Source organism: Mesocricetus auratus, unplaced genomic scaffold, assembly GCF_017639785.1.
Source record: "Mesocricetus auratus isolate SY011 unplaced genomic scaffold, BCM_Maur_2.0 Super-Scaffold_2245, whole genome shotgun sequence".
Lineage (NCBI taxonomy): Eukaryota > Metazoa > Chordata > Mammalia > Rodentia > Cricetidae > Mesocricetus > Mesocricetus auratus.
This window is the reverse complement of record NW_024429180.1, coordinates 47,563,916-47,708,094: the sequence shown is the minus strand read 5'-3', so window position 1 is coordinate 47,708,094 and position 144,179 is coordinate 47,563,916. Positions and strand designations below refer to the sequence as shown.

At 41.4% G+C, this 144,179-nt stretch overlaps 1 long non-coding RNA gene across 1 annotated transcript; it reads left to right on the top strand.

The window, feature by feature from the left end:
- The first annotated feature begins 43,749 nt into the window (after positions 1-43,749).
- On the top strand, positions 43,750-137,336 carry LOC121133883. The gene is made up of 2 exons (XR_005870907.1): positions 43,750-44,306; positions 136,947-137,336. It is a non-coding gene; the product is annotated as an uncharacterized LOC121133883 (long non-coding RNA).
- The last annotated feature ends 6,843 nt before the right edge of the window (positions 137,337-144,179 follow it).

The window sequence follows — 144,179 nt, the reverse complement described above, 5'->3', positions numbered from 1 at the left end:
GATACAGCAAAAGGGTAGACTGCAAGAGATAGGCCTTTTCTCTTAGGAAGACACTTTGGGAAATCCTTGACTTACTGTGCTCAACCCCAACATCTGTTGCTTTTGCTTTTTGGAAATGCTCTCTTGATAAGGGTGACACGAAGCCAATTCACTCAAGGTGTCACATCATCCCTTTAAAATTCTGTATTTGAGATTGCTCAGGATTTCATAAAATAGTAATAATCTAAAACAACCACACATATTTTGTTTCCTTTCATGAAAGGAAAGAAAACAGAGAAGTTTCTCCCTGCCTTTTCTGAAACTAGAAGACCCTGTGTGGTCTCATAAGTGTTTTTCTATTTTCTACCTTCACAACTTCATTAATTACAGCTGGCCACTGACAAATGTTCACTTCACTGTTCCCCAGTTCAAGCCCACACACCCTGCAAGTGCTTCACGGGGCACATGCTGTCTGTCGGATGTGTGTCTCGGTATCTGGCTGCAGCATGAGACAACTTGTGGGTATTGGTTTTGAAAACAAAAGTTTGAAAGCATGAGGTAGCCTAGTGCAATGCTGTGCTTTGACAGCCTGCAGGACACAGCCTCCTCTGAGAAAAACGGAGATGGAGGTAGAACAGGAGCCCTCTAAACACCTCACGTGCTCTTCATGCCTGACTCAGGCTCCCATCGTGTCACCCCCACCTGAGCTTCCCCCAGCCTTCTCAAGGGAGTGGATCTGAGACTTGAGCTTTTTGCCTTCCTTTACAAGACTCCTCATTTTACCAGTTGCAACAGCGCAGTGTGGACCAAACAGGTCTGGTTCAGTGATGATTTGGTGACCTAGCTACTAGACAAATCCAGATAGATGCTTTGTCCTCGGATAAATTAAGCAGCTTCCAGGAACGTTTCTCCCAAGGACCACCCTAGGACATTGCTCAGCTCGGTGTTGCTGAATAATTTTACTTTTGTAGCGAGAAACTGGTTTATGGGCCTGGAAGACCTCCTACTCAGTGACTGAATGCACGGCAGTCTCTTCATCCCCTTGGTTTGGATTTTATTCTGGGGTTCTTGGTTTGGGGACACCTGGTTTTTGGCTTCCTGGAGGAGGCCCTGGGTTGGCTTTTGTTTTGAGGGGTCTCATAGGGGGTCTCAGCTCAGTTTGTTCCGTTTCTGAGACATTGAGTCAGCTCTAGCTGCAGCCTGAGTATCCAAACATTGTGCTCTTCTGGCCAACAGAGTCTACCTTCTGATGCCGTGTGAACTAAGTGCCAAGAGACTTCCAGCTACTTCTTAGCCACATTGTTTTTGGGAGTCAGTAAAGAAATAGTCTGAAGATGGGCTCCAGAGATGTCACCGGACAGGATTTGATCCAAACCCACCAAGGGAAGCTGTCCCCAAAGTCCTGAGGAGCTGCTCCCTCAGTTGCTCTGCCTTCTTGTGGGATTTATTTTTTCTTCCAAATTCACTTTTGGTTAGTTATATGTAAGCGGTTGTTTGACACATTTAATTTAAACGTTTCTTGTGGGTACTTAAAGAAAAACTGTTAGCTGCAGTCACAGGATTAGCAGGAAGAGGGCTTTCAGCTCTGTCCATATGGAATCTGACTCTTACTTGGAGGCTTTTTATTTTAGCCAGTCCTGGCTAAAATGTAATCATCTAGTTGTTAACTCCAAAACTCACAGAAAACCAAGAAAAGATGTTTTTCTATTTTAAAAAAAAGCAACTTACCATTGAACTCGTTTGACTTGGGAGCTATGGTCTGCTGTCTGCACAAGAGTTCTAATCTGCTAATTCTTACAGAACTGTCAGTAAACAAACGAGCTTGTTCAAAATCATCAGCATGCCCCTGTCCTTGGCAGCTAGTGCAGCTGAAGCCCCAGCTGGTCTAATGTTTCGGGCTCTGTGTGTCCCTGCTGTGACCTGCCTTCAATGCCCGGCCAGGGAGTGATACATTTTGTGGTCCAGATGGAAAGCTGTGGCTGTCTCTCAGTGCTCCTGTAACCTCTGTATCCTCCTCATAACAACCCCTGCAGCCTCCATGGCCTCCATGGAGTGAAGCGAGCAAACGCCAACCTTCCCTTGCCTCCGTATTAACTAGCAGGGAGATCAGAAACTCAATGAACTAGGGGCCTGTTAGACATCCGCAGGAGCCACACTTGCCGTTCCCAACCTACTGTGTTAGCTTATCCTCTGAGGTCTGAAACTATTCAAATTGATGGTTTCTCATCATGCTTCTGCCTGATCATAATCCAAGAGTGCTCTCTTGGTATTTACCCCTTTCTGATTCTTTCATCTGTGCTGCCTCTTCTTCTAACATTTCTTAGAAACTTTGGGAGAAAATGTGTGGAAACCCAGAGTAAACAGCATCTAAGACCAGACTCTAGACTACCTTCCCACTCACATCCTCTCTTTAAAATGATTGACGTCTGTGATACATTAAGGTGGGCTTTAGGGAACTAACAGCACTTCCCACATACTCCCTCTCTGGTCCAGTGGGCACAGGAAATGCCTTGAAAGGCGAGGCTCAAGGATCTGATGTAGGAAATGAGCAAGGCTAGGACTTAGGTGCTTTTGGTCAGAGTGAGGAGGAAGTAAACAGAATATTGGTAGTCAAATAAAGGAGAAAAGCTGAGTTGGAAGACTACACACAAATCTAAAAGCCCTGTGGTTTTTGTTTTGCTTGCGTCTTTTGTATGCTTGTCTGTCTGTAGTGGTTTATATCTTCGTAGTAGCAAATTGACTTAGTCCTAAATGAGGACTCACAAATGAAGCTGCAGACACTTTTAAGTAAGTCTTGTCTAGTATTGTCAGTTTAACAGACAAAGTTGTGCTTTCTGCTCAACAAAATGCTCATGTGAATACTGCCTGGCAGCGCATGGAAAGAACTGGGGGTGATATCTGACTTTGTTCAATGTCTCACAGTTTCCTTTGTTGAGGAGAGAATGGGATGCTTTGTAAAGGGAGTTAAGAGAACATGAGAGTGCCTTGTGGAGGAGAAAGAACCAAAACTACATGGATAACCACGGCCGATTTGGGAAAGCCAGTCTTGGGGAAGACTTGATATATGAACAAGTGAGCAAAAGTGATTCATAGGCTTTTCCAGAGGCTGAGCGATGACAGTGAGGTTAGATAGTTCAAGACTCAAGCCGACCCCTGTGTTTGATCAAACCACTCTCGGAGCCCTGATCTGCTCCTGGTGGGAAATTTTGAGAGGTTCATTTTATTTTTCTGTTTTTGCGAGACAGTGTATGTCTACGGAGTTCTGGCTGTTCTGGAACTCATTACATAGACCAAGCTAACCTGGAACATACAGATCTGTCTCTACCTCCTGATGTTGTTGGGTATTTGCCAGAGAGGACTGCTCAGACATGGGTTTAAGCCAATAGAAAGTCTTTATCAGCCAGCCACTGATATACTGGGTGTTTGGGATCCCAGTGTAGCCCTGAGCCTTTCTCAGAGTGAGGTTTTTTTTTTCTCCTCAGGGTGAGATTTTAAGCATAAAAGCCATGTTTGGGGTAGACATAACTTCAGTTAACAAGAACAGCTAGCTAGGAGCAGAACTATAGACGCTAAAAAGCAAGGTTAGTACATTTAGAGACTTTCCAAGAACTATATGGACTTTGATGAATTATGTCTTTGTTTTAGTTTTGGCAGGTGGTATTTTCTCCATGTGGAGTTTTACAGCCTGAATGACATTTCCATCATGGAGTAAGTTGTACTAGGGTCTCAGGGCCTGCTAAGGTCTTGTGCCCTGTTACTCTGAGTGCTGGGTTCAAAGGCAAGGGCCACCATGCCTAGATTTTTTTTTTTGTCTCGAAATTGCTTTGATATTTCAGATAGCCCCTGGAAGCCAAAGGGCATATGTTATCTTACCTTTGTGTTAGAAAAACAAAGAATCAACAGTAACAACCCCCCCAAAACAATATAGATGTTTCATTCATGTTGGTTTAGTATTTTCTGTTCTGAACGTTGCCTAATGCTGACCCAGGACTTTGGGTAACACCTGCCATCCACACAGAGAAGAATCACATGCAGTTGACTCCATATAAAGCTTACCCAGGTTATCCTTCTAACCTCTTTGCTGTTCAAATGCTAGCCTGACGCAGCCTGACACAGCCTAGCCATGATCAACCGGTTTTCCTTTCATCTTGGGCAGATCAGACCAAGACTGGCACAGGCCAGTTAAAACCCATCTACAAGGTGACGATTAGTGTCAATCAGACATAGAGCCTAGAAAAGAAATGTGATCAAAATGAAGTTACTTGTAACAACGGTATCGAAGGAGTAAAGAACTTCTTACATTACACACAAAATTTAGTTTTCCCCATGGTTGGTGTTAGTAAGTTTAGGCAGCCAGGCAGTAGTGGTGCATGCCTTTAATCCCTTGATCTCATAGACATCTGCCTGCCTTTGCCTCCCAAGTGCTGGGACTAAAGTCATGCGCCACCACTGCCTGGCTTTGACCTGTAATTTTAAAGCTAATAATTTTCCTTCTGTCAAAGGATTGGCTGAATCAGCCCATGAGCTAGATGCTCATCCGATTGTTGCCTGAAATCTCCTTCCTTGTAGCAAGCTTTCTTGTCCAACTGTCTTTGGACTGCCAGCCTGCAAATAATGACTTGGAGACTTATTATTAATTATGAAAGCTTGACTTTAGTTTAGTTTTTTTTCGAACTAGCTCTTGTAATGTAATTTACCTGATTTTATTAATCTACGTTCTGCCACATGGCTCAGTTACCTCTTCTTAGTACGGAACATCTGACATGCTCTGAGTAACTGGCAAGATTGCATGCCAAGATTCCTCCTCCCAGTTTCTCTCTCTCTGCCCGGAAATCTCGCCTATTCTCTCCTGCCTTGCTATTAGACATTTAGGTCTTTATTAAAGCAATCAGGAGGTGCCTCATGCAGAGACACATCTTTACAGTATAAACAAATATTCCACAACACTTCCTACTAAGCTCTTCTTCCTCTGTTCATCCACAGAATTGTGGTCAGAGTCATCGTGTCTCCATAGGTCCATAGCTATGGCCCTTTGCATCATTTGTTTAGTCTAGGGCATTTGATTTAAGCTCAGGAATCCAGTTACTTCTCTTTAATTTTTGCTTTGAGGAAAAGAACCAGAGATAGACTTCATGTGGGGTTCATTGATCTTTGCTATATAGATCTTTGGAGCAGCAGTAATTGCCAAGCCCACTGTATAGATGGAATGGAGGAGGCTGGTCTCTACAGTAATGGAGAAGAGGAAGACAGATACTTAGGGAGAAACAGGGTTATATGGAATGGCCCTTGTCCCTATGGGACTCCCTCCTGCTATGGTGCTCTTCCCGAGGCTACTGAATTCCTATCTCTAAACTTCCTCCCCTTCTTCCTTATTTTTATGATATGGGTAGTTTACCTGTGTGCATGTCTATGTGACATATGTATGCTTGGTGCCCAAGGGGGCCAGACAGAAGTGGGCATTGGATCCTCTGGCACCAGTTACAGATGGTTGTGAGGAACCTTGAACTCTTGAACTGGAAGAGAAGCCAGTACTCTTAACTATGCAACCATCTCTCCAGCTTGACATGGTTTATCTTATGACTGGATTTCCCTTTGCGCTTGGGCTGCTTCAAACTGAGTGTCCTTTGTACGTTCAAGAGCCCTATCACTAACGCAAGCTCTACTGAGAGAACTCACAAGAGGCAAACAAAAGTGACGCAAGAGTAGGGACGTTGGGGATCAGGTGTCCTGGTCCTCAGCTCCAGCCTGTAGAGTGGCTTGGCCCTGGCCTCCATTCATTGTAATGCTCGAGCTTCCTGGCCTCTGGGATGGGATTCTGCTGGGCCCTGCCTGCTGGGACACTGCCCATCTCAGTTGTTGGCTGGGACTGTGGGGAATCTTTTCCAGAGGAAAAGGAGGAAGGATATTTGCTGATTAAGGCGGAAGCCACTGTATGCCTGGATGTGCTTTCTGCTCTTAAAAATACTCCTCATTTCATGTGGTATATTGACCACAACCCAGGCAGACCCCACCCCTGTGGATTTTGTTTTTGTAATAATCGTAATAATAGTTATTTTAATGGCTGTTTTTAATAGTTATTACTATTATTTATTTTCTTTTTAGGTGGGGGAGAGGAAGTTGGGTAGGCAGGGAGGTGGTGGAGGATCTGAAAGAAGTTGGGGGATAGGGATATGGTCAAAATATATAGTATGACATTCTCAAAGAACAAATAAAACTATTATTTAAAATAGAAATAAAAATAAAAATGTTTCTAACTTGGCTGTTGCTTGGATGCTGAAGGAAGGAAAAGGTATGCATTTGTTTGAAATTTTTGTGTCACTGTTTACATGTACATATGCATGTGTGTGCACGCACAAGTCTGTCCGTGATCACTCTGCACCTTAGTTTTTGGGACAGAGTCTCTCATTGAATGGAGAAGTCACTGATTGGCTTTACTACCAACTGCCAGTGAGCTTCAGAAGGCTGCTGTCTCTGCCCACCAGTGTTAGGGCTACAGTGGCACCACTGCCTATGTCTCTTATGCTATGTGTTGGGGACCCGAACTCAGGTCCTTATGGATATGTGTTGCAAGATTACTGACTGAACTGTCTCTCCAGCCCCATATCTGAAAATTTGATTAATGTATTACCAAGAAATACGAAGCCTAGAGTACAGGTTCCTGGAAAACTCATCCCTCTTGCCCTAAAACTGTCCCATTATTTCATTCTGGATGTAGTATCCTGACTGCTACTCACTAGCAGCTAGATTTTCTTGAGCAAAGCCTGTCATTTTAAAAAATGGTGATGTGAGCATTGTTACACTTATAATAAATTTCCCATACTGAATGAGATCAAACTTACAGCCTTAGAGATGTGTCACATCTGCAGTCTGTAGGCTGTGCATAGTGGCTAAAGATAACTATGAACGTGGCCCAAATCAAAAATTATATACTTACTTAATACATGACTTTTTGGTTTTTTTCGTATTTTTTATATTTTACTTTTAAATTTAAATTAGAAACAAGGTTGCTTCACATGTCAATTCTAGGTCCCTCTCCCTTTCCCTCCCCTCCTCCCGTGCCCTCTCACCAACCCCTCCAATATCCCCTCATTTCCCCAGGGAGGGTGAGGCCCTCCATGGAGTTGTCCATAGTCTGTCATTTCATCCAGGGCAGGGCCTAGATCCTCCCCCAAGAGTCCAGGGTGAGAGTGCATCTCTCATTTTTGGATGGGGGCCCAAAATCCATTTGTATACCCAGGATAAATACTGATCTATTACCCAAGGCTCAATAGATTACCTAGGCCTCCTCACTGACACCCCCATTCAGGGGGTCTTGATCAGTCCCATGCTGGATTCCCAGGCATCAGTCTGGGATTCAAGAGCTAACCCTTGTCAGGTCAGCTGTTTCTGGGGGTTAAACTAGCCCAGTCTTAATCCCTTTGGACATCAGTCCTCCCTCTCTGTCACTGGATTTTTTTTTTTACTTTTTTTGTTGTTGTTGCAACTTGATTGTTTATATGAACTTTGTAGGTGATAATGTCAGATCACAATGCCAAACAGTTGGATACGCTTAGTCATACATGGACCCTGGAAAATACCGAATGGATGGTAGTGATTATTTTAGCTCTTTTGAAGGTATTTCATTTATGTTCTAGAGTTCTGAAGTAACCCAAACGCAGGACCGGGGGCATGGTAGTGTTGGCCGAAACTTGCTGATGAGAATAATCCCTATTCTTCATGGTTTGAGACTAAAGCCCTGATCTTCAAAATAAACTACCTTAAAAAATCTTAAAAAATAAGATACAGAAAAATAAGCATCTTTTGCCTTGTTCATGTAGACTTTTGTAATTGCTGTTATTAGGCCAAATATCTATGACATTTCCAGCATCTTAGTAGGCTCTTTACTGTCAACATCCATCCTCCCTTCCATGAGTAACCCTTGTTCTAACCTTTTTCCCTAAAGATCTGTATTTCCAGTTCTTGAACCTAATGGAATCATGAGGTGTGCACTCCTGGTGTCTACCCTCTTTCGGTCAACATTGGGTCCACCCATGTTGCTTAATGTAAAAGTGGTGTATTCTGTTATCGCTATGTACTGATGTGTGACTATGAATCACTTTCGGATTGTTGATGTACACTTGGGTTGTGTCTATATTTTGTATATAATGAGCATGTATCTTTTGGAGCAGAGTTTCGTTTTCTTGGTCACACACTTTGCAAGTTGCCGGTCAAGGAGCAGACACACATTCAGCTTTAATGATTCTATCAATTTATCTGAGATTTATTTATCATTTACAATTTGAACTCTAATCCTTTGCCTCAGTAAGAACATTTCTCAGCTTTCTCATAGTTCTGATCCAAGGGTATGGGGAGAGGAAAGGGAGTAACCAGACCCAAGGGACAGCTCAGCACTTACAGGGGGTATAGGAGTATCTGTAGCATCAAATGACATCAGATGGCCTTTGGACTTTGTAAGTAAGCCAAGGCCCAGAGAGTGATATGTCTTATCAAGGCCGGACCAGGAAAGAGCTACAGTGGCCCCATCCAATGGTGTGGAAGGTGACAAACCAATAGAACTTGAACTAGTTCTCCACAGACCTTCAAGACAGTACCAGGTTTTATTAATAAATCCCCCAGGAGAGGACTCCTAGCTGAGATTGGGCGGCATGTTACAGCTGACCCAATACATCCTTGCTTCAGAGGCTCCAGCAGAAAATGACTACTGGACCACATAGGCTAACTCCAACTCTTTCAAAAATGATGCTTTGGTTCTGATGGTCACCAACATCGAGGGCATGGACATGTGCTCTTAATACTTAGACTATACAGTTACCGTAATTTCTCATTTGAACAAGATATTTAAGCTCCTTTCATTACATCTATTATGTCCCCAACTGTTCCCATTTGCCAAACAAGCTTTACAAAGAGTCTCAGAATTTGTCACAGCTAACACATTAAGAAATGAATTTGGTTTTATAAGACAAGCTGACACAACACAGTTTCTCAGATAAATTATGTCACTAGCTTTGCTGTTGCCTGAATAATTTGTACCCTACATTATTTAGTGTTCCCATTAATCAGGCTCCTTGTGGGCTGTTGCCAGAAAAGGATTCTGGTCCCGTTTTCTTCCTCCAGAGAAGAAGTGGCCATCAGAACAAATGTAAAGGACCGTCATGAGGCTACTTGGGAGTCAGTGGCATTTGTGGTTTTTTCTTTACTTGAATCATTAAAGAGATTTCTTTCAGCACTGTTCTAAGGATCTCTATTCACTATTATAGTCAGAACAGCTGGGTTTAAATCCTGCATTTGACAACTGCTTGCTCCTGCTCTCCAAACACAGATTTCCCATCTGTGGATTTCAGCCAGTGTCCTAGAAAGGCCTGTCCTGGGGTGTCATGTGTTGAGTTAATAAGCCCAACAGAAATCTTCTCTCTCATAATCTCATTCTCCCTCCTTCCCTCCCTTTCTCTCTCTCCTTTCTTTCTTTTGGTTTGCTGAGATAGGGTCTCTCTCTACCTTAGCTTAGCTATCCTGGAACTCACTATGTAGACCAGGCTTGTACTCACAGAGACTCGCCTGCCTCTTCCCCTGAGCTCTGGGATTAAGGGAGTGTGACACCACACCCAACCAAGATGTGTAGCCCAAGAGGCCCCAAACTCATGATCCCCCTACCTCTGCCTCGTCACTGCATCATACAGGTGTGCACCACCATGTGGTCGGCAGCGTTTTCTTATTAAATGCCATTAATTGTTGTTTTGATATTCAGTGGGATGAAGTATGAATTAGTTTAGAAATCTGTCAGTTTATTTTGTATACAAGGAGTGTGTGAAGGGTATATATGAAGGGCGTGTATATGTGTGTGCATGTGTGTATGTGTGTGTGTGTGTGTGTGTGTTTGTGTAGGCAGAGTTCTATGTGTCTCAGAAGCTGCTCCCAAATAACCACAAAGACATTTAATATTAATTACAAATGCTCAGCCGACAGCTAGGCTTGTTACTAAATAACTCTTACAACTTAAATTAAGCCATTTGTATTAATCTACAATTATGCCACTTGGCATTAGCTCTCTTTCATTTTGCACCTCCTGTTTCTTCTCCATGACTCTCTGGTGACTCCTCTGACTCCGCCCTTCTTCTTCCCAGTGTCCTTAGTGTGGCTCTCCTGCCTAACCTTATCCTGTCCAGCTATTGACCAGTCAGCTTCTTTATTAAACCAATCACAGTGGCATATATTTACACACTGTAAAGGAGTATTCCATGTGTGTGTGGTGTGTTTGTGTGTATGTGAGGGATATATGTGTGTGTGTGTGTCTGTCTGTCTGTCTTCTGTCTATGTCTCTGAGAGTTGCCAGTCATGGCAGTTGTGGCAGGTGTGCCTAATTGGCAGAGTGTAGGCCCTCTGACCCGTCAGTGAATGGGTCTCACTTTATAGTGGATATTACCTACTTCATCAGTTGTTATAGCTGCCTAACAGGGTACCACAAATTGGTGGCTTCATCAAAACTCACTCACCTGAATTTCTGGAGTTAAGTCTAAAGTCAAGGCATTGGCATCTTTGCTCCCTGGAGGTGCAGTCTGGACTCTGCACTTTTGGGCCGGTTTTTGGTCCGGCAGCATGTCACTCTGGTCTTCCTATAGTTGTCTCCCCAGGCCTGTCCCCATTTCTTCTTTCATAAGGATGCTGGTCACGTTGTATTCAGGTGCTCTCAGCTTCACTATTATATCTGTAAAGACCCTATTTCCAATATTCTGAGGTACCAAGAGTTAGAACTTCATTGTATCTGTTTTAAGGGGGAGACAAACCAAAAGCACCATCAAAGGTGGCACACTCCTCAAACGCAAGAACACTAGTGAGAAACCCCACTGAACATAAAAAAATAGCACTTCCAACATTTAGTGCTTTAATGGCTTGTCTCCCAGCAATACTAACAGGAACCAATGGAAGGGACGGAAGCCAATGACAGATTAGGGGACTAACAGGGGTCCAGAGATGGTATGTAACTTATCTAAAGCCACATGGCAAAGAGAGCAGATGCAGACACTGTCTTTATCCAGGGCAGGGTACATGCTGCGCTGTGCATCCCCTCCACAACGGGGCTTCTTTCCGGTCTGAGCAGAGGGTTCGCCTTTATTTAAATTCCATGTCCAGTTTCTAAGTCTCCACAGGGATTGTTGTCCCTAGAGGACCTAATATTGTTTGCTGTCCCTGTGGACAGCAGCCAGATGGTGACTGGCAGATAGCTGTTTATCCTGAGGTGGCTCTCAGGACTTGACACATAGTACTGGCCACGGTTGTGGGGCAAAGGTGAGTTGCAGACATGTGGAGTCAGCTCCTGGAAGTGACTGCCAGTTCTTCTGGAGAAAGACCCTGGAAGGATAAGCTACTGGCTTTTTCCACTGGAGCAGGACATAGATAGAGTTTCAAAAGCGACGTTAGGGGGAAAGCCCGCTCTCCTGCTGGTGCCATGCTGCCAGCACTGAGTGTAGAGCTGTCACTTAGAGGACTGAGTGTCCAGCTCTTCTGAGGAAAGGCTGTGTTCCTGGGCCACCTGGCAGTGCTGGCATTCCCAGTCGGTGGATTTGGGGGACTTCGATTTTAGGAACGTTTTATTGATTGTGCAATATGCTTTTTCCTTTTAGCTTGGATGTCAGCGTGAGGGTTTGTGATGATGGGATGGCTTCCAAAGCTTCTCACCTCCAACAGGGCATTCAACCACAAAAGCACAGCCACCCTGGGTCTTGTCCCCACTTCCCCATCTTCCTTCTCTCCTGTACTTTCATATTTTTATCTGCAAGCAGAGCTTAACTGAGCACTATCCCATTTCCACCCTTCTTCAGCCTGTCTAAGGTTATTGTTGAGATGCTTTGAAAACTCTTACCTCCCCACCCCTAGAGTTAATCAAGGCCTTGCTAAGGGAAGCTGTTTCAAAAACAGACCTTCTCTTTCTCTTTCAGTGGTGACTTGTTAGCCCGTCACCTGGACAGGAGCGGTCCTAATCAAATCCTGCAGTTGTTTGTGAATCCGACATGTATGAGAGAGGAAATCTTGGGCTTTGGCTGAAGCTGGACTTTTGATTGACCTGTCCTTCCCTCTTCCTCTCCAATGCCTCCGACCTTGGAGAATTAGACATGTTTTGCCAACACCTCTCGCTGTGACTGGTGTGCGGTCAATGTTTGTTGTGTGGGATTGTTTCTGATAAGTCGTGGCACAGAGCCCAGGTACACTGGCTGAGCATCAGAAACATCATGGGGTGGCTTCCTGCTGAGGAAGTCATCCCGGGCAATGTAAGGTTTCAATAATTAGTCTGATACCATCTGCATTCGGGTGCACAAGTACCACAGACTGTGGCTTCGGAAGTGAGGATTTACTGTCTCAGCTCTGAAGTCCCGGGTCAGTGTATTGTCAGGCTTGGCTTCCCTGAAGCCCTCTGTCCCTGGCTGGCAGATGGCGTGTCTCTGTGTCCTCACATGCCCTTCCCTTGTGTGTGACCTCCTCACATTTATTTCTCTTTCTGTTCAAATGGCCTCTAGTATTTTCTTGTCTCTCACTCTCCTTTTTCTTTCTTTCTTGTCTTTTTTGCTTGTTTATTTTTTGTTTTTGAGACAAGGTCTCACTACATAGCTTTGGTTTGCCTAAAGCTCATTATATAGATCAGGCTGGCATTGAATACATAGAGATCCACCTGCCTCTGCTCCCAAGTGGTGGAATTAAAGGCATGTGCCCTGGTCCTCAAACTGGACAAAGGCCTTCCCATGGGGCCTCATTTACCCTTGATGACCTCTTTAAAGCCGTGGTTATATTACAGGATATTGGGGGATGGGGCCTCAATAGATAGGTTTGGGGCAAGGAGCATAATTTGATGCATTTGTCAAATAATTTTTTCTACTTTTGAAATCAAGGCACTAGGGATTGGAATGGACTTTAATCACCAAGTCCTTCCCACTCATTTACAGATCAGGAACCATGAGAGAACACTGATGGGCCCAGTCTCTCTCTCTCTCTCTCTCTCTCTCTCTCTCTCTCTCTCTCTCTCTCTCTCTCTCTCTCTCTGTGTGTGTGTGTGTGTGTGTGTGTGTGTGTGTGTGTGTGTGATGATCATCTTGGAAGCAGCAAGGCCCATTGATTCAGATTGTCCTCTGTGTCCCTGTATCTCTGGAGATAAAGATTTCCCTTTCTTCTGGATAGAAGGTCCCCTGACCTGCTTCAGAGAAGACAGCCCTTTCTGTTCTACTGTTCTTCAAACATCTGCACCCCATCACTGTGGGGGACCAAGGAAGCCTTGAATGACTATATTAAGAGTTGATGGAGTACTGAGGAAAAGTGTATTTTCATGGGTGCAGTGGGTCGTGTTAAGGACCAACACCTCAGAACCATAAGAAGTTGGCAAAGCCTCCCAGCCCCTCTCCTTGGGTCAGGCCCACAAGGACAGCTTAGCCTCCCTCTGGTTTGAGTGCTAATGATGACATATGTAGCTTCTTCCACCAGGATGTTCCCAGTCTGAGCCTGCTGGCCTACAGAGACCTCCAGCTGAGACCAGCTAACTCTTCCCTGTCTGTGAATACACACAGAGTTTCCAGGTTGCTGTGTAGTTGGGGCCCTATATCAGAGTGAGCACAACCCACCTGGTCCTAGCTTTTCTGTCCGCCTGTCTGTCTTCCTTTATTCCCTCACTGTCCCCAGTCAGGTCAAGGTCCCGAGCCATGGTGGTCACAGTACACAACCATGACACTCCAATGGCGAAAGCTTATTTTCCTTGCCCGAGAGGTTTTCACTGCTGGTAGCTTCTTGGCTAGGGGTGGAAGCTCGTGATTCACCTGGAATAAAGTGACACAGGTGTTCATAGTGCAAACTGGATGGAGCATCACTCTTACTGTATTAGGATTTATTTCACTTTTATGACCATTAGTGTTTCTTTTATGAAACTGGGTATCCTAATATTTGGTGCATGTACAGTTAAAATTTTTGTGTCCATTCTGTGAATGGTTCCCTTCATTAATCTACAGTGGCCTTCTTCATCTCTTTTAATTTTGTTTTGAAGCCTGTTTTATCAAATCCAGAGTGGCTATGCCAGCATGGATAGCAGTTACCTTCAGTGCTTGAACTGTGTCTTTCCATACCTTCCTGACTTTGTGTATGCTGAGAGGGAATTGCTGTTACTTTGATGTTTCTGCGTTTGTAAACGAGTTGGTGGTTTTCCCTAACAGCTTCTCGAGTTGTTTCTTTGCTTTGTACTCACAGGGAAGATCTTCTCTGGTCATGTCTTGCTTTGTACTTTGAAGTCTTGACTATATATGTCACAAGGAGGATATTCTCTGGTCATGTCTACTTGGGGGTTCTAAACACCTCATGTTTGAAATTATATTTTTCTCTGCAGCTTTGAGAAATTTGCTACAATTGTATTGGGTAGATTCTCTATGCTGTCAGTGTTCATCTCAGGTCCTTACCCCATGCAGTAGACTCGTAGATTTGATTTCTTGATTTCATCTTATAGCTCTTAGATGTTGTGGCCCTGCTCCTCTGTTTTGTCCTCAATTGATATTTGAGCTTGGCCAATCACCGGCTTTCTCCTCCATCCCTGATGCTTTCTTCGGCTTGGTTGAGTCTATTGCTGAGCCTTTCCTGTGTGCTCTTTTTTAATCATCATTTTTTCTTCCTGCATTTCCGTTTGTTTGTTTGTTTGCTTTTAAATCCAGTTTTCCTTGCATATATTTTCCTTCCATGTTGCTGACTTTTTCAGCCATATTGCTGATTTCTCATCTTTGCTGCTGCCAGCTTTCCTTTCTAGGTCTTGGAAGGAATTAATCTTCTGGTTTGTCACTGATCATTTTTACCAGGAAAACTTTTAAAGTCATTTCAGTATCATGAGTGCGATAGTTAAGGGGTAATAACCTTTCGAAGGAGTCATGTTGCTTATTTTGCTTGTTTCTTGCATTTCTGTGCTCTGATTTCTGCATATGTAGTCGGTTGGAATATGTTTCAGTTTCTTTTGAGGGACTTTGTAATACCTTAATAGCTTACATATCCTCAGTGAAGAGTAAATGAATTTGCTGTAGTAGTAACAGCATCAAACCATACAAGATATAGGAATATGCTTCAGATCAATTGTATGCCCTTATGTATCACCCACAGTCATAGAACTGAAAGTGGTAAACTATCATACAAGAAGCGTTGAAATTAAAATTATGTATAGTAAGTATAGAAATAGTGACTGAATCTGTCTTAGTTGGGGTTCTGTTGCTTTGAAGCAACACAATGACTATGGTAACTCTTATAAAGGAAAAAACATTTAATTAGGGTGGCTTACATTTTCAGAGGTTTAGTCCATTATCATCATGGTGCAACATGGTGGTGCGCAGAGAGACGCTAGAGAAGGAGCTGAGAGTCCTACATCTTCACCCACAGGGAACAGGAAGTGGTCTGAATGTCACACTGAGGGAAGCTTGAGCAAAGGAGACCCCCAAATCTACTCCTACAGTGACACACTTCCTCCTACAAGGCCGCACCTCTAATAGTGCCACTCCCTATGAACTTATGGGGGCCAATCACATTCAAACCATCACAGGGACAAAGCAAAGAGACTGGGGGTGGGAGGACATCAGGACAAGAAAGGGTAAGTCTATTAAAAGATGGAAGGGAAATGGGCAAAAATCTTATGGAGGGCAATAGAAAGGAAGCAAGAAATGGGAGTGAGGAGCTGGAGAAGAAAAGGAATTCACATTAATGAAAAAACTCCAAAACTAAAATAAGGTACATGAAAGAAAATAACGAAAAATTAAAAAAAGCATGAGTGTAGCTCAATAAAATACAAATGCTAGAATCTATACAAGGAGCTGGGGTTGGGAAGAAGGGAACATGGAAAAGGAGAAAGAAAAAAAAAACTAAGGAAAAACACCTGTCACCCCCATGTTATGAAAAAGCACAAACCATATTAGATAAATGTATGTAGGGGAATTAAAACAATGAAGAGTTTTAGGAAGATGCAATAGAGAAAAAAATCCTGCTAAATGTGCAGTTAAAAAGAAGAGGCGACGTTGGAGCAGCTTTGTAGTCCTTTACTGGTAGGGATGCAGGGGAGTCACCAAGGCTCAACTGTTGCAAGTCTAAACTGGAGTATCTAATGTTGCCAAGGGGAGTTTGCAGTGTCAATTTTCCTTCTAACATATCAGGGCCCTCTGCTGGCCATATCTAGCTTTGCACTCTGTGGTCTGGGAGGATTCTGTCAGGATCCCCCAGATCTAACACTTTTTGTGGCTGGTGTCATTGCTGGGGTGTTTCCAAGTCCATTGAGAGTGGACACAGGCAGCAGCTAGAGAGCTGAAGTTGCCATAAGATCCCTCTCCATCCTTGGGAAACTTCCTGATCATGAACATCTGTGGCTGTGAGTCAGAGTCCCCCCCCCCCCCCACAGGACCAGTCTCCTGCTGTTTACATAGCTAGTTAATGTAGTTCTCCCGTTCTCTCAGCTGCCTCAGGGCCTTCTCTCACCCAGGACCTCTGGAGGGTCAAATTGTCCTCTAAGTCATGTAGTGTGACAAAAAATGGGATTTTTATCCATCACTGACCGGTTAGTCACAGGAATCGCTGTCTCCTCTGAACCTGCAACTGGATTTGAAATTTGTGAGCATCCAGGCTTGCCCTGCAGGCAGGGCTATCTGCCCCAGGGGAGGGATCACCTGATTTTCATCTGACTCATTTTTGACAAGTGCCTTATTCTTCCCTTTTCCCCATCAGCAAGGCTGAGGCCACGTTGAACTGTTCCCAAAGTTCCACATCTTGTAAATGCTCTTTTCTGATATCTGTCCCCTTTATGGATCTCCAAGGCTCTCCCTCTGTTCCTGTTGTAGAGATTCAGTCTGCAGGTTACTGCAGAGGAGACAGGACTGCCTTATGGGTGGGAGTAGAGAGAAGGTGGACAGCCGTGGATGAATTGTAGGTAGTTAAGTCATCAGGACTGTATGGAGGACCATCTAGGTATGTATTAGAGAGGGAACTGTTTCAGAGACACACAGCCCTTATGTGTGCATGGTGGGCCAGCAACAGACATGAAACTCATAGAGAGGACCAGGCTTGGGAAGGTGTGTGGTGACTTGCCAAGAAAGATGTTCTGTATGTCTGTCTATCTATCCACCATCTATCTATCAATCATCTATTTATCCATCTATCATCTATCGATAGATTGATCTATCCATCCATCCATCCATTCATTCATCATCTGCACTTCTTTTATTTAAATCTATTCATGTCTTAGACACTAGGTTGCTTCCTTAACCTAGCTAATGTGAACAGTACTGTAATAAGCACTAATGGGTACACATCTTTTTGATATGTTGACTTGGACCTCTTTGAGTCTAGGAATGATTAGCTGTGCTGTGTGGTAGACTTTAGGATGTTTTATGTATATAATCATATCATCTGCAAATTAGGATACTTTGGCTTCTTCTTTTTTCCATTTGCATTACGTGTTAACTCATTTTTTGTCTTACTGTTCTAGCTTAAATATCAAGCCATATATTGAGTAAAAGTAGACAAAATGGATACTGTTGTGTTACTCCTGACCTTAATGGATATGCTTGGAGTTTGTTTCTCATTTAGCATGATGGTGACTACAGGTTTGTCATATATATCCTTCATTATTTTGAGGTATGTTTTTTTCTCTTCCTAGTCTCCTCAAGGCTTTTATTATGAAGGAGTGTTGTTTTTTGTCAGTAGCATTTTCTGCATCAATTGAGATGATCATGGGATTTCTGTTTTTTTCCCCTGTTTTTGTGAAATCTAATCTATCACATTTATTTATTTACATGTGTTTAACTGCCTACATCTCTGGAATGAAGGCAACTTGCTCATAGTGTATGATCTTTTTGATGTGTTCTTGAATTTGTTTTAAGTATTTAATTGGGAGTTTTAGCATCCATGTTCATTAGGAAGATCAGTACTTTTTTATGTCTTTATCTTGTTTTGGTATCACATTAATACCGACTCTGTAAAAGAGTTTGGTAGCATCTTTTTTTTCTATCTTATAGAATACTTCTATACCTATCATTTGTAGACTTCATCCTTGCATGTTGTCCATAGATCTTGAATATTCTGATCGTAGATTTGTCTTTGTCACTGTCTGATGCTGCCGTTTTTGCCTCCAAGCCCTGATTTCCTGTCCTCACCTCAGTTCATTCTGTCACTGAGGTTTTCCACAGAGCCTTTTTATTTGACTTACTGAAGTTTTTGTTTACAAAATTTCAGGATTTCTTCCTGTTATTTCTATGTAATTCATTATTTAAATCAGTTTTTTATATTGTGCATTGACTTTATTTCATGCAGCTGATTGTGCTCTCAGAATTCATGCAGGAGTTTGTGACCTTTTATTTTTATTCATTTTAATGTTCACATAATCATTTTCTTGAATTCCTTGGCATTTCATGTAATTTACTCTCATGGGAGGCCATTTTTTGTGAGATTAGTAATTTTTGAAGGAGACCTGTTGTCTTGTTTTTTTTTTATGTGTCTTATAGTTTTTCTGTTTTCTGAGACAGGGTTCCTCTGTGTAGCTCTGACTGTCCTAGACCTCTCTCTGTAGGCTAGGATGGCCTTGAATTCACAGATATGACTGTCTTTGCCTCCCAAGTGCTGGGATTAAAGGTGTGTGCTACCACTGACTGGCCTGTGTCTGATAGTTTCTCATTGGGGCGTTCACGTCTGGGTTTAGGCCACTGATTGGATAAGAAAAAAAAATTACCCTTGTTCTTTGAGTGGAAACATTTGCAATGTTCAAGAGGCTGTAGTAGCTTTTAAGTATCTCTTTTCTCTTCCAGCTAATGTTCAGTCCCCAGTACTTGCCTGAAAGAAAACTGTCTAAACAAACAATCATTGTCAAAGGATAGGTTCACGGTGAACATACAGTAATAGTTAAATAACAAACACCTCTGTCTTAAAATTCAAGTATTTTAGGAAGTTAAAGAACACAGACAGTTTGGTGTGGACTAAGATATTAGTTAACTCTGGGTGCTAGTAGAAAGGAAATCAGAGTAAGGATAGTGGTTAGCATTGGACTGACAAGGACAAAGTAAACAGAAGGAGTGAACAGTGGGGACAAGAAGAGAATAAAGAAGGCTGACAGCGGGGTGGTGGTGGTGCACGCCTTTAATCCCAGCACTCGGGAGGCAGAGGCAGGCAGATCTCTGTGAGTTCGAGGCCGGGCTGGACCGACAGCCTCCAAAACAATACAGAGAAATCCTGTCTTGTAAACCCCCCCCCCAAAAAAGGAAGGCTGATAAGAGAAAGAGAAATGCAATCAGAAAACCTAAACAAGTCCCAGGTCTTCGTGGCTGAGACTTGGAGACTCCACAAACCTATCAAGGAAAGAAAAGAGAGACAGGATGGAGGAGATGAGAACAGAGCAGGGCAGAAGTGTCTTGACAAACTGAAAGTTGGTATTAAATGAAGGAAGAACAAGTTTGATGGGAAGAAACATGGTGGGAGACATATGGTCTATCTAGTTTTGCCCAATTGCTGGCTGTAGCTTTAACTTTCTCAGCATTTCTTCCCAGGCTCCCAGATGTCTAGCACACCCCTTGGTGGTCCTTCATGAGGTTAGGTCACAGATGCCAGTCCCATAAGTCGGTGGTTCTCTCCTGATAGGGTCACAGATTCTGATCAACCCTCTAGGTAGCCCTATGGCTTTTTGTGCCTCTGGGTGGTCTTTCGCAAGGTTGAAACAGGGTCACAAAAGCTGATCCAAGAAGTGGGAAGTCCTTCACAGGTCATATCCTTGGATGTTTGTCCAAGGGTCCAGGAGTTAACACCAGTGGGTCTCCTAGGTGGGTCTTCTGGCCAGACTCATCCCACGGAGCCTGTGTCTGTGTTCCTCTGTAGACACAGGCTTGTTTGCCTTCACTGAATATTGTTGGGTTCTACTAGAAAGTTTCTTCCTGGAAGTCATTAGGTATCCTAGTGGCCAGCTTTTAGCTAGCCCTTTAGCAATTGCTTGCTGCTTCCTGGGGAACTGACAGGTTGCTAACCCAACAGGGGTCTTTTACAATGGTGACTCATCTCACTTCTGTCCTGTGCAGAGAGAAGCTTGTCTCCTGGGTGTGTCTCCATCCTCTGCAGCTGTCACATGCACCTTTTGCTGCCCTCCTCCCCTTAAAACATGTTACTGAGAGTATAGTGCAGCTGGCTGTCATGACCCCCTTCCACTAGGGTGAGAAGCTCCCCAGGCTGTGCCAGCACCTCCATGACAGATTCGGTGTTTCTCCTGTTTTTTTATTTCCTATTTTACTTTGCTATTAGACTTGAGTTTGACTGTCCTCTCAATCCTCTGGTGGCTGTTATCCAGCTCCCTTCAGTCTATTCCCTGGAGATCCTAGCAGACTCAGCTTGCATGTATGCAGTATCTTTAGTCTCCTTTCTTATTGCCTTAAAAAATATACAGTATATTATTTTTATCTGCAGTCACATCACTGTGTAGTAGAGTAGAAGATCATCTGGGAGTGGTTTTAAAAATATTATTATTATGGGCTGACAACACAAAATAACTGATTTGTTTTCTGAGAATGGTAACAATAGTCTTAATTTTATATTGTGATTAAACCACATGACATAGAAATGGGGAAATGAGCAAAGTAGGTGAAGAGTCAATTTGGCAATGAGGAGGCAGCCTGACCTTGTCAAAGTGAAACTATTTGCTGTAAGGAAAACTATAGCTTCAGCAACTCGAAATGTTGAGCTAGACCGTTAACTGGAAGTAATGTATATCTGAGCCAATATTTTTCCTACAATTGCAGATTTAAGAAGTAGAAGTGTTGAAGGCTTTGGTACACAGGTATGCTTCTATAAGGATAGTGGCTTTATATTGACCCGAGATGACAGTGAAATTTAGGTGGCCCCAGTGTACTGGGGCTTATGGACTGCAGTTTCTATTCTTGTTCTCTGAATGGCTAGCACACCCCTTATCTGACCTCTCCTGTGACTTCCTGCTGTGGGTATGAAATGGTTACTAACTTAACTTCCATTGACCTTTAAATTGAAGTTGAGTATCATTAATGGCATAATGTTGTTGTCTTAGCTAGGATTACTATTGCTGCAATGAAACACCATGACCAAGACCATATGGGGACAAAGGGATTTATTTGAGGTTCCATTTCCAGGTTGACAGTCCACCACTGAGGGAAGTCAAGGCAGGACCTCAAACAGGGTAGAATCCTGTAGGCAGCTGATGCAGAGGCCATGGAAAGTGCTGCTTACTGGCTTGCTTCCCCTGACTTGTTCTGCCTACTTTCTTATAGAACCCAGGATCACCAGGCTATGGATGGCATCACCCACCATAGGTTGGGCACTCCCCCAGCGATCACTAATTAAGAAAATGCCTTATGGCCGGATCTTATAGAGACTCTAACTTGTGCCAAGCTGACATAAAATCAGGCAGAACAGTTGAATTTTTGCCTACCCTATCAAACTAGAACACTAGGAAAAATCTACCAAGTTGCTTGTCCACCCCTCCACTCTCTCTGTGTATTTAGAGACTATTTTTGAGTTTATGCTATATTCTTGAGAGAATTGAGGCTTGGAAATCTGTCTGAAAAATGCCAGTCTGGGAGAGAAACTAAGCCCTTATCCTTTAGAGCAGCCTTTGATGCTGTGGTTCAGTTGTCACATGCTTCTCCAGGTGAAGACCCGGGAACAACAGGAGCTTGAGGTTCTTTGTCCTGTTATCAGTGGACTCTTCTTAGAGTATATGGAGAAATGGGCTTCATTCTATGCCCCACAGCCAAAAATATCATGGACTGGACTGGCTTTTGTAACAGCTTCAGCCTCTAGAGAACTATTGAGGTGATCATTGTTCTGTGTTTATTTATAGACAACCTTAAGTTAGATTTAGTTTGTGTCATTTCTTCTGCACAGATCCACTCTTCTCACCTCTTCTGGTACTGCTTCCATGATTAATGGTATGTGGAAAAGACAAGATTGTTAATTTCTCAGTTTTTATTTGTGTCCGTATTTAATTCCTTAGAATTGATAAACTAAGCAAAAGCTGTTTATTAGTTTTTTCCTAAAGGGTTCTCTGAGATATTTTTCCCCCTTTAGAGAATTTGATTACAATAATGATCAATGTTCTCTAAATGTTTGCTATAAATATAGTTTCACAGGAACATAGAAAAAAGGAATGCCTATTTTGATGAAAAATATTTTCAAAGAACATACATATGAAGCAAAATCTGCATAATGAGTTTAAAATGTGGCTGAGGCAGATAAAAATGAGAATAGGAATCTCTGAATATTAAAAAAAATGTATGATAAATGGGGCCAGTGAGAAGTCTCAGTTGGTAAAAGCAAGCACGGTGACCCGATTTCCATCCCTGGGACCCATAGTGGGGGAAGCAACTTCAGAAAGTTGCACTGAGACACCTGCATGCTCATGTATCCGTGTGCACGTGTGCGCGCGTGCGCACGCGGGCACACACACACACACACACACACACACACACTCTAATGCAAATAAATAAAAACATAAATAAACTAAGATACGATAAACAGGATGAAGTCTTGGTTCTATGAGAGGACTAAGGGACTGGAGAGATGGCTCAGTGATTAAGAGCATTGACTGCTTTTCCAGAGAATATGGGTTCAATTCCAAATATCCAAATTGTGGTTCACAACTGTCTGTAATGCCAGTTCCAGGAAATTCGATGCTTTTTTTTCTGGTCTCTGCACACATGTGGCGCACAGACACATGTGCAGGCAAAGCAACCACATACGTAAAGTAAAGTATAACGTACCAGAAGACTGAGTGTGCTGGCTTATTCCACTGTACGTGAGTGGCAGGAACAGAGATGTGAATGAAGAAAGAAGGAAGAATCTGAAGTGTAGTTCCATTCAGGCTTTTGACTGTCTTTGGCAAATGGGAATTTCTGACTTGTTGGTGCCATTGGAGCAGACTTCTAAGTGAGCATTCCTTTTGGTTTCTACAGAGAAAGTTGAGACCCATTTTCTACTCATGACATGGTCCACCGACATCCCCAACACACACACATTGAAAGAGGAGCTGAAAAGTCCAGAATGACAAATATCCACTACAACTAGTGTGGATTTTCTTCTCTACTTGTTCTTTGCATGCCACCTTAGTGAGAGAAAAATTGTAGTAAAGAATTTTGAGTCATTGCAAGATTAAAATTACCAAAGTAACAGCAAGACAGATTTCAAACTGGTTTGACAGTTCTCTTTAGATTTTAGAATCTTAAAACATCCTCATTGATATCAGTGTTTAATGTCTGTGGTCCCAGGCTGTGTGGCTACTCTAGTGGTGCTCTGGGGGCTATGGCTTGAGGATGCCTTGGGGAGATTCTGTATGTTTGTACTAGTCAGACAATCCAGCCTCCCCTCGTACATGAAAAGAACTGATGGCATGAATTTTGAAAAACCATTATGGATTCCAGTTGTAAAATCTTTGCTTCTTCTTGCCTTTCACCAAGTGCTAAGGGTCATCTGTACTTATTTCATTCCTAATGATTGTGCTTGCAGACCATGTCGATTAAACATGGAGTCAGTGGCCATTACACTTAAAAGGGATTTTTCCATAGGCTTCCAGATGAACTTTTGTTTCATGTGGCTTCTAGGAAGAGATGTGCATGGAATGGGCAATCAAAGTAAAATAGACATTAGTGTAAGTGTGGTCCAAGAATCACAGCTAATTACATGCAGAGCAATTTCATAAAAGGAACAACTTGTTTCAGTTCCCCAATGCTGGACTTAACCCCACTCTGCCTCTCCTCTCCCCTCTCTCCCCCTCTCCTCTTCTTCCCTCCCCTCTCCTCCTCCTCTCCTCTTCTCCTTTCTTGCCATCTTATCCCCCTAATCTTCCCCCTTCTGCTCCTCCCATTTTAGGATCCCAAATGCTAGGATTACAGGTACAAAAATTCACATTGAATGTAATGACACATAAACCAAGAGTAAGAGGACAAACATTAATCATAAATCAGGAGCAGTTATATTAATAACAGACATAGTAGACATCATGAGAGTGATTGAATATGAATGGGAATTAAAAAATACTATCCTGGGAACTAGAGAAAAGTCTCAGTGGGTAAAATGTTGGCCATGTAAACATGAAGACATGTGTTCAGATTCCCAGCACCTTTGGCAAAAGCTAGGTGTGATGTGTCTATAATCTTATCATTGGGAAGGCAGAGATTGGAGGAATCCTGGGACTCATTGGTCTGGCAGTATTGATGGACTCTAGGTTTGGTGAGAGAACTTGTCTCAAAAAATTAAGGTGGACAGTGATAGAGGAAGATACTCAATGTTAACCTCTGGCCTCCACATGTATGTGTACATACCTGTATGCACACCCACATTTACAGACACACAAGAATATCTTAGAGCGATGAAGAGATTATATGACAAACAGGTTTAATGAAAAGAACTGTCAATTGTTTTCAGAGTGGCTGTATGTTGTACCTATTCACCACCAAATTTAAACCACTGTGGAAAAAAAAATCATCGATATACCCAGGGGTTTGTCTCCTAGATGATTCTAGATCCAGTGACATTGACTATGAGGATTAATCATCACATTAAGCACTATGTCCATCGCCTTTCATATGCTAGTTGTGTTTTGTTCATTTGGCATCATGCTATCATAAGATCATCAACATCTTGGGTTGATGTGATAGTAGAAAGGCCAGGTTTTGTAGGTACAGCTAGTTTCTGTCGTGGTAAGATGTAGGGAGAGCATATTAGATTTCCTGGTCTTTCTACACCTGGCCCTAAACTCCTAGGATAGCATCCTCTGCATGTTGTTTCATTGGCTCTGCCTTAAGAGACATACAAGGTCAGCTATAGTGAGTTCCTCGTGATTTTCACCCTTCTGCGATGAAAGTCCTGCCTCAAAATGAACACCTTTCACTACCTCACATGCCGTAACATTTGCAAGAGTTGTAATTATTGCCCAAATAGATCATCTGTGTGAGTTCTTCTAGAAGAGGGTTCCTGCTCAGACTGCAGACTTTCTTTCATTCAGTTTCTCGACTAATGAATGGCTGACTTTGCTGTCATCCAGGGCTCTACATTTACAGAGGAAGCACCTGGTCCAGTTGTTTCTCTCTCCCTGTGCCTTCTCTCTACAAGTCACCAGCACCATCAAGGATGGGATCAAGGATTTCTTCAGGTTAACTAAGCATAAACTAACCAAATTCAACTTTTGTAAATACTGGATAACTCATGAACAGTCGTGTATACTCATTCTCATCCACGGAGTCTATGCTTGTGACTTGTCACTAACATTTATTTGTGCTTTCCAAATCAATGTTCACGGTGATTTAATGGTTATTAGTGGACACGTACAGAGTGGCAAAAAACATTCACTCACAACACATGCATGATAACAGCTGAGTGCCGCCTTTTTGTGTCAGTGTTCATGTGGGAAACAATGTCTTTTTGTGGTCTACTTGGTGCCATGCATTTTACTTTGTTATGCTTTTGGCTGATGATTTTGCTACTTTAAATGGCCTCTATTCTACTTCCCTTTTTGTTACTTTGATAAAAACACTCTGACTAAAGCCAACTTAAGAGTAGAGAAGACTTTATTTCAGCCAGCACCTTTCAAGTTACTGTCCATCACTGAGGGAAGTCAGGGCAGGAACTCAAGTGGGAACTATGGAGGAATACTAGCTCTTTCACAGGTGTATGCTTAGCTAGCTTTCTTAAAGCTGAGGACCACTTGCCCACAGTGGCCTGGGCCTCCCACCTCAGTTAGAAATTAAGAAAATGCCCCACAGCCATGTCCACAGGCCAATCTGAGCCAGGCAACCTCCCAACTGGGATTTCTTTCTCTTGTGACTCCAGGCTGTGTTACTTTGATAGTTAAAACAAACTAGGACAGCCTCCAAGGGTATACTAACATGTTATGTGATGCTCTTCTGTTAATAAAACTGTCATATACCTAATAAAGAAAATATGTATGCTGGATATGAATCCTTCAATCATGATCGATCCATGGCATATTCACTCATGAGTTGGATCAACACATATGAAATGTTTTTATAAAACTTTGAAGATTCAGAAAATATTGTCCACCAGGGTACATCCCATCAGGGCATCTCTTGTGCCTATTGGAAACCATGTTTCTTCTGTTTTGGGATGCAGAGAAACAGTGTTAGTCATAGGTCTTGATACTTCATAGGTGTCATGAAGAGCCTCAGGGTGACAGGAAATGATAAAGAGCAAATGTGCTGTTCTTCAGGTGTCAAGGTATCTGAGATCAGAGCAACACAGTTCAGTATTCATTACAGAGCAAAAAGTGGGGATATCAGCAAATGGCGCCAGTTCCCACACTTCTGCAGTCCTTTGGGGTATGATGGAGTCAGATGAAGTGGTGTCCACGGTGGGTTACATCACAACTGAGGAAGCCAGGGTCAAACATCTAGAATGATGAGAATGGAGAACACTGCAGTAAGAAAAATCGGCCCAGGGCAATCAGGCTTGGTAGTTACACCTACTACCAAGGTCAGTAGCTGAGCCAGTTTTGGAGGGCAGCTGGTGGGTGGCATTTTCCAATTGGAGGTCTCCCTAAGTGTTATGTATTGTTTGAATGACTAAAGGAACCGAGCAGTTGTCTCTGCTTCACAGGGGAGTTACTTGTCAGAGTTCATTTGGTGGCTTGGAATAGAAACAAACGGCTTTCTGTTATAATGTATAGTTTCAATTATGAAGTTTTAACTATAGCTTCTCACTAGGGACCTTGAGGAGTGAAAGAAATATGGCTATGTAGGAGGGTAGGACATTGACAGATGAAATGCAAATGATGCTGGAAAAAGAGATAGGCATTTTGAGAAGCAGCTGATGTGCCTTGGAGCTATTCACAAGCCAGCTAGAAAGTCCCACGGAGAGCTGTGCTGTGATTGGTTGTAAAGTTGCAGCTGCAACTGTGGAACAAGCTGGTATCCCGGCTTTAAATAACCCTTTGAAATGTGCGATTCTCTATGGACTGATAGGTTAAAATTTATCTTCTCCTTCTTCAGTACTTGGTGAGTTTGCCCTTTCAGAATCCACTGAAAACAGTTTAAAAAATAATCAGGGTTCAAAAACCCAGAAGAGGCTGTCTAGGGACTTTTACCTGTGGAGTCAGGAATGTATCATGTTGTTTGCTTAATTGGATCAGGTATCAGGGCTGAAGACCAAATTGAATTATCTATTGATGGGCCTATATGTAAAGTGTCTCTAATTCACCCACACAATTAAGAGGTTGTGACTTGCCTTTGGTATCTAAATGAAACCCTCAAGACATGGACAACCATAGCAGGATCCAACAGGAAGCAACAACCATCCAGTTCCGCCCTGCTCCAGCCCCACCCCTCCATCTCGTGTTCCTTTTCTCCCTCATGTTTCCATTTCCCAAGGTCAAGGTGTAGCTTTAGATGCCTTCTGTGACTGCTCAGCCTTAGCAGACTCATGGAGGCTAAAGTTCTTACTGTCTACTTGAATGTACATCAGAACCTATCTTGAGTGCCTGCAGCAGCACTTGGTGGATATCTGTGAGTTTGAGTCCAGTTTGGTCTACAGAGTTAGTTTGGTCTACAGAGTTAGTTCTAGGTCAGTAAAGGCTACCAAAGAAACCCTGTCTTGACAACAACAAAAACCACACACACACATACACACACACACACACACACACACACACACACACACACAGACAGAGACAGAGACAGAGATACAGAGATACAGAGATACAGAGAGATATCTGAGGATCTGAGTCCTACCTCAAAGAGTTTAGGAAGATGAGATAGTGGTAATGAGTTTGTGTTTCTAAGTGACATGGCTGATGCTGCTCCTGGAACCATATTCAGAAAACCACTAGTCTATGACCTCGTGTTTTGCACTTAATTGTGTATGTCTTCCTCTATTGCTGTTGAAATTGTCCTGTGTCTGTGTTTTGTCTGCTATAAAAGAGGTATTGACTCTTTAAATGTAACTTCTATTTACAATTCTGCCACTTACTGATTTGAATTATACATTATTTGAAGAAGATGACTTTAGTGTCTGCTCTCTTAGGAATTACTCAATAAACACCTTTAGGTGGACCAAAGGTCTTGATTTCAATGAAACACTTTTCCTAGTACCTACAGATTCCTTTTGCCCTATTATGGCTACTTTTAGTCTTCCTAAGAGAATAGTCCCTGTACTATAAGAATCTCTTTTTGGGGGTGGATATTGTGGAAAGAACTCACAGCTCATTGAGCATAGGTTCCAGTAGGCTAACAAAACAGCCTTTTAATTCTGGGCTCTATCAAATGCTGCAAAATTCAGTGATGAAATTGTGGGCTTTTCTGTCACCTCTTCAGTCTCCTGGTACTACCTTCTCTCTGAGGTTTGGTTGACCCACTGGACATATGACATTTCTTTGTCTAGAAGAAAGGCCTTGGCCTAGAAGCAGCTGACCTGAGGCTGCCTGATACTGGGATTTTAATCACCTGTTAATATGTTTCGTGCACATGTACAACTTGGGAGGAGAATTGGGGAAGAAATAAGCTCTTCTCTGTCTCTTGTTGCTGCTGTCTTCATTAGGGTTTTAGTTGCTGTGAAGAGACACCATAGCAACTCTTTTTTTTTCCAGACAGGGTTTCTTTGTGTAGCCTTGGCTGTCCTAGAACTAGCTCTGTAGATCAGTCTGGCCTCAAACTCACAGAGATCGGCCTGTCTCTACCTCCCAAGTGCTGGGATTAAAGGCATGTACCATCAATGCCTGGCTTCACTATTGTAAAGGAAATCATTTAATTGAGGTGGCTTGATTACAGTTTCAGAAGTTTAGTCCATTATCATCATGATGGGGAGCACAGCAGTGTGCAGACAGACATGGTGCTGGAGAAGGAGCTGCTACATGTCGATATGCAGGCAACAGGAAGTAGATTGTCTGACTGGGAATAGCTTGAGCATAGGAGACCTCAAAGCCTGCCCCCACAGTGATACATTTCCTCCAAGACCACACTCCAACAAGGCCACACCTCCTAATAGTGCCACTTCCTTTGGGGCCCATTTTCTATCAAACCACCACAGCTGCCATGAGGTGGTTGTCCAGGTTGGTGCAGACAAGTTAAACATATCAGTACCTGAGAGAAATCCCACAAAGGGTCAAATGATCTGAGAAATAACAAAAATTACTCAAGAGCCAGCGTTTTAAAAGATTTTTCATTTGCAGTGTGTGTGTGTGTGTGTGTGTGTGTGTGTGTGTGTGTGTGTGTGTGTTGGGTGTCTAACATATTGTTTGACACAGGGTCTCTCACTGAACTTGGAGGTTAATGATTTGGCTTCAATGTCTGACCAAGATCTCTCAAGTCTTTTCGTCTCTACTTACCTAGTGCCGGGGTAATGGGTGCATGCCGCAGAGGCTGGCTTTTAAGTGGGTGCAGGACTTAATCTCAGGATCTCATACTTGCACAGCAAGCACTCTGTCTTCCAAGTCCTCTCACAAGATTCATCATTTGAAGCTTTTTTGGTATTATGGGTAAATCCATATATTTGACTCCTGAGAAACAGTGCATTCTTAGCCTTTGGAATTACCAGTGAAACCACCTTTCCTGTCTATATGAATCCTCTGAACATGGTGAAAAGAATGTCTGTTTAAGATTGTATAGCTTGGAATTCAAGTCTTGATTTGCTTTTATATTGAGGTCTGGTCTATCTCGTCATCCTGATTAGATGCCAGATCTGTTGGAGGAAGGTGGCAGTCACACATCTTGTTCAGGTTTAATACCTGGAGAAGGAGAAAGAACTGTGTCAAAAAACTACAGTGCTGAAAGGAAGGTTTGGCCAGAGTTCTGGAGAAACATATGTGTTATGGCCTGGACCAGCTCCACAAGAGGCTTTGCTGAGGGTGCTAATTGCACTTAGCCATTGCCTCAGTGAAGCTGTGGGTGTGTTATCTCAAAGAGGACCTGAGGGTTGCAATTGGAGACACCAGTCACATCCTTTTAGCAAGAGGTGTAAGTGGATTGTTTCCGTGGCCACCACAGCCTTTAGTGGCACATTCTGTTTGCCCTGGTTCATAGACATGGTCTGATGGGAATATCTACTGTGGAGACCCTACACTTTTCCTTAGCACGGTACATCTGTGAGTGATTTCTGAGTGTATTCTGAGGAATGTGATCAAAACATCAATAACAACACATTTTAATAGCCAGACCTTGGCTCTTGCTGAAAATTCAGAATCTGGTTTCTAAACTTTCCCTCAGGTTTTACAATTAGCTTCATCTTCCTGCTCAAGTCACACATCATTTGTTGTTGCTTGAAACCAAAGAACTCCAGTTCATTGACAGGTTTTAAGTGCTTAATCTTTTTGTTCTGCTTGTTACATATGGGAAGTTCTGAGGGTTAAGAAAGACAGAATATGAAAATATTTGGAATAAAGGTTTTGCCTGACATTTTCTTCTTCAAAATCAATTTCAACAATGTACGTTTGAGATTTCAGCTTGAATACAATTAATTGCATAAGGTTCTAAAAGATTATTTTTACAAATGAATCTACTCACATCCATTGTTGAATGTTATAGGGATAACACAACTTTTGTCTTCATTTTCTTAGGGTTCCATCTGAACCTGAAAATTAAACTGATACAAGACAGATGACCAGGAGAAAAGCATATACAGAAGTTTGATATGAGTTCTACTGGCTATGGAACTCCCATAAAGAAATGTATACCCAAATGAACAGTTAGGAACCCATGGGGAATGGCCAGTCAGTAAGAAACTTTTTGCACAAATGTGAGGACCTGAGTTTGGATATTGGGCATGACAGAACACACTTGTAACCCCTGCAATGGGGTGGGGGATGTGATGACGGAATGATTCCTGGAACTTACTAGCCTACTAGTGTAGCCTCATTGAAGATATATGGGTTCAGTTAAGGACCCCCCACCTCAAAAGCAAAGTGGAAGACAATAGAGGATGGTGCCCAATGTTGACCTTTGGATTCTACATGCAAACACAAGGACATGTGCTCACCCACCCACATATACACACACAACAAACAAACTTAAAAACATTTAAAAAGCAGCAGTTGCTTACCTGCCTGCCTGGACAATGAGTAGTGAGTTGCAAAGAGTCTGTTTTATTACACGGGGAGGCTTCCAAGATAAGAACGATTTTTATCATGGTCTAGACAGAATTCTCTCAGCCTTGATTGAAGACCTTGAAGGTGAAGGTCCCACTTTTCTTTCTAGCATGGAGGGAGTCCTCCACATGGGAATATCATCTCATGCTTTTGAGTAACAGAAAAGATGACAGCACAATCTTATTGTTTTTTAAATTTTTTATTATTTATTTTTAAATTTAAATTTAAATTAGAAACAAGGTTGCTTCACAAGTCAGTTCCAGGTCCCTCTCTGTTTCCCTCCCCTCCTCCTGTGCCCTCCCCCCAGCCCCCCCAATATCCTCTCATTTCCCCAGGGAGGGTGAGGCCCTCCATGGGGTTGTCCATAGTCTGTCATTTCATCCAGGGCAGGGCCTAGACCCTCCCCCAAAAGTTCAGGGTGAGAGTGCATCTCACATTGTTGGATGGGAATCCAAAGTCCATTTGTATACCTGGGATAAATACTGATCTACTGCCCAAGGCTCAATAGATTACCTAGGCTTCCTCACTGACACCCACATTCAGGGGGTCTTGACCAGTCCCATGCTGGATTCCCAGGTTTTAAAGCACCTTTTATTCCGATTAGTACATGTGTCAGACGTGTTACTCAATGTGAACTACATATGAAGTAAACTTTCACCAAGGGCTCTCAAGATGTGGTCACCCATCTCAGAAGCAAACAACTACTTTCTCAAAAGTCTTAACCTGCTGTTGTCTAGAATATTGAAAATACTTAACCACTTAAGACCACTTGGCCTCAGACTCTGTTGTTCCTTTCTAGCCCCTTTCCCCGTGACTGTCAATCATATTTCCAGAGTTCCACTGGGACCAAATGCATTTTGCTTTCTGTCATCTGAGACCATCTTAGGACGCTCCCTAGTATGACCTGGATTTTAAGTGAACCCCAGTGGCCAAGTGATGAAGGGTTGGTCCTCAGCTTTGGGTGATTTGGGGAGGGATAGAGCTTTTAAGATGAAGAAAGACAGTGAGATTCCTACCACTTTCTTGTCCGCTTTCCACTTACCATGTCCTTTCTTCTGCTAGATGCTCTGACTGTGACTCATTGGCTCCATAGTCCCGAAGCAATGTGTGGGAGTGGCACTATTAGGAGGTGTGACTTTGTTGGAGTGGGTTTGGCTTTGTTGGATGAAGTGTGTCACAGCGAGGGCAGGCCTTGAGGTTTCCTGTGCTCAAGATACCAGTGTCTCAGTCCATTTCCTGTTGCCTGAAAGATGTAGGACTCTCAGCTACTACTCGGAATACCACATCTGCCTGCATGCTGCCATGCTCCCTGACATGATGGACTGAACCTCTGAAACTATAAGCAAGTCACCACAATTAAATGTTTTCTTATAGGAGTTGCTGTGGTCATGGATAAATTTTAGAAGTCTAGCTAGGAACTGTGTTCGTCCTAGTAGATTCTGCTCAAATTGCCATGATATCACTAGCCCTAGTTAGTTGCTTGGGTTTCTAGTGCCGGGTGTTATTTCTTTCCTATTGAGCTAGACTTAAGTCAAACTAGACAACCGGTGGTTACCACCAAGACACGAGTGCCACTGTTGCGCATTTAGAAGAATCTTGTAGGCGTGACCATTCATAGGCACCACAGCTGGGTACAATAACTTCCTCTTTCCTCCCTTGGATGCTTGAATATCACCTTTTGGATTCTTTGTATTTAAAAAAGTAAAAGAAAAGAGAGCAACATAAAACTAGTGGGATATTCGTGACACAAATAGCTGGTTTTTATGGGAGTTATTGCAATCCTCAGTGAGTTTTCACAGTGCTCATCAGATATTTCTGGAGTAATTTTATTTACTGTGCTTCATTATTGAAACTGGTTGCTCACAAATATAGGTAGGTGTTGCCAAAAAGCAATGGTATGCTTAACATGTGACAGTAGTGATGGATAATTTGTCTCTGGAAGATAGGACCTATAAAAGTCTAGTAAGGAGACACATTCAGAGTTTCTGTAAGTTGAATATCTGGTTGTAGCTCTCCACATTTCATTGGAAAATTGACAGGTAGCGTGTTGACTGAAAATGGAACTGTAGGGTTACAAAATATTATTTTTCTGATAACCTTGAAATATTTTTCAAGTCTCTGTGAAAAGCAAGGCAAAATATTTTTTCTTTTTGCTGCTCAAAGGGTTGTGATTAGCCTTTATTGTTGGAATTTATTGTTTGTTATTGAGGTTCATGTGGGTGGCAACTTCCAGGAAGCCTTTTTAACAGTTACTCATGCTTGCTAGGTGGTGGTGGCATACTCTCTAATCCCAGCACTCAGGGGGATGCAGAGTCAGGTGGATCTCTGAGTTTGAGACCAGCCTGGCCTACTGAGCAAGTTCCAGGACAAAGAAACACAGAGAAACCAACAAAAACAACCAGCAACCACCTACCCCCCAAACCCAATTATTTATTCTTTCTTCTCTGCACCTCCAACCTCTACTCAGTGGTATAGAAACTGTGACATTTAGCTTTTCACTACCATAAAGAAATATCTAATGCTGGATAACTTCGGGCCTGGAGAGATGTTTAGTGATAAAGAGTACTGGTTGCATTTCCAGAGGACCCAGGTTCAATTTCCAGCATCCCCAAAAGAATTTCATCCTGGCTTGTAGTTCTAGGGGCTCAAAGTCCAATATCAAGATGCCACTGCTTGATCTGTGCTGGAAGATTACTGGGGTTACAGAACATCACAGTCCAAGAGATAAGGAGCATTTGCACATGTGTTTTCCTATTACTCTGGTTTTTCTCCTTGCCTTTTGAAGGTACTAGGATTCAGTCACTGGGTCATCATTTCATAAAGATCCACCTTTAAATACCATACTTACAAGAAAAAAATACCATACTTACATTAAAGCCCTCTGCTTTTGATACTGTTAACATATGACTTGGGGATTTACATTTCTGCCTGAACTCAGTGGGACAAATCATATTCCATCCACAGCAGTTGTAGACAGTCTTGTAATGATATTGTGGTCTTTGAGATCACAAATGGATTCCATTGTCATCTGGTAATATTTAGAAGGGTTCTTGCCAACACATGGTTAGTGACCAAGGAATAAACGAATCCCCAAGACAATCGCATGCTGACTTCCTAAGACCCTATGATTTTGCATTTTGCTAGCTCTAGTGTTCTGTATTGTCCTTTTCCCTGATGCACTTATGTTATCACTTTTTACTTGGGAGAAATCGATATTGGAGGTTTATTGCAGTCAGAAAGGCTTTGGGTTACAAAGCATCTGTGTTTGTTTGGTCAGTGGATGGGGGTGGTAATTCCATTTGCAGGCTGCTGGAAAGCCCAAACCTTGAGGGCTCTGTGAATTTATCTTGTCACCTCTATTTCTCTCTGACTAATGGATATTTTTCTCATTCTTGAAGACTCCTTTAGATTGCTACTTTGTGTGACCCATGATAGAAACTTTTACAATGGCAGCAGAATGGTGACATGTGCACAGGAAGCTAGAAACACAAAGACGGGTGGGCTGCCAGGCTGTGTCTGGAAAGAGGTCTCACCACTCTGAGCTTCGTATGCAGCGTGAGCTTACTGGGTGCCACTGGGACTTCCTGTCCCCTGCCCTTCCTCACATCACAGCAGGTCTGGTGAAGCCCCTGTCACTGGCCCTTCTTACCCTTGGGAAGCTCTGCTGTTAAGGCACAGCATTGGTGACTGCTGTCTTCTCCTTTCCTAGTCTATTGCCCAACCCTGGAATTCTATAGTACTGCCCTCAGCCTCTGGGCTGGGGCAGCTGTGCTGTGTGTTCTACCTGTGCTGTAATGGCTAACAAATAAGGTGCGACAGAGAAGAACAGGGTTACCCATTTGTCACTAGAACAAAACTGTTGTATCTTACGCGATGGGACACCTCATATTCTGCAAGTAAATACTGTAATGTGCCACGTAGCTATTTTAAACACTAATTGCAAAAATGAGTGCATCTCTTGAAACTACCACAGTAATGGGGATCGTAAAGGGGGGAAAGGCCAGATGAACTTGGCTTTGGTTTTTAGACACTGTGAATATCTCTGTTATCTGTTTGTGTCTTGGTGATATTCCTTTCTTGCTGCTGGGCCTGGTCTATTATTAACACAGTACATGTGGACCACACTGGCAATTTATGTCTTAGGAAATTTCAGTTTATAAAAATAGTCAAGGCTTGGGTTTTCACAGTCACTTCCTCTGATTAAAATGGCATATTTCTTAACTTAGAAAAGGATGAGATGGTAGTAGAGGGAATAAAACCCCTTAAAAGAGGCTGAGTCATATTCCTGAACCATTGCCATATATAATGAAAGGCTCAGTATTATTTGAAAGCCATTCTGAGTACTGGATATAACTAGTGGCGCAAATTGGGTAAATTAGACTTCAGATAATTTTCTTCTTGAGAACATTCTGACTTTTTAAAATAAAAAATTGTTTTTTCCTGGTTGATCCAAAAGAAGTGGAGTGAATGGAGCATCCTGACGGGGGTTTCTGTTTGTCAGGAAGTCTGTTTAGCAGTAGGCTTCTCCTTCTCCAGAGGGATGAGGGAAGCCTTTGGCTTTATTTTTGGCCTCAGGTTCTACAGATTTAACACAGTTAAGTACTTCTGCTCGAGACACACTTCACTGTAGATCAGAGATGGGCTGCTGAATTTTATTTTTGGGTTGAGACGACATACGTTTCATCCCAAGAAAGCTACCTAGCAACAGCCTGGAAGCAAGCAGGCATTAGTGCTGGTTAAGTGACTGTTCATTTGAGACTACTTAAGACAGGAACAATGTCTTATACTTCAAAGAGAGGAATGGGGACACCCTGCTTCTGTGAGGGGCTCAGAGCAATCTGGGAGAAATTTGTAGTTGAAGGGAGGAGGGGAAATCTATGAGAAGACATGCTGGTTTCTATAGTGGAGAAAAGTCTCTCCACAGGAAAAAAAAAAAAGCTCTACATCATCTGCAAGCCATTATAGTGAAAGTGTGCTTTTCTCAGTTAGTTCTTTAGCTGACTGTTTCAATCCCACTTGCCATGTCCGTGGGGATCGTTAATGTGTCTGGAAGTCTGGTTCTAGTCATGACTAGAAAAGAACACAATTTCCTTTTAATGGATTAGCAGATATTGGGCTCTGCTGCAGGCATAGGCCTACGGCAGAAAGGGACAGACAGTCACAATTCTTCCCTTAAGCATCAGTGGTTAGTTAAACTAGAGTCTTAGACAGTGATGCCAGCGAGGCCTTCCACGGTGAAGCCAGGTGGGACTTTCTCTTTCCACATTTGACATGCTCCTGTAAAACCTCCCTTTCCTTCTTGGGAACGTTACTGTGAGCTGAGCTTGGTAACTTAATTCTAACAAACAGAATGCTGTCAGAGCTATGTCCTGGTCTAGGCTATAACAGGGAAGCAGCTGAGAAAGGAAACCAAGCTCTTTGTGGGATAATGGCCATGGTCTGAGTATCCAATCAAATTGAATTCTAGCCGAACAGATAAATATTGGAATACAGTTGACTTTGGTACGGCCATGTAACATGGATCCAGCTGCTTTGCTGTACCTCAGTAGAAGAACTTAACTCTGGTGTCTACCTGGCAACTCCTTGGCCACTCCGGCCTGGGAATCAGGTAGGCAATCTTCACTTTTCTGTTCTCCAATCCCAACTCCTCAGTCTTACCCCCAGTCCTGCGTAGGATTACCTGCTGGGGCCTCTGCTTTCTCTCTGTCCCCATTCTAAGGAACTCCACAGATTTCGTTCAGTCACCTATACCTTTCTCTTAGCTGCCAAGAAGCACTGGGTAGAGGCACTCTCTGCCTGGGAAGCTGCTGGTCATGCCATCCTGGGAAGCGGATTGTGGTGATATATTGTTTCTGATCTAATAAAGCAACTGGAGATCAAAATGCAAAACGAGCCATAGCCATCCAGCCAGGTAGTGGTGATACACACCTTCAATTCCAGCAGCCATACTAGCTAGCCATAGAGGCCAGGACTCGGGAGACAGAGACATATGGATCTTTATTAGTTAAAGGCCACACAAAATTGACCCAATCTAAAAAAGAAACAGCTCACACAAAGGCGATCCTAGCACCTAGGCCTTTAATCCTAGGACAAGGGAGTGGAGACAGGAGTGATAAGGTTGGTTGGAGAGATGAATGTAAGTCAGGAGGAGACAGAAACTCAGAGGATTGCAGTCTGAGGCTTGGTGGAGAGCAGTGAAGTCTGCATACTGCCTCTGAGGATTCTTGGACAGCACATTGCCTCCGAGGATTGCACTCAGGATTCATGGAGACAGGATCACCCACTTCAGCCTGAGGTAGAGAGGTAAGAGCTAGTGGCTGGCTGCTTTACTTTTCTGATCTTCAGCTGTTTTATTCGATCATAACTTATCACCACATTTCAGGTAGGTGATCTTCACTGTCCTCCTTCTTCTCCATATCCGGTTTACTAGAATCATCCCCAGACTGATAGCAGACCATCTGTAGGGGCTAATCTTTCCTCTCTGCCTCCCCTCCTTGGGGACTTCACATCTTTTCATGGTAAGACCCAGCTTTTCTCTCTCGTGTGGACCCTCTCAGTCCCTGCCCTTCTAGCCCATCCCTATTTCTGTGTGTTAGCTGCTAATACCTAGAAACAAGTTCTACCTGGTGGCCACACCTGACAAGGATTCGGAACTATTACCTACCAGGCAACTCTCCTAAGACTGAGTTGGGGCAACAGAAACCAAGGAATAGAATGGCCACCCGACAAAGACAAGGCCAGATATCAACATCCAGAATTACAATCATCTCAAACCCAGATGCATAGATATCAGAGTAAAAACTTAGTCAATAACAACCAGGACAATATATCTCCATCTGAATGAAGCAACCCTACTATAGTAGGCCCTGAGAAATGCAATGTATCCGAAGTACAAGTCAAACATTTCAAAAATAGCTATTATGAATACATTCAAGGACCTTGAGGAAGATATGAATAAATCTATTAGTGAAATTTTTGAAAAACACAAACAGTAGAATGAAATGATAAAGAGTTCAATACCTGAAATTAGAACTAGAATCACTAAAGAAAACCTAAACTGACATAAAACTAAAAACAATAAATTTAGGAAGTAAAACAAAAGCTCAGAGCTAAGCCTTACCAACAGAATACAGGAGATAGAGTATAGAATTTCAGACACTGAAGGCATGATAGAAGTGTATATCTCATTAAAAATGTTAAATTTAAAAAATCCAAGCAAAAATCATCTAGGAAATCTGGAACACTGAAAATACCGAACCTATGAATAATAGGAATAGAGAAACCTAGGTCAATGGTGTAGAAAATCTTTTCAACAAAATTATAGAAGAAAATTTCCCCAACCTAAAGAAGAACGTACCTATCAAAGGACAAAAAGCATACAGAACACCAAATAGACTGGACCAGAAAAGAAAGTCCCGTTGGCACATAATAATCAAAACACTAAATGTGCAGAGAAAGAATTAATGTTAAAAGCTGAAAGGGAAAAAGACCAAGCATCATATAAAGGCAGGCATAGTAGACTAACACTTGGATTTTCAATTGAGACTCTAAGAGCCAGAAGAGCCTGGAAAGATGTTCTATAAACTCTCAGAGACCACAGATTCCAACTCAGATAATTTTTAATTTTTTTTCAATTTAAGTTAGAAACAAGCTTGTTTCACATGTCAATCCCAGCTCCCTCTCCCTCCCCTCCTCCCCCGCTCTCCCCACCAGGTCCCCCAGCCCCCCACCCAATCTCCACTCTGATCCCCAGGGAGGGTGAGGCCCTCCATGGTGGATATCCAGTGACTGTCATTTCATCCAGGGCAGGGCCTAGGCCCCCCCCCAAGAGTTCTGGCTGAGAGAGCCTCCCATATTGTGGCATAGGCACTCAAAGTCTATTTGTACGCCAGCCAACCCAGACTATTATACCAGCAAAGTTTTCAATGACAACAGGGGGAGAAAGAAAAATGTTCCATAATAAAACCAAATTTAAGCCATATCTATGTACTGATCTGGTTTTACAGAGGCACTAGAAGGAAAACTTCATCCAAGAAAACATAAGCAATAAATAATCTCAGACAAGTAAATCAAAAGAGGGGGAAAGCCACATGCCACCACAAGAAAATAACAAGAATCAACAAGCACTGATTATTGATATCTCTCAATATCAATGTTCTCAATTCCCACGATAAAAAGGCACAGACTAACAGATCCACCCTCCTGATGTACCCAAGAAATACACCTTAACATCAAGGGTAGACATCATTCCTTGGAAAAAAGATGGGAAAATGTTACATGACAAAAGGCTCAATAAGAAAGCTGGTATAGCCATTTTAATATCTGAAAAAAAAATAGACTTCAAACCAAAACCCTTCAGAAAAGATAGGGTAGGACACTACATATTCATCAAAGGGAAAAATCCACCAAGAGTATATTGTGCTTCTAAAAATCTGTGCAACAAACAGAAGGCCACCTAAATTCATAAATGAAACACTATTAAAGTTAAAAGCACACAATGACCCTTATAATGTGATAGTGGATGACTTCAATACTTTACTCTTGCCAATAGACAATTCATCCAGACAAAAACAAAATAGAGAAATGCTGGGGCTAACTGACCATATAAACCAAATGGACCTAACATATTTACAGGAAATTTCACCCAGACACAATATACCTCCTTCTCAGAAGTTTGTGAAACTTTCTCCAAAATTAACTATATACTGGGACATAGAGCGAGTCGCAACAGAGAGATACACGTCAAATCAAGTGAAATGGAGAGAACTGAAAACAATTGCACTAAAACCAGGAACAAGATGAGGTTGTTTACTCTCTCCGTACAGACATTCTTCTATACTCACAGATCAGTGTCTCCTCAGCCATCACCAGAGAAGCTTCCTTCTGCAACAGATGGGAACAAAAACAGAGACCCACAGCAATGTGCGGAGAGTGAGAGACCTTGGAACACTCAGCTCTAAATGAGCTATCTCCATCAAATTGCTCCCTTCTGAGTTCAGTGGACCCTGTTGAAGAGGGAGTGGAAAGACTGTAAAGCCAGAGGGGGTGAGGGATACCAAGGAAAGAGGGCATTGCAAACACAGCAGCCTGGCACACATGCGAACTCACAGGGATTGCAGCAGGTGTGCACAGGGCTTTCAAGAGTCTAAGCCAGATGTGGTTCCGTCTCTGAGAGGGCAAGTGGGCACAAGGCCCAACCATAACTCAGAAGCTTTCTCCAATTGATAATGATTTGCCAAGGTTTTTTTCCAATGGAGTCTCACTGGGGATACTAGACAATCTTAAGGGCAGATCCCATGCCCAGCAGTAGATGATGAATATAAAATGAACTCAATGGCATCCTTGGAGGTTCTTTGCCGTATAATGTTTTGTCAGGACATTTTTATATTATTTTATTCCCTTACAGGTAAAAATATTATGACTTTCCCATTTGTGTTTTTGTGGGATTCCTGATATGAACATCTGTGGGCTCCCTGGGCTGCTTCTTTGCCTCTTTTCCCTTGCTTGTTTGTTCTTATTTTATCTTACTATTTTTAGATGCCTTTTTTTCTAATGACACAGGGAAAAAAGTATGTGGATTTGGGCATATTGGAAGGGGAGGACGATCTATTGGGAACTGGGGAAGTAAAAGCTATAATCAGAATATATTGTATGAAAACAAATCTATTTTCAATAAAACACCTACAGAAAAAAAATATAAGAAGGAACAAGAAGAACTTAACTCAGCTAGGCAGTGTGGTGCATGCCTTTAATCCCAGCACTTTGGAGGCAGAGGCAGGTGGATCTCTGTGAGTTCAAGGCCTGCCTGGTCTACAAAGTGAGTTTCTGGACAGCCAGAGCTGTTACACAGAGAAACCCTGTCTTGAAACAAACAAACAAACAAACAACCCAGAAAACAAAACAAAAAAAGAGAACTTAACTCTAGTTATTTCCACTTCAGTTTTCTAAGAAAACAGAGCTTGGCCAAAGACTGTAATACAACACCCTGGTGTAGACATGAAGGACACAGGAAGTGAGACCAGGAATGACAAAGCTGTTTGAAGTACCAGGTACCATCACCACTTGATTTCAGGGGTGAAATAAATGGTTTCTTGGGGCTGACCATTGGAGGAGATGGTGAAGAATCTGTGTGTGGTCTTGTTTCTCTTGCTCAAAGTTTTGCTTGAGGTACAATTCAGTTAGTACTTGTGTGCAGCAAACAGTAGAGGGTGCAGGCAAGCTGTGCTACAAACCTGCTCTCCAGTCACTTCTCTCTGGCTGACAAATGGTTTATCTACTTTGTGAATCCGTCTTAGATGTTGGAGACAGGAGAGTTCATTGTCACATGTCTCTTACTGAGTTGACAGAGCTTTTCCGCATTGTTAAACTAGCATATATTAATTACACATGACTATGTCATGCATGTACATGATGTATTTTGATCATATTCTCCCCTATTACCCTCTCTTGTTCCTCTCTCATTCCTGCTACTCTCCCCCCTCTTTTCAGGTATTCCTTCTACTTTTATATCTTCAGTGTGTGTGTGTGTGTGTGTGTGTGTGTGTGTGTGTGTGTGTGTGTGTGTCCTAGAGCAAACCAAATAATGCTGGTCTAAAAACAGAATGTAGAGATAAATTACTATTGTTGACGTTCTGCTGTACTTATAGATCAGTGAGTGCCTTGCTCAGCCATCAGCAGAGAGGCTCCTCCTGCAGCAGATGGGAAGAAATACAGAGACCCACAGCCAGACATTACACAGAGAGTGAGAGATCTTGGAACATTCAACACTAAGTGGAATGTCTCTATGACATCCCTCCTCTCAGACTTCCAGGAACCTCATAGAAAAGGAGGTGAAAATTGTATAAGAGCCAGAGGGGTTGGAGGCCACCAAGAAAACAAGACCATCTAAATCAATAGCATCGGCATACAAATGAACTCACGGAGACTGAGGTAGTGTGCAAAAGGGCTGCGTGGATCTGCACAAGATGGGGTCTGAGAAAGAAAGAAGTGAACACATGCTCCCTTCTCTAACCCAGAAGCTCTGTCAAATGATAACCACTTGTAAATGAAAATTTCGTTTCCTGCCAGGGAGTCTAACTGGGGAAACAAACTACTCTTAAGGGGAGGCTTTGTGCCTAGCAGTAGAGTCAACAAAAAACGAACTCAACAGCCTCTTCAGGGGGTTCTTTGTCTCATAATGTCACATCAGGGCTCTCTCTCTTTTTTTTTGGTTTTATCTTATTTTAAACATTCATTACACACACACCCACACCCCCACACACACAATCCCATTTCTTCTCTTTTTACCTTACTTTTGCATATATATTATTGCTTCCAATACAGTGTTTTCTTGGATTTCCTGAGTGTGCAAACAGGTGTCTGTTTCTTGTGCCTTCCTTGTGCTCTTTTCCTTCTATTTGTTTCTTTCATTCAATTTTGGTGTATTAGTTTTTGTCATATCATATCATATCATATCATATCGTACCATCATCATCCCTGAGAAGCCTGTGTGATTCCTAATGAGGGAGAGAAAAGGGGAGGATTCAGGAGGGATGGAGAGGTGGTGGGGGAACTGAGAGGAGTAGAGGGAGGGGAAATCATAATCAGGATTTATAATGTGAGAAGAAAATTGATTTTCAATAAAAGGGCAAAATATAGACATCTCTTGGGGAAGAGAGCATCGTTATCCTTAACCTAATCTCAACTACTAATATTGACTTTTTTCCTGGAGAATTTTGTGTCAACTTGACACAAGCTAGAGCCACCTGAGAGGAGGGAGCCTCAATTGAGAAAGTCTCCATTAGATCAGGCTGTAGGCAAGCCTGTAAGGCATTTTCTTAATTAGTGACTGATGGAGGAGGGTCCAGCCCCTTGTGGGTGGTGCCACCCTGGGCATGTGGTCCTGGGTTCTATAGGAAAGCAGACTGAGCAAGCCACGAGTAACAAGCCAGTAAGCAAGAAGCACCCTCCACGGTCTCTGCATCAGCTCCTGCCTCCAGGTTTCTGCCCCGTTTGAGTTCTTGTTCTGACTTCCCTCAGCGATGAACAATGATATGGAAGTATAAGCTGCAGATTTAAGATTCCATGGCTATGCTTAGCTGGGGGTGAAGAATCAGCTGTGATTAACAGGACTGCAGAACTACTAAACTGAAACCTTTGCTATGCTGGGAGATTTGATGTTGGTCAGCTGGAGCTGAGAAATCCTTTCCTCCCCTACTTGCTTTTTGGTCATGGTGTTTTACCAAAACAATGGAAACCCTAACTAAAACAAATTGGTACCAGCACCTTGGGGTACTGCTGTGACAGACCTGGCTATGCTGCTTTCGGGAGGATTGTGAAAGGGCTTTGGAACTTGGTGCAAGAAAAGTCATTGAGTGTTCAACGCTTAGTGAGCTGTTCTATAGGAGCTTGGAAGTTAAGAGTGTTGAAGGCAATGTAGAAGATGGAGGCCTGCCTTGTGAAGTTTCAGAGGGAACTTTAAAGACTCCTTCAGGGCCATTTTTATATGAATTAAGATTCCATGGTTATGCTTAGCTGGGAATGAAGAATCAGCTGTGATTAACAAGACAACAGAACTACTGATGTGAAACCTTTGCTATGCTGGGAGACTTGATGCTGGTCAGCTGGAGCTGAGGCATCAGCAGTGATTAAGAAGAGCAGCGCATGACTTTAATCCCAGCACTTGGGAGACAGAGGCAGGCGGATCTCTGTGAGTTTGAGGCCAGTCTGGTCTACAAGAGCTAGTTCCAGGACAGGTTACAAAACCATAGAGAAACCCTGTCTCAAATAAAAAAAAAGAAGAGAACAGCTTCTGGAAAGAAGAGAACTCTTCTGGAAAGTGTTTCCTGAGAGCACACAGGAACTATGTTGTGGAGGTTGCGAAGGTTGTACCTTGTGCTAGCAGCCAAACTTGGCAGTGTAAGGGTCACCCAGGTGGTACTGGTTTTGAAGGCATGAAGGGGTCATGGAGAGCAGCTGAGGCTTCACACTGTGAGAGGCCAGGAGAGCCCATTGGTGAAGGTGCAACCTCAGCCACAGTTGAAGGCCCAGGATTGAAAGGGTCATGCTGAGAAGCTGAGGCTTGGCACCATGAAGAGAGGTTACTAGTGAGAGTGCAGCCCAGTTGCAGCAGAAGACCCTAGTGTTTTGGAGATGCCAGTACCACGGGGTGACCACCAAGAGTAGCAGTGGAATGGAGTCGGCAGACAAGCTGTGTGTGCTGCAGAAGACGGAGCCAGAGAAGTGACCCAACCCCATTGGAGGAGCCCAGAAGATTGTGAGTGAATCCCAGACACTGGGCATTGAGTTATTTATTCTGTTGGAGTTTGGCTTTCCTTTATTCATAATGTGACTGTGCCCTGGTTCTTCCCTCTTGAAGTAAGAAAGTACTTAATTTATTTTTGATTTTACAGAAGTCCACAGTGGACTTACTTTAAACTTAGACACACACTCACACACAGAGAGACACAGAGAGACACAGAGAGAGATTGGAGTTTTACAGGTAATTTGGATGTTAAGAGAGAATGGATATTTTTAAAGTGATGATTTTTAAAGTATATTAATTTGTAAGGCTGTGGGGCTCAAGTTTGTAAAATTTTTTATATTATGATGTCTTTGTTAATGTGTAATCTTGGGGATGTACAAGAAAAGGAACCGGTGTGGTTTAACGGTGATGTGTTTATTTGTCAAGTTGACAAGGGGTCAGCTGGTCTTGGCTAGTTTTATGTCATCTTGTCACAAGCTTGAGTCATCTGAGAGGAGGGATCCTCAATTGGGAATGTCAGCATAAGATCATGTTATAGGCAAACCTGTGGGGCATTTTCTTAGTGATTGACGAGGGGAGGGTCCACCCAACCCATTGTGGGTAGTCCTGGTTTCTGTAAGAAAGCAGACTGAGGAAGCCTTGGAGAGCAAATAAGTAAGCAGCACCCTCCATGGCCTCTGTATCAGTTACTACCTCCAGGTTCCTGCCCTGTTAGAGCTCCTGTCCAGACTTCCTTTGATGATGAACAATGATACAGAAGTAAAAGTCAAATAATCCCAGGTCATGGTGTTTTATTGAAGTAATAGAAATCCTAACTAAGACAGCTTTATTTCTTTCCAAGTCATGTGATTAGAAGACTAGTCACTGCTAGATGTGTACTGATGGACCTGCTTGGTTGTTACATGGTACTGGTGGATTTGGGTGTTTTGGAGGAGAGTCCACTTACAAAGATTGTGGTATAAAGTATCTTCCTTTCATTAAAAATAGAATCAGAGATTTTGGGTATAGATAAATGGCATAACACTTGCCTAGTAGGTGGATCCTGGGTCCAAACCAATCACTATAATAACAGTAGTGACAGTAGCAAGAACCTAAGCTCTGCGATCATAGACATCTTTATGCCATGCTTCACAGACCATAGTATTCCTAACATTACTTTAAAGGACATTTCTCACAACTACCTGGAAGACTATGATGAAAATCAGTCTCCTGAGTCAATTATAATAAGGTCAGGGATGTGGACATCTGCACCACGTCTCTATGTCAAAGTTGGGATTATAATAGGAGGGCCTGGCAATCTTGAGCTTGAGATGGGCAGCCTTAATCTGCCTTCACCCCTGCCTTTTCTGGAGTCTGCTTACTGCTAGAGCAGCTACTTGGCCTCTTGCACAGAAAGCACTTGTCCCTTCACCTGTCACACCAGCGTCACACACAGCTTTACATGCATGTGCATCAGGTCACATGTTGGTTTCCTCAAACTCACCACTCACTCTTCTGTCTCAGGTCATAGCCAGGTTCAGGTAATAGCTCAGCCAGAAATAGGAAGTGGAACCAGGTTTTGTTCAAGCAGAATTACGCAAAGGAACTGCAGGGTCTGTCTAATAACCCAAAGGAGCCGAGGAGCACATGCAGGGAGGACCCAAGAGTGCTGCTCCAACCATGAATATAGGCTGGCATGGGGACATTGTTGGTGTGCACCCGCATGGAGAACTTTTTGTTCTTGTAAGACATCTGATGCTTCTGTTAATAGCTTGCTGGAGGAGGCACGGCAGACTAAGTTATAAATAAAGAAGAGATACCAGAATTTCCTTGGCCTAGAAAGTGGTCAAATGCTTTAGAGAGCCTCTGGAATTTTGAAATGGTTAGATACCTTGGCAGAGAAGCTGCTATGTGACCATGACCCTCAGCTAGGTTGACATCTTTGCTTATTGAAGCCTAGAGTTACTTCTAGATTAATGAACTTGAGACACGGGGCAATGGGAAGCTTAATTCAATTAATCATAAGTTATTTAATAAATATTCAATAAGACCCATTATAGGCCCATCAATATGAGAAGACACTTAGGACCCTTGATTTAAGGTGTTCTTAATCTAGGATAGAAGACAGACCAGCCTTCGGGAAAATGATGTTTTGCTGGCAAGGTCACTGAGCAGTGAAGTCTTCCAACACGGGTGCAATGTTGTCTGCACTTCATGATATATGCTGCTGTTCCTATAGAGCAAAGTGACATGATACAGGCACAAAAATAAGTGCATACTCATGCATGGACCTGAAGCCTTTAAAACACGAAGGAGAGAAATACATAGATTCAGAAGGCTCTGTCTACATATAATTGTGGAATCTCTTTGTCTTTGGAGATTTGTGTTGGGAGGCCATGCAATCATTTTTAAGAAGTAACTGAAAGCACATATACTTGAATGTGAATTTCTCATTTAGATACAAGCTTAGAGGGATATGCTTCAGGGGGAAACCTCATTAAATCTCTGCACTTTGCATTTTGAAATTAACACAAAGGTTTATGAATTGGAGGCAGAGGAAGAAAGATGAATTTCTGCCTTACTTCATTTCATTTGCCATGCAGATATTATTGGTGTTTTTAAAGCTGGGAGAACTAAGTTTTTTGGTCATTTAAGCTCCCTATATAATTAATAGATACTTTTTCTGGTGCATCAACTTCACCCCCATCCCATTGTTTTGCGACATGCAGATCTAAGAAAGCACCACAGGAGTAGTTAAACGAGGTAATCAATCTGTAAGATGTGCTCATCTTGATGATTTTTATGACAATTTTTAAAACATTATTAAAAAGGCAAATGTCATGAAAATTGTTTTGGAACAATTAATTAAAGCTGCTCTGGTGCCCAGGGGTGATCTATAAACATTTGGGTGCCTATTGTAGGAAAGGCAAGCTTACAACATGGAAAAGCAGCCATTTCCTTTATCAAACAAGTGCATTCTGCTTGCTTATGTGAGAGGAATGCTTATTGATTGATTAAACATAATTAAATAGAGAGATGCATTAGGAATGTTGAACTTGGGGCACCTGGCGTTGACTTGTACTGATATTGTTTTGGTAAATAACATGAAAACATGATTTTTTCATTATAAATGTAATATTCCATACTCATATATGTATCTGTTTTAATAAAAAGAGTTGCTTATAATTACATGGCAAGTAATAAAAAGTTAAAATGTTACTATCTGATATTCTGGCCTTTGTCTGCAGTTGTTTTATTAAGTAGACTTAAAGAAGAATCTTGGCTTTTCATTTTGAACCAGGGTCTCAGGTCTTGAGGCAAACTCTACTGCTGAGCTGTATATGTATTGCTGAGTTATAATTTGTTTTTCACTCAACATCTTAAGGAATTCTGCTATTTCTTTCTCCCCTGCATCTTAACAACATCTCTGACCTTTATAGTTTTTCTGTTTCCCCTCTGTTATGCATAGTTACTTCCTGTGATAAACTTGATTACGCCATGGACATTGGAAAAAGTTTAAAAGCCAAGCCCTGCCCATAAATTGCTAAGTCATTCAGTGTGTGGCATTCCCCCACTCCTGGGGGGGTGGCAAGGAAAACTTGCTGAGAATTCTGGAACATAAAAATGCTGCCTCCTCCAACCCACAGAAGGGGAAAAAATATTCACTAATCCCACATCTGACAGAGGGTTGATCTCCAAAATTTACAAAGAACTCAAGAAGCAAGTCTCCAAAACATCAAAGGACCCAATTAAAAAGTGGGCTGCAGAACTAAATAGAGAGTTTTCAATAGAGGAGTCTAAAATGGCTGAGAGGCACTTGAGAAAGTGCTCAACATCTTTAGCCATCCGGGAAATGCAAATCAAAACAACTCTGAGATACCATCTCACTCCTGTCAGAATGGCTAAAATCAAAAACACCAATGACAATTTATGCTGGAGAGGATGTGGTGAAAGGGGGACACTCCTCCATTGCTGGTGGGAGTGCCAACTAGTTCAGCCACTTTGGAAATCAGTATGGTGATTCCTCAGAAAAATGGGAATAAACCTACCACAAGACCCAGCAACTCCACTCTTAGGCATATATCCAAAAGATGCCCATTCATACAACAAAGATGTCTGTTCCACTATGTTCATAGCAGCTTTATTTGTAATAGCCAGAACTTGGAAGCAACCTAGATGTCCCTCAACCGAAGAGTGGATAGAGAAAATGTGGTACATCTACACAATGGAGTACTATTCAGCAGAAAAAAGTAATGGAATCATGAGATTCGCAGGCAAATGGATGACACTAGAAGAAACCACCCTGAGTGAGGTAACCCAGTCACAAAAAGAGAAACATGGCATGTACTCTCTCATATATGGATTTTAGACATAGATCTGGGGAGTACCAGCCTACAATCCTATGGCCAGAGAGTCTGGGAAACAGAAACTTCATTTAGTGGCTGATCGAAGAAGAGGCAGACTCCCTTGGTTAAGTCCTGAGCTGAACTCAAGAAAGCCAGTAACAGAGAGGGAGGACTGATGATCAAAGGGATTAAGACTGGGCTGGTTTAACCCCCAGAAACAGCTGACCAGACAAAGGTTAACTCTTGAATCCCAGGCATCAGCCTGGGAATCCAGCATGGGACTGATCAAGACCCCCTGAATCTGGGTGTCAGTGAGGAGGCCTAGGGAATCTATTGAGCCTTGGGCAGCAGATCAGTACCCATCCCAAGTATACACACGGACTTTGGACTCCCATAGAACAATGTGAGGTGCACTCTCACCCTGAACTCTTGAGGAAGGGTCTAGGCCAAATTCAGCAGGGGGCTGAGTGGATGTGGCACAAAAACAACACTGTTAGGGTTGGAGTGTAGAATGTTCCCAAAGGCTCATGGGTTTGAATACTTGATTCCCAGCTGGCAGCAATGTTAGGGGCGGTTGTGGAACCTGTAAGAGGTAAGGCCTACCTAGTAGAGTCTGGTCTCCAGGTAAGGGTATAGCCCAGCCCTGTTCCCATTGAGTAACCATTTTTCCCCTAGTAGAATTTTATTTAGTTCACCTTTTTTAAAAAATTTAATTCCTTTGAAAATTTCACACACACACACACACACACACACACACACACACACATACACACACATTCTTCACTTCCTTATTACAGTTATTCCCAAGTTCACTCCCCTTCCCTAGCCACCCAACTCTGTGCCCTTTTTTAAAAGTCCCCTTTTTAACCCCTCAGGCCAATTTTTGTTGCCTATAGAGGTGGTGGTATTCATACACCCTTAAGTAGAAATTTTCTCTCGTTTTGGTGTCCTGGCATCATCTACCAGTAAACTATCAGTTTTTGTTTGAGTTTTATTGCTGTGATGAGATGCCACAACCACACAGCTCTTGTGAAGGAAAGCATTTAGTTGGGACTGACTTACAGTTCTGAGGTTTGGCCCACTATTGTCATGGCATGAAGCACGGTGGCACATAGGCAGACATGATGTTGGAGAGGTAGCTAGAGTTCTGCATCTGTATTGGCAGGCAGGAGGAAGAGATGGAGCCTCTGGGCCTGGCTTGAGCTTCTGAGACCTCAAAATCTCCTCCAACAAGGCCATACCCCTTAATAGTGCCATTCTCTACAGATGTATGGATATTTTTTATTCAAAACCACAACACCTAACCAACCCTCTTAAGCTCTGCTTTCAGCAGACAATTGAGATGGGCCCTCAGTCAGAATCTTCATGTCTTGAGTAACTGGGTATTTGTAGGCCTGGGTCCTGGACCTTGTTCATGTGACCATAGCCCCTGGGAAGTATGGTGGAATGTGGGATAAGGCTTCAACACAGAGAAGAAGACTCTACTCTGAGCAGTCAGGGAGGAGTTACAGAAATGTACCCTTGGGGGAGGAGTGTGGTTAGAGGTGCCAGAAGGAAGGCTGCAAGTGACTTTCTGGCCAGCCAAATAAATGTCACAGAATAACAAAGAAGGAAAAAAATAAAGGAGGAGGGAAGAAGTTGGCATCACGCAGAGCAAGGGGAATGTTGTGTCTCCCTTTTGTCCTGTCAAGAAGGCTGAGAGTGTGAGCAGCATATTGCAAAATCATCCAGGGAGCCAAGGACACCGCCAACTTGCTGCAGACGCTGGAAGTATCTCTTGATTTTCTGGAAGCCAACACATAATGCCTGGGGAAGGTGACCAAACAGAGGCACTGCTTCCTTCTGCTGTGTAGGTGGGTGAAGGCTTCCCACCCACGGGCCCTTTGGCAGGTGTGGGAGTTCAGCTCCCAGGGTGCTTGCTGGGTTTCCAGTTTCCAGATCTGCCCTTTCATCTGGCTGTGAATGACAGCTGGCTTCCCCTGAGATACCCATCTGTCCTTGTAACACTGCACCCACCACCTGCTCTTTACCTGCCTCAAGGTGGTTCTTAGGATTTGCATCCAAAGCTCTCGATATCATTCTCCTGGTAGACCTGAGTACACTGGAGAGTCCTTACTCCACTCCTGTCCTCTTGTTTGGCTGTTTATATGTGGCTCGGGACTGGGGTTTTTCTTCTTCATTCAGTTCCTACAATTCCCCCCTGTATTTTTGTTGACTGCTAACTATATTCTTTATTTTCCCAACCTCTTACACTAAGCCCCCAGGACTTCCGGTGAGTCTTTGTATGTAATGCTGTCCTTTACATGGAGCCCCAGTGACAATCCTCCAGACTTCTAAAGATGAAGCTTCCACATGGAAGTCAATTGTGCATTTGCAATGATATAAGTGTTCATTTCAGAGGGGAGAATAATTACAAGCAGACCCCCAAGATGTCTGCCTCCTAGAAATCTGCAGCTGGCATGTTTCCCATTTCCCCAGGTTTGATTACTGGCCCCCTTGATGCAAGAAACTCTTATTAAGGGAATTTGTCAGTGAGTGGTCTTGCTTAAGGCTGTGTTCCTGGCTTCTATGTGGGGATCTCAAAGAAACATGTTTAAAATAAGATTTTCGGAAATACCCTTTTCTGCTCATCTAGCTGTCATGAGGCATGGAGAGTACAATGAAAACTTTCCTCATACTTGAAAGGCAAGAAACCTGTTCATATTTCTGCATTCTGTGCTCAGAAGTCTAACATTGGGACTAGAGAGAAGGCTCAGTAGTTAAGAGCATTGGCTGCTCTTCCAGAGACCCAGGTTCAATTCCTAGCACCCATATGGTGACTTCCAACCATCTGGAACTCCACACCCAGGGGATCTGATGCCCTCTTATGTCCCCTTGGGCACTAGACATACATGCTGACAGAATACACACACACACACACACACACACACACACACACACACAAATGAAAATAAAATAAATGGACAAAAGACTCCATGTTCCTTCTGAGATACAGGGTAGTCAGTGGCCCTACCCACCTAAGGCTTGTCATAGGAACCGAGTCAGTAATCCCAAAGAGCTTAAAACTCTTTGAGGAACACTGGAAATCTTACATAAAAATTCACTGTATAAAAGACATTTCTACATTTTTTAAAAAACGACAGGTTCTTTGCTCTGTATCCCTGGCCAGCCTAGAACTATGTAGACAAGGCTGGTCTTGAACTCATGGAGATCTCCTGGCTTTTGCCTCTCTCTACTCTAATATTTATCTGAGCTCTAAAGATGAATTTCCTTCTCTCTCTTTATTAGTAGGAATCTCATCCACAAAATAGAGCTGCTTGTCCCCTCCCCTTGACAGTGCATCTTGGACATCCGGTCAGACCTACTAATTGCCAAGGACAAAAAAGAATGGCCATAACAGTTTCAGGGGCCAGGATTCATTTTGTTATGGTTGCAATCCATCATGGTGGGACAGAACAATCCCTGTTATGGTGGCCGGGGAACAGAGACACATATCTGAGCCCAGTGTGTTCTTTTCCCCCATTGTGTCTACCCTGCTGCTCCCTGCTTGTGGGTTAGCATTCTTCCCATCCAGGGCAGGCCTTACCCTTTAACTAACCCTCCCTAGAGGCATCCTGACAGACACACGTGGGGGTGGACTTTACTGATCTAGGAGGCCTTCCATCTCAACTCAGCAAAGTTGACAACTAAGATTAGCCATCAGATTTGGAAACATACCTCACTCCTTTTCTTTAAAATTTAATTTATCCTTCACAATTTCATATGTATGTAATATACTTTGATTATCTTTCCCCCATCTCTATTGTTTCCTCATTCTTCCCAACAAGTCCTCCCAGGCTTGTTTTTTTTTGTGCCCACTGATTTTAAAACATTATATTATGTATATGAATGCTTTGACTACATGCATGTCTATGCATATGGTGTTTGTGCCTGGTGGCAGTGGGGACAGAACAAAGTGTTGGGTTCCCTGGGATTGGAACTGTGGATGTCTATGAGCCACCATGTGGTGCTGAGAATGGAACCTTGGTCCTTTAGAAGAGCAATTTAAGAGTTGAGCCTTCTCTCCAGCCCAGTGCCCACTGCATATACTCAGGATTGCTTGCATAAGCATGGGTAGAAGATTATTTCCTAAAACAAGGACAAGTTACCAGTGGCTACATCAATGAGGACTATGACTCCCTTCTCGCAGCAGCCATAAATTGCCCATAGTTCTTTAGGGAAGGGTAGGGGTCTCATGAGCACCTACTCTATCTCTGACAGAGTGTTACTGGACCCAGCCTGTGTTCCCACTCTCATGCTAGATAGATTCCATTGCATTCTGGTACTAAAGCAGTTCTTTAAAGATAGATTTATGCTCTTTACAAAGATTCTGTTTCAAACACTACTGTAATGCATGGGGGAGTCGATATATTTCTACATACTTACATAAGCAAATTCATCTAAGTGAGATAAATTTTGGCAAGTAGCAAATTGCTTTCCAGAAATTTATCATTTGTGTGTGTGTGAGCACATATGTGCATGTGTGTGTATATATATATTTGTGCTTATCCTTACTCACGTGTGCTTGTGTCTTCTGTTATTCTCCACCTTAGTTTTTGAGGCAGGGTCTCTCACTGAAGCCAGAGCTCATCATTTCAGACTGGCTGGCCCATAAGTCCCTGGGTTCTGCCTGTCCTTGCCTCTCCTGGTGCTGGGGGGTTACAGGTGCATACCACCTTGCTTGACTTTTACATGGATGCTGAGGATCCAAACTCAGACCCTGAGAAGCGAGCACTTTGCCCACAGAGCCCCAGTCCCTTTTCCAAATGTTTTCCATTTGTTTTCATATGATTTGGAGTCTTTTCCTTACAATATAGCAAAGCTAAGCACTGCTAACAAGAATGAATTGCAGTGTAGGGCAATGTCTATTTGGCCGTGCTTGAGAGCAGGTTTGGAGGAACATAGGGTAGAGTAAACTAAACTTGATGCTTTGAACATGAGTTTTATGTTAGGTCCTGGACTTGGACTGAAGAATGTATTGAACCCTGCTTGTAGAAACAGTGTGTACCTCTAGCAATGGAACCTAATGCAGCAGCCTGCTGCTGACAATGAGCACAGGGACCCTCTTTCTGTCTACATGCACATCTGTTACCTGGCACTAATGCCGAAGGCCACACGTCAAATGTGGAGACTGTCAGAACCATTTCAACCACACTGACTACAGAAGAAGACAAAGCAACCTGAGAGATGGGTGCAGGAAGCCTTCCAGAATTCAGGGTGTTAGGGAAGACAGGAAGGGGGTCTGCCTCCTGCCGTGGACTCTCTGGCTTCAATGTGTGTTCCCAGCTCCAGCCTCACTCCCCTTCACATATGGGCCACACCTTCCACTCTTGGCAGATCTCTCCTCGTTTCTCATTATGGCAGCCAGGTTCGTCCACTGTTTTGCAAGGGTTAAAGCAAAAGGTTGGAATATTTATTATATAAACCTGAGTGAAGTAAGCTTTGCAGCTCTCGAGTTACTGAAGCACATAAAAATTCATTTAATTGAAATGATAAATCTTTATTATTTATTTGTTTAATTTCCAAAAGGCATGGTTTAGGCTAAAGTATTTGAATACTGAGAAAGGATAAAAAGGAAGATAAGTTCTACCCGTAATCCCAATACTTAAAAATTGTAGGCATTAAAAATTAAGAAGCCAACTCCTTACCACCTCTCCCTCCTCACACTGTAACTACTAATACCAACTTAAGAAAAGTTGTGGAATTGCAAAGTAATTTTATTATTATCACTGTGTGTGTGTGCGTGTGTGTGTGTGTGTGTGTGTGTCTGTGTGTGTGTAAGATGTGCATGTGCAGAGAAGAGAACAACTCTGTGAAATTGGTTCTTTCATATTTACCTGAGTTCTGGGTTCTGGGGATCAATGCCTTCAGGTTTGTACCAGCAGGCAGCAATCGCCTCTACTTGCTGAGCCATCTTGCAGGCCCCTACCCTGTAATTTTCATTTTTAAGATAATTTTTATTAAGGAGAAAGAGAGGAAAAAGAACTGTGTGTTTCCCACTGAGCAGACAGCATCTCAGGTTCTGGTAGCACCATACGGAAAGAGGAGACAGAGGAGACGGAGAATGTCTTAGTTAGGGTTATCATTACTATGATGAAACACCACGACCAAAAGCAAGCTGGGTAGAAAAGGGTTTGCTTGGCTTACACTTCCACATTGCTGTTTATCCTCAAAGGAAGTCAGGACAGGAACTCAAACAGAGTAGGATCCTGGAGGCCATGGAGGGGTGCTGCTTACTGGCTTGGCCCTCCTGGATTGCTCAGCCTGCTTTCTTTTCAAGCCCAGGACCACCATGCCATGGATAGCACCACCTACAATGGGCAGGGCCCTCCCAATCACCAACCAAGAAAAAGCCCTACAGTCTTCTACAGGTTTCTCTGCAGCTTGATCTTATGGAGGCATTCTCTCAACTGAGGTTCCCTCCTCTCAAATGATTTCAGTTTGTACCAAGTTGACATAAAATTAGTCAGCACAGGGAGTGAGGGCTAGGGATTGAAGGTGGGAGAGTCCAGGTCCTCCTGCTTCCAGTGTCTACAGGCAACATGGCAACAGCATCAACACTCACACAATCCTGTTTTCATTGGCTCTCCTGTGCTCCAGGCCATGTTTCCTGGAGAATGGGGTTCCAACAGTAATAAGATAATGGCAATAATGATAATAACCACTGTAATCACTTTGGAGTATTTGCTATTGTCAAGTTTTCTAAATGCACTACTTGTTTTAATTCCACAAACAATACAATTATTTCCATTTTACCGATGGAAAAACTGAGGTCAGGAATGTAAATTACAGCCTGAGATTACACAGTTGACTAATTGCAGAGTTCAAAATTGTAGTTCACAGCTGGATGCAGGCACATTTCCCTACTACTTGGGAACAATCCTGCAGATGTGGCTGACCTTCTTAGGGCCATTCTGCAGAAAGGATTTCCAGGCTTTTCTGAATGCTTCCAGGAAACATCTTCTCAGAAACCCACTTAGCCTAAATCAGGAGAGTTTCCAATAACCATATCCCCCTTGACAGGAAATTTTAAGGAAGTGGGAGTTGTGCTCACCCATACTTAGCCTGATTCACTTCATAGATTCTGAGGCTTAAAAAAATAAGGAGCCTGGCAAATAAAAAGAATGACACCCAGGAGAAAAGTGGCACCAGGCAGAAGGCTGAGCCACTAATGTGGGAAGATAATGGGTGAGACAGAGTTGGCAATGTTGCAAGAACATGGTCTTAGACATGGACATTTAGGACATTGCATAAAAGGTTTGGGAAATCAGCAAGTAAGAAAGCACCAACATTACTGTTAATTCTTGGCATGGGCAAAAATCAAAGCAGGGGTGGCTTAGGGTAAATTCTTAAGTTGAGCCATTGAGTTAAATGTGTAGTTCAGGAATATCTGAAGAACGGCCTGGAACTTGTATGTTGTAAGCTCAAAGCTCAACTGAAGACTTCTGTTAAAGACTGTGAAGATAAATGGTGTGCTGAACTCTTTTCTTCTCCTTCTCCTCCTCCTCTTCTTCCTCTTCCTCTTCTTTTCTTTTTTAAATTAACTTTTTTCTTATAAAGGAAAACATTTATTTGGGGCTGTCTTACAGTTCAGAAGTTTAGTCCATTATTGTCATGGCAGGAATCAAGGCAGCATGTAGGCAGACATGGTGGTGGAGAGGTAGCTGAGAGTTCTACATCTTGATCTGTAGGAAACAGGGAGTGAACTGTGTACTGGATGTAGCTTGAGCACATATGGGACCTCAAATCCCATCTCCATGGTAACACACTTCCTTTAACAAGGTACGTCTCCTAATAGTGCAACACCCTGTGGAGCATGCATTCAACCACATGAGTTTATGGGGACCATGCCTATTCAAACAGAGTGTCCATTTCCCTAGGAGATGCATAGAATCAAGGCTGACTGCAGACAAGACCTTCCGGCTCTGCCATCTCACACACTTAAGTGCTTAAGTTGTTAGAAATCAACAGATAACATATCAAAACGCAATTGTAGTTTGAAAGAATTTGTATGTGTGTGTGTGTGTGTGTGTGTGTGTGTGTGTGTGTGTGTGGTCACATGATTACTTAAGGTTTAACTTTTTCATGCAATATATTCTGGTTATAGCTCTCCTCTCAGATCATTCCCCCTTCTTCCCCACCCACCCAAATCCACATCCTTTCTTGGTCTCTCCTCATTAGAAAACAGACAGCTTAGCCATTTTGTTTGATGACTCAGAGTTCAGAGTTACAGGACAGAGTTCTGAAAAGTAGGCAGATAATAAGAGGGTTGATTCTGTGAATGGGTAGAGACATGGCTTCTGGAGTCCCACATGTGCTCACCACTCAATTATTATGTGACTTTGAGTAGTTGTAGTCCTTCTGCCCCTCAGTCTGTTCATCTGTGCAATAAAGCTCATAATTGGATTCTGCCCTATGACTTGGGATAATTGAGCTTCTGTATGCAAATGAACAATGGCCAAGGTGCACTAAGCTTCTTTAAGTGTTAATTTATCATTACTAATTATCACCCACCAAAGTCTAAAAGAACCATTAGAGATTAAAGTAGCCAAAGAGTTTATTGAGCTGATGCTGTGCTGAGACTGTTTTCAACCTACAACCTCACGTTTAGTTTCTCAAGAATCGCTCAATGTTTATCTCCATTTTACAGAGGAGGGACTGAGACTTAGGATATTAAATATGTTGCCTGAGGTCTATGTGGCTTGTTAAGTGTAAGGGGGCTTTCTGTTAAGGCCAAACTATTAGAGCTCATCTTCATGTATGAGTTCACGTCTCTAACTTGGAAGTCATTTGAACCATCTAGTTTTTTCCTTCCTTCCTTCCTTCCTTCCTTCCTTCCTTCCTTCCTTCCTTCCTTCCTTCTTTCCTTCCTTTCTTCCTTTCTTTCTTCTTTCTTCCTTTCTTTCTTTCTGCCTGCCTGCCTGTCTGCCTTCCTCTTTTCTCTACCTCTTTCTGAGAAAGAGAGCTTTTTTAATTAAAATTTTTGTTAGGATACTAAAAGAAAATGGTTTTCTACTTCACTGTGATATATACTGTGTTTTTACTTGCTAACTCCAATGCCCTTCCCCTCTTGCTGTTCCCCTTAAGTAGCTTCATGTTCTGCCTTCATGGCACGCACGCGCGCGCGCGCACACACACACACACACACACACTCACTGCAATACTCTCTTATGTACACACATCTGTACACACACTCTCTCTCTTACACCCCCGCACCATTACTTTTTCTTGTTCTCCATTCCTCTTAGATCTTTTCCTTCTCTCTGATAACCCCCTTTGTACTTGTGTCCTATATGTATTTATACACCCTATCTTTGTCTGATAACAAAGTATCAGACAAACTGTACTTAGGAAGACAGGAATTATATTGTCCTTAAAATTCTATAGAAGAGAGGAGCCAGCTGGCACCAGAGACTGCCAGCATTCAAGTTCCATTCCCCATCCACAGGACAGGCAAGGTAAGTGTGGGCTTATTTCCAGCCTGCCTTCTGGTGCCCTGAGCAGAACCACCTGAGACTTGGGGTCAGCACACTGCAGATCCCATCCCGATGGGATTCAGCCCAGCTAGAGACTGCCAGTACCATAGTCCCTTTCCCCACCCACGGGGCTAGGTAGGCCTGGGCCTGAAACAGCCTGTCTTCCAGCGATCTGTGCACAACTAGCCAAGGCCAGGGTACTGCACACTGCAGCTCTCATCCTGGCAGGAGCCAGCCCGCCCAGAGACTGCCAGCATCCAAGTCCCATTCTCCACCCATGGGGCAGTTGAGCCTACCTGAGCAGAACCACTGGAGACCTGGGAACTGCACACTGTGGATCCCATCCTGGCAGGGTCCAGCCTACCCAAAGATTGCTTGGTACTAGGACCGCCCCCATTCACACGAGAGGAAAACCACCAGAGTGTTGGACCTGCTCTCACTCACCATAAGGGAACCATGGTCACATACCCACTAGGAGAGGAAAAGACTCCTTCTGAACCCACCGAAAGAAATGATGGGAAGGAGACTATATAAAAACACACTCAGCAACAGAAAAAACAATATGACACTGCCAGAGTCTACAGACTCTACACCAGCAAGACCTGAACAACCTAATGCAGATGAAGCAGAAGAGAAAGACCTTAAAAACAACTTCATGAAAATGATAGAGGCCCTCAAAAAGGATATGAGAAAATCCCTTAAAGAAATGGAAGAAAAAAACAAACCAAAAAATGCAAGAAATGGAAGAAAAAACAAACCAAAAAAAATCCAACAAATGCAAGAAAGGGAGGAAAAGACAAAGCAAAAATTCCAAGAAACAATTCAAACAGTGCAAGAGTTGAAAGCTGAAATAGAGAAAATAAAAAAAACACAGTCTGAAGGAATGCTGGAAATAGAAAAGCTGGGAAAATGCTCAGGTACTACAGATGCAAACATAACCAACAGAATACAAGAGACGGAACAATCTCAGGTGTTGAAGATACACTAGGGGGAAATAGATTTATTGACCAAGGAAAATCTTAAGTCCAACAAATCCCTGACACAAAATATCCAGGAAATATGGGATATTGTGAAAAGACCAAACCTAAGAATAATAGGTACAGAAGACCACCTCAAAGGGGCAGAAAATATATTCAACAAAATCATAGAAGAAAACTTTCCCAACCTAAAGAAAGACATGCCAATGAAGGTACAAGAAGCTTACAGAACACCAAATAGAGTGGATCACAAAAAAATCCCCTTGCCACATAATAATCAAGACCCCAAGCATACAGAATAAAGAAAGAATATTAAGAGCAGCTAAGGAAAAAGGTCAAATAACATACAAAGGCAAACCTATTAGAATTGTACCTGACTTCTCCATGGAAACTCTGAAAGCCAGAAGGTACTGGATAGATATTCTACCAACACTGAGAGACCACAGATGCCAGCCCAGACTACTATACTCAACAAAGCTTTCAATCACTACAAATGGAGGAAACAATACCAGATTTAAACAATACATATCTACTAATCCAACCCCACAGAAAGTTCTGGAAGGAAAACTCCAACCCAAGGAAGTTAACTACAACCAGAAAAACATAGGCAACAGATAATCCCACTTTACCAACAGTCAAAAGAAAAAGGGGTGAAAATCCACATACACTACCAACAACAACTCCAAAACAAACCAAAATGAGCAATCAATGGTCATTAATATCCCTTAATATTAATAGTCTAAATTCATTCATACAAAGACACAGGCTAATAAAATGGATTCAAAGACAGAATCCATCTTTCTGCTGCATACAATAAACATGCCTCAACTTCAAAGACAGACATTACCTCATAGTTAAGGGTTGGGAAAAGATTTTTCCAATCAAATGGACCCAAGAAACAAACAGGGGTAGCAATCCTAATATCTAACTAAACTAAAATCAATCAAAAGAGATGAAGGACGTCATTTCGTACTCATCACAGGAGAAATCCACCAAGATGAAGTCTCAATTCTGAACATCTATGCCCCAAATACAAAGGCATCCTGTTCGTAAAAGAAATATTACTAAAACTTAAATCACACATAAAACCTCATGTACTTATAGCGGGAGACTTTAACACTCCTCTCTAACCACTAGACAGGACCACCAGACAGAACTTAACAAAGAAGCAAAGGAACCAATAGAGGTTATGATCCATTGGGATTAACAGGCATCTATAGAACATTCCATCCAAACACAAAAGAATATACCTTCTTCTCAGTGCCACATGGAACCTTCACAAAAATCGACCACATACTCAGAAACATATCAAACCTCAACAGGTACAAAAAATTGGAAAAACTCCATGTACCTTATAAGACCACCATGCGTTAAAGTTAGAATTCAACAACAACACAAATTGCAGAAACCCTACAAACTCATGGAAATTGAATAATGCACAATCATACCACTCCTGGGTCAAAGAAGAAATAAAAAAAAAAAGAAATGAAAGACCTCCTAGAATTCAATGAGAATGAAGACACAACGTACCCAAACTTATGGGACACTTTGAAACCAGTGCTGAGAGTGAAGTTCATAGCACTAAGTACCCACATGAAGAAACTGGAGAACAGTCACACTAGAGAATTAACAGCACAACTGAAAGTCCTGGAACACAAAGAAGTAAGCTCACCCCTGAGGAGTAGATGCCAGGAAATAATCAAATTGAGGGCTGAAATCAATAAAGTAGAAACTAGGAAAACAATACAAAGAATCCATGTAATGAAGAGCTGGTTCTTTGAGAAAATCAACAAGATAGACAAATCTTCATCCAAACTTTCCAAATGACAGAGTATGAACATTCAAATTAACAAAATCAGAAATGAAAAGGGGGACATAACAACGGCCACTGAGGAAATCCAGAGTATCATCAGGTCATAGTTTGAAAACCTGAACTCCACAAAATTTGAAAATTTAAAGGAAATGGACAGTTTTCTGGATAGAAATCACTTGCTAAAATTAAATCAAGAATAGATAAGCAATTTAAATAGACCTATAACCCCTAAGGAAATAGAAGCAGTCATAAAAAATCTCCCAACCAAAACAAGCCCAGGTCCAAATGTACTCAACACAAAATTCTACCAGAAATTCAAAGAACAGCTTATACCAATTATCCTCAAAGCTTTCGACGCAATAGAAACAGAAGGGCCTTTGCCGAACTCTCTTTACAAGGCTTCAATAACCTTGATCCCCAAGCCACACAAAGACACAACTAAGAAAGAGAACTTCAGACTAATATCCCTCATGAACATTGATGCAAAAAGTACTCAATAAAATACTGGCAAATTGGATCCAAGAACATGTCAGAAAACTCATCCTCCATGATCAAGTTTCATCCCAGGGGTGCAGTGATGGTTCAACATACAAAAATCCATCAGTGTAATCCACCATATAAACTACCTGAGAAACAAAAAATCACATGATCATCTCACTAGATGCTGAAAAAGCCTTTGACAAAATCCAAAACCCTTTCATGATAAAGGTCTTGGAGAGATCTGGAATAACAGGAACATACTTAAACATAATAAAAGCTATATACAGCAAACAAACAGCCAACATCAAACAAAATGGACAGAAACTCAATGCGATTCCTCTAAAATGAGGGGCAAGACAAGGCTGTCCACTCTTTCCATACCTTTTCAATATTGTTCTTGAAGTTCTAGCTAGAGCAATAAGACAACAAAAGGAGGTCAAGGAGATACAAATTGGAAAAAAAGAGGTCAAACTTTTACTATTTGCAGATGATAAGATAGTTGACGTTAAGTGACCCAAAAGACTCTACCAGGGAACTCTTACAACTGATAAATACTTTCAGCAAAGTGGCAGGATACCAGATGAACTCAAGAAAATCAGTAGCTCTACTATATACAGACAACAAAAGGACCGAGAAAGAAGTCAGAGAAACATTGCCCTTTATAATAGCCACAAACAACATAAAATACCTTGGGGTAATGCTAACGAAACAAGTGAAAGACCTGTATCGCAAGAACTCTGAGTCTTTAAAGAAAAATTAAAGAAGACACCAGAAAATAGAAAGATCTCCCATGCTCTTGGATAGGTAGGATCAACATAGTAAAAATGGCAATCTTACCAAAAGCAATATACAGATTTAATGCAATCCCCATTAAAATCTCTGCACAATTTTTCACAGACATTGAAAGAGCAATTCTCAACTTTATATGAAAAACAAGAGACCTAGGATAGCCAAAATAACCCTGTTCAACAAGGCAACATCCAGAGGCATCACCATCCCTGACTTAAAGCTCTATTACAGAGATATAGTCCTGAAAACAACTTGGTATTGGCACAAAAATAGACAGATAGATCAATGAAATTGAATTGAACACCCCAATTTTAACCCATACACGTATGAGCACCTGATCATTGACAAGCTAAAATTATACAATGGAAAAAAGAAAGCATCTTCAACAAATGGTGCTTGCATAACTGGAGGCTGACATGTAGAAGACTGCAAATAGATCCATGTCTATCGCCATGCACAAAACTTAAGTCCAAATAGATCAAAGACCTCAACATAAATCCAGCCACACTGAACCTCTTAGAAGAGAAAGTGGGAGGTACCCCACTTGCATGGATTGGTATAGGAGGTCGCTTCCTGAACGTAACACCAGTAGCACAGACACTGAGACCCACAATTAATACATGGGACCTCCTGAAACTGATAAGCTTCTGTAAGGCAAAGGATACAAGTCAACAAGACAAAAAGGCAACCCACAGTTTGGGAAAAGATACTTACTAACCCCACATCTGGCTAATCTTCAAATTTTTCAAAGAACTCAAGAAGAAAGTCTCCAAAACACCAAAGGATCCAATTAAAAAGTGGGGTACAGAACTAAATAGAGAATTCTCAGTAGAGGAATCTAAAATGGTTGAGAGACACTTAAGAAAGTGCTCAACATCCCTAGCCATCCGGGAAACGCAAATCAAAACAACTCTGAGATACCATCTTACTCCTGTCAGAATGGCTAAAATAAAAAACACCAATGACTGTTTATGCTGGAGAGGATGTGGAGAAAGGGGAACACTCCTCCACTGCTGGTGGGAGTGTCGACTCGTGCAGTCACTTTGGAAATCATCATGGAAATTCCTCAGGAAAATGGAAATCAGTCTACCACAAGACCCAGCAATTCCACTCTTGGGCAAATACCCAAAAGATGAACATTCATACAACAAGGACGTCTGTTCCATTATATTCATAGCAGCATTATTTGTAATGGTCATAACCTGGAAACAACCTAGATGTCCCTCAACTGAAAAGTGGATAGAGAAAATGTTGTACACTTACATAATGGAGTACTATTCAGCTGATAAAAAAACCAATGGAATCCTGAAATTTGTGGGTGAATGGACAGCACTAGAAGAAACCATCCTAGTGAGGTAACCCAGTCACAAAAAGACGAACATGGTATGTACTTACTCATTTATGGATTTTAGACATGAATCAGGGGAGTGCCAGCATACAATCCCACTGTCAGAGAGTCTGGGAAAAAGAACCTTCATCCAATGACTGATGGAAGCAGAGGCAGGCACTGAACTGAATTCCTGGAATCTGTCACAGAAAGGGAGGATTGATGAGCAAAGCGGTCAAGATGGGGCTAGTTTAACCTACAGAAACAGCTGGCTTGAATAGGGGGAGCTCTTGGACCCCAGACTGATGGCTGGGAATCCAGCATAGGACTGGGGATGTGTGTGTGTGTGTCAGTGAGGAGGCCTAGGCAATCTATTGAGCCTCGGGTAGTATTTATCCCTGGCATTCAAATGGACTTTGGGTGCTCATCCCACAATGAGGGATGCTCTCTCAGCCTGGACTCTTGGGGTTGGGTCTTGGTCCTGCCCTGGATGAAATGACAGACTCTGGAGATCCTCCATGGTGGGCCTCACCCTCCATGGGGATCTGAGTGGGGATTGGGAGGGGGCTGGAGGGACTTGTGGGGGTTGGGGGAGGAGGGGAGGGAGAGGGAGCTGGGATTGACGTGTGAAGCAAGCTTGTTTCTAATTTAAGTAAATAAAAAAATAATAAAATTGTTCTAGGGAGATAGTCTAAAATTGCAGAGGAGCAGCAGCAGGTACAGGAGGCAGCTGGTCATATGGTCACCGTCAGGAAACAGCGTGTCGAATGCCGTAGCTCAGCTTGCCTTCTCTTGTTAAGCTACAGTTCCCAGCCATGCATATTTAGGATGAATTTCCCATCTCAACTGACCTAATCTAGATAATCCCTCACAGACATGAGTGGAGACTTGTGTTTACAGTGATTCTAAATCCCAATATATTAATTGTGATTAATCATTACAGTATCTATCTGTCTGTCTATTATTTATCCTTGTCTTTCTATGTTCTACATAAGAAACAAAGCATGCAACATTTCTTTTTCTAGTCTGGCTTATTTCATGTAACATAATGTTCCATCTACTCTCTCAATGTCACAATTTTCTTCTCTATAGTGGAATATAATTTCTTTGTGTGTGTACGTGTATAAACTTATTTTTCTGTGTGAATTAAAATCTTAATTTTCAAACTCATTTTTAAGATCATGTAAAAAAGTGAGTTTTACACCTTCCTGGGAGAGTGGATTGGGGGTGGGATGGGAGGATCAGGCTGGGGCATGGGAGGATGGGGAACTGGGATTGATGTGTAAAATGAGATTGTTTCTAAATTAAATAAAAATGTATAAACAATAATAAAGTAACTTTTAGTATGGTCATTTATTTCATATATATTTTATATACACACACACATATATTAAAAAAATCATGTCCAAAAGCAATCCATCTCAAAGTTCCAGACTCATCTCATTTCTCGAGCAAATTAGTTACAAAGGTCCAAGAAACCTACTTGAACCTCACTTGTCACAACAGTGATCCCACTCCTTACCAGTTTTCTGTTTAAGTTACTTTTGTTTTGCTGTTATAAAATATCAAAAAAAAGGCACCTTAAAGAAGGAAGAGTTTATTTGGGCTCATAGTTTGAGGTTACAGTCACAGCAGGGAGGTCTGGATATTAATCCTGTGAGAAGTGTAGTTGACCTTATTTTTTTCAGCTCTATAAAGAAAGTGTTTGAAATTTTAATGATAATTGTATGAAATTGGTAGATTATGTTGATTTAGTAATATTATCATGGTTACATTTATTAGAACTTCCAATCTATGAATATCAGGATCATTCTAGCTTGTGTTATCTTCAATTTGTTTCCTCAGTATTCTAAAATTTCATTATAGCAGTCTTTGAATGCTTGATTAGATTTATTTCTAGTTTTTTTTAAGGCTATTGCAAATAGGATTTCTCCCTTAGCTAATTTATTTTTCATGTGTAGAAAAGCTTCTGATTTTTGCATATTGATTTTGTAACCTGATACATCGCTAAAAGTGCTAAACAGATGTATGAATTTTCCAGTGGCCTTTAAAAAGCTTTGTTATGGCAAATTTTTACCATTTTATTGAAAATGGACTCTTCTCACACAATATATCCTGATTACCATTCCCCATTTTCCTGCCCTTTACCCCTCCCTGTTGCTCCCTATCTCCTCTCAAATCTGGATCCACTCCCTTCCTGTCTCTCATTAGAAAAGAGCAGGCAGCTGTGCTGTGGTGGCACACACCTTTAATTCCAGCACTTGGGAGATAGAGTCAGGTGAATCTTTGAGTTTGAGGCCAGCCTGAGGAACTAGTTCCAGGATAGCCAGAGCTACACAGAGAAACCCTGTCTGGAAAAACAAAAACAACAAAAAGAAGACAAAACAAACAAAAAAGAGAACAGGCATCTAAATGATAATGATAAAATATAACAAAATAAAATGTAATAAGATAAAACAAAAACTGTCACATCGGAGTTAGGCAAGACAAACAAATGGAAGGAAAAGAGTTCATGAGAAGACACAAGAGTCAGATACATACTTGTTTGCACACCTGGGAATCCCATAAAAACTCTAAATTGGAAGTCGTAGTATTTGCACAGCGGACCTGGTGCAGACCTGTATAGGTCCTGCGCATGCTGCTTCAGTCTCTGTGAGTTCATAGGAGCTTTGGTCATATGGATTTAGAAGGCCTGATTTCTTGGTGTCCTCAACCCCCTTTGGCTCTTACACTATTTCTGCCTCTTCCTTCATGGGTTTCCCTGAGTTCTGGGGCTTGGAGATTTGATGGAGACATTCCATTTAAGGACTAGTGTTCCAAAGTCTCTCACTCTCTATGTAATGTCTGGGCTATGAGTCAATGCCTTTGTTCCCATCTGCTGCACGAGGAAGCTTCTCTGATGATGCATGAGTAAGGCACTGATCTACCAGTATAGCAGAAGGTCATTAGGAGTCATTTCATCATTACTACTTTTTTAGACCAGTAGTATTTGGTTTACCTAGGTCCCTGGGCTATCTAGTCTCTGGTTCTTGGTCACCCAAGCAGTGTCTGATTCCATCTCATGGAGTGTGTCTTAAGGCAAATTAAATATTGATTGGTTATTCCTACAAGTTTTGTGCCACCATTGCCCTAGAAAGTCTCCCAGAGTCTGTGTCCTTGACTCTGTTCCTACTTGCCCCTTCCTCCAAGGGGAAGTTCAGTGGGACAAAGCAGCAGATCAAAGCAACAGCCTTCAGTTTGTGGAGAGCAACCTATTGTCTTGGCAACAGCCTCAGTTGTTTGAGAATTCCCATGGTTAACAACTCAATTAGATGTAACCAAATCCTGGTCCTAGAAGCTTCATTTAGTGACAAGAGATGTCTAGTTGGACTCTTTTTCTCCACCAAGTTTTGGTGATTTCTTCCTCCCTCCCTCCCTCCCTCCCTCCCTCCCTCCCTCCCTCCCTCCCTCCCTCCCTCCCTTCCTTCCCTTCTTCCCTCCCTCCCCCCTTTATTTCTTTTCTTTTTCTAAGACAAGATTTCTTTATGTAGCCCTGGCTGTCCTGGAACTATCTCTGTAGACCAGAGGATCTATTTGCCTCTGCGTCCCAAGTGCTGGGATTAAAGGTATGCCCCACCATTGTCCAGTCTGGTGATTTCTTTTAGATTGCTTTCATATATGTATCTTCTTTAGGAGCTTCTACTGTATTAGGTTTACCTACTACCCCTCAAATGGATCTTAATTTTAGCTGTTTTTCCCCATAGTTCTTCTTTGTTCTCCCTCTCCACCTGCTGTAAGGAAGCAAAGTTTTGTATGCCTGGGGATTATAGCAACTTTGCTCAGCAAAAACAAGGGCAGTGCTAGGTGGGAAACAGATCCCAACACTGACTTGTACAGCTCTGTCAAGTGGGCAGCTTTTGCTTCTGGTTTCCATGGAAACAGAAATCTATCATCTTACATGTAAAAGTGAATTAGAAGCTTCATGTTTCTGGGAAGGAAGTGTCCATTGCATTCTAAGTTAAAGTATCTTGTCATTCAGTTTCAATCAGCAGTATTCTTGATAAATGCTAATATTATTGTTTGGTTAATTTTACCTACTGCAAGTGTCCAGGTATGTTCATCATTGATGTCACTGTGACAAAATGCCCAAGAAGGAGATATTTACTTTGGATCATTTTCTCAGCAATTCCAGGCTATGCTTTCTGGGCCCCATCGCTTTGAGCTTGTGGGAGGGTTGAACATTAGGGTTGAACAAGGTGGTCAAATAAGACTTCTCACCCCAGGGCAGCTGGGAAGCAGAGAGAAGAAAGAACAAGAGTTATATTATCAACTTTCAAGGGAACACCTAAAATGACCTAGATTCCCCTAACTGGGCCCTACCTCCTGACATCACCTGGGGATCAAGTGACACATGTTTTTTGGTGGACTTTAAAGATGTAAACCATAACACCAGGAAAATAATAATTTAAGACTACTCATTTGCAAGGGTAGTGATACACCTCAGTAACACAGAACTTGCCTAATTTGTGCAAGGCCCTGGGTTTGATCAAAAACACTGGTATACACAAACATACTAACTTGTTAAAACTTCTTTTCTGGTATTTACTTTGACCATTTTTGAGTAGTAGTGGGGAGTGTCCTGAAAGTTAATTATAAATCATCAGTTTGATACTGTAGTGACATTTCCCTTCAGAAAGATCTGCTATATATATATATATATATGTATATATATATATATGAACAGTGCTAAGATTATTTATAAATGCCTTTGGAACATAATGAACTAAATTAATGATGCTAATTAATTCTGTGGTTCCTTATGGATTAGGACTAATGGCAAGCAGGAAGTCAAAGGGATGAACTATTCTATGGCACTCATCTGTCCCAGGCAAACTCTTGAAAGAAGTGAAGTTCATTAGCAATATTTAGTCTCTGACTCCTTTTCTGCATTCACTGGCTGCTTCCTGGAACCCCTTCCCTCACTCTGAACCAGAGGCTGCCACTGCCTCTCTTTTCTCTGCCCTGCTAGGGGAATCTGACTGCTGATCTCAGTCAGGAGTCAGGAGTCTGATGAAAAGCAGGAAGACACACTATTTTATCCTATTGTAGAATGACTAGTACCCTGTTGTATCTGTGGTGCTCTGTTTTACAAAAGAGAATATTTCTCTTCTCTCTCCTTTTCCTCCTTTATTTTTAAAACAATATTTATTATTTTTATGTGTATGAGTGTTTTACCTGCATGTATGTCTGTGTACCACATGTGTGTAGTGTCAACAGAGGCCAAAATAAGGTGTCAAATTGTTTAAAACTGGAGTTATAGACAGTTCTGAGCCACCATATGGGTGCTGGGAATCAAATCTAGGTCCTTTGAAAGAACAGTCGGTGCTCTTAGCTGGTGAGTCATCTCTCTTTTTCTTTTTAGAGATAGGATCCCACTATAGAGCTCTGGCTGTCCTGGAGCTTACAATGTAGACCGGGCTGGTTTCAAACTCACAGTGATCCTCTTGCCTCTGCCTCTAACCTGCTGGGATTAAAGATGTGTTCTATCAGGCCTGGATATATATTTCTCTCTTCCCAACAGAAAACCATTTCAGCCTATGTGATAAAGTGAAGTGAAATACTTCATCCATGAAAGGGAATAATGGCTATCCATACGTAGGCCCCTGAGTTCAGTTCCTCTAAGTTCATGTCTTGGTGTTTTATTGTATGCTTAGTGGGCTTGCCAGCAGTGGAGAACCCAATGGTAGGAATGGGTATAGATTGTATAGGGACCAATGCAAATGGAATTGGGAATCCTCTTGTTAACTTCCACTTAATATTATTTAAACATTTTTAAGAATTTCAAGAGAATGGCAAACAGTAGAGCTCCTTCCCATTTGCTGTTATGACTTGGACCAGCATGCACAGTGATGTGTTTATGGAGTTGTTCTACTCACAGAAGAGACCTTATGCATGTATCTTTACTTCAGGTCAGTTGAGAGCCTTGCCTTGAACCATCTGTGAAGTTCCAATACAAATAGTGAATAGACTGATGAGAACTTGCTGAATTTTTAGTCTACAGACAGTTGTTTTGGGTACCTGTTCTGTGGAGATTCATGGGATGCTCACAACTGTCCCCTCTTGTTACAAAGCCCCTCCTTGCTTCCCTTTGAAGTTTGCAGACTCCATTCTTAGTACAAAACTCCAGTGTCTGTGCTTCCCCACAGTGGCTACATATAGGGCTTGGGGTGTGGGTTGAGTTTGCCCACTAAGGCCATTTGGGGCTGGGGTGTCTGAGGAGCTGTTGCAATCCTAGGTCGCTACTGCTGTCCCCCGAATGGTAGCTTTTTCTGATGCTGGCACAGGCACAGTAAAGTTATGCTCTGTTCTCTGCACATTGTCAGAACCTCTTCAAGTGTCTTTTTGAGGGCTGAGGATATAGGTCAGTCAATGATTACCTTGCAAGCATGAAGATCTGAGTTTGAGCAGGGTGTCATAGCATCTGCTTGTAATCCCAGACCTGGGGAGGTAGACAGATGCAAGCTTCAAGGTTCTGACTTCCCAATGTGCGCTCTCTCTCTCTCTCTCTCTCTCTCTCTCTCTCTCTCTCTCTCTCTCTCTCTCTCTCTCTCTCTCTCTCTCTCTCTAAATACAAATAAAAAACCAAATTGCCAAATCCCACCAAAGCTCTTTGGACAGGAAGTTAGATGAGATCCAAGCATGTCTCTCCACTGTCATGATAGCCACGTGTAAATGAATGGATCTGATTAAAGTGTGAGGCAAGATGTGTCTCCTTGTAGGCCATGTGTGCTTTTAAAATCCAGCCTTGTGGGTGGTGACAGAGACAGGTGGATCCCTGGGGCTCATTAGTCGGCCATTCTAGTTGAACTTTAGAGTGATAGATGAAGGCACTTAGTAGCCTCCTCTGCTCTCTGCTAGGACATGCAGAGAAAGACATCTTCCTCAGTAGCTGCTCTGGCTTCTGCATGGACATGCGTACATGCATGCAGAGAGAAACACCTTGAGATCTCACTCTCATCATTTTAGCCTTGTAATCTCAGATTTTTAAGAAAATATACCTACCTAGACCCCTTTCATTTTGACTCTAAATCCCAAATGATTTTCTCTCTTGTTCATAGTGTGACCAGAACAATACTCCTAAAAAATTCTTGGATTACACTACATAAATGATGATCTAAAAAACATGTATTTTGTTGAAGACAATTCTAACTTATTATTATTATGTACCATATGCAAGTATAAAATATCACATTACACTCTATACATTTACATAATTAAAATAAGACACAAACATTGGATTTGACAGTTGCTTCAGAAAAATTGAGAAAAGACCAGGGAGCTGGAATAACTTTTGGAGAGATCTAGAGGGAGTGAAGAAGTTGTACAGTGAATCCAAAGCCCTTTATTGACAGGGAGTGGTTAGGATGCTTAGGAATGCCTTGTCTCTGAAGTTTGCAACAGCATCCAGGTTTGTGTCTGATTTTAGAGGATGAAAAGTCCCTGGAGATGTTTCTGAATCCTGACAAATGATTCTGTCACATCGTCACTGAAGTAACTGAAGTAACTCAGTGGCAATTCTGATTGCAGTGATTCTGAGCTTCCCTGGCAGGTTGCTATGGCAGCTACAGGGAAATGGAGGCTTAGCTGGCACCAGTGGATGTGTGACCAACACTGGTCCATCACCCTGGCTCCTGCCCTTAGCTATGATACCAAGATAAGGAGTTTACTCACTTTTTCTGAAGAGGTCACAACATATTATGGAAGCCATATAATAAAGACATTCAAGATGCTCTAGTAGCTTATTATGGATTGGAATAATAGCTAGAACTTACCAGAGCATTATGTCATGAGCCTAATTCCCTATCACAGCCCTGCAAGGCACGTACTTTGTCTTTGTTTACATTCACAGAAGAGGAAGTCAGGACAGAACAGAGCTGGCCCTGAGCACTAGGTAGGGCTGCTGTTCTGGCCAACTCTTCCACAACATCCCTACTGATTCTGGTGTGTGTCATCCTATTTTTCAGACTCTTTTTTTTTAATATTCAGCCTTTAATCTTTGTGCTACGGCAACAGCTGTGCAGGATAACCTTTGTGTAGTATGGTGGTTGACCCAGCTTATGTTTGGTTTACTTCATTCAGAATTGTTACCCCCTAAACCTAATGGGAAACATGTAGAATGAAGGCCTTTACTCTTTTTTTTTCTGTATTAACTGTTTACATACTACTGGCTCATCACTTTATTGGGCTCTCAATGTTAATACCCCAAGCCCTAACTTTAAATCTCTCCCAGATGACTGGCCTGTCATCCCTGTTTGACCTTCTTTAAACTCCTTTTAACACCACGGTGCCCCCTTGAAGCAGAACTAGCTATGGAGTTCCCGTGGTGAATGTATTATGGCTTTGGATGAGATCAGAAAAGAATTCTGTGTCCATTCTTATTGCCCAGAATTGCTCACCTTACACGATTGAACACACATATTTAAGCTGTTTTTAAAGACTCTTGGATTTCTTTCAGTGAGTTTGCACTCAAAATCCTGTAGTTTACAGTCCAAACCTGCATTTCCCAAGCATGGTTTTGTGGATATGGTTGCAATGTTGAGATCGGAATTGTATCAAAAGACATGTCCAGTGCCAACAACTGTGGAGTGGCTGCATGTATGTTTCTTCTTTCAAAGGTTGGTAATGCCCAGGAGCTTCTCAAAAAGCCAAGGCATCACATGTAAGATGTGACTTGGGCTTTTCCAGCAGCCACTGATGAACCAAGAGGTAGGAGTTCATTTAGGGGATGTAAGAAGCAGTGGGATGGGGCGGTAGCACAAGGACGGGGAGGGACCATGGTGAAGTTGCCATCAATTGCGATGGGCAAATGCCTTCTACCAGCAGAACTATGGAAGGTCATGCGAACACACGGCACAGAGAATTACCTAGGAGGGAGGAAGGAGCTATGATGTTTGCATACTGACTTCTAGCTGTGAAGACTGAGGGATGCTTTGTGTTTTGTGTGCTTATAACTTGTCAAAGTTGGGAAACAGAGAGCTTTTGGGATTGGGAGAGAATCCTTTGAACAAAAAGGTGTAGCTTAGGACCATGGACATTTCAGGAATAAAAGAACACACATTGCCCCCCATGTAGGAAGAAGCCTGCTTGACTTGGTCCATCCTAGTGTTAGCTCCGAGTTGATGAGTTGTATTTGTTCCTTAGTACTTGTAAGTGTCCTGTGGGACTCCAGTTTGGGTAAGGTTGATGTGAAAGGATCCCAGGTTTAACACATTACACAGGAACTCCAAAGACAACAAAGCTGGTGGTTCAACCCCCACCTCCAGGTCCTCTCATCTTGGGCACTGAGAACATTCTAAAACTCCTGCATGTGTCATATGTTTTATGAGGCCATCAAGACTGTCTCTGGGTCAGACAGGCCTGTACTGCACCATTGCTCCCTTGCTGGAGGGGTGGTGACCTGGGCAAAGATGCTTCTGAGATGAACTGTCTCCTATGGTGGCCACTAGGCTCATGTGATAATTCAGCTCTTGGAGTGAGTCCACAGCAGCTGAGGAAGTGACTCTTTAATTGGTTTTAATAGTGTAAATGGAAATGCAAGGCTATATCTAACAGTGACCTTCCTGGACAGTGTGACCCTAGAGTCACTATCACCAAGGAAGCTCCTGGGAGGAGTGCTACTGACATGCATCACCTTCATTCACTCTCAGGGGTTTCCTATCCTTCTGAGCTCTGTGCCTGTACCCTGTGACCTTGCCAGCATCTCTGTGTGCCTAGGCTTTCCCTTCCCTGGCAGTCTCTGAAATGAAGTCACAGCAAAATATGACTCTCTAGGCATCTTCCTGAGCTTGGCTTCTCCATGCCCCTTGTGAAGTTGCACAAGGCGCCTCTTTGAGATTAGTTTTCTCGGGACTCCCACAAAGGGTGTTCCCAATAAATTTGCCCTTGTCAACTTTATCATTCTGTGAGATCTGTCCCCACTGGGTCAGCACTAGGGAATGAACCTGTCCCTTTGATGCCCTATTCCAGCCCTGCCCTGTGGGCTGTGTTCTTGTTTCTCTATTTCTCAGAACCTATCTGCTGTTATGTTACTCCTCTGGCATAGATCTTTCTTAGGTTGAAACATTTTTAAGTAGTATTTTTTATGAGTATGATATGTAATTGTGAGGTATTCACCATAGGATACCACTTGGACATGAGTTGAAGTCAATAGAAAGTCTTTATTAGTTGGTCAGTGATTACACTGGGTGTTTGGGATCTGAGCCTTTCTCAGGGTGGGCCTTTAGACACAAACCACATCCTAGATTGACACACATAAATTAGCAAGAACATTTAGTCAGAAGCAGAACTACAGAAGCCAAAAAGCAAGATTAGTACATTTTGAGACCTTCCCAGAACCATGGACTTTGATGGGTCAGGTCTTTGTTCTTCTTTTGACAGGTGCTTCTGCCTCTGTGTTGGGTTCCATGGCCTGAATGGTACTTCTATCATGGCGTAAGTTATGCTAAGGTCTGGGGGCCTGCTACAGTGTGTGTGCCTGTGTGGAAATTCAAGGAAGTCTTCCTTGATGTCTAACTACTCTCTCTTTAAAGCAAGCTTTCTTGATTGAACTCAGGACTCACCAATATGTCTAGTCTAACTATGCAGCTTGTTCTTGAGTTTGTCAGCCTCCCCCTTCTGAATGCTAGAACCACAGGCAGGCTGCCACATCCAGCTGGGATGAGTGTGGGCTCTGGGGATCTGAACTCCAGTCTTCACACTTACAAGACAAGTGCTTCGGCCAGCCGGCCATCTCTCCAGCCCTTTGTTTCACTTCTTTTTTCCTTTCATTTCCTTTTTACAATTTCTTTTTGTAGTCCTGGACATTCAACCCAAGGCCTTACAGAAGCTAGGGAAGTGCTCTACCACTGAGTTATCCCCCATCCCCAGTTCTTATTTTTTTTCCCCCTGAGACAGGGTTTCTCTGTGTAGCACTGACTGCAGTTCTTAATTCTTTGTGTTTCTCATTTTGTTTTATGGGGGGGGTGCAGAGACAGAGGGTGGATGCTAAGGGATGGGGAATGAATGGGATCAAGATATATGATATGAAAACACACACAGAATTATTAAAACAGCAGCAGCACAACAACAAACAAACATATTGCTGTGTAGGTGCTCTAGTGGACCGTCCTTAGCTCACCTGACCTTCACTTGGGAACAGAGAAGGTTGATAAACTGTCTTTTAGAGAATAGAGAATCCCAAGGGATGGCTTATGAGAGGTCTAAACTTAGACTCAAAATATTTTTAAAAAATCAGTATCTGGTCATGACTAGTGAGAACATTTAAGTACTTGCAGCTTTCTAACTCATATTTTGGAGAAAGGAGGAAGGCCACCGATCATTGCTCCAAAACCAAAAAAGAAAACCTTTGACCAGATGATACGAATATAAACAACATAATAGGCATAAAGAAGGAGGAGGTTACTTTACCTCAGGAAGGGTGACCAGGGATAACTCAAGAGGGTTGGCAAGAGATCCTTTTGCTTAAAGGAGAGGGATCCCTCATTACATAGTGTTTCAAATATTTCATGAACAGAAACTCCCCAGACAAGAAAGTGAGAAGGGTTACTGTAGAATTTTCCTGTTGGCTGTCTACCTCTTGTGTTATGAAATTTCCCCCTCATAATCTTAGAATAATTTGTGCATTAACCTTGGACTTGGCCAGTAGGAATGAGTGCGCCTTACTTCTATAAGGGATTTCTACCCAAATAGAATCTTCCTTATCTGCGCCCCCCCCACCAGAGCCTAACCATCACAATTCAGAGCTGTCATTTGTTGGGCCGGGTCCTCTTGGCTCTGTACTTTCCATTGATGCTAGATTTAACCTTTGAAGAAACTCCACTAGACAGGTGGATAAATTGAGGTTAAGAAAGGTTAGGCAATTTTCCCAAGGCCGTACAGCTAGAGCAGAGCTGGGTTCTGAACTCAAGCTCAAATGATTTTTCAAATCCCAGATGCCATCCATCCTCTATCTAACATAGCTGGGAAAAAATGTTTTTAAAGTTCACCGTTTATTTCAGAAACTAGAACTGCCATCAGCAAATGAATAGAGGAGGCTCTCAGAAACAGATAGCAGGGGAGAGCAGGGGTAGAGACAATGTGGTGAGAAAAGCCCTTCAGAGAGCTGGAAGGCTGTCTTAATCAGTGTCTATTGCTGTGAATAGACACTGTAACCATGGTAACTCTTTTTTTAAAAAGTAACCAATTAATTAACTAATTCCTTCCTAGCCTGATCACAGGTTCCCTTCCCTCCCCCCAGTCCTTCCCACAACCACATCCATTCCCTTTCTCCAGAAAAAGTATAGTCCTTTCATGCATATCTGTCAGCCATGGCATACCAAATGGCATCAAATGTAGACACCTCTCCCAACCCCAACCAAGGCTGGATGAGGCAACCCAGTAGGAGGAAAGGGTCCCAAAAGCAGGTAACAGAGGCAGAGACAGCCCCTATTCCCTCTGTTAGGAGTCCCACGAGAAGATCAAGCTACACAGCTGTAACACATGTGCAGAGAACCTAGATTAGTTCCATGCAAGCTCTCTGATTCAATCTCTGTGAGCCCATAAGAGTCCAGGTTAGTTGATTCTGTGTTTTTTCTTGTGGTGTCCTTGGTCCCTCTGGCTTCTACAATCCTTCCTCCCCTTCCACAGGGTTTCTTGAGTCTGCCTAATGTTTAGTGTGGGTCTCTGCATCTATTTCTATCTGTTGCTTGGTGAAGCCTCTTTGAAGACAATTGGACTAGACAATGATCTATAAGTATAACACAATATTATTAGGAATCATTTCACTGAATTTCCCCCCTTTTTTTGCCTGCAAAGTTTGGTTCTAGCCTAGGTCTCTGGACTTTTGAGCTTCTGGGTCCTGGTCCTCCAGCCTGTGAGGACTCTACCTCTCAGAGTATGGGTCTCAAACTGGGCCATTGGTTGGTCACTGACACAATTTCTGTACCACCTTTGTCCCAGCATTTCTTGTAGGCAGGGCAAATTGTAGATTAGAGGTTATGTGACTGGGCATGGTAACTCCTATAAAGGAAACCATTTAATTGGGGCTGGCTTATAGTTTCAGAGGTTTAGTCCATTATCCTATGGTGGGAACACAGGTAGACATGGTACTGGAGAAGTACCTGAGAGTTCTACATCTGGATCTTCAGACAGCAGGAAGTAAGAGAGACACATTGGGCCTGGTTTGGGCTTTTGAAAAATTCAAATGCCATCCCCAATAACACACTTCTTCCAACAAGGCCACACCTCATAATTCCTTCCAAGAAGTGCTGCTCCTCTGGGCTTGATGATTGAGCATTCAAATCTATGAGCCTATGGGGACCATTCTTTTTCAAATCACTACAAATGGTGAGGAGTACTAAAGAACCACTATAAGACTCAGCTTGATCTCTAGCCCGAGGAGCTACTGGGGTATGGTGATGTCTTTAAAAGATGGCTTCTAATGGGAGAATATGCCATTGAAGGGACTATTAGAAGCCAAGATCCAACCTCTTTTCTTCTGTTCCTTACTTACAAGGGGAGCAATGTTGCTCCAGCCCTTATATCTCACCACAGCCTTCTACCTTGTCACAGACAGACTCAAAGCCATGAGATCAACCAGCAAGGAATGAAGGCCTCTGAAATAGTGAGTCTAAGCAAACTTTTCTTCTTTAAAGTTGATTACCTCAGGAACTTGGTTATAATAGCAGAAATCTGATGTGGGATGTCCTTCTGTGTGCTGCAAATGTGTGTTGCTTTTATTGGTTGATGGACAAAGCTTGTTAGGCCTATGGCAGGGCAGATTATAGCTAAGTGGGAAAGCCAAACTGAATACAGGAAGAAAGAAGGCCAGGGGAAGAGAGATGCTAGGCAGTCACCGAAGGAGCAAGACATATAGAAAATGAGGTAACGCCATGGCCCTGTGGCGATACACAGACTAATAGAAATGGGTTAATTTAAATGTAAGAACTAGCCAATAGAAAGCTTGAGCCATCGGTCAAGCAATTATACTTAAAATTAATCTTCTGAGTGATTATTTTATAAGTGGCTGTGGGACTGGGTGGGACAGATCAAAGCTTCTAGCTACATAAATCTGAGTAATGTAAGAATAAAGATAAATATGCTAGACCCTCCCAAGGCTTAAAGACTTTTCTCAAGCTAAACAGATAAGCAGGGCTCCCCTGAAGAGAGAAATAGTCAGGGGGTTGATGGGGATCTCCAAAATGTAGGGAAGTGTGGCATTCAAGAGATGAAAGATGGGTAGCTACTTCCTTGAGAGCTGAGGAGAGCTCCTAGATATGGAAAAGGGTACTGCACTAGTTGCTTTATGTTTTTGTGACAGAATAACGGACAAGAGCAGTTTAAGGAAGGAAAGGTTTATTTTGATTCACAATTTCAGGGACTGCATGATGGCGGGACTTTGTTCTGTCTGGCCACTCTGCATTCACAGTCAGGAAGCAGAGAGTGATGGATGCTGGTGCTCAGCTCACTTTGTTCTTTTGATTCAGTCCAGTCTCTCAGCCCATGGAAGGGTACCAGCCACATTTAGGGTCAGTCTTCACTCCTTAATTTGCCCAGTCAAGAAACTCCCTCACATACATGTTTAGAAGTTTGTTTCCATGTGGTTCTAAGTTCCTTCAAGTTTATATTCATGATTAACTCAAAGGCACAATTTGTAAACCTATAATCAACTTTAGCCAACCTACACTTAACCGGATTATATACTGAGGATGGTAGAGGGCTTAGTTTCAATGTATGGTATGGGACAGATATCCTTAGGATTCACTAGTTCACATCTTTCATGTGTAAGACCATAGCATGATAAAAAGATAAGGGCTCAGAAACCACCTTAATTAATCAGGTGACCCTCCTTGGGGACTCTCTGGATACTCTAGTACTACTGGATACTATGAGCACTTGGGAGATGGGGAAGGTGAGTCCTCTTAAGAACAGCTGTCTCCTATGTCAGGGCTGCAATTTTCTAAAGAAACAGGAGTTTGGGGACTATAGGGTGCTATTTACATTTTAGTGAGAGACTCAACTAGAGTATTCACAAGAGACAGAAGGACTGCTGAGGCCTGTGCCATGGCTTCCCTAAGGAGGGGGGTGAGCAACAGCTTTGTTTATTCTAGAAATCCCCTCATGGTGGAATGAGTTTATGAGCCTTGTTAAGTTTATAGGTTTATAAGCTCAGTTTATGAGCCTTAATCCTTAGCTGCCTAGAAAATCTCCCATGTCTACAAATTAGATAAAGACTTAGCTCTGCTGAGGAAACCACGGCAGTGAATACTGATGGTGAGGATACTATAAATAATAAGCAATATCAACAGGGATGCTAGGAATATTGGTCTTAGGAACATTCATTGCAACATCATCTATTGACTATTTGTCCTTTCTACATGTTGACCCTACTTGTTTGTGCACGATCTTGATCTTCCTATGCCCAGCTAAAGCATAGAGAGACTAAACGTGGTTAATGATTGACTGGTGATTGCTGGACACCAGAACCCACATTTGTGATTATGACCATATTGCAATGGGTCCTGTGGACTACCTGCCCTCTATTTCTAACTCATCTAAGCAGGTCAGGCTCCTGATTTGCTTCAAGGATTAGCCTTACTCCATGCTGTTCCAAGATTAAAGAGAATTAACTGCATCCTTAGTTTATGGTGGATCCCAATCCCCCTAATCCAACCAAGTGGTATTTCTGGAGTCACAGTTCCAGGTCTAGACAGATGTAGACACGGGTCTCCTAAGACTCAAGTGTGGCCTTCTATTCCTCAACTGGGAGAAAGATTGTCTCTACTGTTAGAGACAGTGGACTCTGCTGTGAGACAGGAACAAGATGGCAAGTGGTCCTGGCCAGGTAAGGAAAGGTGACCTGGGTTGTAATTTATGCGTAGATTTCAAAGCAGAATGAATATGCCAATAGACTTTCTTAAGATAAGGTTAATTAGATATTTGAATGCCAATCTAATATTTGTAATTTAAATAAAGAAATAATTTGTGTAGCCATTATCTGTTGTATAGCTTAAACTCCAGACAGAAATCATGATATACTTAGCTAAGTATCCATTTTTTATCTTCTTCTGCTTTGAGAGGTATACTACATTCTAAGTTCAAAAAAAAAAAAAAAAAAAGAATATGCCAGTAGAGCTGGATATGCCTGCAGCACTGTTAGCTGACTCTTCCTTTTGTTATCTAACAAGCTTCTTCATTTATTTAAATCACTGAAAACAGAGTTCCTGTAACATGAAGTTCAATATTTTCTAGCTTATAAAATATGGTGCCTGATTATTTGTAATAGCCAGAAACTGGAAGCAAACTAGATGCCTCTCAACTGAAGAATGGATAGAGAAAATGTGGTACATTTACACAATGGAGTATTACTCAGCAGAAAAAAGACAGTGGAATCTTAAATTCACAGGCAAGAGGATGGAACTAGAAGAAACCATCCTGTGTGAGGTAACCCAGTCACAAAAAGACAAACATGGTATGTACTCACTCATATATGGATATTAGACTTAGAGCAAAGGATTACCAGCCTATAATCCACACTGCCAGAGAAGCTAGAAAACAAGGAGCACCCTAAAAGAGCCACATGGTCCCCCAGAGAAGGGGAAAGTGACAAGATCTCCTGAGCTAATTGGGAGTATGGGAGGAGGGGAGAGGGAGTTAGGAGAAAGAGAAGGGGAGTTGAGGAGGGAAGAGGAGTACATGAGGGAGCAGGAAGGTTGAGTCAGGGGAAGAATAGAGGAGAGCAAGAAAAGAGATACCATAATAGAGGGAACCATTATAGGTTTAAAGAGAAATCTGGAACTAGGGAAATGTCCAGAGATATACAAGGATGACTCCAACTAACAATCTAAACAATAATGGAGAGGCTACCTTAAATGCCCTTCCCTGATAATGAGACTGATGACTCCCTTATATGCCATCCTAGAGCCTTCATTCAGTAGCTGATGAAGCAGAAGCTGACACCCACAGCTAAACACTGAACTGAACTCCTGCAAGCCAGTTGCAGAGAGGGAGTAGTGATGAGCAAAGGGGTCAAGACCAGGCTGGAGAAACCCACAGAAGCAGTTGACCTGAACAAAGGGGAGCTCATGGACTCCAGACTGATAGCTGAGAAACCAGCATTGGACAGACCAAGATCTCCTGAACATGGGTGTCAGTTAGAAGGTCTGGGCAATGAAGGCCTCACCCTCCCTGGGGAGCAGAAAGGGAGTGGAATAGGGGGTCAGTGGGGGGGCAGGGGAGGAGAGGAGGGAGAGAGTACTGGGATTGACATGTAAAACAAGCTTGTTTGTAATTTAAATTTTTTTAAAAGGAAAAATATGGTGCCTGGTATCTTTGGGGGACATTTATAGTCTCATTTATATAAATAGTTTGCTGATTTCCTTTAATGTTTAATCAGTTTTTAGTATATGAAGACGCCTTAACCATAAATACAGGTCATTTAATGGCCCTGGACTCAGCTATGTTCTTAGTTTTCTCATCTCTTAAATGGTGTCTAGCTTCACTCTCACAGCAGCTCAATACGAGGCATTAATAATTTAATTAATAATTTCTCAGTGCTCTAAAATTAAAGATGAAACACAATAAAACAACAACCAAAAACCAAAAACCCAAAACCCAAAACCCAAAAACAAACATTCAAAAAAAAAAACCATCTTTTCAAACAAAATGATTATAGGTTTTGTACAGAAAAAACACACTACCCCAAGGAAAGCCTGTGTTAACATCAGGCAAATGCTAGTTACATGTTTCCTAGTATGTGAAGGGCTAGCGGTGGCAAGGCAGTGGGTACTTACAATACTCACAAAGGGGTGCAGATGAGGCAGAGGTAATGGGAGGGAGAAGAGGTGGACTCAGGAAGCTCAGCTCTCAGGCTAAATTACTCCATTGCCCTTCAGAATTATAGGTTGACTAGAAGCTGTTTGTGACTATACTTCGTGATGAAACTGATTATGACTGCGGGCATGAACTGGGAAGCAAGTTAGCAATGAGTAGCAAAGACGTGGTGTGTTCTGGGAGTGCCTGAGACTGGGAACTGGTGTCATGGGACAGTGGCAGCTGGATTTAAGGAAGATGTAGAAGGCCGAGGAAATCAGGATATTAGGGACAATAGTCACCAAATTATATATGACTTAGTGTCTTAGGGTTTCTATTGCTGTATAAAATGCCATGACGGAAAGCAACTTGGGGAGGAATGGGTTTATTTTATCCCATACTTGAGTCCATCACAAAGGGAAGTCAGGGCGGAAACTCAATCAGGACCAGAACCTGGAGGTAAGAACTGAAGCAGAAGCCACGGAGGAGTGCTGCTTACTGGCTCATTCCCCAATGGCGCTCAGCCTGCTTTCTTACACCATCTTGGATCACCTGCTCTGGGATGGCACCACTCAGAGCAGGTTGGGTGGGCCCTTCCATATCAAATGTTATTCCAGAAATTACCCTGCAATCTTGCCTACAGGCCAATCTGATAGAGGCAGTGTTGCAGTTAAGATCCCCTGCTTCTAGATATGTTTAGGTTGTGTCAAGTTGACTACCAGCCAGGATTCCTACTATCCATTGCAGTGGAGAGAGAGCATCCTCTATGTCATGATATGGACTAGAGAGGAAATGGAAGTTTTAGAGGTGCCTAACAGTACTGCCCTTGGGCCTGCCCTGGAACTGTTTTTTTTTTTCAATTAGAAACAAAAACACTGTCATTTTTATGCATGGTGCTATCACCATAAACTTTAACTCCAGAGCAACTAATTTCTTAAGAATTCAAGGACAGGCTTGTCAGAACACAATTATGCGAACTATATTTCTAACGTGGAGTGTAGCAACGTCTTTGGTTGTTTAATCTCTACACAAACCTTTTCTCTGCCATTCTAGAAATCTGGAACCTTACTCTATTTTTGTTTTGTTAGAAAAGGTAGAAAGTAGGCTACATAATTGTGGTGGTTGTTTCTTTAAGAAGGAAACATGCTTAAAATACAAGGCGAAGAATAAAAGGAGGACATTGGGTTTTATGCTCCAACTTGCTGCCTGACTTCTCACATGATAACTACATTAAAGCCTTAGGTTTTACATAAAATCAGGACTCTGCTCCTAGATGCCCGGTTGACACCACTCACAAAACTTACCGTAAAAGAAAGAAAAACAGAGATGTTTGAAAATTTGTTTTAAACAAAGGTCCTCTTATAATGTAGTCTTGCTTGTTGGAGGAAAAGCTAAGAGGTTTTGACATTAGGCCTGTGCAGACTGAGATTCCTACTTCCATTGAGCAAACCAAGGACTGGTCTGAGGATGCAGGTGTCATTGCTTTGTTACGGGGCCAAGAGTCCCGCTTTTCAATTAGAGAAAGGATCCCAGGCAACAAAAGGCAAAGACAAACTCTGCCCTCATTCCTTTCAGAAAGCAAGGGAGGCAGATAGATGGATGGGCAGCTGTTCTTGGTAGGGGATAAGGAACAGATGGAGGCTAGATCTGTTTTTATCAAACCTTATTGGACATGTTTTAAAATAAGCATTGACTGTAATCTATGATCTGAACGGCTGATGAGTGTAGAAAGTTGTTGAGTTAGGATTGTTATTTCCATGTTTCATTTTGCATAGATATGTTTTCATCATGAGAACATACTTTTTAGGCACTAAAATCTCACCATCAAGAACAGTCATTTGCTACAGTATGTTTTCTCTCAGAGCTTCTCTTAGCAGAAACCTCAAGGAGCTTCAAGGGTTTCTAGGAACTAGAGATCTGAGTTTCAGAAGGAAAAATGTAAGAAAATAAAACCAGATGTAAAAGAGTAACTAATACACAAAATTGAATCTCAGAATCAGAAACAGTTTGGAATAAACCTAAGTCATCATGGCAATAATGCTTTAATTTATTCTTCAAAAAATTCATGCATTTATACAGTATATTTTGGTCATATTTACCCTCAGTTCCCCTCTTCAATTCTCCCCGGATACCTCATTTCTGCTTCCAACTTGATGTTAATGAAAAATATAAACCATTGAGTTCAATTAGTTCTCGTGTATGCATGGGTGGGGCCATTCACTGGAGCAGGGACAGTATACCAGTGGCTACATCTCCATAGGAAAAACAAAAGAATCTCCAATATCTGTCAACAACTGCCAACAGATCCTCTGTTAGGGTGGGGTTTTGGGACCTCTCCCCATTCATGCTGGAATCTTGGTGGGCTTGGTTTTTGATAGGCAACTGTATCAGTTCATGTGTGCAATGGCTATGCCATATAATGAATATGAAAACCTATGATTTCACAGCTCAATTTAAAAAGAACATAAAAAACTAGAGGGGAATAGCAGAATATTACAGGATAGGACATGAGTCATTGAATGAAAATCTTATTGCCAGTCTGTACCTCCCTATGACATATTGGGCAGGGAGGTGTCAGTGGCACCTCAAAGAGCACTGACTGTTGCCAGTGTTCTTGATTGCCTGCCATAGCTAGACAGCTGTTTTAATATTACCATGGGAAGTGGAGTACAGGTGACTTCAGAGTTCTCATTGTCTTCTGTTTTAAGACTCCTATAAAAGTGATGGGTTGTGGAGTGATGCAGGCTAGAGAAATTAAATTGCAACTTTGCAATTGTGGGCTTTGGTTAGCTTTTGAGTTTTGTGTTTTGTAAAACTGTTCATAACAGAGTGAGGGTATATAGCATAGATTTGTGTTTCCCAGACTTTCTCACTGACAGGAAGACATTATACAGGAAATGATGTCGTAGGTAATGTAGTGATGTTTTTATTTCCTTCACATAATAATGTTTGTGTTTCCTTAACCTATGGTAAATATGCACAAGGATTATTGAGCTCTGTGAAATGAGTATTTCACCCAGCACATACAGTGGACTTAATCACGGAGAGGAAACAGTGTTGGAAGGTAGGCTTTCCTGAGAGAAAGGGAAGTGCCTCAGAGATCCTCTTCCTCTCCATGCTTCTTCACATCTGGAAACTTCAGGAACTTTCCCAGGCTTTTCAGTGTGTGAGACCATCTTACTTATGACAGTCAAATCAGACCCAAACAGGAAACTACATTCCTGAAGTGTGGTTGTGAGCCTCCTTCCTTAGCTCTATATTAAGCAACCATTTTGCACAAACATGGGAAGCCAAGTTGATGATACGGAAAAGAGCCCCATGACTGACTACCTAATGCCTATTTGTATTGTTGCCCATGAGCCAAGTACCTCAGAAATGTCCTGATCATCTAGTCAGTGACTTAGCTGAGTTGGGCTTTTGGGGCAACTGTTCGTCTCCTGTGGAAACCTGCAGCTTTCCCCTTAAGATGAGCAAAGACGCAGGATCACAGGTTGAGAGGCCATTATGTTCTTGGCTTTTCTTTTGATCTCTTGCAGGGCCTGTATCCTGTTGCCTTCAGTCCTGTTTTAGCTCCGATTGCGACTGTTCCTGGGTTATTATTAGTTCAGAAAAGAGGAAGATGTTTTTGTCAATTCAGCCCATTCAGTGATGGCTGAGGAATGCCTGGGCGCAGTTGGAGAAATAGTCTGCTGCATTATTGAGAGGATAAAGGATCTTTCCTTTGGCAGGACCCTCTAGCTTAGAAACACTTCTGCAGCCAGGAAGACATTCACTTCTAGCTTTAAAAGAATGTACTGATGGGGAACTGGCTTTGTGATGCAAATTTGGTGCCAGGGAGTAAGCCACTTTGAAGAGCAGAAGGGGAGAAGAATGTTGGCAGAGCTGGGAGACCTGTAGGATGTTCTGAACAGATGCGGAAAAGCTTGTCTTGGACTTGAAGGTTGCTTTGCTCTCATAGAACACAGTGTCTTTGTCAAGGAAGTTTAGAGATATCAGTTCTTTAAAAATTTAACTTCCTTTGTATAAATCATCAGGAGAGAGGTCAGCAGAATGCCTGAGGTTGACTTTAGTTTTTATTGCTCATTATCTGTGTGTCCTTGACTGAGTTAGTCCAGTAAGCCTGTTTTCCTGTCTATAAAGAGGGGAAAGACAACAGAACCAATGTAATGTTGTTTGGGGGACTACAGGAAAAACAGCACAGGGCCTGGCCTGGTGGAGTGGCTCGAGTGATGCTGGCTATGTGTTTTTTTTTTTTCATCAGGAAAGCATCTTACAACTAATATTTTTATGATCATTCTGTTCTAGCTTTTTAAATTTTCTCTCACACTTTGTTTTGTTCTGTCCACCTGGAATACTCTACACTCTTGTAGTTGAGAAAATTTGATTTGTCATTGTAGTGAGGGAAAAACATATGCCAAGAGGCTCATGGAAAGAATATTTTAGGAGATGGGCTCTGGCTGGGTGCTGGCTGCAGGTAGCATTGAATGCAGCTGGTTTACTCTATTTGATGCTGTTAGAAGGCTTAGAAATGTTGGAAAAAGGCACAGACATCATTTTGGTCAAGAGATGGGGTGTTCGGCATTTTGTGGGTGGTACAATGGCCTTGTCTTTGTCTGTGATTAGATAAAATTATGAAGTAGCTTTGCCCTATTTATCTTGTTTTCAGATTCACCCTGTCAGAACCTCCTGCTCTGAGATGGGCCACATCTGCTGGGAGACTCACAGGCCAGCTGTGGTCAAGGGCTCCTCTTTCTCAGTTGATATACCTAGAAGTTTTGAGAATACTACAGTAACTTAAGTGAACCTCATTTCCCTTTTCCCTGAGTTTAGTCAGATCTGCTTACTATGTTGTTTGGAAAAGTTCATCACTTATCTTGTTCATTTCCCCAAACTATTTTTGCCGTATTTTGCTAGATGCTTGGTATGGGACCCTGACCATTAGACAAGTGTCACAGCCTATGTATGCTTGCTGGGGTTGTTCAACAAAATTGTTTAAGGCTTGGCTCCCAGCTTGGTTCTGTGAGGAGGTGATGGGATGTTTAAGAGATGGGCCTCATGGTAGGTTTTAGGAAACTGCTGAATTCTCATGGGGATGTTGGTATTCATTAGCCCCTTCTTTTGTTTCTTGGTCGCTATAAGGTGAACTGTTAGAATAAACCCTGAACAAATTCTGTCAGACCCCAACCGATGAAATCCCCTGCCCCATGTTGGAACTCCAGCCCCTTGTCCCTTGCTGCCATGGCCTAACTTAGTCACCCACTGTCACCTGCGTCTCAGTTGTAGTTTCTAACAATATAATAGCCTTGTGTGGACAGACAGCTCCAGTAAGCAGAGAGTGCACATAACCCCTGAGGCTGCATTTAACTTCTAATTCCCAAGACCCCTAAAATAAACTCCAAGTATTCCCTCCCGCTTTTGCAGCCACCCCTTTCCCACTGTGTCTGTCCTCACCTGTTTTGAGATAAACAATCTGCTATCTCTCTGTACTTCCTCAGAAACCTAACTTTCTCCACACCACACGTCCACCGTGATGTGGTGCCTCACCATAACCATCAAGAAATAATCTCCTGACTGTAGTGACTGCGACCCCTAAAAGCATGAGCCACGGTGACCTTCGAAAGGTTGATCACCTCAGATTCTTGTTACTAAGTGGTTCTAAAGGCTTTTAATTCCCATCAAGGAGAAATCTAGTGTTTTTGCTTTTGATAAAATTCTCTATGGAAATAGGCTAGAAGGTCATAGAAAAGAATGATAGAGAATGGGATGCTATTTAAAATGAGGAAAAATAATATCGCAAGGCCTTTGCAGACTGATTGAGTTAAATTAAAAGAAAAATTTTTTGTGCTATACTGTCAATGAAGAAAACACTCTCACTTCAAAAGAAACAAGGAACAGTTTATTCTGGAGCCAAATTTGAGTGAGCCTGGCTTAGGGATATATATTTAGGTCTCCTTGAATGTAATGTTCCAATGTGGAAGCAGTTTCATGGAGTTTTTAGAGTAGTAGTACAATAAGAGTTATAATTCAGGCAATTTAAAATACATGAACAGTGAGTGACAGTAGGGACAAGACTCTCAGTGACAGGCCTCAGACTCTATCTGATGTGTTCTTAGCCCTTTAATTGGTGAGAATTGAGATTTGTTAATACATTCCAAATGCTTTCAACTGTTTATCAGAATATTAGATCTGTCACAAAGGTGGATCAGGAGTGCCTATTCAGAAGGCTTAAAGATAGTCTGAGAGAAATTGTAATTAGATTATCAGGATCAGAAACATTTGACACTCTCCATAGCTGTTGAGGTTTTGTCAGTTGATAGTCAGGCTGTGTAGGAAGCTTTGTCTTTTTATTTTTAAATTTAAATTAGAAACAAGGTAGCTTCACATGTCAATCCCAGGTCCCTCTCCCTCCCCTCCTCCTACTCCCTCCCACCAACTCTCCTCCCCATCCCCCAATCCCTACTTCTTTCCACAGGAGGGTGAAGCCCTCCATGGGGGGTAACCATAGTCTGTCATTTTATCCAGGGCAGGGCTGAGGCCCTCCCCTAAGAGTCCAGGCTGAGAGAGCATTTCTCATTGTGGGATGGGCCCAAAGTCCATTTGTGGGTCAGGGATAAATACTGCTCTACTACCCAAGGCCCCATTGATTGCCTAGGCCTCCTCACTGACACCCACATTCAGGGGTCTGGCAGTCCCATGCTGGATTCCCAGCCATCAGTCTGGGGTTCTAGATCTCCCCTTTGTTCAGGCCAGCTGTTTCTGTGGGTTAAACAAGCCCAGTCTTGACCCCTATGCTCATCACTCCTTCTTCTCTGTCACTGGGTTCCTTGAGTTTAACTCAGTGTTTAGCTGTGGGTGTCTGCCTCTGCTTCCATCAGTCATTGGTTGAAGGTTCTGCTTCCCAGACTCTCTGGCAGTGGGATTGTAGGCTGGCACTCCCCTGGTTCATGTCTAAACTCCATATATGAGTGAGTACATATCATGTTTGTCTTTTTGTGACTGGGTTACCTCACTCAGGATGGTTTCTTCTAGTGCAGGCAGCTTTTTTTCCCAAGGATTCTTCTTCACAATACCCTGTGCCCAAAAACCAAGTCATGACTTTGAATTATAAAATTGGATTGTATTATGATATATTTCACATACACAAGCACACACAGACACAAACACACATACACAATCATACACATACAAACACACACATATACACACACAGACAAACACAAACACATACACAGACACATATACATAAATAGGCACACATAGATGCAAACACACAAGATACACACACAAATACATACAGACATACATACAAACATACACATGCACAGACACATACACACACACACATGCACACTTTACTATCGGTGCTACTAGACTTACTAAATAAGTATAAAAGAGAAGAATTCGTTATCATGTAAGAATATTCTAAATACTTAATAAAAGAACAGGAGGTTATGATGAATCATTGGGAAATTCATATTTGTGGATGTGGGGTTTGCAATATGTTCATTTATTTGAAAAGTGTGGCATGAAAAAGAAGTCAAATCTAGAAGAGATTTTATAGAAAACATTTAAGCTATTATAATTGTTTATATTGGAACAAGTTATCAAATTTATTGTTTTTTTCTTCTTTTTTTAAAAAATTTGGACCAAACTTTTCAATACTGCTTCTATATCTTTCTTTGGATATTTGTCAATTGAAATAAAATATAATTTTATTTTTTTCCTTGGAATGATGCTTCATTTTGTCTTGATTTTCTTTGGAATCATTTCACATCAAATAATTTCTCAGAAAGCCCAGAATGAACATCAATGAGCTGTTTCTTAATTTGATTAATCAAAGATAAAGTCTTAAAATTTAGTCTAATCCTTCTTTGTTAGTAAAGGTTTGCCCCTGAGAGATCTGGCATGGTGGTGCACAGCTTTAATTCCGGTACTCAGGAGGCAGAGGCAGGCAGATCTCTGAGTTTGTTCAAGGACAATCTGCTCTATATAGTAAGTTCTAGGCCAGATAGGGATATGTAGTGAGAGCCTGCCTCAAATACTACTACTACTACTACTACTACTACTACTACTACTACTACTACTACTAAATAAACTCACTGAGAATGATGGATACTTAATTGTTAATGGTTGTTTTATGTGTAAATTAAGGATTTTATTTGCTTTATGTTTAATACTTTTTATGTTTTGAAATTACAATTAATTACATGATCATGATTAGGGATTACTTTATTAGTTTTATTAGTCATTTATATGTCAACTTGACTGGGCTAAGGGATGCCTAGAGAACAGGTTAAACATGTCCGTTTCTGAGTATGCTTGTAGAAAATGTTAGTGGCTGATTTAGGAGATGCGTGAAGAGGATAGTCTTCCTTCATGTGGATGGACACTGTCCAGTCAGCTGACAGATTAAACAGAACGAAAAGATAGAGGGACAGACAATGAAATTGTTTTCAGTGGGAACATCCAGTCTCCCTTTGCCTCGGACTTTCCAATCCTTGCTCTCACACCTTCAGACCTGGACCTTATTATATCATGAGTTTTCATGGCTTCCCAGCTTGGGAACAGCACATCATGGGGTTCCCCCCATAACCTCATGAGTCGATGTCCACATTAAAGAGATATTGCATTAAATCCTGATTGAATCCTGTATACTTGACACCTCTGGAGGACAGTAAGACACCAACTATTACCAAGATGGTGACTATCTATCCACTTCCCTTGAAAGTCATTCTTGTGGCAGATTGCAAACATTACTCTCCAGCTGTCCACTCCTCTTATTTGAGAGTAGATGTGGGAAGTAAAATGGGAAAAGTACATAAGTAAATATAATCTATGTTCCCACAGAGTGACTGCTGGAGTTCTAGGACATAAGAATATTTTAGTGCATTCTAAATATTAATTTTGGGAAAGAACAAAAAAACTCAGAGAACAAATTTCCTCTTAGTTTTTAGTTTTAGATCTCCCCTTCCGTTTGTCCTTATACTTACATAATCTGTTGGCTGCCTTGACTGTTTTTATAGGTCTTGTCAATATGCATGTTTTCAGATTATCCATTGGCAAAGCTGGGACTTATAAGGGAAATGGTATCTGCTATCCCTAAACTTTTTGGAATATTATCTCAACTTCTCTGAGTAGCAGTGCAAAATTAACTCATTTAAAAATCTACTTTCCCTGTGTTGCTAGCCCGTTTTTGATGAAGAAATGTTTCCACAATGAACAAAGGCCTTCAAAGTTAGTTACAAATGATTGTATTAGTGTTCAAATTTCAGGTTGGAGACCTGTTTTAAAAATTCATTTTAAAACATACAGGAGAAAATTACCCAGACCCCTCATTCTTCAAAAGCAGTCTTCCTTACTGTAATTTCTAATAATTCTGAGTCCTTGGAAGTATATTGTGGTCAGAATGTGGTGGCATGTTTCACTTCCTGCTTTACTTTTTATCCAAAATGATTACAGTGGGCGGCTGCTTGCCTTTATGAATCTAGCTCTCCTTTTGAGCAGCCGGAATGTACTGTTAAGTTCTCCTAACAAGATAACAGAGTCCATAATACTAGTCTTAAGCACAACTTGGTATTTTTTATGCCAAAATACCCAGTCCCTGGTAAATAGGTTATTCACCTTAAAAGGATAGTATTTAATCCAGTGCCCTGTCAGTTATTTAATTAATACCCCTTTTCCCTAAAGGCCCCCAGTCCCATTTTCATACACGGTTGCTCTTTTTGACCAACCTCCTGTGTTCTCCATATTCCCAGAGGAAGGAGTCTCACTGTGATGACCCTAATTGCTTATATTCATTTCATGCCTGTTTGGTTGATGTATTGCCAGCATGCTTTGTGAACATTTTCTGTAATCCTCACGACAATCATAAGAGTTAGGAACATCCAGTGTTATGGATGAGAAACAGTTTCAAGAGAGGCCCAGATTCTTGGCTGAGAAGAAGCAAAACACGATTTCATCCTCTGCAGGCTGGAAAATCTCTGCACAGTGCATACTGTTTCTCTGTCTGAGCTTCTGCATGTTGTGGCTGCGTTAGACCATTTAGACCTTAACTCCCCTCCCCCAAGCTCTTGCCACTGGACTTACTGTACAGATCTTGTCCAGTTCTGCATTTAGTACTGCTTTGCTATCCCCACCTTAAATTCTCAGCATGTGTTACTTTTGAGCTTATTTCCACTAAGGAAACAGCCAAGAGCTAAGTCATTCTGATAGTTGAATTTTGGAAAGGGATTAAATATTTAAAAATCAAAGGACACAATCTCAACTTCTTAGTTCACATTAAATATTAAAAGTCTGCCATATTTCAGTTGGTAGAAAAGTAGCTTGGCTCATAATAGCTTTACCTCATCCACTTTGAGTGAAATCACTCAGTTGTTCCTTTATCCTACACCACCTGGAAATGGTTCCTGTATCCTGACTCCTTGAGGCATGTGTGTGCTTGTGAGGGGGACACTCCTAAAAGCTAAGGACAATATGAGCAGTAGCTGTCACTTTCACCATTCCCATTGCTGCAGCCCATAATCATCTGGGGGTGCTTAGTCAGTTGCTGGCATCATCAGACTCTGATGAAACAGAGATGGTTGCAATCCCGAGTGACCATCATGGTTTACCCTCTGGGCCTGCCCACACCTGCAGTTCCCTTATATGGAAGAAGGGACTCAGAGGCTAAACTGGTAAGGTATGAATTCTGATCTCCAGATACCTAAAAAATAAAAGTGTCCTCCCTCTTCAGCACATCAAGAGGCGAGCCTTTATAAGTTTCTTCCCAAATTCTAAGAAATCATCTTAGTCCCTTGATTTGAACTAAATTCCTTGAGATGAGTAATATCCACCATAGTCAGTGTCAGTGACAGATGCTAGCTAGCATAAGTTTTTTGTTTGTTTGTTTATTTGTTTTTTCGAGACAGAGTTTCTCTGTGTAATAACCCTGGATGTCCTGGAACTCATTCTGTAGACCAGGCTGGCCTCAAACTCACAGAGATCCACCTGCCTCTGCCTCCTGAGTGCTGGGACTGAAGGCGTGCACCCCCCACCTGGCTCTAGCATAAGTTAGAGCCAGCCAAGTGCTACTCACAGTGAGCCTAGAGGCATACAATGATAGAATCAAAATTTCTCAGGGCTAACCACAGCTAGTGGCAGTCCCAGCTGAGTATGGAGCTTGAGGCCAGAGGGCCTTGGTCAATCCAGAGGGTACTTCTTTCTAAGAATAAGTAGTATGCCTTCAGTTTCAGCACTTGGGAAGCAGAGGCAGGTGAGTTCGAGGTCAGTCTGGTCTATAAAGCTACACAGAGAAACTCTGTCATGATAAAACAAACAAACAAAAAAAAACCCAAAAAACTAACAAGAATAAGTGGTTTTTAGGCCAGTTATGTAATCTACTTATGAGACAGAAAATTAAAAAGAATTAAAGTGCTTGTATTGGCATTAAATAGAAGTTGTGAGTACGTCAACATTAAATGAGAAGTACTTCAGAGGTCCATTGTTTATGCTGTCATTGATGTGACTGCTTTTGATTTCTTGAAGTGAAGGGAAGTATTTCATTTGGAAGGAGAAAACTCCCAAAGGGAAGGAGGTGCTCATCTAACTTGGAACCTTCCAAAACTAAAAACAAGTGGTAGTTTGTTATGTATTAAAGGGTTGAGAGATGGGGTGCCATGAAGATTGAACTCTTCCTTTTCCAGAATTTCATGTAATTGGAGTCACAATTAAGATTTTTCAGATTGGCTACTTTTACTTACAATTCATATTTAAATTTCCCTGATAGCCTGCCTGTTTTGTGATTTAATTGGCCCTTATTCCATTATGTAGAAGGATGTATCTGTTTATCTGCTCCCTGCTGAAGGACATACAGGTTTTGTTTTGGCTGTTAAAAATAAAACTTCTGCCAGGTGGTGGTGGCACATTTCTTTAATCCTAGAGGCAGAGGCAGGTAGATCACTGAGTTCGAGGCCAGCCTGGTCTACAGAGTGAGTATACAGAGAAACCCTGTCTAGAAAAACCAAAAGTTAAAAAAGGGGGGGGGGTGATGGGGGAATTCCTTCTGTGTGAATGAAGCACTGTTGGACAGTAGGGAAGCAAGATAGATGGGACTAGGAACCTAGGAGGATCTGGGAAATGTAGTGAAGAGAGTCGTCACCATGTGATCTCCTGGGAGGGAAGGATGTATCAGGAGTGTGTCCTCAGAAAGATAAGTCCTTATAAAAATATATATTAGTAATTATAGGTCAATAATTAATTCAGAGCTAGCTAATGAGAAACAATAGCAAACGGCCAACAAATTCATAATTAATATAGCCTCCTGTGTGTTCATTTGGGACTGATGCAGCTCTGGAATGAGGCTAGTGGGAAGAATGCAAGTTACGGGGGGGAGTACCAGTGTGTAGATCTTGGTGATGGCATGTATTTCCAGCTTTCTTAGTTAACGATCATGGAACATGATTATTAGCTATGGCAACAACATATTTATTTTGTAAGGATCTGCCAAACTAGCTTCAGAAGTGTCTGCACTATTTTGCAATGAACTGATATTGCGCCCCACATCTTGCCAACATTTGTAAATAGTTTTTATTATTTAGTGTCTTGTTTTGACCATTTTAATAGGGTATAATTGGTATCAAATTATTTTCTTAGCACTTCCCTAGTTAGGTGATATTGAACATTCTCACTTAATGATTATTTGCCTAAAAAATATGATATGAATGCTTGAATCATAGATTTGCTGTCCTACCCCTCTCCTTTTTTTTTGTCATGCTGGAGATCTAAAACATTAGCCATGGCCCAAGACTCTTGTTTTCTTACTCTGCTGTAAGTTCAGGAAAGAAAGGGAAAGCAGAGGGACTCAGAAAAATGATTATGAAGGAGTCAGACTTTCAGATACAGGTGGAAGTACTGTTAAAGAATAATGCTCCTGGAATTGCAATATTAGATTAATGGGAAAGGACTTTTCTCTTTGAAGGAATTACTGGTTGAAGAGGGAGTCAGCATCTACCTGGTGCTTTCTCCTTGGCTTTTGGAGAGTAGGAAGGCAGTTGTGAAGTAGGTTCTTAGGTATAGCAGTTCCTGGTCGTGTTGGGATCATTAGATTTTGAAGCTGGTGCTCACCCCTCATCCTTGTTTAGAAATGCTTTTGCCTGTGTTAGCCTTGGCTCCCTAGGATGAGGTGCTCTAGCAGAGTCCTATGGCTTTTTACTAAGACTCTTTTTTTTTTCTGAACAAGGACTTGCCCACCATAGAGATATGATACAGATAAAATGTAACCATGGTATAAGAAAAGTTCACAGGATCGATGGTCCACTTTGGCTTCTCATTGATTTTTGTTTCTTGATTAATGGGTTTGTTGGGGGTACAATGTTCATCTAAGTTTAATGGGACAATTCGTTTTCTTTCCCAAATTAATTTTAAGTAAAAGTACCTTTCCATGTTCCGTTCTAAGATGTACCTACTTACAGTTATTCAACATTATCAATACTTTAAATCACAGATTAAATGCTTTCAAACAAGGATTCAGTCACGGTTTGAAGAAGCTTTAACCATTAGAACTGCAAATAAACATGTTAATATTTCTGCACTTGAATTACATGGTGATTACTTGATATATTTGGGAATAGGAAGTTTTCTAAAGGTTTGTACCACTAGCAACTACTAGCAACAAATAAATTGCTACTTGGGTGAGTGAATTAATGTGAACTATCATTTAACCACTGCTATTACTGTCACCAGAAAATTTCATTTGGGGATATAATTTTTGGAGTATTTTTTTCAAGTTTGACATCTTCCTTGACACTCATCTCTAAATTCCAAAGTTGGGTTTTTTACTGTGTTGTTACTTTATTTCATAAATAATTCATCAGCAGCATTTCTTATTGTCTTTAAAAGCTTTCAGCTGTTCCTATAATCTTTTGTTGTCTATATATTACATTTTGATTTTAGACACGTTTCTTTTTCAGTTATTTCCTTGGAGTCTGTCTGAAGAATGATTACATTTTAGGATTAAAATATTGTTGTGTATATATTTTTTTTAGTGAACAGTTATGATGGCTACTATGGATAAGAGAAGACAATGGTTTCAGTCTTACCTTCATTAATTCATTAATATCACCAATTTATAACAGAGAACTGAAGAAGCTCTAGGACAAATTTTGTGTGCAAAAGAACCATTTTCTCCAGGATTTAACTTGTCAGATTTCCAATTAGTGATCAAATGAGCCCATGGGTATTGACACCAGTCAGTTGCACAGTTAACCACTGCATACCAGAGCTCACTATTTTGGCTTCTATTTCATAGATTTTAATGATTTTATTTCATATTTAATTCCATGTGTGGTGTCTCCATAATGTGTATATGTGGGTGTCTTTACAGGCTATAAGAGGGCAACCGATGCCTTATAGCTAGAGTTATAGATAGTTGTATGGCTACTGGGAATCAAATCTGGTTCGTTTGCAAGGTCAGCAAGTGCTCAGTAGCTGAATCATCTCTCCTGCCTCTTTAACTTTGGGAGATATTCCTTCGTTGTCAGTTGAATGTTATCAAGATTATAGAAATCTAAAACATCTCTGGATTTCTACATTAGTACAGTATCATACCTTATGCTATATTTTTAGTTTCAGAGTAGAACTTTTCCAACTGTGAGGAGGAAGTTAGTTCTAAATGAAATGTTTGCTTAAGACTAGCCACTAATTCTGGGCTTCACAGTAAGAAGCAGCAGAAATTAGTATTGTGGAAGCCAAGTTAAAATGGCTTTAAAATAGGGACTCAATTATGGTTCTCAAATAACCTTTTGAAACTGCTAAATCAACACGTTAAGATCTCAGTTATTGAGCTGCACAATAATCACTTAATAGAAAGGGTTAGTCAAGGGATTATATCACTGTCAAAAAATTAATCTGCTATTTGGGAAAAAAATTGGAGGTGGGTATGGAATTCACATGGCTCTATGCTAAGCATCTGAATGGTATAGAAAAACAGAAAAAGAAATGACCCCCATAGGGAGTGGCACTACTAGGAGCTGTGGCTTGGTTGGAGTAGATGTGGCCTTGTTGGAAGAAGTGTGCTACTGTGAGGGTGACCTTTGAAGCCTCCTATGCTCAAGTTATGCCCAGTGTGACAGAGTTATTTCTGCTGTGTTTGGATCAAGATATCTCTTAGCTCCTTCTCCAGCACCATGTCTGCCTGCATGCTGCCATGTCCCACCATAATGATAATGGACTACACCTCTGAAACTGTAGGGTATCCCCAGTAAACATTTTCCTTTGTAAGAAGGAAAACAGAACAAGAAAATATTTAATGGGGGAAATGTTGTCAATGCCTGAGGTGTGTTCAATGAAGTTAGCAGGATAATAAGACACTGGGCCAAGCTGAACTAAAATACTATCAAAACTGTTTGCATCTTAACTTAGCCCAGCAAGTCCTCTATCTGCTCTGTTCTCCAACCAGCTTCTCAGTGTGCTCCCTCTTTTCAGTTCGTGCATTCTGCTTTCTCCATGTCTCTAAGCCTGGGACCAGGTAGTCGTCCTCATCCCTTCTTTGTGAACCTCAGATTTGTCACAAGGTCCATCAGTTACCTCCTGATGTTTCTCGGATTCATTTCTTTCCCAGAACCTACCATCTTCATGGGATGACAGAAGTTCCTACCTTGTCTCCATCTCATTCAGAAAGCACTCATCTCAGACACAAACTTGCTCTGTAGATTCTTTTTTCTCAGTAAGACCAACTTGAACTCCTGACTGTACTTCCTACTCACTTGAAGAATTTTAGAAAATGGAGTTGGTGTCAGACATGCAGACTCAACTGATCTAGGATGCAGACTGTAATGAGATTTCTATAAACTCCCTTGGTGATTCTAAAATACACCAAGTTTGAAAACCCAGGCAAGAAATTCTCTTCCTCGTTTTTTCCCTCTTTTATCATAACTTGATGCAATTGTTTTGAATTCTCATAAATAAACATCAACAACACTGGAGTGTTTTGGGAAAACAGAAAGAATCTTGGGGCTACAGAGATGGCTCAGTAGTTGGGACACTGAATGCTCTCCCACAATACTGAAGTTCCATTCCTAGCACCAACATGGAAGCTCTCAACTGTCTGTAACTCCACTCCCTTTTCCGGCCTCTGCAAGAGTCAGTCATCCAAGTGGTGCTGAGACATACACGCAGGTAATACATACATACACATAAAAAAAAATAAATGTAATGAAAAAAAACAAAAAATAGAGATTCTTGGGGTTATAGTAAACATAAGCTAGTCACCTAGAAAATGATATCATAAACTCACCAAAACCTCTCCATGAGCATGGGTGTGGTCTATGGCTTATTTCTAAGTAATAGATAAGACAATGGTGACATGGGATGGCCTGATGAGTAAGTACATTGGGATATCCTTTACTAATGGACCCCCTTGCTGGCTCCGAGGAAGTGGTTAGTCGTGTTAAGAGAGGTCTATGCAGCTGTGAATAGCTTTAAGAGTGGCCAGGTTTTCAGAGCTGAGCAGTACTCCATTAGGGAAGGTCATGGATTCCAAACTGCTTCATGGAGTCTAGAAGCAGATTTGTGGTTTATTGTGTCTTAAGAGGAGAACTGGGCCATGGCTGATGATGGGGGGTGGGGAGCAGTCCTGCAGAGGCCCCAGAGATCTGCCAGACACTGGCCTGTAGAACTAGCCAGACAATGGAAATAATTTAAATTGTTAAGTTTGTGATGGTTTTTAATCAAGCATTAATGTGAATATGGGGTCCTCTTGCAATTTTCATTTAGAAACTAGTCTCTCTGAGGCCTCATTTTCAACTTCCTTCAGCTCTTAAATCTTGTTACCGAGGGACCAGAACCAGGGGTCAGCCTATTGTGTCCTTTGAGATGCTCTAGCTGGAACAATTCCTGAGGTCTTTCTTGTTCTCAAGCCAGCAATGAAAAAGGTGTTTTTCAAAGGAGAGTTTCCTGTTGCCGGCTGTATTTGGGCAAAGATTCAATGTTCAACTCAGGTGATAAGTTGAGGGGGTTCTACACTGGGCGAGAGATTGGATTGGATGATGCAAAGATGTTCAAACTCTTTTTCTCCCAGGGGAGCTAAATTCAATACCAGATTTTAGACTGTAGGAGCTGTGCTGTTTTTAAAATAATGTAATCAGTTAGGGCTGGTCAGGTGGTCAGTGGCAAATGTCCACTGAGCTCTGTCTCAGTAGCCTACATAATTTGGCTGAGTTTCCTCACACTTTCTATATCTATATTGCCTATTTGAGTTCTAGAAAGCATACTTTAGATTCTTTTAATGTATGAAATAAAAATATAGGCTATTGTTTAAATTTCAAAGCAATATATTTGTAGTTATTTATACTTGGTTTCAAGATTCAACTTACATAGTAACCAGCCACTTGGAAGGACAAACGATCTATGGGGGAGGCCATCTTACTAGAGTTGGAAGGCATCTGATAGGTAAAGAAGGAGACTCTCAAATTGTGGATGGAGACGTAGTGAGGAGGAAGTTACAATGTTGTGAAGATGAGTGATAGAGCCAGGATTGCTCCATGGATTTTATGGAATGGAATTTAATCTGTTGCATTTCCATAGTTCTCACCAGCTAAGAGCTCCTTGATAGCCCCACTGCCAGCAATATCAGTTTCAGAGCTGATTTTAGGAGATCCAATCACATACCAAAAGACTTAGCATCAGTCCCCTGCTAACTTTGGGTCATAATAACTAGGTCATAAGCCCTAATGACTAGGCTTGTGTTTTGTCTGGAGTTGAGAAGCCTGTGCGTTCTTGTTTGGACATTGGCTGCTGAGTTCATGTCAAGGCCAGGCCTCTGACTTACTCTTGTCAGATGTATTTCTGGGCCCCACAATTTGAAGAAAGTATACAGATGACCCCTCTTTGAGGGTGCTCTGGGCCCTTTCTCCCCTGACTGGAGCAGAGGAGTATCAGATGGAGACAGTCTTTTGTAATTATCTTTTCTGATTTCTTCTGTACCTTCTGGAGGGAACTTGCTGTATCTTTGTTTTCTTGGAGTCCAACATCCTATAGAAGGCCACCCTAGCCTTTCTCAAACTTTCATCTTCCTCCAGTTAACCAGAATGGGACTAACTGTTGCTACAGGGGGAAATCTGGGTTTCTGGCTGGGTGTGAGTTTAGGGGACTGTCTCCCTATTACTTGTCTAAATGGTCTTGTAGGAAGAGTACAAGATTGTAATGGAGTATATGGTGTGACAGTTTGATTTGAATGTCATGTGTTTTTCTAAAGAGGGTATTTCTGCAAAATAAAAAAATCTAGCTTCTAGCCTTAATTTCTATTATTATGTTGCTTCGATTTAAAAGCTCTACACAAATGTCACCTATACAATAAGCAACCTAAAGTAGAACTAAAAAAAATATGCTTGTGGTATTTTATTAAATAAAGCAACCTTGAGGTGACTTTTGAAAACTTTGTATGAGTGGTATTTTCATTGGAAAGTCATTTGTTTGTTCTCGATTTAAATGCCTTTGTATTGGGTTTTCTAGATCAGTCAGGTCCTATACATCAAAAGACCTTGATGCTAACAAATAGAAATATCCAGGTGGCCTTGTGTGTTTGCTGATGTTCTATTTGTGGCTGCCTTTCTTGGTGTCCTTGCCGCTTTGGGTGTTTAGCTTCAAACTCATGTTTTCTTCCTTGCTTTAAAATTGCACTCCATTCCTCATGGAGTGAAGACTAATTACACTGCCTGTACGACTGTGGGAGAAGGATGACCTTGTCCCAGATGCTAAAGGACTTGCAGCCTAGAGAACAACTCAGTTCAATAGGGCGTACCAGGTGGAGCTGAAGGGACAGCAATGGATGCAGGCCCCATGGTGATCTCATTGGCAGTGATAGGTGGGGAGCATCGATGAGGCTATTTGAATGAGATCATAGCATGATCAGCGAGAAGAAGTTGATGTTGCCCCACATCTACCACGGTTAATGTATGTGCACGTGTGAAATCTCTATTCGTGTGTCTTTAGTAGTGGTGCTGTCAAGTGCATTTAGTGAGGAGAACGAGTAATTATACAGACTGATTTTCCAGATGGATCATCTTGGCATTTGCCAAATCTTGTTCGGGGCTTTCCAGGATATTACCACCAAATCCCCAAACAGGTTAAAATTGCAAAAATCAATTTTTTTGCCTTCATAATCTTTAAGAGGCTTAAACAACAGATGCATTTTGAATGATAATGAATATGTTAAAACTAAGCATGAAAGATTCTTTGTGCTGGAGGGCACAGCTCTGTAGTACTTGATACTTGCTTAGTATGTGGGAGGCTCTGTGTTTCTTCTTCAGCACTAAAATAATAGAACTATTATTACTACTATTACTATTTTGTTTTCAACTCCTTGGATTCAAAGAGACTCATAGTACAGTTGAAGAGCAGAGTCCTGTCCTTGGAGTTTAGGCTTCTCTAAATATCCTGTTTTGGATCAGTGCCATTTGTAAATGGAAGAAAGGTTCATAGAAAATTATTCACTTAAATTCAACATGGTTTTCTAAGTTTCAGTAACAATTCCCATGTATGTTACATAGGCATGACTTTCTGTCTTTATTGGCAAAGAAAGACGTACAGAGAAAGTACATGTCTATAGCCTTTAGTTACATTTTTAAAATAATATTTATTTATTATTTGATGTATCTATTATGTGAATGTATTACATGTGTGCACATACACACACATAAACACACACATGCACATGTGAGTGTCACAGCATGCATGTGGAGGTCAGAGGACAACTTGCAGGGGTTACTTCATCAGGCATGGCAGCAAGTGCCTTTACCCACTGAGCTATCTTGGTGGCCCTCCTTTGTCACATTCCTGAAATTTCTAAACCACACAAAATTAGTTCTTTTATCAATAATTCATATGGTAGCACAATTTGAAATGACATGAGTCCATTTATATGCACCTTTTACTTATCTCATGTGGTGTGAATCTTGATGTATTTTGCCTAAGGAAGATTAATGGTGCATCGCCCCAGATACCACTAGGAGCTATAAAATGTTTCTGATTATGTACCAGACTTCTTTTAAAAATTGCCCAAGTTTGAAACTGTAAGTCTTATCATGTGCTACATACAGTCTTGTGGCTAAGGTCTTTTAAGCTATATTTGTTCAGAACCTCCCTCCACCCCATATCCCGCTTTGAGGGCACCCAGTATTTTCAGGACTCACTTAGGAATGATTTCCTCAGCTGGTTATGAAGAATTCTCCCATCACACCCTTTATCCTGGCTTTCCTTAGAGCTGGGATCATCCTTCCCATTTAGGATCTTACAATCTCCCTAGGACTTCGGATAATTTTCTTCTATTTCAAGTCTTGCCTTGCCGAGGACTTATTCCATTTTTCCTATTAGAGAGATTAATCTCTCTCATTTTCCCTGTATAGGTATTGTTTAATCCTGGAATACTTTATCATTGCTCTCAGAACTCTAATTAGTCTATGTCTTATTTAAGCTGGCTAGGGCTCCACGGTAAACATTACATGTAGCAGCCCCAGGAGTTTGCCTCCAGTATGGAGGTCTCATCATCAGAACAGCTCTCTGCTGTCATTATAAAATGTACTCCGTCATACCCCTTCTCTTCTTACCACTCAAGTCATATAGCATCAGTTGCTAACAGATTTGCCTTAATGGGTCCTTGCTCATACTTTGAGAATCTAAGACCAAGCTTAAAATAGAAGGCTAGAGAGCCAGTTCTCTGGCTTGAGTCCAAGGAGTCATTGAGGAGGCCACCATTGCTGGGCAGTCAGAGGAAAGGTGTTTCTCTGGCATTTGAAATGCAAATCACTCACTTGCTGGGTAGAGACCTCCTCTGGAGGTTTGAAAAGACTTTTGAGTCCACATGCTTGAGTCCCAAGGCTCTTGCAAACAGCAGCCTTCTCTGGCACAAAGGACCCAAAAACTAGAGTGGATGCTCCCTCCAAGAAATCAGTTTATGTGTTTGCTTTGTTTTTCCAGACAGGGTTTCTCTGTGCCCTGACTGTCTTAGAACTCACTTTGTAGACCAAGCTGGCCTCAAACTCAGAGATCCATCTGCCTATGCCTCCTGAGTGCTGGTATAAAAATGCACACCACCATGCCAAGCAAGACTTTAGGTTTTTAAAGAAACAATCAAAGAAATGCCAGGATTAAAACAGAGCAAATAATGTTGCAACATTTTATGTTAACTTCAACTAGTTCTTATTTTATTGATTGATTGATTGATTGATTGATTTTCGAGACAGGGTTTCTCTAGCTATAGCTTTGGAGCCTGTTCTGGAAATAGCTCTTGTAGACCAGGCTGGTCTTGAACTCACAGAGATCCTCCTGTTTCTACCTTCTAAGTTCTGGGATTAAAGACATGTACCACAACTGCACTACAGTGGTTATAAGAAAAACTGGTTAAAAAAAATATAAAGCTAAGGTGATTATGTGGTGAAAATCCCTCAGATTGCCACATGTTAAAACAATGGAATTTCCCCAGTACTGAGACAGTCCTGTTGTTACCCGCCCCCCCCAATATTTCCAAGAACTCAAGGCACCCAGGAGGTATGTAGCTGAACTTTCCTCTCTCCCAACTTGAATGGCTAAGTGACTCAGTTTCCCAGAAATTCCCATCTGCAATGTTAAAAATATTCTCTACTTATAAACTTTACCCAAAATATTTCTTTATAGAAAGTATTGCCCAATTATTAAAATTCCCTAGCACCTTCTTGTTTCATTTTAGCATACACCCTGGCTGACATGTTCCTATGCTTATTTCTAAACTATCCTGCCATTTAGAGGCCTTTTTCTTTACTTCTTCAAAGTTGTTTAGATTAGAGCCTCTCTCTGAAGAGTGGGTCCTATCCTAAGAGATCTGGTGGCAAATAATTTCAGAGTTGCAGGTGGAAGGACTTTCCATCTTTCATGTAATTTCAAGTTGAATAACCTTTGCACTGAACCACTGAGCAGAACCAGTACGGAGAGCCTGAAGGTGTTCATGCAGCTGCAAGAGGCACTGTAGCAAAAGGTGGCTGCATTATAGCCTCTGCGGGGCTGGTGCTGACCCAAGAGCTAAGCTGGCTTCTTCTCAAAGACCCAGGAGCTGGGGCACTGTTCATACTTGCTGATGAAGGATGCTGGGGGTACCCCTTGTCTACCTAGCACCTCCAGGGAGGTGCAAGCCAATGATGGCCTAGTTTTGAATCCAATCAGTGCTTTTCTGTAGATTGCATGAGTGTGAACATTTCCCTTTTGTTGAGTCTCTGAAGGGAGCTAATTAAAGTTGCTAAAATGATTTTCAAGAGTGTGTGGCTTCTCACAGCGTTTGAGCCAGGTGTGTAAGGGACTCTCCTACTGAAAAAGTAAAACATTCCCCATAGAGGCACCCCCAGGCTTTTGTCTTTGTGGAAAACTACTGTTTAGATAGTTTACAATATGAAATTATAAAGAGACAGTCCTCTGATTGGCTTGATTTCATTGCTTTCCATAACATTTCTTTTACATCTCAGATAAGCAAGAGGATGCTGTCTATGTCTACTAGGCAGGGTATGTGGTGGAGAGCTGAGGGTGTGTGAGGAAAAAGAAGAGAAGGAGATTCTCTCTTTGTATGTGGGGAGACACAGCCAACCCAGGATGCACTGGCAAGACATAAATATTTATGTATATATTTATTATTTACAGAAGTTATGCATAAAATTACAGTGTATAGATGAAATGCAAAATAATCATAAAGAAGTATGTAAACATATAAGTCATCAATAATACATAAAAGGTCTGTATATTGTAGATATGCATATATACTATATGTACACATTGAAATCAGCTTCCTTCACCCTCAAAGTCTCCCATTTATTTGGCTTGAAGACTTTGGAAACCACACCTCTGAAAATCTGCAAGGAACTAATTTACACACAATAACAAAATTGGTCAGAATAATTCTCTCTCCATGTTGAAATGAGACCTGACATGCACATCCCCCGTCCCCATTATCAGTAGGTGTTTCTTAAGGAAGACTTTTACTGACATCTTCACTTTCACAATTTTGGCACAAATTGTGTTACCTTAAATCTCCCCAGGGGGTTAAATAGTGTGTTCCATAAGCACTATGGAAATGTCAGCTTCTCTTGGCTATTGTCCAAGTGTTCACTGAACTGTGACACCTTAGTTGTTTTTTAGCTCATGAGCCCACTTCAGACCTCATCTTATAAGGTGAGGTCTTTTGAGATGACTGAACAACAGTTAAAATTTTAGGAATTTCTCAGTATCTATAGCCTTTCTCTGATAAAGATTCTGCAATGATAACTGAATTTCAAAGGACTATTCCCTGACAAGGTGTTTGTTTGGTGTTCTCTTAAGATTCCAGGCACAGGTGCCTGCTGGAGTCTTTGTGAAATATAGCCAGGAGCTGAACGATGAAGACTTTAATTTTAATCAACTTGATTGTTCTCCTTCGTTTTAAAAATGCCTGTGTTGAAGAGAAAGTGCTGTTAACTTCTCTTTGTTTCTCTGGCCTCTATCAAATGCACAAAGACCACTTAGGTTATCTTAAACAGTGACACATATTATTGTGTGTTTTCTCTGTGATTTTAGTGATGATAGCTTCAGAACTCAGGATTTCTTTAAAAAATGAATAGTCCCTGTTAATGTTTGTCTTTTTGATCTTCTGACATCATTCTTGCCTTCCACTTAAACATACCTTTGAGGTAGAATCTACATATAATGCTCAAATTATCCCTGGACTAATTAGCAGACAGTCATCCCTGGCTTGAGGTTCATGTATATTAGAACATGTCTCCCTAAGTCATTCTTTCCTATTGTTGAAAAATTCATTTCATGCAGATACCACATTTTGTTGATTTATTTTTCAGTTGTTAGATATTTTGTTTTTATTTTGTTGATTTTTTTCTTCCAGGCACACTGAGGCATATTTAAAAAAGAACTGAATATATTTATGTCAGATGATGTTAGATGTCAATATGTTGGTATTCTGAAATGTGCATCACACTAATTAATATGTATCACTTAGCACACTTATTTTGAAACCTTTTTATTCCAGTTTTTATTTATTTGCGTGTGTATGCGTGCACACGTGCCATGGCATTTGTGTGGAGGTCAGAGGAAGCTGATTCTTTCCTACCCCCACATGGGTCCTGAGGCTCAAACTCAGCTTGTCAGCAAGCTCTTGTATCTTCTAGGCAAATCTTGCTGGGCCACATATTTTTTTTAATGGTAAAAATATTTGAAGTCTACATTTGACAATTATAAAGTGTAATACATTACTATGAATTAGTTACTGTGATAATTAGTTTCTTTTTTTTTTGTCAATTTGATACCTTTTTTTTTTGTCATCTGAGAGGAGGAACCTCAATCGAGAAAATCTCTTCATCCAGTCTGCCTGTAGGCAAGTCTGTAGGGCATTTTTTAAAATTAACAATTGGTGTGGGTGGGCCTAGCCCATGAGAGCAACTGCCATCCCTGGGCATGCTGGACAAGTCCTGAGGAGCAAGTCAGTAAGCAGTGTTTCTCCATGGCCTCTGCCTGATTCCAGATTCTTATCGTGTCTTCTTCCTTCAATGAAGGACTGTGGAAGTGTAAGCAAAATAAACCCTTTTCTCTTCAAGCTGCTTTTATTTCACAGTGTGTTATCAGAGCAATAGAAACTCTAAGACAGAAATTGGTACCAGACCGTGGAGTATTGCTGTAAAAGACTTGACCATGTGTTTTTTGGGAAACTTATGATGACGTTTAAACTTTGACCTGGAAAAGCCATTGAGTTCCCAAAGATCAGGGCTATTGTATGGCAGGTTGGAAGATTCGAATGTTGGTAGCCATGCAAATGATGGAGGCGTGTGGCTTGTGAGTTTCATAGGGAAGTTTTGAGATTCTCATAGAGACTCATTTGATATTTTGAGTTAAGAATCTATGGCACTGGTCAGCTGGGGTTGAGGAAATCTGCTATAGAGGAGACAAGAATAATTAAGGTGAATTCTTCTGGTAGATGTTTCTTCAGTGGCACCACATAGAAGCTGTGGTCCAGAGAGGGACAAGGCTGAACCTCCTGCTTGCAGCCAGATTGGGTAATGTGAAAGAGTCTCTCAGGTGGTGCTGGTTTTGATGATATGAAGGAGTTATGGAGAACAGCTGAGACTTGGCATTATGAACATGCAGGAGAGGCCATGGGGGATGGCACACCCTCAGTTGCACTAGAAGCTCCAGTATTGAAGGAGTCATACTTTAAAGTTGACGACTGTCACCAGGCAGCTGGGTTAGAGTCCCTGAAGAAAGCCCTGAAGAGGCTGTTGATGAAGGTCCAGTTCAGTTGCAGCAGAGATCCCAACATTTTGGAGATGTCAGTACCATGGCATGAAGACCAAGGATTGATGGGGGAAAGTCCTTCTGTGTATATGTAAATAAAGCACTGTTGGCCAATAGGGAAGCAAGATAGGTGGGTTTAGGAGTCTAGGAGGATTCTGGGAAATGTAGTGAAGAGAGTTGTCTCGATGTGATCCCCGGAGGAAAGAATGCAAGTCTGGTGTTCTTCGAAAGGTAAGTCCTTATAAAAACATATATTAGTAATTATGGGTTAATGATTAAGTCAGAGCTAGCTGATTAGAAACCATAACAAAGTGCTGGGCATTGGTGGTGCACACCTTTAATCCCAGCACTCGGGGGGGGGGGGGTGGGGAGGTGGGGTGGGGGGTGGGGGGCAGAGGCAGGCAGGTCTCTGTGAGTTCGAGGCCAGCCTGGTCTACAGAGAGAGAGAGTTCCAGGACACCCTCCAAAACAATACAGAGAAACCCTGTCTCGAAAACAAAGAAAGAAAGAAAGAAACCATAACAAACAGCCAACAGCTTCATAATTAATATAGTGTCTTGTGTGTTATTTGGGGGCTAAACCAGCAAAGGGATCCAGGCAGAAATCCCACAACAAAGGATAATCAACTCTCTAGGGTATTTGGATTAACGACTGAAGTGGCAGCGCACAGTCCACTGTGATTAGTGTCACCCCTGAACAGGTGGTCCCGAGTTGTACAATAAAGCAGGCTGAGCACTTAATGAGGAGAAGTCAATGAATGGTTCTCCTCTATGGCCTCTGCTTCAAATTCTGCTTCCAGTTTGCTGTCTTGAGCTCCAGCTCTGGAATCCTTCACTGATGGACTGTGATGTGGAAGCGTAAGCAAATAAACTCTTCCTTCCCAAGTTGCTTTTGGTTATAGTGTTTATCATAGCCATAGAAATACTAACTAAAGCAGTTATCATACCATAGAACATATGTTTCAAGTTATCCATCTTATCTAAATACAGCATTGTACTCTTTGATTGGCATCTCTCCATTCTGGCTGCACTCTCCATTTTTTGTTTCTGGCATCCACACTTCTATTTTCCCCTTTGGGTTCCAGGTGCTAGTGAGATGACATGGTAGTTGTCATTTTGTGTATAACGTCATCATGGCTCATTCACTGTGAAAGTCATCAGATTTCCTTCTTTCTTGTCAGTGTCTGTTCTATGCCTGCATACACTACCATTTCCTTTATCTTTTCTTCAGCTCCTGGGCACTTGGGTGGACTCAGTTTCTTTGCTGTGGTGGTTAATGTTGCAGTGAACGAGGATGTGCCCTTTGTCTTACTGTTTCATTTCCCTTGGTCGAGCACCTGGAAGTTTGCTGGCAGGTAGTGTTTCTGTTGCTATAGTAGCTCCATTAATTTACAGGGTTCTCCCCTGAAGTGTTATCCTTTGTGATAACAGACAACTCAATAGGTGAGAAGAGGCATTTTATTGTGGTTTAAATTTGTATTTCCCTTTTGGATAGTAGTGAATATTTTGTCCATATACCCATTGACTACTTGTTTTTCTTCTTTTTCAAATGCCTGACAGGACCCTGTGGTCATGTTTAAATTGGGTTGTTTCCTTACTATTGTGTTGTTTGAATTCCTTGTAGTCTGGGGATATTAACCCTGTGTCAGATGTTCAGTCTGTAGATATTCCCCCCTTCTCTGGATTGTTCTTCATTCTCTTGTCATTTTTGCCACCTGGAAACCTTTTAGTTGTATTCCTATTTGCCTATATTTGCCCTTGTTGTCTTTGTCTTTGGGTTCATATTCCAAAATGTATTGGCTGGGCCAGTATTCCAGAGCTTTCCCTATATCCTCATCTACTGATAGTAGATTCATGCCTTATATTTAAGTATTTAATCCATTGTGAGTTAACTTTGTACATGATATGAGTTAAGTTTCCAGCATGTGGGCATATGTTTTTCTCAATACCATTTATTGAAGAGACTGTCCTTTTCCTACTGTGTGTTCTTGACATTTTGGTTGATCACCTGACCATCAATTTATGGTCCTATTTTTTTTTTAGTCTGGCCCATTGGCTTATATTTCTACTTAATTGCAGATTCATGCTGGTTTTATTACTTTTGCTTTATAATACATTTTGAAGTCATGTAGCATGATGCTTTTAGGCTTTTGTTCAAGATTGTTTTGGCTAGTCAGGATCTTTTGTGATCTGTACAAATCATACGACTATTTTCCTGTTTCTGTAAAAATGCCATTCTTATTTATATAAAGATAATATCGATCACTTTGAGTGCTATGGATAGTCTTATAGCTTCTGATACGTGATATCTTACCATCTGTTTGTGTCCTCATTAATTTCTTTTATCAATGTTTTATATTTTTAAGTAAAATATTTCATCTTCATAGTATAAACTCATTCCTATTTTTTGATGCCATCACAGGATTATTTCTGTGATAGTTGGTAGTTAGTAATGGAAACACTACGGATTTTTATATGTTGATTTTTTTGATCCTGAAACTTCATTAAATTCACTTATTAGCTCTCTTATGTTCTCTCAGTGTGTGTTTGTATTCTTTAGGATTTCCAACATAAAATCTGTTAGTGTTTTCTGTCTAATGTGTAAGACACGTAATTTTTTGTTTAAAGTTGACATCACAGTCAGCATTCAATTATTCAATTACAGATTTTTTGTGGTGATGTGCATTGTCCTTTCTTATTAGTGAATGCCTAGGGGTAGAACTTCTGGTTTGTATGGCAACTATGTATTGATTTCCAAGGCAACTGGTCTCACCAGTAGTGTATCAGATTGCCACTTTCTCTACATGCTCCTGCTACCAGTTATTATCTGCCTTTTCATTATAGACTCCCAGATGGTGTGACATTGGTATCTTATTGTGATCTCATTTCATTTTTTCTTGATAGCTAAGATCTTAACCATCTCCTAACAAATGAATTGGTCATTTTCATAGCTACTTTGGACTCATCTGCCAAATTACTAGTTGGTCTATTTTTATTGTAAGAGCTTTTTTAATATATAATAAAGATTCAAATTCCTTTGGAGATTGAAGATTATTAAATATTTCTTCCATACCAGGAGTAGTATTTCTACTTTCTTGATCATATCCTTAGGAACATAAATATTTTAATTTGATGAAGTAAAATGTGCCTATTCTTCTTTTATAGCTTTTGCTTTTTGGCATTTGATTTTAATTTAAATATTCAGACAATGCTGTAGTGGTACCATATGAGAAGGAAGACTTATTGACTGTGTAATTGTTAATTGCCATTTATGTGGGATTCAAAATAGACTTGACTTTGGCTCTGATATAGATGATTCTTGTTCTTATAACTCCTACCTTTTCATCTTGATTTACCTGCCCTTTAGTAGGTATCTGGAATGTTCCACATAACATCATCTTGCTCATCTCTGATTCTAGCTTTGACAATGCAGGGTGAGGCCAGGCACACCGCTCCTTCCCCACGTATTTAAAGCATTCCACTTAACGAGAAGGGATCTTTGAGCTTTTTGCCAAGTGTGTGAAGAGGCCCACAAGTCCAGGTGGAAGGCTGTAGACAAGGCAAGGGTTATTGCCCTAGGAAAGTCCTTGTTCCACAGGAGACAGGTACCATTGGAAACTTCTCCTACCTCTCTTCCTCTGGCAAGAACAATTCTGGGAGTGAATTGTTACTTATATATTTCCTTTCATTACTCTCTCTTTTCCTTAGATTTGCTCCAGAGAAAACCTCCTGAATCTATTTCCTGCTCTTGTGTCTTTGTACAAGGCAAGAATACTTAATAGATCTTGGGAGAGAATCATGTGTGGGTAAATTTTTTTGGAGCCCCTTGGAATTTTTCGTCTTCCTCAATCTCATTCAAAGTGACCGTCCCAGAAAGTCTACTCCATGGACTCTTGGTCCCTCTTCAGTGTCAGGAGGGTCTTTAATAGCACTACATGAAGGTTCAAGTTCAGGAGTCATGCCCATTTCTCTGTCCCTCTGCCACCAGCTTTCTGTTCTGCTGGTTTCTTAAGGATGCTGGCTCAGCAAACAAGACACAGGGCATACAATTAAGTCTGAATCTCAGAGAAAAACCCAGTAATTTCTTCAGAGTAATAAAGTCTCATCCATATTATTGCTTACCTGGCAAGCCCATCTCTACATTCTTGTGTTTTCCTCAAATAGCACATGGAGGAATGATTGGTACCTCTGCCTAGTGAGGCAAGAAAAGTCGAGAGGGCTTAGCAGTTGGGCAGACACAGTGCTTTCCTTGGCTGGCTCCTTGCTAAACCTGAACTCAAGAAAGGGAGGAAAAACTCATTTTGAATAGTAGGGCTATATGATTGTTCTCCCCATTGGTTCATTTGATCCTCTGGTTTGCGTTTATGGTCTGAGTAGATTGCACAGGAATTTGAAGGTGGTTTTTATGTGAATAACCTGCCACAACTCTGTATTATATAATTCTTTTTGGTAGGCTCTCAAAATAGGGAAATATGGAAAATTCTATCTTACTGACAGGTATATTAAAGTAGTCTCTAGCTTTTTCTTGTAAAGCCATGATAGAATTTGCTTATAATATTAACCCAAGCCATCATTTTATTCAACAGAACATGAGCTTGAAAATTGTTGGAGTTTCTCTATAGCAAAGAGGAAGTTACCTTATTTTTACCTAACTAAAATACTGTTCAAATATTTTAGAATACTATACTTTCTGCCTTATATCTAAAGAAAGTGGGTCTTCATCGGATATCTGATCTTGAGTTGGTGAGACACGGTTATGCTCAGGCGTACCCATAATTCTCCATTGTTTGGCCTCACATCTCTTCCTAAGTCTCCTACATTTATTGCTGATGCTCTTTTGTTGAGCATCACCTCCAGTAGAAGCCTGCATTTCCCTTCCTGGTTGCTGGGTACTCATAGCTCAGTCCCTGACTTCGATCTCATCCTGAAAAGTCAAGGGAGCTATGCCACCAAAGTGATGCTCCACAGCAGGGAGCAGCTTGCACCCCGTGCCAGGCAACCAGGACGTGCTGAGATGTAACTGGCATACTGGGTGCTCTTTCAGGGTAATACTGGCAATTGCATCTTAACCTCAGAGCTTCTTCCCTAAGACTCACCTGTTCCTACTGTAGCAAATGCATTATTTAAATGCAGCACCCTTTCAAAATGTTTTGTTTCATATCAAAATTTCCCTCTAGTATGGATTAAAGAAACACAGGTTAAATTCCAAATGTTTCCATTTCATTTTCCCCCAAATTTTCTTTCAAAAGTACCTTGAAGACACAACACGCATTAAACGTGCTTAGATCCTACTTTTATGTTAAAATAATGTAGTTCACCAGGGTTTTCCTTGGAGGGTGCTTAGAAAAGTGGTTTTGTTTGAAGCCCAGCAGAGATGTTGGGCACCATTCTGTAAAGAATTTCTTTTACTAGATGCTCCCTAAATATTAGCTTGGAAACATGGCTTTTCATGATGGCAAGTTTAAATCCCCTTCTTTTTTGGTAGAGTTTCAATTAAAATGAGCTTAACAAGTTAGGCTTAAGGGGTGTAAAAGAACTTCAAGTGAAAAGCATTTAGAATATTGTAACGATAAACACACTTGCAGGGATTAAAACTGAGTTTCCCCTGTAATACTTGTAATTTTAAATAATTATCAAGCAGGCATACCTAGAACTAAATTCAGACCCGCTTGTTTTGTGGATTCCTGAGTGAAATCAGCTGGACAGTCCTTGAATCAAAAGGTTGCACTATTCTTTGGTGCAATTCTTTCAGACCATCTGCTCTGTCCCCAGCCTTGGTGTTTCCTCTCCACACTCTTAAATATAGTTCTGTTCTACATGTGCTCTGGTGATATCGCCTTGAAGTAGAGCCTCCAACAGCTTTCCAGGATCACAAAAACAGTTTTGAACCTGCATTATGCAGGGCTCTGGGGTTCTGCAGAGGAGCTCATGGGCTGGCGAGATGCAGGGTTAGCAGAGGCAGATTCTGAGTTAGACAGGACACCAGGCTCCACCTTCCACATTAGTCAGAACAGCTGGGATTATTTCTAGTCTACTTTGTTTCAGAGTTGTACCAAGATTTTCCTCCATTTAAAAATGGTTACAGGCATGAAAAACAGCAGCAACCCACCTGAAGCCACACCCCTTCTCTTTCTGTGAACAGTTCCGGTTTGAATTGCTATTTATGCCCAAAAAACAAAATAATCCAAGCAAACTCTCCGATGTAATTCTAGGAAGAGGTTTAGCGTCATCATTTTAGGCAGCCCTTAGCACAGGAATGCAAGATGCACCGATATTGTTGTTACCTCTTGTAGCCACATAGTGTCACTGTGAACAACTGACCACTTAGACTGATGCTGCCAGTCCTCTTCTTGTTCAGGCTGTGCAAGTCACTGAGACTCTAGGAAGACAGCTGGCAGTAGTGGGTACTCCACTGTCTCTGTGTCATGATTAGGGAGGAGTATCCCCACTGCCAGAGTCACAGTTCTTGATAATCAGTTCCTGTGGTCCATGAGAAACTGTCCCCTATGGCTCCAGCAACACCTTGAGTGGGCAGACTGACTCCGTTCAGTGCTGGAGACTCAATCTCCGTGTCTGTCTTCCAGTTCTTCTTACTAGGGGTTGGGAAACGTTCTGTTTTCTTAGTCTTTAGTCATGATGCATTGACTCTCTAGAGGTTGGGTCTTCCCCGTCTTACATCTAATGCTGACTCCTCTGATGTCTGACAACAATACCTTCCCAAAAGTCTGATGTTCCATTTTGGGGGCTGCATTCATTTGTAATCAAGATGAGTTTCTGACAGGCCATCCAAAGAAAGAAAAGAAATAGAAGGTATGTGAATAGGAAAGCAGGCAGATAGTTTGTTGCTTTTTGCTGACATCACATAACATATATGGGAAACCTTGAAGGTTTTCAAACAACTTAGAATTCATAGGTACAGCCAGGTATGCAAGTGAGCCACAAATGCCAGGAGTTTGGGGCTATTGATGAGGGTCAGCACTATAGGGCTTGCCTAGGACTCAGGTCCCATAGATGGTGAAAAAGGGGGGTTGTAATTTTTTTATACACTGGTAGTGAACATTATGAAAAGTAATCCTGAAAACCATCTCATTTATAACAAGTGCAGAAATAAAATATTTTGCTCTAAATATAAGTTGAAAAATATGAACTAGAAAACTGTGAAACATTAATGAACAAAATTGAATAGCTGGGAAATGATTCAGTGTTCACAAACAGAAGAATTCACATAGTCCATTTATCTATATTACCCAAAGTAATCTGTGTAGTCATGTGGTTCCTACAGAATCCCAAAGTTCTCTTTTTATCTTCTTATTCAGACTCTTTCTTTAAATTAAAAAATGCTTTTTACATACAGCATATTTTGACCATATTCTTCTCCTGGCCCCAACTCCTCTCATATCCTTCCTACCTTACTGCCCACCAATCTTCATATGTTGTCTCCATCTCAAAAACAAACAAAAACCAAAGGTAAAACAAACAAAAATCCAAAATTAAAAAAGAAAATACGTAAGGCTGTAGGACCTTGTGCTGACCAGTGCAGGCTCTGGGGATGCTGCCTCAGTTGCCATGATTCATCTGAGCTTTGACAATGTTGATTTAGAGGACCGTGTTTTCTTAGAGTCCTCCATCGCCTTTGGATCTTATATTCTTTCCTTCTCCTCTTCTGTGGGGTTCCCAGAGCCCCTCGGGGAATGAGCAAAGTCCCTTCTTATACAAACAATAAAAACGTCCTATATTCATACAGAGCCACAAACAGTAACTGAGGTGATCTCATGAGCAGCAGGAACAAAGCTGGAGGTTTTCTTCACACTCGTTTTCCAACAAAATCACAAAGCACTAGTAACCACAACAGGGTGATTCTGGCATAAGAACAGGTTCCATCAAACAATGGAAAAGAAAAAGGGGAATAGACTTTATTTTTTAATCTTATAGTTCCTTTGTTTATACATTATGTATGGATTTCAATTTTGTGTTTTTAGGGCATCCCTTTGTGTACACACTTGTGTGTCTGTGTGTCAATCTCACACTTTTTCTTTGTTTGTTTTGTCCTGTTTTGGATTGTTTAGTTCTGTTTGATCTTATTATTATTCTTTAGAAGCTTATTTGTTTTCTAACAAGAGACAGAAGGGTGTGGATCTGACCCACCTGACAGAGGGAAGGTGGGGGGAATCTTGGAGGAGATGTAGAAGGGTAAATCATAGTAAGAATATACTGTATGAATTATTGTATGAATATATTGTATGTATTATATTCAATACAAGAAAAAGAAAAAAGGGTCCCCAGAAATGAACCAGTACAAATGTGGCCAGTTGATTGTGGACCAATGCCAAATAAATACATTGAGGAAGTGACAGTCTGTTCATTAAATGATAATTAGAAAATATTGACATGCAGAAGAATATAAGTGGGTCTTTATTTCGTGTGACATTAAAAACAATCAACAGTCCTAAAAACAGCTTGTTATTGGCAAAAAAATAGACAGGTAGACCAATGGAATTGATTTGAAAACCCTGATATTAACTCACACACCTATGAACACCTGACTTTTGACAAAGAAGCTGAAACTCTACAATGGAAAAAAGAAAGCATCTTCAACAAATGGTGCTGGCATAACTGGATGCTGGCATGTAAAAGACGTATCTATTGCCATGCACTAAACCTAAGTTCAAATGGATTAAAGACCTCAACATAAATCCAGCCACACTGAACCTCTTAGAAGAGAAAGTGGGAAGTTCCCTTGAGTGAATTGGTACAGGAGACCGCTTCCTGAACATAACATCAGGTGCACAGACACTGAGATCTACAATTAATAAATGGGACCTCCTGAAACTGAGAAGCTTCTGCAAGGCAAAGGACACAGTCAACAAGACAAAAAGGCAGCCCACAGAATGGGAAAAGATATTCACCAACCTCACATCTGACAGAGGGCTGATCTCCAAAATTTACAAGGAACTCAAGAAGCAAGTTTCCAAAACACCAAAGGATCCAATTAAAAAGTGGGCTGCAGAACTAAATAGAGAAATTTCAATAGAGGAGTCTAAAATGGCTGAGAGGCACTTGAGAAAGTGCTCAACATCCTTAGCCATCCGGGAAATGCAAATCAAAACAACTCTGAGATACAATCTCAGTCCTGTCAGAATGGCTAAAATAAAAAACACCAAGGACAATTTATGCTGGAGAGGATGTGGTAAAAGGGGAACACTCCTCCTTTGCTGGTGGGAGTGCCAACTTGTTCAGCTACTTTGGAAATCAGTATGGAGATTCCTCAGAAAAATGGGAATAAACCTACCACAAGACCCAGCAACTCCACTCTTAGGCATATATCCAAAAGATGCCCATTCAAACAACAAGGATGTCTGTTCCACTATGTTCATAGCAGCATTATTTGTAATAGCCAGAACTTGGAAGCAACCTAGATGCCCCTCAACCAAAGAGTGGATAGAGAAAATGTGGTACATTTACACAATGGAGTATTATTCAGCAGAAAAAAAAACAATGGAATCCTGAGATTCACAGGCAAATGGATGATACTAGAAGAAACCATCCTGAGTGAGGTAACCCAGTCACAAAAAGAGAAACATGGCATGCACTCTCTCATATATGGATTTTAGACATAGATCTGGGGAGTGCCAGCCTACAATCCCATGGCCAGAGAGTCTGGGAAACAGAACCTTCATTCAGTGGCTGATGGAAGAAGAGGCAGACTCCCAAGGCTAAGCACTGAGCTGAACTCAAGAAAGCCAGTAACAGAGAGGGAGGACTGATGACCAAAGGGATTAAGACTGGCCTGGTTTAACCCCCAGAAACAGCTGACCTGACAAGGGTTAACTCTTGAATCCCAGGCTGATGCCTGGGAATCCAGCATGGGACTGATCAAGACCCCCTGAATAGGGGTGTCGGTGAGGAGGCCTAGGTAATCTATTGAGCCTTGGGCAGTAGATCAGTATTTATCCTGAGTATACAGATGGACTTTGGACTCCCATTCAACAATGTGAGGTGAACTCTCACCCTGAACTCTTGAGGGAGGGTCTAAGCCCTGCCCTGGATGAAATGACAGACTATGGACACCCCCAAGGAGGGCCTCACCCTCCCTGGGGAAATGAGGGGATATTGAGGGGGGGGTTGAGGGGAGGGCACCGGAGGAGAGGAGGGAAAGGGAGAGGGACCTGGAACTGACTTGTGAAGCAACCTTGTTTCTAATTTAAATTTAAATAAAAAAGACTGATACAGACCCCCTAAACATGGGTGTCAGTGAGGAGGCCTCGGCATCTAAGGTTTCTCTGATGGTAGATCAGTATTTATCCTTAGCAAACGAATGGACTTTGGGAGCCCATTCCACATAGAGGGATACTCTCTCAGCCTAGACACACAGGGGAGGGCCTAGGCCCTGCTCCAAATGATGTGACAGACTTTGAAGATCCCCAATGGAAGGCCTCACCCTCCCTGGGGAGCAGAAAGGGGATGGGATATGGAGTTAGTGGGGGGCAGGGGAAGAATGGAGGGAGAAGGAACTGGGGTTGACATGTAAAACAGTCTTGTTTCTAATTTAAATAAAGAAGTAGATAAAAAGAAAAAAATCTCAATCAACTTGGGGACTGTAGAGATGGCTCACTGGTTAAGAGCACTGACTGCTCTTTCAGAGGACCTGGGTTCAATTCCCAGCATCCACATGGAAGCTCACAACTGTCTGTAATTCTAGTTCCAGAGGACCTGAAACCCATAGCCAAGCACCAATGCATATAAAATAAAAATTAATAAGTTAAAAAATCAACTCAAAATGAATTAAATGCTTGTGAGATGAAACTGTATTACTTCTACAAGAGAATATAATGGGAAAGCTCTACACCATGGGTGATGCATTTGGGGCATAACCCCAAAGACACAGGCAACAACAGCAAGCACAGACAAACAGGAATACTTATAACTAAAACGACAAAGTGAAGATAGAATTGGGAGTCTGCAAATTATACATCTGATATGTAAAAAGAAAGTAACCCAGTTTTAAAATGACCAAAGGACCCAACCCGACACTGCTTGAAAGATGACGGTCAATAGGTATATAAAAATGTTCATCACTTTTCAAAAGGGAAATGCACATTAAGACCACAATGAAATACCATTTCCACTCATCATTATCACAAAGATCAAAGACAAATGCATGAAAAAATGTTTGACATCCTCCATCATTAGTAAAATACATCTCACCTCAGCAGGAATGGTAATTGTCAAGGAAATGAGTGACAACAAATCCTGGTGAAGATGAGGGAAAAGAGGAACACTGAGAGCACTGCTGATGCCAGTGCAGACTACACAGTTGCCATGGAAATCAGTGTGGGGGTCCTTGGCAAACCAGAAAGATAACTCCCATTGAATTCCGCTATGTGACTCTTAGGTAGAGCTGATGGGATTTAAATCAGACTCTGATTTGACTCGTGTAGATCTTGGAAGTGTCCTGAGCACTGAAGGCAAAAGACAAATACTTGTGAGCATGTAGAGAAGGGAATCATTACACACTGTTGGTGGGAATGTGAGTTTGTACACTCATTGTGGAAGGCAGTGTGAAAGCTCCCCATAAAACTAAAAATAAACAACCGTTTGAGTCCATGATCCTACTTATGGCTGCATAGCCCAAGGAAATACAGTCAGTATGCCAAGGAGGTATCTTCACTTTCATGTTCATTGCAGCATTGTGCACAATAACCAGGAAATTGAATCACCCTGAGTGCTTGATGAACTACTAAAGCAGAGGTTCTCAACCTGTGGTTTGCAACCCCTTGGGGGTGGTGGAATCCAATGACCCTTTCATAGGGGTCACCTGTGATGTTTACATCACAATTTTTAACAGTAGCAAATTAGTTATGAAGTAGTAATGAAAATAGTTTTATGGTTTGGGGAGTCACCACAACATGAGGAACTGTATGAAAGGGCCACAGCCTAATCCTACTATAACTTGCTATCCTTGGGTGCCTGCTCTTAGTGTAAATGGAGGAAGACTGAGTGAATCTGGGGGAGAGGAAGGTAGTAGGGAAAAGAGGAGGGAGGGGAAAGTTTGGTTGGGTTGTAATATATGAGAGAAGAATTTGAAAAAGAGAAAGGTCACAGCATTAGGAAGAACCATGGTGATAAAGGGAATGTGGACATGTATTTACAGTAGACAACCTGCTTTTAAAAAATGTGTCATTATCAACGACGTGAGTGAACCTGGAAGACATCATACTAAGTGGAACAGGCCAGACACAGGAAGAACTATACTAATCTGTCTCAAATACACAGAGTAGGATGGGAGTACATTGGTTGGAGGGTTGGAGGAAGGAGGCAATATGGCTGAGAAGTAGAAAAACATCAGTTGGACAGGAGGGTTAAGACTTATTTCTTTTGAGATACACTCAGTGCGCTGAAGGCAGTTTAGATAATGTCTATTGATTTTCAGGTATTGGTAGCAGATTCAAAATTGCTTTTATGTGAAGAAGAGTTGGGGTAAGAAGAATAGATTATCAGCTGGGCGGTGGTGGCGCACGCCTTTAATCCCAGCACTCGGGAGGCAGAGGCAGGCGGATCTCTGTGAGTTCGAGGCTGGGCTGGACCGACAGCCTCCAAAACAATACAGAGAAACCCTGTCTCGTAAAACCAAAAAAAAAAAAGTAGATTATTATTGTGAGTGAAAGAGCCGAAGAAAAAAGATAGAAACTGAGGTAAGGCCTCTATAGTTCTATGTGGGAAAGCAGCCTGGAGACACTTAGCCAGTTGATTCCTGTTGTTTGATTCTAGGTAAGGAGTAGCTTCTAGGATGGCACTGTCCCCTCTTGGACACCGATGCCATAAGAACAATGGGTTGGAGAGAAACTGAGCTGCCTGTGGGGATGGAACCAAGGGCTGGATGCACTGTGGATAGAGAAATGGCTAGAGAAGCACTTTCTGCGAAGATGAGGGCAGAAGTGCATCATGGGAAGCAGAAGCTGAGATTCTCCAAGGGTGCCCCAGCATGACACCACCATGTCACTCTCTGGGCTAGTGATGATTTGGGAACAGTGTTTGAACATGAGAGGCATGTGAACTTGGGTAGTCTCATTGAGGGGAGAAATTGTTCTCGGAAAGAACCATCAGATATCGGATATGTATCTCAGGAATGAACACTGAGAATTGTAAACGCAGTAACACAAAGCTGAAAAGCTTCTACACAGCAAAGGAAACAATTGCCAGAGTAAAGATACAGCCTACCGAGTGGGGAAGAAGTCTTTGCCAACCACACACTTCAGATAAGGGATTAATATTGAGGATATATAAAGAACCATAAGAATTAAACCCACAAAATCTAAATCATTGGATCAATAAATGGGCCAATGAACCAAATCAATAGATCTCAGAAGAAGAAACACAATCTCAATAACCTCAGCCATCAGAGAAATGCAAATTAAAGCTGTTTGAGATTATCCATCTCACCCAGTCTGAATGGCCATCATCAAGAAAGCAAATGACAACAAATGCTGGCACAGTCCCCTTATTCACTGCTCGAAGGAATGTAGACTGGTGCAGTCAATATGGAAATCAGTGCAGGAGTTTCTGAAATAACTAAAAATAAACGTATCATATGATCCAGCTCTACCAGTCTAGATCTATACTTGGCAGACTCTAAATCAACATAGCACAGAGATTCTCGCACGATGATACTTACTGCTACACTATTCAAAAGAGCTAAAAATTGAAACCTGCCTAGATGTCCATCAAGAAATAAATGGATAGGGAAAATGTGGTACACATCCAAGACAGAACTTTAGATGTAAAGAAAACTAAAATCATCACATTTGTATAAACAGAACTGGAAATCATTTATGTTAAGTGAAATAATTCAGATTCAGAAAAATGGCACGTGTTTTTTTCCCTCCTACACAGAACTTGCATACATGTGTATTTAAACATGCCTGTCTGTGTTTAGATCATGAAACTAGGAGTGGGATATTGAGAGATGAAGAAAAAGAGAGGTTAATGTAATATGTGTGCCATGAAAGCAGAAGGGAGGCTGCTGTGTAGGAGGAAATGCACCAGCAGTAGACAGCCAGGGGGGGAGGGGGAAGGGAAAGGGGAGGGGGGAGGGATAAAGTACATGTGAAAATGACATAATGAAACCTGCTGCTCTGTATGCTAACTTTAAAAAATAACAAATGATGTAGTTTACATTTCAGAGGTGTCAAGTGATTCTACTCCAGAAATGTTCACCAAAAATGTTAAGTGTCTGAGATGATACATCAATTAACTTGATTTAATCACACAATATTGAAATGACAAAGCCACTTTGTAGCATATAAATATACAAAACTCTTATTTGTCAACTTATAATTAAGTTTTGAAAGATTAATCTTTTGTTGTAGGTTATAAATGATTTTCTGAGCCTTCCTTGGGAACTTGTTTTGATAGAAAGAGAAGTCCAGGATATGATGTGTGAAATTTGAGGACATGGATAGTGTGGATGTACGGGAAGTGATGTTAGTAGGGAAGGAGCACAGATTCATGCTTGCAGACTGGGATAGCATAGACACACTTTATGTCATATTTTGCTTTGTGCAGTAGCTGAATTGCCAGCACGGTATGTGGGAGAAGGTAGAGGTGTGTCTTTGTGTCTTAATGTTCTTACAAGGTTGCAAGCCTTAGTTTCTTAATTTTCCTCTGTGGTCGAGGTTGCCCATGTATTGACTGATAGAACCCTGTTGATGGGTCTTTCTCTCAGCTTTTGAGACTCTTTCTCAGGGCAGGATGGAGTTGCAAGGGAGAGTGGCTTGGTACCCTTGGATGAAGGGGGCTATGGAATGGTTGTGAAAGCATCCTTTTGATTTATCACAAGTGATCCTATACTGAGAACTGTGGCTTATCCTTTAAGCTGTTCAAGGGGAGCAAATGATATAATGAGCAAGTCAATATGTGGAGGGGTGTGGCAATGTTCAGAGCATTAGATAGTACGTCTGCCCTCAGTACCACCAGCTGAGTGAATCAAAGATTGTAGGCTTCTTTCCCCTTGCTTTCAGGGCCCCCATCATTTCTTGAGCATCTGTAATTGATACTGCAGATTACATTTTTAATTATTATTTTGTCAAAAGCCTTAGGGATGACTTCTTGAATTTTTCCCTTGGGAATTTGTTTTGATAGAAAGAGAAGTCCAGAATATGACTTGTGAAATCTAAGAGATAGATGGAATAGACAGACAGGAAGCAGTACTTTATTGACTCTGGGCACTCCGAAGCTCTTCCAGAATTATTCTGAAGAATTCGGATGCTTGAGGTCTGACGACCCATTCTCACCCAGCTGCACACCACTCGGAACCTTTCGCCATGCCTGTCTATGTACAGCTTACATAGAGCCAGAGCCAGGGGTATCACATTGGTGTGGCTTCTCTGACCTCACTCCATTCCTGAGCAGAGGGTCTCCATACACCAGCAGCAGCAGTTGCAGCTGGGAATATGCTGATGCCCTCTCTCGCTAAACTTCTGCTTCTCCTCAAGAGCAAATGGCAAGAACTGCAGTGGGAGAAGAAATCAGGTTTCCATCTGCTCTGGGCTATTGCTGAATTATTACCTTCTTTGGCATCATAGAGAATGCTGAGGGTTTAGATTTAGGAGGACTTTAGACAGAAGAGGAATTCCTGACACTGTAAAGACCTCTTATTATATCAGTGGCTGAGCAAAGAGGTGGAGCCTGGGAGATCAAACTTTGATAATCAAGGGAGCTCAGCAGCTCATTTGGAGGAAGTCTGTGACCCAAACCGCAGAGCTTAATTTTGGCTATTATAGTCACTTTAAAATTTTCTTTAATTTTATTCATTTAGTGTGTGCAAACGTGTGTGTGTGTGTGTGTGTGTGTGTGTATACACTGAAGCATATGAAGGTCAGAGGACAACTTGTAGGAGTCATTCCTTTCCTTCCACTGTGATTGAACTCAGGCAGCATGTGACTTTACCCACTGAGCCATCCCACCAGTCCCCAACTGCAAAGCCTTGGGAGAACTGCCAGCAATTCTTAGATTCCAGAGGCACTGTGTTAAGAACATATGTGGTAAGAACATATCCCAGTCATCAGGGAGGGTTTAAGATGTGGATTCCTGGTTGACTTCCATGCCAGGTGATTCAGAGTGCCCTGAAATTTCTTTTAAGAATCACTAAATAATAAATGTGCTAGGGGCTGTCCTTGAGGTTTTATATTTTAAGTTTGAAGAAAACATTTCATGCTTTTAAAAACATTCATAAATCTAATGTTAATTTTGGTTTCAGTACCACGGGAGGCAGTGCTCTAATGTAAATCCTAATGACCTGTGTCCTTGTAATCATCCCTTGTGGTGAAAGTGAGTGACACCTCTAATTTCTATTGAAACAGCAATTTCTATGGCAAATGGACTTCCTAGATTATGTAACATTATATACAAGAGAAAGGAATTTACCAGGATAACTAAGTTCCCCATTATTTGTTGTAACTGATGGGGTAATTCATCTGGTTGGTCTCAGCTGTTAGAAGCAGGCAGAAGTAGAGCCATCCTTCTGCTTACCTTAAAGAAAAGCCATGGTAATTGTGGAAAACAAATGCAGTGGTTGGACAGCCTCCGAGAGGCAGGGACAGCCTGAGAGCCACAGTCACAAGACTTGAGCTCTGTCAGTGTGCTGAGAGTTCCAGAGAGGAGCTAGGATCTCCGGTCAGATTGTAATAGCTGTCAACCTCATGCTACTTCCCGTGAGCCCCTGAGAAGAGGAACCAGAAAAGCTGAGCTGCGCTCTGTGCTCAGACAGGGAAAGCCTGAGGTATGCGATGCACATTGACTAGGACCTGCTGTTAGCAGCAACGGCAGCAGATAACTATAGCTCATTTCTCAAGTTTTGTAAGAGAAGCACTGTCCACCCATTTGATTTATAACACACACCGACAGTTTTCAATCAGGGTCCAGGTACCACTGGGGAGCAGGGAACCTTTTCAATCAGTACATGGATGTGGAAATTGTCAAGACCATCCATTTCCCCGGCTTGACCAAATCCACAGCACTATTTGCTGTGGTTGCCTGCGAAGGTGTCTACATTTCATGCAGCCATGTAAAAACCCTTCTGTCCTACCTGTGTCTCCCATCTGTCATTTCATACATTCCCACCAAGAAATGTATATTTTCACGTCTGAAATCTTACCACTGTGTGTTCTTCAGAGATATAAAAAGCATTGCTACTGCCGATGTCTTCACTCTATCAAAACTCATTTGTCTGCTGTGGGGTTGGTGCCTCTCTGTCTTTTCATGGATCTACGAGAGTTATAAATAAGGCTTTGGAAATGGTGTTTCTGCTTCTGTTGTGACACTCTGAACTCAAGTAGACTGTAAAGCATACTAGCTGGAAAGATCATAGCTTTTTATGGCCCCTTTCATTTTGTGTGCCTATAGTAAATCCTTGGAAGAGGCATGTGGGAAAAAAGCACAGGGAATGTCTCCCACGATGTCATCTCTCCAGGATCCAGTGACCTCAGTAATGGCAGAAGGTGTGACTGGGCTTAAGTCTGAGGGAAAGGGGAGACTACAGTAGAATGTGATGATTAAGCTTGGGAATGTTGAGTAGTGAAAGCTTGTTTTTGTTTAGTTGACAATTTCATGCAAAAGTCTGTTTCCAGAGCTCAGTGTCTATGTCAGAATTCTGAAGAAAATGCTGGGACAGGTGTTCATACTTTCATTGGAATTAAAAAACGAGGTCAAAAAATTTCTTTGACAAAAAGCTAATTTGATTTGGTTGATTGGTTTGGTAATGAGAACTTTGGTTTTGCAAATTACATTTTCTGAAGGGATAGTTTTAAAAATTGAAGATGCCAACTCTGTAGTTCTGAAATTTGGAGAAATTTGTTTAATGTTTGAAGTGATTTAATTAAAATATTATAATGATAATGGAGTTTTATAACTAGCAACATTTTTATTTTTGATCTTTTTTTCTATAATGGGCCACACAAAATGCTTCCATGTTAAAGAGTAAGAGGACTCTTTAATATGCCTTGGTAAATCCTGGCTGTTAAAGTCTTTTGTGTGCCTATATGAACTTTAGGATTCTTTTTCCTAATGGTATAAAAAATATATTGGAATTTCATTGAAGACAGCATTGAATCTGTAGATCTCTTTTTGGTATATAGCTAGTAATTCTGCAAACCCATGAGCGTGAGAGAGCTTTTTATCTTCCTGTGTTTTCAACATTTTCTTTAGCATTTTATTATCTCATGATAATAAAATATCTTTATTATCATGAGGGTCTTTTATCTCGATTATGTTTATTTATAAATATCTGGTACTCTTTTTGAAGCTATTGTGAATGAGATTTTTCTTCCCAGATTTCATTTTTTTGGCAAATTCAGAAAAACTTATTTTTGTATGTTAATTTTGTGTCCTGTTACTTTGCTGAAGTATCTATCAGATCTGAGAGTTTTCATGTAATCTTTGGGATCTTTTAACTATAGAATCCCATTATCTGAAAATAGGGAGAGTTGGATTTCTTCTTTTCCTGTGTGCGTGTCCTTCCTAAGACTTTTTATTGTGTTGCTGCTTCTCTAAGTTAAGACATAAGCATTGTTCTGAATAAGGGTGGCACCCTAGTCTTGAAACTGATTTTAGAGGACATTCTATTAGCTTCTTCCACTCAGTAACATTGGGCACGTGTGTGTCATAGGTAGCTTTTATTATGTTGAGGTGCATTCATCCTAGTACCAGTTTCTTCAGGTTTTTGTCATGAAGGGCTGATGGCATTAAAAACAAAACCTTTCTGCATCAATTGAGATGACCACGTAACTGATTTCTCTCCTGAATTTATTGATCTGCATATATTGAACTATCCTTGAGTAACTTGGTTATGTTGCATGGTCTTTTTAATGTGCTCTTAAGTTCTGCTTGCGAGTATTTTGTTGAGAATTTTTACATCTATGTTCATTGGAACATACTTTTTTTTGCCATAGTTTTCTTTCTTTTCCCGTTTCATTTTCTGTAACATGTTTATCTGATTTGGGTATCAGGGTAATGCTAAGTCAGGGGAAATGAGAATGAGTTTGGTAGTATGGCTTCTCTTTGTATTCATGGAAGAGTTTGGGGAATGTTGCTGTTATTTCTTTAAAGATTTGAGTGAACCTGTCTGTCCTTGAAATGACTTATTCTTTCAGTCTTACTGGTTATAGCAATTTGTTTAAGATGTTTATATTCTCTTTGTTTTAATTTTTGGTAGGTTGTATTTGGCTAGGAATTTGTCTAAATTTTCTATGTTTTTGGAATGTAAGTTTTCAAAGTATTCTTAGTAATTTATGGATTTAATTGTGACCTTTAGTAATATCCATTTTCATCTCTGATTTGGGTCTTTTCTTTCTTAATTAGTTTGGCTAGATGTTTTAAAATCATGTTTATATTTTCAAAGAAGCAAATCTTTGTTTTATTCATTCTTTTAGTGTTAGTTTCATTATTTTCTGTCTGGATGGTAAACTTATTGCCATACTCTCTATTTGAGGTTTGGCTTGCACTTGTTTTTCTAAGCAATTGAGGTACATTAAACTTTTTATATGATCTTGCTTGTTAATGTTAGCACTCATATGCACAAGCTTTCCTTTTAGAATGGCCTTTGAGTTCCTTAAAATTTGTGAGATGTTTTTGTTTCCACTTGATGTTTAGCAGTTCTTAAACATTGTATTGTTTAACTTCCAAATATTTATACAAATTCTGTGCTTCCTTCTGTTACTGATTTCTAGTTCAATTCTACTAAAATAGTTACAAGCAATTGTTCCATTCCTTTTGTATTTTTTAGATTTTCTTTATAGCTTAAGGCATGGTACATTTTAGAGACAGCTTCATGGTTTGCGAAGAAGATTGTGTCTTCTGTAGCTGTTAGATGAAAGTCTATTTGATCTGTGCTACAAATCCCTGCAGCCACTTATAAGTAATCACTCTGATGCCTAATAGTAATTACAATTGATTAGTCAATGGCTCAGACATATTACTAACTAGCTCTCACAACTAAATTAATCCATTTCTATTATTCTATATTTTGCCATGAGGTTCATGGCCTGTTACCTTATATCTTATTTCCCTGGTGGCTACATGTCATCTCCCTGACTTCAACTATTTTCTCTCTGTATCTTTATTTGACTTCCCACATAGCTATATTCTGCTTGGTCAATGGCCAGATCAGCATTATTCAACAACCAATAAAAGCAACACATATTCACAGCATACAGAAGGATATCCCACATCAAGGCATCCAAATCCCATACTCATCTCCCTGTCCCACCTGTACCTTCCCTCTACCCTTGCAACCTCACTCCCCAAATTTAGAAGAAAAAACAAAACCCAACTAAATAAAAACAAGAAAACACAGAACAAATGAAAAGGGAGAAGAATCTCATCATGGAAACTGTAACATGGCCTGTGGCTTGACTACGCCATTACCACTTTAGTCCACGAGCCATTGGTCTGGTTCAAGGCCCCTGGCATCTATTACACTATTGATAATGGGCTGTCACTGGGACTCCTCTTGGATATCCTGATGTTGTGCTATGTCACAGAGAGCCTGCTGTTTTGGATCTGTAGGTTTGTCCTCTTTACATGTTCCAGCAATTCACAGATGGGGTGGATGTTGGGGTGGGCCAATTCATAGCCCTGGTTCAGAGCCTGGGTGGTAGCTGGGTTGGTCAGCCTGCCAGCTTTCTCCCTTTGTCACTACCTGGGTGAACTATCCAGAGCTTCCTTGGCCAGCCCATCCAATGCAGCCTGCATCAAGGAGTGGAGCCAGTTCTCCTGCTCTTAGGTCTTCAGGTCCAGCTCACTCACACTAACATCACCAGGTCCAGTTCCACTGTCTTGCCCAGGCAAGTTGCAGGTTCTCCTTTCTCTTGATGGCTGTGGGGGGAATAAGAAGGGTGGGGGTCAGCTTTCCTGCTCTCATGCCTCAGGGCTGGCTCACTTGAGTCCCCAGAGTCCCCAATGTCAGGGTTAGCTGTAGTGTGCTGCACCTGGTGAGGGGCAGGGCTAGTTCTCCCACTCTTGTGACCCTGGTGCCAACTCTCTTACCTGCTGCTGGTAACAAGGGGTAGGAGGGGAAGGGTGTCTTTTCCCTCAACCATATGGTATATGTGTGTGTGTGGGGTGCTCAGGGAGTGGGGAGGGGAAGAGGTCAGCTCTGCTGTTCTCACACCCTCAGGGACAGCTCACCTGTACCACTGGCAGCGGGGTCAGTTCTAGTGTACTGCTCTGGTAAGGTGCATGCGTGCCTGAGGTGAGTGGTATGGTCTTGGGTGGCAACATGGGCCACAGCCATCAATACAGACCCTTGTTGTGGTAGAACCATGGAGCTAGACATAGTTCTAGGCCACAGTCAGGGCTCAGATGTCACCATGGCCATAGGTGGCAGTGCAGGCCACCCAGTACAGCATGGCCCCCATGACAGCATAGCTTTCAGACACCAACATGGCCCCAGGTGGCAGCCCAGATCCCTGGAATGACCTTTGATGGTCTTAGGAGCTATGGACATCAACTCAGACTCTAGCTGCTGTAGGACCATGGACCTAGCCATGGCTCTCAGTAGCAGTCCTGGCCTAAACTACATCCTGGCTCCAGTTCACAGTGCTGGACACTCAACTCAGCATGGCCCTGATGGAAGAACAGCCCTTGGGCACCAACATTGTCACAGAGTGTGACCTAGACTCTGGGCATCCATGTGGCCTTTGGTGATACAATGGGCCACCAGACATCAACACAGACTCAGACATGGTCCTTGATTGCAGCCTGGGCCCAGATGTCACCATGGGCTCCAGGTGGCATGTCCCCTGTTGCAGCATGACCCTCAGGTCCCTACCTGGCCCCAGGCTCTCAGTGATGGCAGGAGCCACAGACATCAACTCATGCCTCCTTAGCCGCTTCAGGTTCTTGAACGAAGATTGGCCATTGGCAATAGCCCAGGCCCAGACATCACCTTAGAACCAGGTGGCAAGCAGACTTCACATTCGCCTGTTTATCACCAGCCTCGATTCTTCAGACCTGCCTCTCTCCCCAGCCCATGGACCATTCCACCACTCTCTCTTCCACCTTCCCATCCCACATTCTCACTGTAATGGTGTCTGACTGCCTGGCTCCATAGGCTCCAGGTGGCACATGTTTGAGTCATACCCCAGTCAGAGGCATGGCATGGAGTTGAGTTGTTGCTGTTGCTATATCATGGCCTAGGGTAGAGTCTCCAGGCAGCTGCTGGTTGAGTCCTGCCTCTGTCAGACATATTGGCATGGCATGGAGCTGTTGCTCTGTTAGATGTTCTTGATGAATTGTTTTCTTTATTAAAGTGTAGTAATCTTCATTATCTCTTCTGATTTGGTTTGATGAGTTCTTTCTCAGGTATTAGAATATAATATTAGTTAATTCTGGGATTTCTGTTTGCTTGATAGGTTAACCTTTATCTTTTTTTTTAACTCACAGTCTGTGGGAGACTTCCAGGGATATGTGTTTCTTGGAAAAATAGATGGATGGATTTTGTGTTTTAATTAATTACTTTCTCTATATCTTTTTGATAGTGAGTTGAAACTAACCATTTCCTTTTAAGGTTGCTATTGGCAGATGTTTGCTAATTTATTTATTTATTTTGGTTGTTTTGCTGATTGCTTGGGTTATTACTAGTTTTGTTCATCTCCTGTCAGTGTTGAGGGGCTGCTGATTTACTGTGTAGGATCTTTGTAGGCTCCTGTGCTTATGAATGAACTGTTATGAACAAGCCTGAAGAAGAGGTTGTCCTTGTACAGTTGTGGCTGAAGTCCATGGGAACTACCAGGCAAGAGTTTTTGCTACCTCCCTTTCTACCTGCATCATGAGAACAGCTCACTGGAGAGTGATGGGCTGTGAATGCAGGCATAATTTTCTTTCCTCCCAAATAACCACACAGAGACTTATTATTAATTATAAATGTTAGGCTGATAGCATAGGCTTGTTTTTGACTAGTTCTTATAAATTAAATTAACCCATCACTGCCACATGGTTCATGGCTTGTATATGTTCTGCCCTTCTTCATGCTAGTGAGCTCTCTCCCTGTCCACAGTCCTGCCTAACCTTTTCTTGCCTAGCTATTGACCATTTAGCTCTTTATGAAACCAATGATAGCAACACATCTTCACAGTCTACAAAAAAAGATTGTTCCACAACATGTAGAGATATGTGTCAAGGATTCAGTTCAAAAGGCACTTGTTTACACTTCCCTGGAACACTGCATAACCACTAATCTGGTTTTATTGGTTTGAACTGGGGTCACAGACTGTGCCTTCTCTATCAGCATAGTTTTCTTCAGGCAACATCATATGGAAAGAAAAAATTTAAAAGTTGTCCCAAGTCAGAAATACTGATGGATACTCTGATATTTTAAAACCTATTATATTTACGTTTCACTGTGTCTTTTGCTTTTATTTTTTAATCTTCACACACTCTTGTATAACACTCTTGGGATAGTTTTGGTTTAGTTTTTATATTTATTTAGTATATTATATTTATATTGACTAGGTTTTATGATCATTCTGTATGTTTCTGTACCAATTCCATAGGATAGTATTCTTCCTATATACCCATATACTTTCCTTCTCATTCCTAATTCATTTTTACTCTTTTTCTTTCCCACTTTCTCTCTCTGTGGAAACCAGTATAAGAGTTCCTACAAAAAAGAAAGAAACCCCCTAAAACAAGCAAAAAAAAAACACTAACAAAATGAAACAAACCCCACAAATAAATCTATCATGTAACACAACTATATCATTCCTGTTATTTTCACAAATGGATTATAAGGTCAGTATTTTACAAAGATACTTGCAAATTCACATTTAACTGTTGTTGCATTATGGAACCAACTTCAGTGTCTGTCAGTAGAGGAATGGGTAAAGAAAATGTGGTATGTGTGTATATGTAAAATACCTATGTATATAGGTATTTTAGTTAGACATAATCATTGATAAAATTATGTCACAGTAGGAAAATATGTACAATAGGATACTATAATATTAAGCATTCTAAATCATTCTCAGAAAACAAACACTACATGTGTGTGCTAATTTCGGCTCTTAGGTTTTATATAGATACTTGAAATCACACATTAGATATGAAAGCTGAAGTATAACTGTCATATGAACAGTACTCTCAGAAGGGGGTGTGAAAGGAAGGGGTGGAGTATATAACAGAGGAATGTGCTCAAAATCTAGTGTGTGTGTGTGTGTGTGTGTGTGTGTGTGTGTATGTAAAATGTCCCAGTACGATGTATAATGGAGATATGTCCTTCCCCAAAACCTCTCAAAGCAATCTATAGAATAACAGAATCACATTTAGAACAAAGCAAAATTGTGCAAAAGGATTAGATGGAAGAGTAAAAATTATGCTTTCATTTAATATGTAAATAGAGCTCCAGGATACACCTTGGGTGCCATTCAGAGAATGGAGAGTCTAACTGATTTCAGTTGTAGTTTTTAAATGCTCCATGGAACAAAGCAAAGCTTCCAATGACAACCAGCAGTGAAGTTTTCATCAAATGTGTGAAATTTATCTTAGACTTGATAGGCGCGCCCCCCACTACTCCCCCCTCCTCCTCTGCCCCCAGTACTCCCTCACTCTTGGCTTCTGTGAAATGATTTGCTCATCTGCTTGGAAGAGCAAGTTAAAGTGCTGCCAGGGAGAAGACAGAGCCACAAGCCTTGGCTGTGGAGTTTTCAAGTTTTCCAGACTGAGAACCCTTGCGGGAATCTTTTGGGACCCTAAGATGAGAAATTTAAGGAGCATTCCATCAACCAGGTGTTGCTGCTGGTCTCAAACACAAAAGCTTCCAGTATTCCTGTTATGTCACTGGTGGTGGATTTGAATGGAGACTTACACCCTCTACAGCTACAATGTGTTTGTTACATGAATATTTAGATAGTTCCTGGAATTATTGTATTAACATATTTAAATATTTGCTCTCTTTAATTTCAGTCTGTAGTAGTAGAAAGCTTGATAGTTATGGTTTAAAGAAAGCTTAGGAGCAAACATGATTATGGAGTATTGCTACTTTATTCTCAATAAATTAGTCCATAGTCAATATATCACAGCGATATGGAATATATGTAAATTAACCCACCCCTTTGGAATACTATGTGCAAAATTCTTAACACTGGGCCAAATATACAAACTGCATTTAAATAAAAATTCCAACATTTTGATGTGATAGGAGAGAATAACAGGGGGAAAATATCAGGGCATATTTCCTTTAAAAAGTCAATTTATGTATATTTATCATGTGTGTAATGATGTTTAAATGCAGAAACAGAATGGAGAAAACCAAACAAAAGTCTTCACTACTGCCATAGTTATTGTTTTGTGGTGAGGACAGTTAAAATATGTTCGCAGCATTTTTAAAGTAGAGAATACATTGTTAACTATGCCTAGTCACTATGTACAATGTAAGTCACCATGTGCATGTATTAGTCACCATGTGAGAACTCATGTTGTACAACAGAGCTCTTATAAGTTCTGTTTTAAATTAATTTTTATCTAAATTAAGAAAATTCTTATTTTACATACCAATCCCAGTTCCCTCTCCTTCCTTCCCTCCCATTTCCCCAATCCACCAACCCCCTCTCCCACCACCCAATCATTCCTCAGGGAGAGTGAGACCTCTCATGGGGTATCATCAAAGTCTGTCATATCATTTGGGGCAGGACCTAGGCCCTCCCCCATGTATCTGTGCTGAGAGAGTATCCCTATACAGGGAATGAACTAACTCCCAAAGCTCAATGGTGCACTAAGGATAAATCCTGGTTCCACTGCTAGAGGCCCTATAGACTGCCCAGGCTTCCCAACAGACACCCACGTTCAGGGGGCCTGGTTTGGTCCTATTCTGGTTCCCCAGCTCTCAGACTGGGGTCCGCGAGCTCCCACTTGCTCAGGTCCTCTATTTCTGTGGGTTTTCCCAGATGGTTTTGACCCCTTTGCTTTTCACTCCTCCCTCTCTACAACTGAACTCCAGGAGTTTGGCTCAGTCCTTAGCTGTGAATCTCTGCTTCTGCTTCCATCAGCTACTGGATGAAGGCTCTATGATGGCATTCAAGGTAGTCATCAATCTCATTACAGGGGAGGGGCATTTTAGGTAGTGGAAAGGTGGTAGCCTTTCCACTATTGCTTAGATTCTTAGTTGGGGTCATCCTTGTGAATTCCTGGACATTTCTCTAGTGCCAGATTTCTCTTTAAACCCATAATGGTTCCCTCTATTAAGGTATCTCTTTCCTTGTTCTCCTTGTCTGTTCTTCCCCCAGATTGATCTTCCTGATTCCCCATGTTCTCCTCTCACCTTCCTTTCTACCTTCTTCTTTCTCCTACCTCCCTCTCCCTCCCCCCATGCTCCCAATTTGTCTCTTTCCCCTTCTCTGGTAGTCCATGTATGTCTCTCTTAGGATCCTCCTTGTTTCCTGGCTTCTCTGGGGTTGTGGATTGTAGACTGGTAATCCTTTGCTCTATGTCTAATATCCATATATGAGTGAGTACATACACTGTTTGTCTTTTTGTGACTGGGTTACCTCACTCAGGATGGTTTCTTCTAGTGCCATCCATTGGCCGGCAAATTTCAAGATTTCACTATTTTTTTTCCTCTGAGTAGTACTCCATTGTGTAAATGTAATACATTGTCTTTATCCATTCTTCAGTTGAGGGGCATCTAGGTTGCTTCCAGGTTCTGACTATTACAAATAATGCTGCTATGAACATAGTGGAACACATCCTTGTTATATAAATGTGCATCTTTTGTACAACCTAAGAGTGGAATTGCTAGATCTTGAGGTAGACTGATTTCCATTTTTCTGAGAAACCACCATACTGATTTCTAAAGTGGCTGTACAAGTTTGCATCCCTACCAGTAGTGGAGGAGTGTTTCTCTTTCTCCATATCCTCTCCATCATAAACTGTCATTGGTGTTTTTGGTTTAGTCATTCTGACAGGTATAAAATGATATCTCAGACTTGTTTTGATTTGCATTTCCCTGATCACTAAGGATGTTGAGCACTTTCTTAAGTGTCTTTCAGCCATTTGAGATTCCTCTAATGAAAATTCTCTATTTAGATCTGTACCTCACTTTTTAATTGGATTATTTGGTGTTTTGGTGACTAGCTTCTTGAGTTCTTTTTATATTTTGGAGATCTGCCCTCTGCCAGATGTGGGGTTGGTAAAGATCTTTTCCCATTCTGTGGTCTGCCTTTTTGTCTTGTTGACTGTATCCTTTGTTTTACAGAAGCTTCTGTAAGACAAAATAAACTCTATTTTCAAAAGTACGAGATAGGCAAGGGAGGTAGCTTATACTTGGAATCCATATACTCAGGAGTTGGTGCAAGTCCATTGCTGTGACTTCATGCTCAGCCTGGGCGGCATAATGATGCAGATCTCTGAGACTGATATGCCTCTCAGTCCAGACAGGCTTGACTCAGGGACTATGGGGTCAGACAGTCAACAGTGACCTGAATTTATCTGAGGGAGTCGCTCTCAAGTTGGTAGTCTTGTGTAAATGAAGGTGAAAATGAAGAGTTAAGACATGGACAGAGGAGTGAGCAACTTTGTTAAAGAAGAAGGAAAGATTAAATAAGACTCCTGTGGTTGGAGGAGTCCTTAGGCAGGCGTTTTTAAGATAGGATTAATGGCAGAAACGGCACAAAAATGAGATAATTTCTATAGAGTTTGATTAATTCTTTGGTCACATTATACGATGAGCAAACGGGTGGGGTGGATGGCTCATAAGCTCTGTGTCTATGCCCCTGGCCTACCTGGGGAGTTGTCACACACTGTTTGCCCCGTCAAGGGGAGTGTTCAGACATCGACATCACCCTTGCTCATTCTTTCTTTTTCACTCTGACATAGGCGTCAGTCACTGACCTTCTGCCAGCCATCAATTAGACCATGTACTAAATTATGTATTAACTTTTGTTGTCAGGTCATGTGACCAGCTTCTTGGTTGCCACAGACTTTACTGCCAATGGGAGAGAATGCTTACCAGCCACCAAGATGTGTCTGCAGCTTTCTTGGTTACCTAGTTAGCTCCTTGTCTATGAGCCATTCTGGAGTGGGCTCCTTCTTGGAATAGGTGAAAACTTTTTAGAAGTGCCCAGTGTATTACTGATATCAACAAGCCTATGTGAAAAGGTAGCTCTGCTTCGCCCATGTTCTTTGGATTGGGGCGTGGGTTGGCAGGGTGATTCTGGGGAGGCAGCTGACGCCTGCTGAGACTGGCTTTATTATTTTCTCAGACTTCTGTATTTTTCCTTATCAGTTAAGGTATATCAAGCTCAGCTACAATCCCTCGTAATTACCTTTCTAGGTATTCCTGACCTTGTTGTTTTAACTTTAAATTCTGGTCAACCATAAGACTGGTTAATACCATAATAATAGTGAGCTTCAGGGTAGCTTGGGATATAGAATGAGAATCTGTTTCAACTCCCCCATATCCCAAGATTGAAATTTTAATAAAAAGTAGTATATAGAGCAATAGTAATACTGGTGCAAACTCTAGACAGTCAGATTTGGTCATTTGGAAGAAGATGTGATCAGAAGGAATTTGGAGTTCAGCATGTTTGTAATTCTTCTGGAATGGTATTTCAGAACTCTTTTTTCTGGTGTAATCTCAACTTTTTGCATTTCAACATAGAAAATTTGCACATGGAAGTGGAATCAGGAACATTTCATTTGTCCTGACATATTGATAAGTTGTAGCTGTGCTTATCAACCAATATCTACTTCTGACATATCTTTCTTTGAGCTTCAGAAAGATACAGTGACTGTTTCAAAATAACTCAGGAAAAACCAAACCAAACCAAACTCTAACTGAATCAAAAATCTAGGTCTTTTCTTTTTTAAAAATAGCCTATGATACTATGTTACTAAAAGCTGGGCAGAGTACAATTTAAAAAAGGCTGTCCATGTATTTAAAAGGCAATTGCTGATTATGGAAGAGAGGGTACAATACTATATGAGCCAGAGGTCTGGAAGAACTGCTGGAAACAGTGCCTTTTGTATTCACTCAACAGGGCTGTTGTACTAATTACTTCACAGCAGCTGTAGTGGCCTGCACAAACTCTTTACCAGAAAAATAAAACAGTCAACAATCCAGCATGGATAGGGCGATGTAGGTGGACTTTTCTTTCCCATCTGTCAGTTCAGAAATAACCACAAAGAGGTTTAGTGTTAGTTATAAATGCTCAGCCTCATTACTAGCTAACTCTTACATTTAATTTAACCCATAATTCTTATCTACTTTCTATGCGGTGGTACCTTCTTTCAACATCTCTCTCAACTATGTAGAATCCACCCTTCGTCTTCCCAGTGTCCTTAGTTTGGTTTTCCCACATAACCTTACCCTATCCAGCTATTGGCCAGTCATCATTTTATTATCAAGGAGAGTAACATATTTCCATAATGTACAAAAGGATTATTCCATAGCAGGGAGGGACTTACAGGGTCTCACCCGTAGCTGAAGACCTTTGGCTGGGAAGATGGCTGGGAGAGGGAAGCCAGTTGTCTCCAGGGAAATGGCCCCTTGTAGGTTGCCCATGCTTCAGTAGATGGCTCAGCACATGTACATACACAGGCAGCACTGACTGGAATCATTGGCTTATGAAGAATGGACATGAAGTATGGAGCCCCCACTGCAATGGTGGGGTTCTAGGAAAGAGGAGGTGGAGAGAATCAAAATATATTATATGCATGTATGTAATCCTCCAAGAATAAATGTAAAAAAATGCTATACTGATTTCTTCCTTAGCTATTCCTGTATTTCTGGAACTAGCAATATTTCTTATCTTACCCATTGGTAAGTGCAGTCTAATTATATGTAACTTTTCACCTAAATGAAATACCAAAGGAATTTAATTAGTTGTGTATTCTGAATTAGTGGGTTGAATTCAGGAGTGGATGGCACCTTTCTGAAGACAACTTTCTTTTGAAAGTTGACAAATTCAGTCAATACAAGGCTAATTCCCTGATGAAATAGCTTGGATGAAAGTTAGTTCATAAGTATATTGAAATGCTGGCCTAGCACCACTAAGAGTGAATAGTATGAATTTAGGAAGTTGAAAGAACGTGCCTAACTTTTTAAAAAATCTTTTTGACAGTGATTGTCAACATCTTGCCAACTTAAACTGCATATTGAGCTGCCTTCCAGTGCTGTCAGCAGGACTGAGGTAGAGGAAACAATGCTTAATTAGATTGTAGCTGCAAGGCTCTTGCACTTTTCATTAAATTAGTGGAGAATCAGTCAGAGTAGTTTGGCATCTTGAATAACTATAAACTTCTCACTATTTACATTGGTGTTTTTCTTTTTCTTTTTGTTGTTGCAGGAATACAACATTAGCTCAATAATAGCAGCAATAACCACCCCCCAAAGAAGACCTTCAAAAGAACAAAAAACAAAACAACCAACTAGATTTTTCCTTCATACCATGGGGAGTGGATACCTGTTTCCTTTGAATTGAAACATTCCTTCTTGGAAGGAAAAGGAGACTTTGAGGACTCAGAGAGGTCATGAAATTTGGAAGACTCCTGAGGTACTCCCTAGGGTCATGTAGGCAGTGAACAATTGCTAAAGAGACCATTTTCTGATGGAGCCAGCAAGTTGTGCAGGGACTCCTGTGATGCAACTGTTGTTCTGTAATGGGTTTTGATGATGCAGCTGCCTTTCCAGCACATGCTTCTGCAGGAAACCCTAATTAAATTGGTTCACCAACCTAGATGTTGTGGAAGCATTTCTTTAGTCTGTTGTTGGTGCCCTGTATAGGATGAGTAGACATTTGTGTCGGTGTCCTATATAGGGTGAGTAGACATTTGTTCATGTCTCCCCAGGAAAACTCAAACAACGGGAGGCATTTATGACATCTGTCAAAACAGCTCTGCAGAGCCAAGTTGGGAGTGCCTGCACATTGCCACAAAGACAAAACTAGCATCAGATTTTCTAGACTCTTCTTAAAGTCCAAGTATCAAGTACTATATTTCTGAAGTGCTGCTTGTCCTGCACTCTTAGCTAATCATTAACTGCAGATTGAGTATACTCACCTCAAAAAAAATCTAAAACACAAAAATGTTCCAAGATCCAAGATCTTTTTAATGTGGTCATGATATCACGAGTTGAAAATTCCACATCTGATCACACATGACAATTATAGGAAAAACATGGGTTTCAGGAAACCAAAAATATTGATTAAATTATTTGTATCACATAAGTAACAGGAGGCATAAAAAGAAGATGTATTTCTGGTTTCAACTTAGACCCCCATCCCCAAATTCCAAACATTGCCCATCATGAGCACTTTATATTAGGGATGCTGTAGTCATCATGATGACCATAGGTTGTCAACTTCTACAGAGGTATTGAGTTTTCATGACAGAGTGGGAGGAACAGCCAACCTAATGATTATGTTTTAAGTTGGTGTGGCAAAATATTGAGGGTTGAGGAATTCTCAAATTTCATTCTATAGATAGATGCAGTTTACCTGTGCTATTATGGAGGATAGACTATGTAAAAGCTTCAAAATTTCAAGATCTGGCATTGGAGATTTTCACCAAGTCTTCATCTAAACTACTACTTTTAAAGAATTTCATTCATGAGTATTATGTCTCCTCCTGTAACTCCTCCTGTGTTCCTTCAACTCTTTCTCAATTTCATGACCTTCTTTAAATATTTATATGTGTGTGTGTAAACATAGTCTGCTGAATCCATTTAGCATTGTTTCATATATGTATATGAATTAGATAACCTCTCAGGAGGCTTATCTCCTAGCATCCCGTGGATCTTTATCTAGGAGTGGGACCTTGTGAGATTTCCACCATCCATTATATAGTGTTATTTGGTGTTGTCATTGTATTAGTGTTGTCTAGGCAACCAACTCAGGTGAAGAGTCTGTGATCACAACAGTGACCAGCACAACATGATATCCTCAAGGTTGCAATAGTGGCATTTATATTTGACTGGAGTTAAGGCCCACTCAATGGGAGAGAATTCATGGCTGGTACTACAAACTTATTCAACTGCTCATGACTGGTAGAGTCATAGACCCTGGAGAAGAACCTACTACTGTCACTTTCTTAAACCAGTTTAATTTCTAACTGCACTCTAAATACTTAACATTATACCCATAGAGAGGTGTAGCTTTCACCTCTCATCAAAAATGCTTCTCTGACACAGATAAACACCATTACATAAAACCACTACTTGTCAAAATGCAGAGGACTACTTATTGTAGGATGCCCAGGTACCACTGATAAATCCATAGCACAATCCCTACACCTAAGACATGGGAAACATTGTGGAACAGGGCTCAGGAAGGTTAGAGCAGGACATGTTATGAGCTAATGTTGATTTGTATGACAGGGAAGCAACATTAATGAAATCTCAGGTTCTTTCCTTTTTACAAAGGCAGTAAAGTTGAAGTTTATAAACTTATAACCTATTAATGAGGAGCTAGGGGAAGGAAGGAATGGGGACATTTAGCCATAAATACTTACTGAGTACCATTATTTGCCATTGCTCATCTAGGTATATAGGTGAGCCAAATAGACAGCATCCTTGTCTTCATGGCACTCAATAGGATAGTGGTGGGAGAGAGCAAGAAACCAAACTGATGCATATGTGTTTTATGTCTACACTGTTCACATGCACATGTGAATATCATGAAAGAAAGAAAAGGAAAGTGCTGAGCATGTCAGTGGAAGAAGAAGGCTTCTGATTTTGCCTCTTAGGGGCAGGTTAACTCACTGGTCAAGCTTATAGACTTTGGAACTTAGTGCTCGTGTTCAAGACCCAACAGTGCTACTGAGTAGATAGTATACTGTTGCACACATTATTATGATTTCTATACCTCTCATTCTTGTGTAAAATGTGAATACTAGATCCTGCTTTACAGTTTGGTAATTCCAAAGACAAACAAATTTAGGCTAGCAGAGTAAACTTATCAGTTCTCATTCAAACTGGTTTCTTGGTTTATCTGTCTCAAATTATCCTCCACTCAATCTCTGTATGTGCATCTCCCTCTGAGAATGTGTGCAGGGAAGTCCTTCCTGCTTTGGTGATGACTTAAGGGGGTCTTCTTTTTCTCATGTGTATGCATGTGGTGTGGTATGTGTGTATGTGTGTGTATGCAAGTTTGCATGTGTAAGCATGCATGGGCATGTGTGTGCATTGTCCAGATGCTCACACCTAACCCTTTCTTAGTCACACTCTACGTGGTATGGTCAGGCAGGCTCTTTCAGGTGAACCCAAAGCTCACCAATAGGCTAGTGTAGCTAGCTAGCTTGCAGTGGGGACCCATGTCTTTGTCTTCCAGGCATTGTTATAGGTGAGTTGCCATACCAAACCTACATTTGCACAGGTTCTCAGGATCTAAACCCTGCCCTCACACTTGCTGATAGCATACATTTGCTTTAAGCATTATACTCCCCAGTCCCAAGTGATGTTTTCTCTGTGACTACTGGAGAACTTGTGTGTTGATACACTTTAACCCATACAAAGAATCGCATCTTCTGAGAATATCCCAAATCTCTAATACTTAAAACTCCTTTGTCAAACCCAGCATTTAACAATATTTTCTCCAAGTTTTCAGGGTGATAAATTATAGCACCACGTCTTCAAGTTCCTTTTTGAATAGGAGACCCAGGCAATTAGAGAAAATTTATTGAAGCAGATTTTATACTTATTCTTGTAACAAAATTCCACCCAAGCTAAGAACAACCACTTAACCATATTGAAAAGCTAATTTAGTTTCAGCCCAGCGAGTTTTGAAATAAGTACTTGTATAATAAAATTTACATTATGATAGTTCTGTAGAAGTTACTGTGTATATATTTATAACTTTGTAATATATGCTATTATGGTTGATTTAATATTCTGTTTATTCCAACTCACATTAAACTCCTGTTTGTTTAATTTCTGGATTCCTGTCAGTGGTTCCAGGCCATATTTCATCGTTTTTAAGCCTTATATAGTGGGAGTAGAGGTTGGCTTTGGTTTAGATAATTTCTAGCTGTGGTAATGATGTATTTTTAACTGCTCATAATTTAGAAAAATGCATGTGTAAATTGTGTCTAAGAAATGAAATAATGAAAACAAAGCAGCTGCTGCTTAAATCACAAAAGCAAATGAACCCTTGCTGCTATCACACCCCCCAGAAGCTGCTGGAGGTTCTGGGGGGATATGCTGAAAACCCACAGAGTGTCCATGGAGATGAAGAAAGAGCTAGGAAGTTTTAACTACTATTTACTCTAGTTGGGTCTGGGATGTCCCCAAAGGCAAAAGTAATGTAGCTATATTTAGTTTGAAAAATTATTCATTTCATATGAAACAAATGAAAATGAAAGTGTGTATATATAAATGAAACAAATGAAAATTGTATCTATCTGTCTATCTATCCTCTCTCTTAGAAAGTTTAAGAAAGAGAATTATGCTAAGTTCCTAATCAGGTAAGAACCATTCAATCTGAAATGAATTTGAATAGGAATGTCTGTTTGGGGGTTTTAAACTCTATAAGACAACATTTTAGAATTAAAACTATTTCCTGATTTCCCTTTTAAAGGCGAGAATTCCCTTCCCATGGACTCTTAAGGGGTCTTAGGTCTTGGTGAAACATACTTTGCCTCTGGATGGTTATTTGGTACCCCCACCTCTGTAGGGTTGGTAGTGTTCCCTATGATGACTTTAGCAGGCATCACCCCAGGAGATCAGGGTGCCACTTTTTCTTTTCTCCCAGTCAGGGCATCAGCTCTGGGATTTCCCTGTGCTGGTTTCCTCTCTTTCTAAAGCACTGCATTTTACATAAGGACAGTTTGGTGAATCAACATGGTGTCACCTTAACCTTTCCCTAGCCTTTGTTATAAAAGGAGATGTCAAAAATTGCCATAGCAACAGAACCTTTCTTATTCATGGGATCTACCACTCTTGGACATTATCTAGTGGACACGTGATGCAGCCTATTATTTCCCCCCTTCCCAGTAATCTTTTTCCTCTTGTCTTAAAGTCCCTAATACTTATAGGTGAGGTGATGCTTATGCTTTTTATAATCTAGCTGGCATTCATTGTGGATCACAACAACAGCGCTTTCTCTGTCATCATTTTACTGAAAACACACTGTCAACTCTATCATTAGCTTCATTTTGTAAATCGATTCTCTTTATTGTTATTCATGTTGGATGACAGAAGAAAGGAAGGAGGATTCCTACTGAGATAATTGCACTGTTCCCTCTCTGCAGGAAATACAAAATCTCCTTTATACTTTCATGCCTACAAGCATGCTACTTCAAAGGGCAGTTCAGCAAAGACTCTAATGTTCAAAAAGCCCAGTGGCATTTTCTGAGCAACACATGACACAGTTTTTGAAGAGACAAGGTGACTAATGGCTAGTGTGTTGGCCAGATAGCTCCCGAACTGATGGGAGTCAAGGTTTAAAGTAGATGCTCTTCAGTGGTCAGCACTGGGACTTAGGGGTCCACAGGTAACAAGCCAGAGATGGTGCCAGCATAAGATGTCTGCATTTAGATGGGAGGAGGAGGGTATGGGGAGAGTGGGAAGGGAGGAGGGAGGGGGAGTTGGGATTGGAATGTAAAAAAATTAATCAATTAAAAAAACAGGAAAAAAGACTTATAAATATAATGTATTCTTTTAACAAAGAAAAACAAACACAAAAGGATGTCTGTGTTTTGTGCAGCTCAAGATGAACAAGGGTACATTTAATTCTTTCCACCCCCCAGTTTAAATGCAGATCAACTAGCTACTTAAACAAGGAGTGGTAGCTTTCCTTACATTGGAGACTGCCATGAGGTAAGAAAGCCTAGTTTCCCCAGCTCTTTGGGACAACAGAAATCTGACACTGTGGTTCAGCGTCTCCTCTGCTTACAGGGTTTCTGGAGGAATGCCACAAGGGCAGTTATTTCCAACATAGGGATACACATAGGAGCGGGGTGGGTGTTCATGGGAAAGGAAAAGACGATAAGGAGAAGAGGCAGAGGGAGAGATTTGGAATCAGAAGCCTTGGGTAGACAGCTTTGAAGGACCCCAGTTCCGCGTAAGCATTCTCAAAGTCCAAGCAATGAGTGGCATCCCCTCTACCAGGCTTTTTCTATTAAGACACCAACCAGCTCCCAAATCATGACACAGAGACTTATTACTAATTTTGAATGCTCAGCCTAGCTTAGGCACATTTCTGGCTAGCTCTTTTAACTTAAATTAACCTGTTTATCTACCTTTTGCCTCCTCGGAGCTTCTTACCTTTCTTATTTCTGTCTGTTTTACTTTCACAGCTTTTCTGTGTCTGTCTGGCATCTGCCTGGCTTCTTGCCCCGGGTGTGTCCTTCCTCCTCTCCTCCTCCTCTTTTACTCTTCTCCCTTTTCTTCTCTTTGAGCCTAGATTTCTCTGCCTATTTATTCTCTCTGCCCATCAGCCTTGCCTATACTTTCTCTGCCTAGCTATTGACCATTAGTTCTTTATTAGACCAATCAGATGCCTTAGGCAGGAAGGTGAAACAAATGCAACACATCTTTATATAATTAAGCAAATGCAGCATCAACAAAAGTAGCACACCTTTATATAGTTTATTCTGCAGCATAAACAAATGTAAACTTCTTTGCCTAGTTAAAAAACAATCCACTCCAAACTCATCTATCACTGGGCACCCCAAGAGTCTCCAACATCTTCTTGAGTATGTCACAATATGCCTACCTGCCAGCTAGCTTGCTTTCTTTCTTTCTTTCTTTCTTTCTTTCTTTCTTCCTTCCTTCCTTCCTTCCTTTCTTTCTTTCTTTCTTTCTTTCCCTTTCTTTTTTTCCTTCCTTCCATCTTTCTTTCTTTCTTTCTTTCTTTCTTCCTTTCTTTCCCTTTCTTTTTTTCCTTCCTTCCATCTTTCTTTCTTTCTTTCTTCCTTTCTTTCCCTTTCTTTTTTCCTTCCTTCCATCTTTCTTTCTTTCTTTCTTTCTTTCTTTCTTCCTTTCTTTCTTTCTTCCTTTCTTTCCCTTTCTTTTTTTCCTTCCTTCCATCTTTCTTTCTTTCTTTCTTTCTTTCTTTCTTTCTTTCTTTCTTTCTTTCTTTCTTTCTTTCTTCCATCCTTCCTTTCTCTTCCTCTTTCTCTTTCTCTCTTTTTCTATCTTTCTTTCTTGTGTGTTAGGAATGTCACAGAGAAAAAATATGATTATCCAGACTATCACAAAAACAGGTCATATTCTTTTAAAGAGTATTAAGGAAGGAAGGGAGGAAAAGATGGGGGAAGAAAAGAGGAGAGAGAGAGAATACAAGAGATCACATTTGATTGTTTTTTTGGTCATGAGCCCCCCACACTCCCTTCATAACACTGGGCCAGAATGCTTTTTGTTTGGTAGTCAGTTTTAAGGGATGTTACAAATGATTTCATGAATAGGGGTTGGAGATTTGGGAATGGTTAGAAAAATAACAAGCATTACATAATTGCATAATCTCAATTGAAATATTTAGAGATATGTGAATGCTATGCTTAAAAATGCCTTTTTCCAAAAGGGATGTTGGAGTTGTGTGCATGGGTGTGTGTTTGTGCTTGGGTGCTGGAACTGAGCCAAGACT